Genomic DNA, 122,759 nt, shown 5'->3' with positions numbered 1-122,759 from the left:
GGGCTGGTCGCTAGCTCATCGGACGGCTGGATTCATGATCAGGTCTAAGCAGAGGCAATGACATCGCAATTATTGTACTTTTACTCTGTTTCCGATTAAGTATTTGAACTTATTTTGTTGGTCAAATTAAATAACTGAAGTTTGGAAATGTTACTAAATGTGATACTTCCGTTAAATAACTTGCCATGTCATCAACTTTTCGCTGACCTGGCTTGTCCACTCAGCAAAAATTCTGCATGCTGATGACAATGATTGCCAACACAATACCAGCACAATGGGGTAGTTGTAGATCTGCGATTTTCCCTTCTTTTTTTTCCTCAATTTTCTAGCTTTCTATATAGCTATGTCTCTTGTTAATTGCGAAATTTTTCTACTTGTTCGAATTCCCTCCAGCCCCACCCCCCCTAGGGGTGTCAATGGATCGGGTCGGGTCAGGCTTTCTTGATACCCGACCCGACCCGAAACTTACAGGGTCGTGCTTGACCCGCCCAGACGCACCCGAGACCCTGTTCACTAGGGGTGTCAACAAAACCCCGGCTGACCCGGCCCGGACCGCCTCGGCCCGACTTGGCCCTAAAATTTGGGGTATTTTGGGGTCGGGTCTCAATTTGACCCTAAAACTTGTGGTACCATTAGGGTTGGGGTATAATCAGGCCCACCCGTTGACACTCTGGGCCGACCCATTGACTCTCCCTCTCTCAGTCTCTCTCCCATTCTCTCTCCCCTCTTTGCGCGCATAGCACTGCAGGATGAAAAAACCCTAGGTCTGACGTCGTCGTTGTCGACCTCTTCGTCGCCCTCGATCTCCGAATCGTCCTCGTCCTGGAACACCCAGCGGGACTCCGTCGAGTCCATGGACCCCATGCCGACCACCGCCTCTCCCCTGTCCGATTCCCCGTCCTCCGCCATACACTGATCAGGTGGGTGAAGAAGTTCGAAGTTAAGTACCCTGTCGTCGGTCGCGTCGTCTCTATCTCCTCGGCTTGTGCGGATGTCGATGGCTTCGATTGGATTGCTAGGGCTTGTAGCGCGAGCTTTGCTTGTTTGTTGGGTCTTCGATAATTTGTTTTCGAATCTAGTGATTTGAGTCGGTGCATTGATGGGGGGTTTTGATGGGATATTGGTTTTTTTTTGGTTTGGGGTGACAGGAGGAGCTGCAGAGGACGAATCTGGAGCTGGAGTCGTATAAGGAGAAGATATAGGAGAACCAAGAGAAGATTAAGCTCAACAAGCAACTCTCCTACCTGGTCGGCAACATTGTGAAGGTAACTTTTCGGAATTGGTTTGACTGTAAAACGGGTTTGATTGAAGGGCTCTTGTTGTGCTCGTGATTTGGGGACTGTCCCTGACAAATCTCTGTTGAAAATTCGGGGTGTGGCAAGTTACGTCTCGCATGATGTCTTTGTATTTTGGGCGATCGAGGTCTTTTCTCCGAGAGTTTATAGGCGTAGTGTGTTTTCTTGGGCGATGAGTGATGATAATGTGTTCCTCGTATAATATGCTCGTTGTCTCCTTCTTGCTTTGAGTTATCCTCCGATTGGAATTTATTGTGCTTAAAGATTCTTGAGATGAACTCGAGGATGAGGCGAGGAAGATGGTGCCAATATTGATCCGGACTCGCAAAGGAAGGGCAAGTGTGTCGTCCCGAAGACATTGACACGGCGGGTATGGCTTTTGGGAAGAACACAAAGCCTTGTTGGGTTCACTTGCGGCACCGAGTAGTTTTAATGGGGTCGATGATGAACCCCGAATTACCCACCCAAGGTGACGCATGAACGAAACTCCATGGACATTGCTTTGTCACTTGGTTTATGATGTCTATTGATATTGTATCATGGCCAAGCCTTGTCCATTGTGGTTTGGAACTTCCTTCATTTCATGTATATTGTACTTTTGAACTTGTCCTTCAAAGATAAGAGAAAAAAAAAAGAAAGCTGAACTTTTGTACCGAAGGAGTGCTAACAATTAAATTCAATTTTTCGGTAAGTTGATTGTCTATCTTAGGAAGAAGAGCGATGAAAGGAAGATTTTCAAGGAGACTTGGACAAAGGCTTTCTTTAGCGGAATCGATTTCTTTTCTTTTCCTTTCCTTTGGGGGTTGGGGGATGAGGAAATGAGGAATCTTTGTTATATTGTATGCTTGATGCGGTTGGTATCCCTTCCTAAAACTAGGATTACGAATAATCATTGAAAAATTGACACAAATTTTTTTTTCATCCGCCTTTCATGATTTTGCACTCTTATCATATGATCTTGTTATTTAAGCTTTTCAAGGAGATTCTTTGAAGCTCTACTATCATTGGAGCAGTTATAAGTTAACTTGTCGTATCCCATTTTACCAATCCGTTCTTGAAGTTAATTTTTTTGCTGTTATAGAATTCTGTCAGACGGTCTCTTGATGGATATCCTATCTCAGCCATTTTGTGCTTTGAACAGATTGTCAGTGTCCCTAGGCTAATAGATAGAAAATATTTACAGTTTTGTAGAAGATAGATAACCTATTCGTTAAGTGCCTGATTAACTGGATGTTAGAGCTTCACATACTTGCACTTGCTAGATGACGAAATATCTGAATTTTTTATTTCCTGAAAGAATGGTTCCCTGGAAGGTTGATGTATATGTTTGTTACTCAAGACTATTATATTTACTTATTGATGCCAATAGTAGATGTTATTATCAGGCTCACTTGAATTGATGTTTTCTTGTAGCCTTTGTCTTTGTCCATAGAATGGAACAATGTGTTTTGCATCTCTTTATGCCTCGAGGTAGAGGCCTATTGCTTCTTCTTTGAAATGAGCTCACTGGTAACCTAGCCACGGGGGATTACACTGCAGCGCGAGTAAAAATTGCTAACAAACTTAGTACAAGAATGTCTCGCTTTCACTTATTTCTGTTTATGCTTTTTTAATTCGGAAGCCAGATGGATGAACGCCTTAGAGTTGGTTCCTTGCTTGCAGACAAACTTCAAGCATATCAAACTTAGAGAAGGAAGTTATGCGAAGCCCGAAAAAAAAAAAAAAAAAAAAAAAAAAAAAAAAAAAAAAAAAAAAAAAAAAAAACCCCCAAACCCGACCCGGCCCGGCCCAACCCGGGCCTTATGGTGTACGCTGAACAGGGTCTGGGGCCGGGTCTGGGCGGGTCAAGCCGGACCCTATTGGTTTCGGGTCGGGTCGGGTATCATGAAAGCCTGACCCGACCCGACCCATTGACACCCCTACTGTTCACCGTACACACCCAAGAGAGGGTCGGGTCGGGTCCGGCCGGGCCGGGTTTAATTTATTCTTAGACGGTTTTGAGGTCAGCAGCAAGTAAACCCCCTTCGGAGATGGCAAAGTGCCATCGATGAGGATGATGTCAAAGTGATCCCGGTGGACACGTTCTTTCTCCGCACGCCTCTGTCTCCAACATCTTCTCCGCCTCCACCAGCGGCGAAATCTCCAGCTCAGCCGCCCCACCCCCCCTAGGGGTGTCAATGGGTCGGGCCGGGTCAGCGTGGGCCAGGCCGGGCCGGCGCGGGCTTTTTTGACACCTCTACCCCCAAAAAAAAAAAAACAAAAAAAAGAAGAAGAATTAGTTAACCAAATTTTTCGTCCACGCTACAGTGGTAGGAGCTGGCAACTACAGCGGCAGAGTGGTCCTCATGACAATTCAATGTATATTCTCGAAAAAATAAGAATGTGAGTTAATTGAGTGGATTATGTTTGGTCAGGTACGAGCCATTCAAATTGGTTACGTGAAAATGGGTTGATTCAGTCCATTAAGGTGGTCGAGAGGTGGCTATAGTGGTGAATCCACAGCTATAGTAGGGAGCAGCAATCGCGACAATTCAATCAATATTCTTAACAATTGAAAACTGTGAATTATTTCAGGGTGTATTATGTTGGGTCAAGTATGAGTCATTGAAATTGATTATGTGAAAACGGGTCAATTTGGTCAACATCTATATCTAACCAGCCTACCTAAACTCGAACTTGCCACATTCATTTGATACCTCTAAGCATAGGCAATAATGGATTCATTCTTTGTTCGGGTACCATCCTACTCATTTGCACTATAAAAAAACACCGGATTAGCGACGAAATTTGCGACGGAAAATGTGGAAAAATTCGATTTGCGACGGATTTTGCGACGGAAAAAATTCCGTCGCTACTAGGTCGTCGCAAAATTTTGTGACGGAAAATTCACAAGTTCGTCGCAAATTTGCGACGAAAAAAAATTCGTCGCAAAATTTGTCGCAAATTTGCGACGGCACATAGTCCGTCGCAAAATTCGTCGCAAATATTCCGTAGCAAATTTGCGACGCACTTTGTCCGTCGCAAAATACGTCGCAAATATCCGTCGCAATTTCGTCGCAAATTTGCGACGAACTCGATCCGTCGCAAAATTCGTCACAAAAATCCGTCGCAATTTCATCGCAAATTTCGTCGCAAATTTGCGACGAACTCAATCCGTCGCAAAATTCGTCGCAAAAATCCGTCGCAAATTCGTCGCAAATTTCGTCGCAAAAATCCGTCGCAAATTTGCGACGAACGTTTGTCCGTCGCAAAATTCGTCGCAAAAATCCGTCGCAATTTCATCACAAATTTGCCACGAACGTTTGTCCGTCGCAAAATTCGTCGCAAAAATCCATCGCAAATTTCGTCGCAAAATTCGTCGCAAAAATCCGTCGCAATTTCGTCGCAAATTTCGTCGCAAATTTGCGACGACTCTGTCCGTCGCAAAATTCGTCGCAAAAATCCGTCGCAAAATCGTCGTAAAATTTGTCGCGAATTTCGTTAGAAAATTCGTCGCGAATTTCGTAGCAAATTAGTGACAAACTTTAATGATAGCAAAATTCGGCTTAAAATATTCGTCGCTATTTTTATATCATTTCGGCCATAAATTCTTGTCCATATCAATCAAAGGAGACAATGATATATAATTGAAACAGAAAAACGAACAAACCATAAATTCTGACAAACCAGCCACAATGACATATAATTAAAACAAATAACAGAAGGAAAGTTGTAGAGTCTGACATGATACTATTTGATATCCAATCTTACAATACAGTCAAAACATGAACTAAGAGACGGGACAACCATAGAAGACGCAAAAAAACCATACAGAAGAAGACGCGGCTTTGGTACGATGGCAGGACACCAAAAATAGTCACTTTTGTCGAGACCTGAGGAAATGTCGATACATAAATCAGTCCAGAATATAAAAAAAAGCGTTTATGCATGGATGTGGAACTAGGTGTAAAATAACAAAAGAGTTAACAAAAATACGTTTCGAGACGAACATAAATGTTCTTACATATGAATATGAGTGAAATTATGAAAAACCAAGATTATGAAGCAAGCTTACCCCCGATTTTGAGAATTTTAACTAGAAAGATCGGAGAAAATCTTCATCATCATCATCATTAGCAGCATTTTCGGCATCAATGTGTTGGTCATCATTGTACCCATCACCTACTGGATTGGCTGGAGGTACAGGAGGATTGGCATAGCGATTGATGTTAAGGTGTTACATAACGATTCTCATTTGTTCTTCCAAGTTATGTATTCGTTCATCCTTCTTAACAAGTAAATTATTCAGACGATTCACTTCTTGGGTCAATTGCTCGTCTCCTCGTGACCTCCTTCGACCAGTCCCAGTGGATGATGAACTTCCAGGACTATTCGGCATGTACATCCTTGATAATGATCCCATCCCAAATATTTTCCCTTTTTTCGCCCCACCCGTTGCCTCCATCCATAATGCCATATTATCAACTGGTAGCCGGGACTCAGGACAATCATCACTACCACTAGCACTGCTCATTAAAAGTTCATCATATTTTTCCTACATTAACAATGTAGATGAAAATAAAATCACTATATATATATCTACCAAAAATATTGAAAGCATTCACGATTTTCATTATAGTTTACATATAAGCCATAGTATAACCTTACATACCTTAACAGCTTTTGCTCGATCGCCAGTCCATGTCTTATCTTTCTTTTGAAATGTGCGTTCAAATGTAGCTGCAAATGTCGGTTCCGTCCCCAATTGGGATGCCTACAAAATGTAAACATGAGTAATTGAATTAAATTAACTTATAACTCATTTAACAGACTTACCAGTCGTTTGCGATGCTCCGCAATGTTGATAGAGCCCCCAGCATATGTGGCTGACCCATCACTAGAACTAGAAAATCGATTCTTCTTATTCTGCTCACAGAGTTGCCGACTCTGTTCAGATGCCCAAAATGTGTTAATTGCCTCCCAATTGTCAGCCGTAAAGAAAGACGCCTTCGCTTGCTTGCTCTTCGCTCTATTCATGACATTTCGCATAAAATCACTTATTTTCTTATCGAAAATTCTTCTCACTTCATTGTCTTCCGCTTCCTCCCACTTGAATTTCCGTTGCAATGAATAAAAACACAAATTGAAAATTATTATGATGATTACATATCCATAACCATGCACCAGACAAATATAGACAGATTTTGTAAAGTTCATGTTGGGGAAAATATCTGGTCCTTTAGGTATCGAAAACTAGAGAGTTGTTCTGGTCCCTTTACATCATTCTTGACCATCAATAAACTATACCACACTTAATTGGTGAGAAAATAAAATATGTAAAACTTACCTTGAACTTATTCCACCACATTTCTTTCACTTCTTGTGTAACATTTCTGTAAGTAATATACTCTCTCATCCAAAAGTTTCTTACTATTTTGTTCAATTCCCTCACAACAGACGGAGCATCCGTGAATCTGCATTCATATGAATATTGTGCAACATGGACAATTCAATTGACATCAATATCTAAAGCCCTAAATATTACATATACTAAAATAAAAATGAAGTACTTACGAATCTCCAAATGGGCATATGAAGAATCGGTTATCTTCTTGACCTCTGTTTCCGTCAATATTCGATTGTTCCGCCGAATAATGGGGTGGAACGGAAGGAGAGGGAGCTAAAGGAGATTGAACTGGAGAACGTTCAGTTCGCATGTGGCCAAGTCCCGTAACATGTTGTTGAGTGTTGGAGGAAGGGCCAACGTGTCCATATTGTGACGGACCATACTGTGGTTGAGGGTTAAATGCCGGGACAGGGGAAGAGGAAAGGGATGGGGATGAGGACGAGGAAGAGCCTTGTCTTCTAGGCATGTGACCTCCACGTTTATACTGACAAGTAGGAAGGTTATGCGAATATGTAAAGAACTATTGACACGTATTACGAACACATAATGATGTACATGACGAAGCTTACCATTTTGATGGAAAGACTGAGAAAATGTTTCCTTGAAATGAGCCAATGTCGAGTGTTTATGACGTGCAATTTCCTACAAACAAATATACTATGAATCCCATTCATTTTGATATGAAACATCAATGTATGAGCACGATTTGGGTGGCTACAAGTATTAAACATCACTATATGAATCGCATTCATTTTGATTAATTTTTTTTTGACAACGTACGAAAATTTAAATTTCACTGAAAGTGGGTGGCCACAGGTATTCTAAGTCATTCTGTACAGTTTTGTAAGAAAAAAAATTATTATTGCAAAAAAAAATTTTGGGCCCTAAAAAAAAATTTCACTAAAAGTTAGTGGCCACCGATATTCTAAGACATTTTGTAAAGTTTTGAAATTTTAAAATTTTAACCATTTTTAAATTATTATTTTTTAATATAAATTTTTTTCGTGAAATAAAAAAATTTGTCCATACTAAAATTGGGTGGCCACAGGTAGTCTAAGCTATAAAGTAAAGTTTCCAAATTTTTTTTTTTGATGACCTAGGGAACCCCCGCACGGCCGACAGCCGGGAGGTAAACCCTGGGGGCGACACATGCTAGCCACCACACACCTGCACCGGTTAAGTCACCCTGCGGCACCCGGGATTCGAACACTCAACCTTTTGCTAGAGGAAGAATGCGCGCTCCAGCAGCGCCACCCAGGCGGGTGGTAAGTTTCCAAAATTTTTGTCCTTATTTATTTTAATAATTTTTAGGGCACGTTAAAAAAATTAAATATAACTAAAAGTTGGTGGCCACAGGTATTATAAGTCATTCCGTGAAGTTTTGAAAATTTTTAAATTCTAATTTTTTTTTTGCCATCTAAAGAAATTTACATTTCACTGCAAGTTGATGGCCACATGTTTTCTAGGCAATTCTGTGCAGTATTGAAATTTTATATTTTTTTAATTTTTTTTTCACCCAAAAAAAATAAAAATTTCCCTCACAATGGATAACCACATTTATGTTAAGCCATTTTATAAGGTTATGGAAAATTTTAATTTTTTAATATTTTTTTCCCCGGAACGTTAAAAAATCTAAATTTCATTGAAAATGGGTGATCACTATTAATTTTTGCCATTTTGTGATATTTTGAAATTTTTGTTTTTTAAAAAGTTTAAAAAACTTTTACGGTCAAATTTCATATTTGTTGCCAACATATACCGTTGTTTTAATTTTCCGTAATTTTCCTTGATTTTTTATAGAATTGTTCAATTTTCAAGCATTTTCTGTGAAAACGCTTTATCAATCACCTTATCGTCATTTAACGCTTAATCATCCACATAATAGATAAATTAACCAGTCGACCATCGATCAAAGTCACATGCAATCCTGAAATCGACCCGTAACTTAGCCAACGAAAAGTGATCCTAAATAATCCTTAAACAAGTCCGACTAATTACCTAATTATACTAACTAGGGTTTAGAGAGTTGCTTACTTGGTTCAAGGACAATAAAAATCGGCCGATAGAACAGTGGCGGTCCCGGCGCAAGCGTGAGCTCAAATGGTGACTAGTCGGCCAGGTGCTCGGCCACGACCGGGCGAACGACAACGGCGACGGCGTCAGGGGCGGCGACGGTGTCGGGCGGCGGCAAAGGCGTGGGGCGGCGGCGGTGTCGGGCGGCGGCGGCAACAATGCGGCCGAGGCGGCAGCCTCGGCCGCGGCCCGGGAGGCGGGTGGCGAGCTGGTCGGCGGCGGCCCGGCGGCGCGGCGACAGTGGCGACAGCGTCGGCGGCGGCCGGCCGCGCAGCCGGCTCTAGCGGGCGAGCGACGGCGGCGAGGTTGGGCGGCGACGGCGGGCGGCGGCTCTTTGGGACGAGGCTAGCCGGGGCGGGCGACGAGGCGGAGCTAAGGGGTGACCGGCGGTGGGGCGGGCGACGGGCGGCGGGGTGGCGGCGAGGCGGGGCGGGCGACGAGGCGGGGGTGAGGGCGCGGCGAGGCGGGGCGGTCGACGAGGCGGGGCGAGGGCGCGACCGGGGGGCGGCGGCGACGGCCGGGGCAAAGGTCTGCTGAGGGCGGCCGGCGACGGGCGGGGGCTGCAAGCGGCGGCCGGCGACGGCGAGGGGCTGCGGGCCGGCCGGCGGCGAGCGGCGGCAGGGCAAGCGGCGACGCGACAGGCTGCGACAACGACGGGCGGGGGAATGCGCGAGATCGGACGGGGCGGCGTCGGGGAAGGGGGAGGGGTAATAACGATGTAAATTTGCGACGGAACGCTGACGTCCGTCTCAAATTTGCGACGGACCTGCTTGTCCGTCGCAAATTTTCCACCGACAAAAATTCCCAACGAAAACAAAAATCCGTCGCAAATTTCAACGGTAAAATTTCCCTCCTAAAATTGGCGACGGACTGTGGTTGTCCGTCGCACATTTGCGACGGACTCCAGCTATCCGTCGCAAACTTGCGACGGATAGCTTAGTCCGTCGCAAATTTTGCGACGGACTCAACTGTCCGTCGCAAATTTTGCGACAGATTAATTTTTCCGTCGCAAATTTGCGACGGATTAATTTTTCCGTCGCAAATTTGAACGGCAAAATTTGAACGGCAAATTTGCGACGGACAGATTAGTCCGTGGCAAATTTTGCGACGGAAATCTTAGTCCGTCGCAAAATTTGCGACGAACGGCTGAGTCCGTCGCAGATTTTGCGACGGAAATCTTAGTCGGTCGCAAATTTACAATGGATTTTTTTTACGCCGAAAATTTCGAGCGGTAAAAATCTCATCGCAAAATCAACTTTCCGTCGCAAATTTGCAACGGACTTTCTATATCGGTTGAAAATTTTACGATCGACAACAAATTTCGAGCAGAAATAAAAATCCGTCGCAAATTTGTGACGTAAAAAAAATTCCGTCGCAAATTTGCGACGTAAAAAAAATTCCGTTGCAAATTTGCGACGGATTAAATTATCCGTATACAATTTTGAACGGTACAAATTCTCTCGCAAAATTTGCGACGGACAGCTTGAGTCCGGCGCAAATATGCACATACTACATGAACGTTGTAAATTTGTGACATTTTTTTTTCGATCAAAAATTTAGCATCTCATTTATTTGGGTCCTAAATTTGCTACATCTTTTTTTCAATCCAAAATTTAGGCATCTCAAATGTTGCAATAGAAATTAGAATATTGGAAATGTTAGGGCACGTTAATAATATTAGACTCTTCGGCATTTAGGGACAAAATTTCGGACGATCAATTAAAATAAAAAGAATAATCGACAATAACAATAATAAAAAAGCACAATAACAATAATAACAAGAACAATAATGATAACAACCAAAATAGCACTTGTAGCATTAATAATGGCAAAAGGACACTATAAGTGCCATAACTTGTGTACGGAGATCACTTTGGTGTCATAACTTTTTTTCGGTTCACTTTGGTGCCAAGTCGGAGGAAAAACGATCACTTAAGTGTCATAAGTTTTTTTTGGATCACTTCAGTGCTAAAATTTTTGAAAAACGATCACTTAAGTGCTAAAATATTTTAAAAACGATCATTTAAGTGCTAAAATTTTTGAAAAACGATCACTTAAGTGCCAATCTCCGACGAGCCTCCGGCGAGCCACGTCAGCTTCAGAAATTAATAAAAAAAATGCCACGTCGAATTTCCGGCAAAAAATTGTGTACGGCACCGGAGTTGGCACTTAAGTGATCGTTTTTCAAAAATTTTAGCACTTAAGTGATCGTTTTTCAAAAATTTTAGCACTAAAGTGATCCAAAAAAAACTTATGGCATGAAAGTGAGCGCCGTACACAAGTTATGGCACTTATAGTGTTCTTTTGCCCATTAATAATTACACATCTGTAGTGTTTTGTGACAAAAATTTTAATCTTCGTCTTCGTCTTCGTCTTCGTCTTCGTCCTCGTCCTCGTCATCTGTCTGAAAATCAGATTCTGAACATTCTTGTACATTTAACTCGCAAATTTCAGTTGGATCCACATCTTTCATTGCTCCACACGGATCTCGTAAAGTTGGTATGTTATATTCCTCAATTTCAATCGTGTTAGACACTTCCTCCTGTTAGTAGGCTCTATCCTTCCAGTGTTCCTCGATTTTCCTCTGTGCTTTGATTTTACATACAGCCCATCAATCAGCTTTGTCACGTTTCAAACTAGGATATGATGCATAACATACTTGAATTGCTTGTTGTGCCAAGACAAATGGTTCATACTTCATATACCTTTTCTTGTGATTTATTTCAACCAAATTGAACTTCGTATGCACCTTCATTCCTTTGACAGGGTCGAACCACGTGCACTTAAATAACACAACCCGCATCATTAATGGTCCAAGGTACTCTATCTCTATGATTTCATCCAACAAGCCATAAAAATCATCTTTCGAACTGTCACCATTGGATGACCGAACAGACACACCACTATTCATTGTGGATTTTCCCATTCCATATTCTTGAGTATGAAAATTATATCCATTTATGAAATATGCTGGCCAACTTCGAACTCTTAACTGTAGACCCCATGACAGATAATATAGCAATCCTTGCCCTCCAAAGTGTTCATAATTACTGTGAACCTAAGGTTACACATGCAAAGTTAATAATATATATTTAACTAAATGATGTATATAATTTTAATAACTTGGTTTTGATCCATAGGCAACTTACATATGTCTTGAACCATGCTGCAACTTGTTCATCGCACAAACGGTCAAACTCATTTGGTTGTAGTCCAAACATTGAAGTTTGGAAAATCCTAATATTAAAAACCATATCATTATTAGCAAATATTTGACACGCAAAACATATATTTACAAATTTACACTTACTTGAAGTATGGCTCGACTTCTGGACAGTTCAGTAAAATATAAGTATGGGCTGCATGAAGTTCTTCGCCTGATAAGTAACGAAACTGACATGCGCCGCTTGGTCGACCCGAGATAATTGAAAATAGAGAATGCTGTGCAATTGGGATCAATGGGGCCCTCATCATTTCTGCCTGCTCTCCGCCTCTTGCATTGAACATGCGGCTCAAAATAGTATGATGCAAATGTCGTCACTTCTTCCACAATATATGCATTACAAATTGAAGCTTCAACATGTGCCTTATTCTTCACCTTTTTCTTCAAATGATATAAGAATCTAGTTGAAATAGAAATAAGCTTATCGGGACATATTATATGATAAACTCATTTGAACTGTATTTTAAAGAAAACATTACCTTTCAAATTGATACATCCATCGAAATTGGACAGGACCTGCAACTTTGGCCTCATAAGGCAAGTGAACTAAGAGATGCTCCATCGAATCAAAAAAACGCTGGAGGAAATATCCTTTCTAAGTTGCAAAGAATAATTGGAATATCTCTCTCTAGTTTTTCCATGTGCGATGCTTTTAACACCGTCGAGCAAATATCATGGAGGAAATTGCTTAATTCTGTAATGGCGCCCCATACAAAGTTCGGTAAAACTTCCTTCAAAGCTATTGGAATTAGTTTTTCCATCAGGATGTGACAATCATGACTCTTTAAACCTGTCAACTTGCATTCCTTCAAATCAACACATCTCCCGAGGTTCGAAGCATATCCATCAGGAAACCGCACAGATTTCAACCATTGACAAACAACTCGCCTCTGCTCCTTATCCAATGTATAAACTGCTTTCGGTTTTGGTCCCCTGCTGCTTGCATCCATAGCTAGTATTGGCCGATCGCAAATATCTCTCATATCTTTTCTTGCGTTCAAGTTGTCTTTTGTTTTTCCGGCGACATCCATCACAGTATTTATGACATTGTCGAAAAGATTCTTTTCTATGTGCATGACGTCAAGATTATGATGAATAAGATGGGCCTTCCAATATGGTAGATCCCAAAATATACTGCGTTTTATCCACTTATGTGTACTTCCGTACGCAAAAGTCGTGCCGTGCGGGTTTTCAACAACAATTGGAAAGTCCTGCACACGCTCCCAAATTTGATTGCCAGTCAACCTCAATGGTGGACGCGTTCTTTCAGTCCTATTCTTGCTGAACTCTTTCTTATTCCTTCTGAAAGGATGACTTGGCGGTAAAAATTGTCTGTGACAGTCAAAATAGCTAGGCTTCTTTCCATGTTTTAATCTAAATGACTTTGTCCTCTCCAAATATATCGGACATCCTAAGATCCCAGCTGTACTTCATCCAGATAACATTCCGTAAGCTAGAAAGTCATTTATCGTCCAAAGAAGGGCAGCCTTCATAACAAATGTTTGATCGGTAGAAACGTCATACGTAGGGACACCTTCAACCCATAGCCGTTGTAACTCCTCAATCAATGGTTGCATATAAACATCTATCAACTTTTTCGGATTTTGCGGCCCTGTCACGATCAATGTCAAAAACATATAAGGTGTCTTCATGCACATACCAGGTGGAAAATTGTACGGCGTTAAGATAACTGGCCAGCATGAATAACTTTTTCCTGTTTTCCCAAATGGAGCAAATCCATCAGTACAGAGACCTAACCTGATGTTCCGAGGCTCCATTGCAAACTCAGGGTATGTTCTATCAAAATGTTGACATGCCTCTGCATATGAAGGATGACACATTAGACCTTCTTCTGTTTCATGATTTGCATGCCAAGTCATGTGTTCAGCAGTGGCTTTAGACGCATAAAGCCTTTGCAATCTGGGGATTAAGGGCAGATAAAACATTTGCTTGCATGGTTTACGCTTCTGATTACGACCCGCCTCCTGTTAATCTTGTACCTAGGTTGGCTACAGAATTTGCAAGATTCTGCATTTTCATCATCTCTCCAATATATCATACAACCCCTACTACATACATCAATCCTTACAACCGGAAGACCTAAGTTATCCACTAGCTTTTTCATATCATAAAAATCACTTGGCATGTTGTTATCACGAGGCAATGATTCCCCCATTACTTCAACAAAAGAGTTAAAGCAATCCGTAGACACATTATGCTCTGTCTTGATATTTAATAGTCGGGCTGTCACCGATAACTGAGTGTGGTCCTCACAACCTGCCCATAGAGGTTCATCTGCTGCTTTCAAGACATCCCAGAACTGATTAGATTGAAAAGTTTCATTATACACATTCTCCTCAAAACCCGTTACTCCTATATCTTCCAATTGTGAAGCATGACTAGTACCCACTTGTTCACGTGTAGGAGTAAAACTAGTACTTGCATGACTTGATTCTGTGACAAAATTATAACTAGCTGTATCAATCACCATCCTCTCGTATAGGTTCAATTGCTCATAATAGCCACATTCTTCCCTAACTGAAAATTGGTCTCTTCTTCCATAACCTTTATCAGATATAAATGGTTCACCATGGAAAGTCCAATTATAATAGTTCGGAGTAAACCCAAATCTAATAAGGTGTTCTCTAACTTGACCACACACAAGAAATTTACCATTACCGCACTTTTTACACGGACACCTTAACTTATTTCCATCCATAAACTCATATTTACTACTAGCAAAGTCTAAAAATAGTTCCAACCCAAGACGAAACTCATCTTGTCAATCCTTGACGTCCGGTAAGTTCTTATTATACATCCAAGCCCTTTCTCTTTGCATTGTGTCCGTATTAAAATAAAAAATTCTGGTAAAATATTTAAAATATCATATCTATTGTTCTTAATTAAAACCATAAAATTTTGGAAATTATAATTTTTGTTATTCACGCAACAATTAATATGAAATTGCAAAAATAGAAAAAATTACAATGTAAAGAAGACTTACCCAAATATTTGACAGAAATATTTGTAGGAGAAAGTGATCAATTTGATAAGAATTGCAACGTCCACTTGGATTGCGAGACCTTCAATTAGGCACATACCCAAAAAAGAATAATCACTTAAGAATCATTTTTTAATAATTTTTAATGTGCGATGGAAACGGAATGTATCCGTCGCAAATTTGCGACGGAAAATAGTATCCGTCGCAAAATTTGCGATGGAATTTTCATTTATTCGTCGCAAATTTGCGACGGAATCAGGTATCCGTCGCAAATTTGCGACGGAATAGAGTATCCGTCACAAAATTGCGACGGATACTATGTTCCGTCGCAAAATAGTTTTCCGTCGCAAATTATGTGCCGTCGCAAATTTGCGACAGATACTATGTTCCGTCGCAAATTTGCGACGGATACTGAACTCCGTCGCAAATTTTGCGACGGAATTTTCATTTATTCGTCACAAATTTGCGACGGAATCAGGTATCCGTCGCAAATTTGCGACGGCACATAGTATCCGTCGCAAATTTGCAACAGAATTTTCATTTATTCGTCGCAAATTTGCGACGGAAACTATTTCCGTCACAAAACGGCGTGGCCGTTCGGCCTCATCCAAAGGCCGGCGAGGTGTCGCCGGTCGTTAAACCGGTGATGCAGATACAAAAAAAAAACAAACATAAACATATATTAAAAAAAAAGAAATTACAATGCAACGACGAATAGTCACGAAACTAGCTATGATACTTACCGGTACAAAAGCTTCACCGAGATTAATATGTGCGTGCGCGGATTTTGCTGATTTCAGACATATGAAAGAGGGAGAAAAACGAGAAAGAGCGAGAGAGAGCGAGAGAGAGAGATAGGGTTGGAATATCACGGGCTGATAAACTACGAATTTGCGACGGACGTTGTTTTCGTCGCAAATTTGCGACGGACTTACAATGCCGTCGCAAATTTGCGATGGAATTTGCGACGGATTACATTTTCTGTCGCAAATTTCCGATGGAAAATTAATCCGTTGCAAATTCCGTCGCAAATTTGCGACGGAAATAAACCGTCGCAAATTTCGTGGTTTTTTGTAGTGTTGGGACTTTAATAAAAGGTCAAACTATTGGGAGAACATGGTAATGAATTAATTCAATCATTTAAGGCTTTATTTATTTCGCGAAAAATGAATGATTTGAAAAATATTTTCCTTAGAATAATCGCTTGTATCGCTGAAAGTAATTAGTCAGTGAAAAATATTTTCATCACCTACAACAATTTATGTTTAAATATTTTTATGGACGACAAAAAAAAAACTTCGTTTATTTATTTTCGTAAGCAAATGGATTATGCGCGTGACATCCACACTATCAAGTATAAAGAATTTCATTTTTAGAACACTCATTTAAGTTTTGGCTCGTGTTTTACTCTGTTTATGTGATTAATGGAGTGTTTCGTTAATTCAGAATTCATTTACTTATGCATCTAAGTTGAATCGCTTGTATGTATTCATGTGATTAATTCAATGGAAGGACCTGATACTTGTACCAAATAAAAGGGGAAAGTAAATAAAACACACCTGAATCTTAACTTATTTATAGGCTGTGTTTGGTTTGGGTTTTGAAGAAAGTCTTAGGGAAAATGTAAAGGCCTTTAGGTTAAAGAATTTTTCGAAATACAAGTAGCATTTGGTAAATTGTAATTTAAAAGTGAATAGGGAAACAATCTTAGTTTAAATGGTGTTTGGAAAAATTACACTTTATAAAGCAATTTAGCTTTTTTTTTTCTAAAAAAACACTAAAAACCGACGAACGACAAAATGGCCGATGAGGCCAAATGTGGCTGTCGGTGAGCCAGATCTGGCGGCGGCAACCTTGCCTGTGGTTGCAGGACTTCAAGTAACGTTGTCTAGGGTCAAGTGACCCAAGCAAGGCTATCGGTGCTAGATTAGGCTCGTCAGTAGCCAGATTTGGCCTTGCCGGTAGCTAAACCCTCGCCCATGATGTCGCCTGAGATAGGGTCATTTCCAGAATTGTGAAAGTTTAGCGAGAACAAAGTTGGAAGAGAAAAAAATATTTTTGTATTCTGAAAATACTCAAAGCTCAAAGACTTGCCTTAAGCTAAAGGCCGTCTTAAAAGTGCAATCGTATTTTCCTAAAGCTTTAAAAAGAAAAAATTCGTCCAATGGTATTTGCTTTTGCCAGAAGTCCTTGGGAAAAGCAACTTCCAAACGGATTACCTCTTTTGAAAATGAAAATTCTTTTCACTTTCAGTAAAATTGTGCGTCTATTTATATGGTATTGCCGTTTCTTTTCACAAGAATTTTCTATTCATTTTCTCAAATTCACCAACATCCAATTCCTAACTCACAAACCCTAACCCCCAACTCAGCCACCACGGCCCTCGTCGGCGCCACGGTGGGAGGCAGCTTCCAGCCACTCATGCCACCATCGTCACCACCCCAAATGAAGGGACTCGTAGTCTCTGCCGCCGCCGTGAAGGCACCTAAGACACAGAGCTCATCTTTCTGAAATCCCCATTTTCCTCTCTCTCTCTCTCTCTCTCTCTCTCTCTCTCTCTCTCTCTCTCTCTCTCTCTCTCTCTCTCTCTCTCTCTCTCTCTCTCTCTCTCTCTCTCTCTCTCTCTCTCTCTCTCTCTCTCTCACGCACGCGCACACCGCGGCGCATGCCGTCACCTTGATCCAAGGTCATGACGGTCATGGCGGCCCTCGCCGAGGCTGCACGTGGCCAAAAAAAAAACAGAGAGAGAAAAGTTGAGGGGGACAGAGGGACAGTGATGGCTCGACCAGGTAAGAAAGGTTTCCTCGAATGTTAATGAATCGTGAGTACAAAAGAATCTAAGAAGTGCATCCCCTTTATATTACAATGTTCGCATCTATCTATGCAAAAGGATATTTTACCAACAAGCAACTTATATCGTAGTCGTCTACAATTTGCGATTGGAGAAAATTATTCCCATTTAAAGTGACATTAGGAAAGCGATTTTATGGAGTATCATTTGATTTTTTTAAGAAGGACGGGTCACGAGTATGATAAATGTGTTTCTATATTGCTAAATATCGTTTAAGGCATTCATGTATAGTACATAACAACATAACATTTTTTATGGAGAATATCAACCTTCATGCTAGGGCATTATCCAATTAGTCCTAAATCTATTAGCACGTTGACCACGTTAGTGATTTCCGACGAAAACTGGCCGGAATTACTATATTGAAATTTCGCGCAAAAGTTTAGCATTAAATTGACAAAATTGAAAAGTTTAGGATTGAATTGGTATCCGTATAATAGATTTACGATGGATCAGGTGATTTTCCCGCCTTCATGCCATACTCCCATTTTGACATTTTTATATCATTGCAAAATAAAATTTTGATAATCAAATTTCCTGTAATTTGTACACTAGAACCATCATAGAAATTTGCGTAATACACCGTCTTTTTTAAGAACCAAATTCTTCATTTCATAATTTCTTTCGCCGTCTCAAAAGCTTGCATCGCCAATATTATCCAATTCATTACAATGATCGATTGTTTCTCTCATACATTCATTATTTGGAGTATCTCACGAAGCCCGCCAAAAGCATCGGTTCATGTCTAGTATATCATGTTTGCTACCGTGATAGAAGCATATAAACCGATTTTTCATTTCGACAAAAATAGATCTAATCAAATGTGTTGAGAATACAATATGATTTCATTTCATGAACTTACAATAATCATATTTATTGTGATATTCCTTGTTCTTAGTGGGAACTCTTCTCCTATAGTTTTCCATGAATTATGCTCAGCCACGGGCAAGCATTTGGTTTTTGTTCATGAAGCATCCATTCTTCACTGCAACAACAACATCACTTTCAATTGTTTAGGGTTTCTACCGTTGGTTGTTTTGTCTTGCTCTTGTCATTGTCTTTGGCTGCTCGAAAACATCATTTTTGTCTTGGATGCTTTCCAAGGAGATTTACTAGCAATTCGATATCAAAATAATATATCTAATCTGTAAATTTTTTTTTAAAAAATCTACTTATTCGACATTGCATATAGAAATTACTGAAAATGTGTATAATTGCGAAGCATTACAGTTTAAGAGATCGGGGCTGATATGAACGAGGGTCTTTTTAGCGAGTGTCTCGAGATGCTCGTCAAGTATACTCGATAAGAAAACACGTCGATTTTCGACGTGCTTACTACACACAACACGAGGGAGGCGGCGCATTGAAAACCACAGTCTTTCCTTAAACAGAGCAATACCATTATCGATAACGTCAATGCCAGATGACCTACGAAATGAGAAATTCATTTTCCCATCTGTCGCTTTTAGCCCCACATGAACTTAATTAGCGTGTCGATAACCACCAAACGCCCCGGAACAGAGCTACCAATCATGCTAATCATTGTTAAACCGCTTTCTTAAAAGTCTCGATTAATTGCACATTCCTCGGATATTCCCTAAATCAAACTATCTTGTTGCATTCCCCCCGACCAAATAATTCAATGAGATCGCACCAAGGTGCGATTCCTAACGTAATAATTTACGTAGCATAGCATTTATTTTTTCCCCCAGCCAAATAAATGAAGCACAGGCAAAATTATTATTAGCTTAAATTAGCCCACCCCGGCGGTGATAATGACATTCTAGTAATCGTGTAGCCTTTTGCCAACCGCCGACAAGCTAGCAACTACTCCCCATAATGACGGAATCTTGACCTTCCAATTCCGTTGACTATCCGTTGAATTTCGAAACGCGAACCAACGGCGTAAAAGCGCTCTTTCCCCCGCTCGAGCCGCTCGACCGTTGCGAAAGGAACGCCGATTGAAAAAACCGTTACGAGCAAAAAGAAAATCGAAGCTGTTGGGAAAAAGAAGGCCTGCTTTAGGGACGCGTCCCCACAGGAAGGATCCCAAGCGTCGGGAAGGCTTGATCTGTCTGTCAATCGAGTGATGGGAGCCGTCTGATTTGATGGTTTCATGTGAATTATCCACGGATCTCACGGTTCAATAAAAATCAACAAAAACAATAAAAATATAGCCGAAAAAGTCTTAAACCTATTATTTGGTGACTATTACTAATGTGTCAATTTAGTAACGAACCTTAAACGATAACATTTTGATAATTTGCCAATTTAGTCTTTCAGGCTACATGGCACCGATCGTCCTATATGGTCTACCGGAGCTAACGCAACAATTTTTGCAAATTTTTCTTTTACTTTTATGAATTTTCGTTCTTTTATTTTCCCTTTTTTTTTCCCTCCGTCAGCCATCGCCAGGGGCCTCAATGACCTCGTCGGGTTTGGCGAGGACCGCCTTTGCCAGCCTTGGGTGAGGATGGCCCTTGCTTGGGCTAGCGAATGTTTTTATGGAATGAAGATTTATGTTTTATCCAAAGGAAAAAAAAAAGGAAAGGCAAAGGTGCTATGCTTGTATTTTTCAATCATGATTGAAGAAGAACCCTTCAAATTAATTGGGAATTCGTGGCCACAAACCAAACTTTGTTCACACATTTGAATTTAATCACACTTAGAAAATGCTAATCTATCGTCCCACTGTCTCTCTACCATATGCCAGCTTGATCATCATTGTCACCAACTCCTTTTACAAGCGCCACAATCGCCGGCGACACCTCTTGACCTCGCTAACCAATCTCGATCCCTCTCTCTTTCAGATCACACGGTACACGAATGATGGAAATGTATGGCATCGCGAATGATGACGCTTTAACGGTGGTTGAGAAGAGAGAGAGAGAGAGATGGGAATCTATGTGGAAATTAGTGGTAAAACAGTTTATCTCAGCTAAGCTAAATTGATGCGTTGAATGCGATTAAGGACACGCTTAAAATGGTTTAAAAACAAAAAGGCGCGCACAAATCCATGTAGGGAAAAGTTAAACATGTGACCCTCGAAAAATCAATTCGAAAGCGCCACCCATCACATGCAAACACGAGTAAGAGGGCGAGGGCCATTTCCGTCAATTCGACCTGGCGGAGGTGGTGGGGAAAAAAAGCAAGAAGACAGCATCGGCAAAGCAGCGTATGCCAGCACCGTCGCAGAAGCCCTTTTAACGTTTTCCAGCTGTGACCAAAACCCCACCCAAGTGGACCCCACCCTTAACCATGGTTGAATCCCCTGACCAATCCTGGTTAGCCTCCCGCTGCCTCTCTATTAATCACCCCTCGCTCACTCCACTCACGGCCTTCACTCTCGCTCTTTCTCGCTCTGTTCTCGCAGCAACTACTAAAGTGCTAACCTTCACCATGTGCGCACTACGCCCCCTCGCCGCCTTCCTCCTCCTCCTGTGCTCCGCCGCCGCCGTCGTCTCTGCCCACAACATCACCGCGATCCTCGAGGGCTTCCCCGAGTACTCGCTCTTCAACTCCTACCTCAGCCAGACCAAGCTGGCCGACGAGATCAACAGCCGCCAGACCATCACCGTCCTCGCCCTCGACAACGGCGCCATGGCCGACCTCGCCGGCAAGAAGCCCCTCTCCGTCATCAAGAACGAGCTCGCCATCCACGTCGTCCTCGACTACTTCGACCCCCAGAAGCTCCACCAGATCCCCAAGGGCTCCACCCTCTCCACCACCCTGTACCAGACCACCGGGAACGCCCCCGGCAACACCGGCTTCGTCAACATCACCGACCTCCAGGGCGGTAAGGTGGGGTTCGGCGCCGCCGCCCCCGGGTCGAAGCTCGACTCGTCGTACACCAAGTCGGTGAAGCAGATCCCCTACAACATCTCCGTGCTCCAGATCAGCGCCCCCATCATGGTCCCGGCGATCCTCGCCGCCCCGGCGCCGTCGTCGTCGGACGCGAACGTGACGGCGCTGCTCGAGAAGGCCGGGTGCAAGACGTTCGCGAGCCTCCTCGTGTCGAGCGGCGTCATCAAGACGTACCAGACGGCGATGGCGAAGGGCCTGACGGTGTTCGCGCCCAACGACGAGTCGTTCAAGGCCAAGGGCGTGCCCGACCTGAGCAAGTTCACCAATGCCGAGCTCGTGTCGCTCCTGCTGTACCACGCGGTGGCGGACTACACCCCCATCGGCTCCCTGAAGACGAGCAACGCCCCGATCAGCACCCTCGCCACGAACGGCGCCGGCAAGTACGACTTCTCCGTGAAGACCGCCGGCGACTCCGTCACGCTCGACACCGGGGTCGACTCCTCGCGGGTGGCCAGCACGGTGCTCGACTCCACGCCCGTCGCGATCTTCACCGTCGACAGCGTCCTCCTCCCCGCCGAGCTGTTCGGCAAGTCCCCCTCCCCCGCGCCGGCGCCGGAGCCCGTGACCGCGCCTTCCCTGGCCCCGGTCAGCCCAGCTCCGGACCCGGCGGCGAAGGCCCCGTCGCCCCTGGCGGCCTCGCCTCCGGCACCTCCCACGGCGACGCCGGGGGATGCTCCGGCGGCCGGCCCGGCGGCGGTGGAGTCCGCGGACAGCAAGTCGGACAACGCGGCCGGCGACTCGAGGGCTCCGGCATTGCTTGCGGCGGTCGTCGCCGTCTCCGCCACCGTGGTTTCTTCTCTCCTCATGTCCTGAGTTGTAATTTCCACGTCGATTTTTTTTTTGTCCCCCTCTTTTTTCTTTTCTTCATTTTCATTTTTTTGGCCACTTCTTCTCACCCTTCCGCTGTTGCCTTTGCTCCTCTTTCTTCGCTGAGACATTCGATTAATTTAATTTTATGCCGAATTTCTTTTATTAGTATTATTAATTTTAATTCTCCAAAAAAAAAAAAAAAGCTGACCTGAGCTGAGCTGAGTGCAAGCGAGCACCGACATTCTGCGATGGTGATTGCGATCGGGTGTTACGCGGCGCATCATTACGACCCTGTGGTGGAACTTTTTGTCGGTAGTACTGTTGGCGATGCGGAAAAAAGGACCGGACCGAAGCGCGAGCCGCGCTGGAATTGACAGCGAGGCCACGTGGAGGGGCATGGACGGTGGGGTCCAGTTCCATTTGGACGGTGCGGGATGGAGTGGGGCCCGGGCTTACCACCGTTTCCCAACCATTTTCCGTATTTTTGCTTCTTGGCCCTTTCTTTAGAGAAATTCGAGATTGTCCCCCCGACCTCATGGGAAAGATTTGCAATTTCACCCGATCGGGTCGGGAATTCGACGAGCGTAGCCACGTTGAATGTTCATTTCGCTGAAGGAAAAACGCGGCATCGGTTCGATCCGGGGTAATTCGACTTGAACAGAATGAAGTTTCTCGCCGGGTGGACGGCGAAATGGGGGGGTTAAAATGAAATTTGGCACTTTTTGGGAGGACCGAAGAGAAATTGGCACTCGTTGTTATTAGACACCCCGTGCACTTACCAGGAGTAGTAATAGTAGTAGACGGGTGAATGGGAGGCGTCCACGTGTCCTTTCGTTTTCGATTTGGTATCACCCGCGCGGATGCGAGTGGTGGGGTCTCGGTGAGCTGTGAGAGTGGTCCCGCGTTCAATTCGCGCTTCTGCATGTTGGGTGGGACGAGTGCCGCCCCGACCCCAAGCATGTAGCAAAGATCGACAGGAGATGGTGGACCCATCGGATGGGGGATTGCAACCCGTGCCCACCGGTTTCGCGGCGAAAGAAGGGCCGCTCGACCGGTAAAGATTCTCTTGTGATCGAACGTGTCTGTTTCTTGCTCATTATGGACTATGTATGATTGATTATTGTAGGACGGGGTCGAAATGTAGTCGCTGTTAAAGGGCGGGCTAAGCCCGAGAGGGCTCGAGAATAGACATCGCGAGGGTCGTTATGTGACCTCCTTATCAAGTAGAGGGATGAACGCGTCATTATGGTTTCATGTTTAGAGGTCCTCGTAATTTTTTTTTTCTCAAATGCCACAAAAATGATCGTACATATTCCATTGGAAGTGAAAAGCAATGCTGGATAACTTATTCGCCGCTGAGACAACACGGTTCAGGCATGCACGTAGCGGGCTAGTTATGCTAAAAAAGAAGCGTTGATTAAGGTGGTCGTGCACGAAAGCAAGTGGGTTGTCACTCGATGAGTGAGCACTATTTATTTGAAAAAGTTAAAAAGCGAGATAAATGAAAATTTTCTTTTAATAAGTTGCTTGATTTTATATTTGTGGGAAGGCAAAAACTCCAACCTTTTTTTACATAAAAAAATCATCATCATGGTATCATGTGCATCATTTTATGTTGCCTGAGAAGCTTTTTTCAGACTATCTAATTAATCGTTCTTCATATGGTTCCGTCATCGCGACCAGTTATTTTAGGGTAAACAACTAAAAAGAAAAGGATTTCAATTATTAACACTATTTCCTTCGTACACACTATGCTCGTGCCTGATTAATGGGGGCAAAGTCCCACCTCGGCCAATTAAGGAGATATTCCAAGGCTTATAATGAGTTGTGTTCCTTATCCCGACAAGCTAGGTTTTTGAGATGAGCTTTTCCACCCTTTATAACGTGTCACCGATCCAAGATTCGAGATGGATTTTGAATGATTTTAAGCGGAGAATACGGATATGAATTTCAATAGGCCTTTTTTCTCCTGTGGAAATGTGAATATGCATCGGGTCCTTTTTTTGGGCTTTACGTTCTCCATGGACTTGTGCTACTTATCTCCATGTTTAATAGGAAATATGAGTATCATGTGGATCCATTCCACTTAACTTTTCTCTAATTGTGAAAATCTGCACGAATTACTCCCCATGTGGATTCCACAAAGTATGTGGATCATCTATCGTTTAAAGTGCTTCCTTAGGCATCTCGATCCGTTTTTATCGTTGAGTACGCGTCATTTACGTATTCTGACTGTTGAAAATTGAACGAGACGCGAATGGGAGGACCGTGTGAGGTAGAAGATCCGCATCGATCGCTCCGGAATATCATTGAATGCGACATAGTTTGCTCAAATTATTCAACCAGACTATCGTGATGATAAGATCTTTTCGTACTTTGTGGCGTCCAGACTTCACAGGGTGAGCAATAAGCGGTCAAGTGCACCAGAATTATTGTGAGCTGAAATGAACATGCACAAACATCAAATACCAAAAAAACGAAGGTAAGATGGCATACGTGCTGAAGGCGGAGGTCGAAGCTATGCCGGAGCGGGGCAAAACGGCTGCAGAGAGCACCGGTGATCGCTGGACGCTCCACATGTTATTTTGCGCTGCGGTTGCCGGAGTTAAGTCTTGAAATCATACTTATTATGATCTGAGTACTCGTGACCAAGTTTCGATAAGCCCTGTAAATCATATGAATAGCTGGAAGATATCTAGTTGTAGGGTAGTAGGCGAATCCGAAGACCTTCGACGGGAACCGGCGACGGATTATAGATAAATTTCTCGTCTGGTATGACCTTCTCGAGCTTGAACTTGGTCACCAGATTGTGCATGAAAACGAGTATTTCGAGCCGCGCGTACTCTTTTCCAGGGCACATGCGAGGTCCGCCTCCGAAGGGAACGAAGGTGAAAGGTGCAGGCCCGTTTCCTTCGAATCTCGAGGGATCGAACTTCTCCGGATCAGGGAAATACCTGGGGTTCTTGTGCGTGGAGTGCACCGTCCAAAATGTCTATTACACAGTCAGAATCACAATGCATCAGTCACAAGGCTGATTATTTATACACTCAATGCACAGCTTAGCATTTGGCGAGCACTCGACACATATTCGAAAATTACCTTCCATCCCTTTGGAATTGTATAACCGGCGAAAGTGAAATCTGTCGTTGCCTCTCTATACGCCCCTTGTGCAGGCGGCAACAATCTCATCGACTCGCAGAGCACGTTCCACGAATACTTCATCTTCTGGACGTCCTCCCAGTTGAGAAGTTCATCTGGACCCTTGGATTTGGCTATCTCCATTTGTTCTATGAACATAAGAAAAGTTTATTGTTAAGCAAATACTGAATGGACAGGCCTCAAGATTCAGCCTTCACAGGCAGATCGAGACATTGTGGGACTTAATAAAGTGCTCTCATCTGTTCTTTCTATTGTTACTTGATCCTCTCAAGACTAACTCAATGGGGTGGCATTTGATAAGTATATCAGAAGCGACCAAGTCGAATTTGAAGTTTATTACCTTGATGAACCCGCTCATAGATGTGGGGAAACTGAGCCAAATAATTCACTATGGCTGTGATTGAAGTGCTCGTGGTGTCGTGACTCGCAATGAGCAATCCCATGATCTTGTTGGAAGCGTCCATCTCGTAGAAAATGGTCCCGTCGTCGTCTCCTTCAAGAAGCGATCGAGACAAGAGGTCCCTCGCATTCGCGTCTTTGCCCTCCGAAATCTCCATCTTCCTTCGCCTAATTATGTTCAAGAGCTCTTGCCTCATGACTTTTCCTCCTTCCATTGCTCTGTTGAATGGCGTGCCCGGGATATTTATTGGCACCGCCATGAACCCGGGAGCGACTCGAGCAAACGAGTTGGCGAACTTCGACACAATCTTGGGATCTCTGATGTTCATGAACAAGCGACACGCCAAAGCGAAGGTATAGCTCTTTGAGAGAGGAAAGACCTGCACTTCCTTATGTGGAGACCAATCCGTCGCCAAGTGGTCCCTAGTCATGGAGTCCATGACGGGTATGTAATGTTGGAGGGCTTCGGGCTTCAGGAACTCCGACAAGAAGCTGCGCTTTTTCTTTGCATCCAACTTCTTTAGGGTTTCCTGAAACAAGCCGATCTTTATCATGGATTCGGGCCACCAGGAGGTGATGTACTTGTTATCGCCGGAGAACAGGAACTTGTTGCCGGAGGCGCTGCAGAACAAGGCCATGTCCTCCCCATACAAGTTGGTCCGGAAGACATCCGACGAGTACTTGGTGGTGCGATCGTTCACGAATTTCTCGGGACAGCCGCTCCTTCCGGCGGCCATGAATTCTAGCGTCTCGCCGAGGACAGGCCATCCTTTCGTTCCGGGTGGGAGGCGAGGAGTGACGCGCTTCTTCCAAAACACGAAGAAGAGAAGAGAAAGAGAGAGGTAGAGGAGGCAGGTGACATAGAAATCCATTTCGGTTCTTCTCTGATAATTCGGCAAGAAAAAGATAGACTAAGGATGAGAGTGGAGAGGAAAATCATCAGGCTTTATGTAGGGAAAAATTGGCGTGCTTTGGCCACTTATTTCAGTGAGCTCCATACAAGCAGACAGACGGTGTCACGTGACACCGTCTGTTTGCTTGTATGGAGCTCACTGAAATAAGGGCTAGTCTAAGAAAGAAATTTTGTTGTGGGACTCTTCAATTTCAGTGTGAAGACCCAACCACCAATCAGATCAAAGGGGCAAATTTAGTTTTGACCCGAAATCTGATTCAAGATATCGCCTGATACAAACGAGGGAAAGACTTGGACTATTTGAGTCTAAATAACGGGCACATTCTATTGGCCTATCCGCTTGATTTCCTCATGGGTCACTGTTTCCATAGGTTCTTATAACAGAGTATCCAATTAACATGAACAACTGAGGTGCTGACAAAGTGATAATGAAATATGGAAGGTACTATGTATGTATGTCTTGCCGGAGATGTTCTGCAATTTCAACATATCGCTTAAGCCTCCCTGTTATTATTATTTTTTTTGTTGAGAATGCATTCGTTTAGCTAAAAATGATTGCTTCTATCGTTTAGAAAAATTAGTCAACAGAAAATGTTTTCATCATCGATAACAATTTATGCCTAACTATTTTCGTAGGCAATGAAAAAAATTTTAATTTATTTATTTTTGTAAGCGATATAAGCGATTATTTTTTAAAAATTATTTTTTCAAATCACTCATTTTTCGTGAAATGAAATCCTAAGAGATGTCAAGCAAATAGGCATTTTTTTTCAAAAGGGCAAAAATGGTCATACATCGACAAGATACAAATTAGAAGTCCCATGGGAGGACTTTTTTTGCCTGCATAAGGACCAAACTTGAGAGACCCACGGGAATACTTTTGCGCATCTTGTAGATTGACTAATAAGAAGTCCCTAGCAGTATACGTAGTCTTGGAATCACCAAAATTAAGAGATGGTAATCATCGATTGAAAATATTTTTAGATTTTATATATCATGTTCAAGTTGCAAGTGAGCATAAATCTCTTAGGAACTATAGAAGCTCCGACAAACCGTGAACTTGTTGCGGCAGAAACATGGCACTAAGAGATGGCCTTAGATTAGAATTAGCCAAATAATATGACCCGTTTACACGGATTCATTGGCCCTACTTGCAAAGGAAGAACATCTGCAGTTTGTTATTTATTTCTCTGTTCCAGATGTTATTAAAGACCTTTTGTATGTAGACTCCGCTGGGAGTACATATACTTCAGACCGATGAAACTTGACTTGTTTTGTTTAATGCAGTTCTGTTATTTACAGAAGAAAAGGAGGGAAAAAAGCTTTATCTTTGGTAAATAGGTATTCATCATTCTTTGATTCCTTTCCAAACATTCATTGTGCGTTATCGCATCAAAAGTTAATCTCGATGTGAGAAAATTCCATTCCCATTCTTCACTCCCATTGTATAATGACACTAGCATTTTAGCACGCGCGATGGCGGGTTACTTGAAGATCATGAATTTTTGAATTCAAGTTTATATAGTGCAGTCCAATTGTAAATGTTAATTATATAATATGATGTTTAGCGTGATACGGTGTGCAGAATACATTGATCGTACAAAACTTGTTAGCTCAATTCATTTGTAATCTCGGTTGAGTTTCGATCTGGTCAATTGGTTTCATCCAAGTAATTAATCGATCAATTTTGTATTGAAAATAGCTAAGTAAGGATGAAAGCTTAATTACTACGTGAAATACATGCATACGGCGAGTAAGGAATGAATGAACATCTTGGAAATTATAATTGTTTTTATTATTTTCCATGGAAGTTATATACTATCCAACTATAATTTTAAATAATATAATATGATACTTAAGGAGTACTATTTTACGAATATCCACTATACATAAATATATATCTATATATATATATCTATTTTATCATTAATTACTTACTTGTTATAAAATTTTTATGGATCATAAGTGGTTAGGCCTTTCCTGTATTGGTTTTTTGCCTTCGTATACTCCAAGAGTCCATCCTAGTGCAATATCTTTAAGATGGTATTCTGTTTATAAGTTTGTGAAACAACAATGACATTTACGCTTAGATATATGATGCTGGAGTGCTGCATGTATATGAGATTGTCAAACTTTAGCTTTCCCGGAGAAATCATTTGGTTGATATACTTGTGTATCAAATTATGGGTAAATAAATTATTTATATTTGCTACCAAAAACCAACTCGTGTTTGGACATTTTTTTCTTATGTTTACCTCACTTGATCGGGGTAATTTATATTGTCAATAACATAAGCGTAAAAGATGGACTGAAGGAGATGATCTTTATGTTTTATTCGATGTTTTCGACCAAAGCAATTTTTTTTTTATATTTGAATATAATTCATTATCAACTGATACTAATTTTTATATTTTTTCGAATATGTCCTTGTTAAAATTAATAGAATAATCTCCTATTAGTCAAATTTGCCGCCCCGCCAGCCACCCCCCCACGCAACAAAAAAAGACGATTCTTGTGGAAGGAGATTCCTTCATCAATATCTTGTCTCTTTGATTTTTATCTATGTTTCTCTTGATTCTTGGGAAATATTTTTTATAAACTTTCATAAATCATTATCCAATTCTTTTTAGGGCAAAAGCCACCAAAAACCCTAAACTATGCCCACTGTGATATATTTACCCTAGACTTTTTTCCGTGACACAAAAAAATTCCGCTTTTGTACCTGTGTGACACATTTAGGGTGCACATGAATACCATTCTGTGCCCGGGAGCTATTTCTGAACAGAAATGATTTTTTTTTATTATGTACCCGGAAACAATTTCTGAGTATTTGAAGGCGTTTGATAAACTGTCCAAAATTTCTATTCCTAGAGTAGAAAAGAACAGAAATGCGTTTGGTAACTACACAAAATTTCTGTTCCCAAATAATATTTTAATAATATTTTTGAATTGTTTAATTTTTTTTTTCTTTTTACCCATTTTCTTCTTTGGCCATGGCCGGTCGCAGGCGACCGGCGACCGGCCATAGCCCGGGGCCAGCGAGGGCGTCACGGCCCTCGCCGGCCGCCGGCGGAGGCGAGGTCAGCCGCTCGCGGCGAGGGCGAGGCCGGACTCGCCGCCCGGGCGAGGCGGCCTTGCCCAGAGACGGCGAGGTCGGCTTCAGTGGTCATGACGACGAGGCTCGGCCTGCCAGATCTGGGCGAGGCCGAGCCTGCCAGATCCGGGCGAGGCCGAGCCTCGCCGCCCTAGGCGAGGCCGACCTCGCCGTCGCGACCGACGGCGAGGCTCGACCTCGCCTCGATCTAGGCGAGGGTCCGCCTCGCCCCCGCGGCGAGGGGCGACCCTCGCTCCGCTGGCGACCGCGAGGGCCGTGACGCCCTCGCCGGCCTTGGGCTGCGGCCGGTTGCCGGCCGCCGGCCCAGCCCAGGGAAGAACAACACAAAAATAAGAAAAGAAAAAAAAGAAAAAGAAGAAAAAAAACCGATTCTCAAAATTGTGCCGAGAAATAAGAAGCAACTTTTTTTTACTTCTTGTTTCTCTTTCAAAACTGTTTATCGGCATAAATTTTTGCAAAAATGTGCCAAGGAACAAAAAGTTTACCAAACGCATTTCTGTTCCCAAACTATTTCTGGGAACAAAAAAACAGAAATTTTCACTATTTGGCACGTTACCAAACGGGCCCTTAGTTTCCGTTAAAATTCTGTCTATGAAAATCGTTAAAAATTTGCTTACTTGGATGCTAGAGAAGCAATCAATGTTGACATAGTGCCCACATGGCTTAAATGAAATAAAAATGACGTTGTTTTGACAGAAAAATCGTCTAACAAAACTTTCATGGAAGGTAAATGTGTCGTTATCCCGAGATGTTTTGTAATTTCAATACATTGCCTAAGTCTCCATGTTTTTTTTTTAAAGTAATGTTAAGAGTTAGAAACAAATATGCATTTTTTTTCAAATGGCCACACATCCACGAGCGAGAAATTAGATCGCATTCTCATGCATGCTGTAATTAATTGTTCATGTGCAGTCATAATTACATAGTTGATCCCTTAAATGGCATCTCATATTTTTTCCACGAGAAGACCAAACTTGAGAGGCCAGCGAAAAGACCTTTGCCCTTTGACAAAAAAAAAAAAAGTAGACTTTTGCCATTTTTCACATTGATGAACAGGAGTAATTCTCCATTTCCTAAGAATATTTCTAATAGTAGAATCACGGACAACAAAGATGATAACCATAGATCGAAAATATTTTCAAATTTTATGTATCATCACCTTGTTTAATGATACAATATATGTGATTACGATAAATTGCAAATAAGCATAAATCTCTTGGAAACTAACTATAGAACCTCCAATAGAAAGTGAACACAATAGAGTTGATTAAAAGGACTAGTGGTACTAGAGAGAATACTGCTACTGAGGTCTACGCTGACAACATGATTCTTGAATTCGTCACACTCCATAACCTCCCATGAGCACTTATCTCCATTTCCACTTAGTGACAACGATTTGAGTTTTGGATAAATGCAATAAGAATATGGTCAGTTGATTTTGAGACTCGTCTTAAATCATATCAAGGCCGAGCTCTCATCAGCGCAACACATTGGATTAGCGAAGCAATTATGGAACACCGAGATAAAAAATTGATCCTAGTATAAAGCATGTACTCTAAGGACGGTGACATGATATTGTCTTTTTTGTGTGTGTGTTTGTATTAGAGTACTTATGTCATAGAAGAGCCAAAGGAGACTGTGATGCCATAGCTTTTATGCATTGCAATTTTTGTGGATAAGAATTCTGAGGTTTCTTCTTAGCCACCCCATATCTTCATGTGATTGGACACGTGGGGTTGATTAAAGACAAGATGTTAAAGTCTTTTGGGCTCACGATTTTTCTTTGGATGACTTATCATCTTCACATAAGTAGGGTCATTGACAATCATGGCTACCAAAATCTAGGGTCTTTTTTTTTTGTTTGCACAGCTTCTAAGGGCTAGTCTACGAAAGTAATTTTTTATCAACTCTTCAATTTCAGTGTCAATAACCTACCTCCGATCAGATTAAAGGGCAAATTTAATTTGTACTCGAAATCTAATTCAAGATATTGCCTGATACAAACAAGTAAAAAAGTTCGATATTTTGGGCGTAAATAACAAGCGCATGCTATCGGTCTAGCCGCTTGACTCCCTGACGGGTCATTGTTGCTAGAGTTTTTTATAATCAATAACCAATTAACATGAAAAATGGAAATACTTATGATATGACGAAGATGTTGTGCAATTTTAAAATTGAGATACTTATAAGCAAATAGTCAATTTTTTTTTTCCAAAAGGGAAAGAAATGGTCGCACATCCACAAGGTAGAAATTGGGTCAGATTCTCATGCATGCCATGATTGATCGTTCATGTGCAGTCATAATGGCATAGTTAGTCCCCTAAAATGGCATCTCACATTTTTTCCACAAAAATGTGATAGGTTCTACGTCTTGGCCAAGTTTTCATTGTTTTCTAAATTTGGATCGGGTCAATTACCCTTGTGCACAATGTCAGCATCAATTACCCTTGTAATTCGCAAGCCTTTTTGGAAAAGAAATGATCATTTGTGTTATGCCCAGATGATGTAAAAGAAAATGATCTTGCAATGTGAGGTTATGGTTATTGCATTGACTTCCTTGAATAACGGATGGGATTGAGGGATTGGAAACTCGATCTTTGCTCATTTAAAAAAAAATGATCATTTGTGTTATTAACGAAAAAAACTTGGGTTTCACCGACCAAATGTGCATTTATATTCCGAATTTAGATGATGCCTGCAGCATCAGACCGTTTCTCCAATGTAGGGATTCATCAGCCGTCGGTTTTTCATTCGTTGAGATCAAACAATACAGGATGTGTATCGATAGGGTGAAAACTATGGACTTAAGATCATCAGTGAATTGATTCTTTGAATTCGGATTCCTCTCAAATTAGACAAATCGTGCGACAACACGGGCTACTATACCTAGCTTAGTTGATGGTACCTCTGAGTCGATTTAATCTCCTAATATTAGGATCCATACCCTAATTACTGTTATTATTCACATCCTAAATTTTTTAGTCATAGTAGAGAGTATTCTTTTTGTGATAATTTCATGCGCGAACAACATAGGAAAAAAAAAAAAAAACCCTTAAAATATGGACCCACACAAGGGGGACCAAGTCCAACGATAGCGACGTTGCTGTCTCGCTTTCATGTCAAAGTTGATGTGCGGAATTTCGAGCGTTGAAATCCTTCGTTAACATTCGGTCATGAAGAAGACTCACGTGGGCGGCCTACCTTGGACCCTCTGTTTCTTCCCAGACGTTTTTCCTCCTTTTACGGCTCTGAAAGTTTGAGGGAGACATTTTACGATAAAGCTTTTTAAGGATCTGCTCCGGTCCAAATCTGCGTTGAAATCCTTCGTTAACATTCGGTCATGAAGAGGACTTATGTGGTTCGTCGTTGACAAGTGGCGTTTGATCTATTGACGTTCAACGTTGTCTTTTGGCAGAAAATCGCAGGCATGACTAAAATGACTTGACAGAAGAAAGAATACATAACGTATCCCCGACGTTATTATGTTTATTTTATTTTATTTTTTTACGTGTGTAGGAGAAGATTCGTTATAATCGTTTTTGACATGAAAATATGATATATACGATAATTTTGTTTTTTTTTTGTTTTATCATTTCGAAGGATTCTTCTTTGGTCATCGAGTCACTATGTCCCAAAATGTACTTATTTTTTTTTTTGTGCTTGTATAAACTTAGGTAAAAAATTTAGTGAGAGTATTCTCGGATCATTTAAATTATCTCATAGAAAAAGACTATTTAGATTTATTTTATATTTCTGCATTTTTTGTTTTTTTTTTCTTTTGAATCTTGTATTGCACGTATTTTGACTTTTTTCCTTTAATATAAAATATTTAAAACAATAAAAAATGTGGTCATATTCGCATTTAAATTCAAGTTTTTTAATGGTTTTTTTAAGATTTAAATGAAATTTTGAATTTTGAAGAGCGGGTTAAAAAGTTATTTTTGACTTTCTCGTATAAGCCATAACAAACGGCCTCGAGCTCTTCTCTATCAAGCTTCAAATTTGGTTTGGGTAAGTTCCGTACATTTTGAATCCTAGTTTTCCCGTTAAATTGAAGGGAAATTTGTTTTTACCTGGTTTTAAATACAGATATAGCAAAAAACAGATATTTGCTATGATATGTGTTCGGAAGCAGGCCAACTAAGAACGATTGCGATAAAAAAATTGCTAGTAGTAAAAGAGGGTTTAAAGAGAGTAATTACACCAAGATTTATGTGGAAAATCCTTTCTACATAAAAGGGATTAACCCACGAGGCAGCAGAATTCGCTAATCAACTTCAATCAAGAGTGTAAGAGGTTCATCCACAAGGAGAGCAGTCAAAAACACGAAGTCCACCTTTTACAAGCTACGACGTCACCTACTCCAAATTATTGAGCATGTGCTAGCCACTCTCTCTAAAGAGTACGCACAACTTATTTGAAGCTTGGATGTACAATTCATGTAGAAGAACAATGAGTACAAGAGTCTCTTGTGTCTTATATTTGAATGCAAAGGAACCTTGGATGTGTTTAAAACCCTAATCCCTCTTTCTCGTCTTTCTCTCTTGTGTATGCTGTCTCTCTTTATGTGTCTTTCAATTTTTCAAGACCACTCCGAGGAGCTCACTTCTAGTCATAGGGAAAAACTAGGGCCATGGGCCATAATACTCATGTTTATCCCATCAATCTCATGGAAGCATATAGCCCAAGAATAGGTTGGGTCCCCTCAACATTGCCCCGGTCGCTTCAGTTTGCCATCTTTTCTAAAGCTATCAAATAAAGCTAAAATACGCTGAAGTGAAATATGTAATCTCTGTATTTTCCATAATAAGGAGTACATAAGATACTCATAAATTTTACGGGATGACTATCTAAGGCAACGAGATATTACAATATCACTCACAATAAATTAATCGAGGTTATGTACGCAATCAAAGGAGATGCGCATAATCATGATGAAATTGAGGGCTCATGAGGTATGCTGTTACAAGACGCAGATTTAGCTGATGATGTCATGTATGACGCTTACCTAACCTCTTCTCGTCTTTTAACATGCGAATGGCACATTATCCTGTAAATGCCTGATTTATACACAGGGAATGCGAGTTTATATCAAATCTTAATCTTCACCTTCTCTCTAAAGATAAGAAACTGTACACACACAATATTCAACTGCCTCACCAAGATGAATAAATTTTTCCATTAGCCAAATTAAAATGTTTAGGATTAAATTGGCCAAATTGAAATGTTTATAATTGATTTGATATCCGTACAATAGATTTATGACTTTTTTGGTAATTTTTCCCACTTCATTCTGATCAATGTCATACAATTCCCGATCAATCAATTCCTAGTGAATTGAGGATTGCAGTCGGGCAATTTACTCTATTACATATGTTGAGAAGATTGTCTATGTACAATTTGGCGTACTCACAAAAAAATGAAGTCACAATTGACAATGAAAAGGTAAAACACACACAATATATAATTCTGGCCAAGTGAAAACACACACAAATATATTATGTATATAAAGCGCCATATTTGACAAAGGAGCCACTCCGGCGAAATAAACAAAGGCAGAACCTGGCTCTAATTTCATGTTATAATGTTCAATCCAAAAACTTAAAATTAATAGGTGGAGGAGATTATATGTATATAAAGATCATATAAATCCCGTAAACAAGCGATGTTGGATTCTTTAATATTGTATATTTTTGCTTTGACAAAAATAAAAATACTGTATATTTCTCATAACTCGTCTGTAGCTTCAGTATGGAAGTACCACGTGTACATTAAAAGTCACTCATCACTCAAAAGACGTGCAGATTGGATGGAGCGGTTTGTAAGGAAAAATAATATAATCATGAGAGAAAAGAACAAAAAGGATTTGAAGGGATTTTGTTATAATGTTATTTAGATGCTCGCGAGAGAAAATGAAGGAAAAGAATGTATTATGGCACAAATACTTTTTTTGTTTACTTATAAATATATGTAAAATAAGGGCAGGGTGAGAGAAAAGAATAAGTGTATTTATTAACACATCAATCCTTCCAATCCTTTCGAATCCCTCCATATTTGAAGAAATTCGAAGGGATTTAAAATGTATACCAAACCAATTCTTCCTAATCTCTTCTAATTCTTTTAGTTCCCTCCATCTGTTTCCCTCCATCCAAATGCAATTATGATTTTAAAACTGTTTTTCGTCTCTCCTAACCCCTCCTTACAAGTACAATGTAACTGTTTCTTTGTTTGAATATAAAATGCTTTTTTCACTCGCTCACCGAAATTTGAAATTTAGTGGTGTTTTAGAAGAATATGAAGAAAATTATAAATGAATCTACATGTCATCATAAAAGTGCTGTGAAAATTAAAAGAATTTAAAATTTCAAAAAGGCTAAAATACATCAACTAGGGAAATTTAAATTACACGGAAAAAATAAATAATATCAATTCAACGTAATTCCTAGAACGATTAATTTAATATATAGTGGGTATCCGAGACTTTAAAGGCCTTATCGACCGTCAAAAAGATTAAGTACTTATTTTGGGAAAATAATTTACTCTATTAATATCTCGATAATGCCCAATTTTCGCGAAATCAGCGGAGAGAGTTTATCTAGGCGAGAGCATATTCATTTTCCATGAAAAATGTTTAGTTGGGAAAATGCGAAAAATCGCTCGACAATAATATCCCTCCACGGAGATGCTCACGCTAATCGACAGTCCCTCTCTCAAAGCGACCGAACGATTGATTGTTGACTGCAGAGGTCCCTTCAAGGGTGGCTTCTAGAAGAGCTGGTGTGATGGGACTCGAATCCATAAGTCACAATTCTGGTTTGGTCACCAGGAAAGATTAAGATGATAGGAGTAATTACATCGGATGCTTGAAAGATTAAGATGATAGGAGTAATTATATCGGATGCTTTAAAGCATGAATGATAATTATTATGTTTCGGAAATCGATTTATGGTTTTGTTCTCAGGATGAGTTTCCTTTTTTGTTCTTTTTCAAAAAATAATATCGCACGTTTGATAACGACACAAAATTTCTATCATCGAAACAAAAATTCTTTTATTTAACGACACAAAATTTCTTCCTCCTGAATGCTCGAGCTAAAAAGTCCCAAGAGGCGAATTAGTAGAGGATGGCGGACGGACGGCAATGAGAGGCGGCAGGCAGCTGACCGGCCGGCCGGCTAGTAAAGAGGGCAAACGATTTTTTTATTTCTCATTTCTGTTCCAAAAATAGAAAAGTGGAAACTTTTTACTTTTCATTACTGTTCTAAATTTATTTCTGAAATCAAAATTTGTTCAAGAAATAGAAAAATGAAATTGCGTTACCAAACGGATTTTGTTCTAAACATATTCTCGAGAACAAAAAAATAAAATAATAGAGAAACAAAATGGTTATCATGCATGCCCTTAGAGGATTCCTCAAAATATTAAGAATCTTATGGATAAAGCACATGTTTGATATTATATTGTACTTGTATAATCATTATATTATCTTTTTTTTATAACTTTGCTAAACAAATAGCAAATTTATGTAGACTAATAAATGGACACGTGTGTTGCACGTGATAAGACAATATATTTCCTTCAATATGCAACCTTAAACGTGTTTTGAGAGCTTCATTTGATTGCTAGGGTTATTTAATATATGGCACTTCTTTGATTTAGTAAAGGACAATGAAAAGACGAAAAACTGACGTCTTCATATTGTCAATCACACGAAACACAATTGTTGATTATCTATCAAGTCATTTTGTGAAAGCATTAACTTTTTTTAGCAAGAAATGAGAAACACTCGTTACAAAAAGAGATATTAACAACAAATATATATAAGACAACAAGTCAACACAATGGAAACAAAAAATGTAAAAATCGAGCATATTCTTTTACTGACAACAGAGGGCATTTTATTGAAATGATAGATTTTCTCATAGTTATTCGTTCAAAAGTTGATTGAAAGACACTATTTGCATGAATAGTCATGTAGTATGAAAAGATGCAACTTTTATATGAATAGACATACTAAATAATTTTGAAACACAATAATTAATGATAAGAGATAATACAACAACACATTGAGCGAAAAAGTGTAGATTAAGTTGAAATGTCGTGCCTTGTACTATGATATCTGTATAGAGAAAATTGAAAACACCAAATATTGAAATTTATGGGTAGTTGATACTATGCCCGCTCAAATCAACTCTTTTAACTTCTTTCAAACATATAAAGGTAAAAGAGCGTGAAAAAAGACAAGAATTTATTTCTAAAATAGAAAAGAAGACGACTTTGAAATGCAAATGAACGATATTACAATAAGAGGAATACTTTATGCTCTATCTTTTCCTATTCCTAGTACAAACTAAACACATGAAATATTATATTATTGATAAGTGCCACATAAGTATCTGACTGCATGTCCGATTCCTTGTTGTTTAGTGCCTTCCCGATCTTTTCCATCCTTTTGCCATTCTCTTGGAGTAGTGTAAGAACCACCTACTCTTCTCGTCAATGATCAAATTCCCTAGCACAACGCCCATCACAAACCGAACCCCAGCACTAATCAGCACAAATTTCCAATCTAAGTGGAACGGAGACTCTTCGCCAAGTTCTTCCTGGGGAGATGGTGGCAATGGTAAGTTATCCCCAAATGTTTTGCATTGATTTGGCAAAGGACTTCCACATAACCCCTCATTCATGGCAAACGAATCGATCGCATATGTGTTGAACTGATTCCTTTGTGGAATTGGTCCCGACAATTGATTACGAGAGACATCGAAAGATGAAAGAAATGTAAGTTGGGCTAGCTGTTGAGGGATCTCTCACAAGAGTTTGTTTCGAGAAAGATCTAGAGATTCCAGCTTTATCAGATTTGCGAACGAAGGCGGGATGGAACTTGTGAGAACGTTGTTTGAAAAGTTAAGCAAAATAAGTGACTTCAAATCTCCAACTAGATCGGGTATATGTCCTTCGAATTTGTTATTGGAGAGGTCAATTTGCATAAGTGCATAAGGAACCTTCAAATATTCCCTTTCTGTGCCTTTATTCGTCAATTTCATTCCAAAATTGATAGGTATGACAACTGTATACGCGGACATAGGGAGCTCTTCATCAGTATTCATATATTCCAACTGATCTTGACCTTTAATTACTTTCATGGCATGGAAACTCTTCAACAACTTGGAAGGAAGCTCACCATTGAAACTATTGTTGGAAAGGTCCATGATATGCAAATTGCTAAAGTTAAACTGGCTTCCATACGTTTCTATTGGACCATGGAACTTATTGGATTTCAAGATAACAGCTTCTAGCTCGGTCAACTCTGATAGCCGTAGAGGGAACCCATCGAGGATTTTATTGTAGCCAAGGTTCAAATACTCTAGCTTTTTACAATTTGCCAAAGATCTTGGGACAGGCCCTTGTAATTGATTCTCTGTGAGGTCCATAATCTTCAACGCACAACCTTTGGGGTAAGCATGAGGAATCATGCTCTCAAGTTTATTTTTCTCAAGATTCAAAATTGACAAAGAATCGATATTTCCCACACATGAAGGAATTGTGCCATTTAGACTATTGCCGGACAAATCCAGAGTGACGAGGGATCTCCCACTACAAATAGATTGGATTTCTCCAAAGAGGAAGTTGTTGGAGATATTGTAGTAAACTGCCGATGGAGTTGGACTAGGGAGTTCTGTCTTGAGCCGGTTAGAACTATTGTCAAGGTAGGTCAACTTGGGTAGTGGCAGATTGATCCGATTATTTCCAAAGCCAGTTAGAAAATTGTGGGAAAGTTCTACCTGCTCCGAGGTGTCTTTGCTACCATTCCGCATCCACATAGGAATACTCCCTCCGATTTTATTGTATGAAAGTCTTATCATCCTTAATCCGTTTAGGTAGCCTGAAAACTTTGGGAACTCATGTAAGTTGCATGAATCTAAAATTAAAGTGGAAAGTTTTGGCAGAGTGGTATTGATCTCGGTCTTGCTGACAAAAGATATGTTGTTGAAGGACAAATATAATCTTCGCAATTTCTTGAGCTTGTGTAAATCCACGGTGCCACTCAAATTATTCCAACTAAGATCAAGACTTTCAAGATCCTTGAGTTCCCATAATGAGTTTGGAATTTCACCTTGCAAATTGTTGTAATCAAGGTCAAGTGAAAACAATCGCATCAAGTTCTCAAATGAAGATGTGATAGGACCACTTAACTGACAATCTGCCAAATGTAAAGAAACAAGCACGGTTAGTTTGGCTATCGTTTTTTTTTTCTGGTTAAAGAACATTGCTATTAGATGAACTATTACCTCCAAGGGACAAATAGGTGAGTTTCGCCAAGTTGACAAACCAATGCCCAATACCACCGCTAAAATTGTTGGAACGGAGATCGAGAAATGATAGCTGGGTAAGATTGGCAAAGAAAGCAGGGATTTGACCATGAAATTTATTATATAATAAATCCATACAAGTAAGCCGAGAAAGATTACCCATTGAAGTAGGAAGTGAACCAGAGAAATTACAATCTCCCATTGATAACTTATTCAAGAAAACAAGGTTTCCGATTGAAATAGGTATTTCCCCGGAAAAATTCGTTCCCCAAGAGACAATGATTTGAGGGGATTACCCTAATGTAAGTCGGGAATAAAACCGGAAAGGTAATAATTGCCTCTAATGTTGAGGGCTTCTAGATTTGGTAATTGAAAGATGCTTACCGGAAATTCTCCATGCAATTCACATAATCTAAGTTTAAGCAACTTCAAAGACGAGAAGTTTGCAAGTACACGAGGGAGTGGTGATGACATGTTTATAAAAGAGAGATCAAGTTCTTTGAGCATAGTTAAGTTTTGAAGAAAGTTGTCTATGTTGGGCATCTCAAGACTATTCATTCGATAAAAACCAGGAATCTCAAGATCCCACCCAGGATTCAAATCAAGAGAAACTAGTTTGGAGAGCTGTGAGATATCCGAGGGGACTTTTCCCGAAAAGTCTGAAACAGAGAGATTAAGGTATTGTAACTTGGAAAGATTGCCGAAGCCGTATGGGATTGAAGAAGAGTTGAAGTCATTACAAGCAAGAGTAAGTGATTCCAAGTGGAGTAGGTGAAAGAGGCTGGTGCTAGAAGATAAATTACCAAAGAGAGCTGTGGCTAAGGTCGAGGCCTGTCACATGACCGGTGGCCTCATCGCACTCGACGCCATCCCATGAGCAGCAATCACTATGTCCATCTAGTGACCATGATTCAATCTTCGGATAAACACACTGAAAACCTGTCTTGTTGGTTTTGAAACTTCGCTTGAATTCCATCAAGGCTGAGCTCTCATCTGGATGGCACAGTGGCTTAGCAAGTGAAGTATGAATCGTCACGAGAAGGACAATCCATGTACAAAACATACAGAACAACAAGGGTGCCATATTTTTGTTTTGTTATTATGCTTTTTGGTAGAGTTGGTTTTCAGTAGAGAAGCTTTTTATAGGCAGCGATAACCAATTCGATCGTGGAAATTTCGTTGGCCATTCAATCACCATCCATACCCATCTGAAAGGACACTTGAGTTTGATTGAATAAAGAGTCGCAATTGAAATTAAATATCCAATAGACCCGTGCTATACACGGCCAAAGTCTTAGGATGTGGATTGACTGGGCTTTTATGCTTTTGAAGATGTCGAACGTTTGTAACTTCTTGATAGTGTGTTAATTGACACATTTTCAGTCCCAAGGATTCGTTATTACTGAATGAAGAGTGAGTTTTCTTTTACACCAACACTTGTAAATTTTACTTATACAAAGAGAAAAATTTTGTTGACTTTTTTATTATTTTTCAGTGGCTACGGTGCCACCAAACGTACCATTTCGTTCTTCCATATCGAAATTGGAAACTTCCTCATGAAATAATTTGATGATTAAGGATAAAAATCTATTTCCTTGTTATTGATATGTCTAACAATTAAATTAGTAGATTATTTACTTTAACCAAAAAAAAAATTAGTAGATTATTTACTGTTGATTTTCCCTACCGATGCTAGGACTGACTAACAAAAATCTTTAGTGTTCTTCATTATTCATCGTTTATTTCTTTTGTGATTTCGTATTGATATAATGGTAAGATCCAGTTAGTTTCGGCATTAATTTTTACAACATTAATCTTCTCGGACTCTACTAGCTTCCGAAAACTAGAATTTGGAATGAGTACATCTCCTATATTAGATTCTCTATGACAGCCAAGACGTCAAAGTTAGTGCCACTCGGCACATAGTCACAGTCACAACAAGCATTATCACGTGTATCTTGCCGATACAAATGTTAATTTATACAATGATATGACATGATTTTCTAGGGGAGAGAAAGCAGTTTGAAAGATAGAATATGGAACAAGCGTCTCCATAATAGCCAATGGAAAACATGAGTTGACATGAAGTAAACATAGATAAAAATCTTAATTCAATTACAACCATTCTCAATTCAATCTAGACACGCAGCATTACATAATAATCAGTGTCACATAAATATATGACTACTACATGCACAATTCCCGATCAATCAGTGCCTTCCTGATCTTTTCCATGCTTTTGCTATTCTATAGGAGCAGCGCAAGAATTCCTATCCACAAAAATTGCTAACCATAAAGCTATGGCATTGCTATCTCCTCTGGCTCTTCAATGACATCCGTGCTCTAATAACAAACACAAAAATTTTGATAGTTCAATGTGTTATGCCAATGCGAGATTGGCCTTGATACGATTCAAGAGGAGTTCGGAATAAGTGGAGGAGATTCTCATTGCATTTATCCTTAGCTTGGATCACGGTCGTCACTAAATGGAAATGGAGATTACTGCTCATGGGATGGTGCGGAGTGTGACGAACTTAACGATCATGTTGTCAGCCTCGAGCTAGTAGCATAATTTCTACCAGTCTTTTTAATCTAATCTGGTGTGAAGAGAAATTAGTTAAGGGGTGAAGACGAGAAATGTTTGGTTAAAATTCCAAAATCTAGGTGTTCTTATTTTGTCATAACTTCTAAGGCCTAAGAAGGTATTTATTAATGAATTCTTCAGTTTTAGTGTCAATGACCTATCTCCAATCAGATCAAAGAAGCAAAATTTATTCTGTACGCGAAATCTGACTCGAGATATCACCCAATACAAACAATTGAAAAATCCATATATTTTGGGCATAAAATACTGGCACCTTCAATTGATCTAGCCCCTTGACTCTCTGATGGGTCAATGTTTCCAAAACTTCTTATAAATGGATCAACAATCAACATGAGAAACCTTTCTGGTAAAGTGATGGTTAAGATTCATCATACTATTTGTGAATGTCTTGCCATAGATGTTTTGCAATTTCAACATATTGCCTAAGTCTCCCTGCTTTTTCTTTCTTAAGTAATTTGAGAGTTAAAAGCAAATAGGCTTTTTTTTTCCAAAAGGGAAAAAAAATGGTCACATCCACAAGCGACAAATTAGGTCACATTCTCATGCATATCGTTATTAATAGTTCATGAGCAGTCATAATTGCATAATTGGCCCTCTTAAATGGCATCTCATAGCATGGTCATACTGCCATTGTTGTTGGTCTTTTCTACTCCTCATGGTGTCTCCTCTCTACTTGCTGGGGTAGTCTGCCCCCTTAAACCCTAAATCGCTCTCTTGGACTTGGCCACCTTCCGCTCGATTCCACTTTGGAGCTAGGGCTTCATTTGGGTGCTTTGGAACCCTCCTCTCCTTTTGACCTTCTTGTGCTCAGGTGGGTCTGCCTCTAAATCATCATCTTCGACTGGTTTTCTTGGATAGAGGAGAATAAAGCTGAGGCCTCAAGATGGCCGCCCTCTGTAGGCGCCTGGGAAACTTATGGCCTGTGAAGAAAGTACTGATGAGAAAAGACTAGGTTTCTGCAGAAAAAATCATAGAAAGCAAGCTTACGCTCTTTGGTAAACTCCTCGAAAACCCTAACTTTAACTTCCAAGCCTTCCAAATCACAATGAGGAAGGCCTAGCGCACTGAAAGGGTGAGTTTCGAGAACATGGATGCATGCATTCTTGCCATTACCTTCCATACAGAAGCTGATCTCGAAAGAGTTATGGACTCTGGCCCTTGGAGCTTTTCGAATCACCTCCTTATCCTTAAAAAATAGGTCTTCCTCATGATTTTAACCTCCATATGATTTTAACTTGTGTGAATTTTGGGTACAAATCTATGGATTACCCTTTGAATGCATATCTGAGGAAATATTAACAAGTATAGCCAGCACTATCAGAGACATTACCGAGATAAGAATGGAGCAAAAAACTACCTCAAACAGAAACAGTAGTAGAGTGAAGGTTGCCCTGGATGCCTCCAAACCCCTAATCCTAGGTACGCTCTCGAACTACTAAGAAAAAGATTTATGGGTGGCCTTCAAAATAGAGAGATTACCTCATTATTGTTATGCTTGCGGGAAAATTGGGTATTATGCAAAGTTATGCCAGGAGGTCCCTTTTGATGAGGATAAAATGGAGAATTATCGGTGTGGGTACTGGTTAAAGGCCGAAGCAAAGGAGTATAATCCTTATTAGAGAATCTTCAATGGAAAAATGGAAGAAAATAGCATGGAAGAGGGGGTTATCCCTGAAACTCCTGCTAATGCCACCTTGATTGAGATAAGCGAGGAAAACCTCAGTGTGGAAAAACCACAACCAGAGAGGGAGATTACCCATAAGAGAAAAGGGAAGGAAATCTGGTCTGGGGAGGGGAGCTTGATGCAGGAACAAGCTTTAATACCTGTGTCTTTCTCAAAATTATCTCCAGTTGTGGCCTCTATGAGGCCTTACACTCCCTCTTTGGCGCTTCAACCTGTAGCATACATTAAAAAATAGAAAAAAAAAGGGTGCTAAAACTCTAACCAGCAAGAAACAAAGGATGTATAGTCAACAAAACTGTTAGGGAATGCTGGAAGACACTGAGTTGTTGGAGGTACCAATTCTGTTGATGGAAGAAGCAAACAAATGGGCTTTGGTGGCTAGCTCTATTAAGCCACCGGGAGACATATGAAGATTTTGAGCCGGAACTGTCAAGGGTTGGGCACACCACTGACAGTTTAAGCTATTAGAGCCTTAGTGGCTCAAGAAAGGCCCGGTATCCTTTTTATTATGGAGACAAAGAATCAAGAACCAAGTTCTTTTAAGAATAAAAAAGAGGTTAAACTTTAAATACAGTTTCCTCGTTAATCCAGTGGGCATCGCAGGGGGCTTGGCTTTATTTTAGAATGAGGAATTTTCCATTGCTGTGGAGTCCCATTCCATGCATTTCATAGATGTGGTTTGCAAATCATAGGATAACAATCAATATATGAGAGCGACCTTTGCGCATGCTCCTTCTAAGTTTCAGGAACGTGTCCTGTTGTGGGAAGAGTTATGCAGAATCAGCCTTTATAATATCCTCCCATGGGCTTGTATGGGCGATTTCAATGAGGTCCTCTATCATTGGGGGAAAGTAGGGTGAAGATTGGCTGAACCTTTTCGGCTTAATAGACTCAGGGAATTTTTGAATTCATGTGAGTTGATGGATATGGAAAGTAAGGACTGTGCTTTTGCTTGGGCAAACAACAGAGAAGGGGCTGACTTTGTCAAAGAAAGACTAGATAGGATCCTTTGCTCTACGGATTGGAGAACTCTCTTCCCAAATGCGGAAGCCTTTATCCTACCAGCAGTTGGTTCTGACCATTGCCCAATTTTATTATCCTTCGATCCCAAACCAGCAAAAAGAAGAAAAAAAATTTAAGATGGAGGCTTTTTGGGTAGAGGATGAAGAATTCACACCGACATTTCAACAGGCATGGAATGCTAATGACAGGCAGAATTTAAGCTTATCGCAAAAACTGAGTGATGTTAAAAAGGCCTTAGAAAAATGGAGTAAAAAATTCTCCAATGCCCAGAAGGAAATTTTGTTGTTGAAGAAGAAGCTGCAGGAATTGATGAACTCCCAAACACTTTTGTACAATAGGGAGAGAGAAAAGAATCTTAAAAGGGAGATCGAGAAAAGATGGAGACAAGAAGAAATGTTTTGGGGGTTAAGATCTAGAATTAAATGGCTGAAATGGGGGGATAGAAATACAACATTTTTCCACGCGACTACTATCCAGGGAAGGCAAAGAAATCATATTTCCATGCTGAAGAATCGGAATGATGTGTGGGTACGTGATGAAGAGCAGCCGAAAATTCTTACTATCAGCCATTTTCAAGAGCTTTACACTTCAGTGGGGACTCGAAACTTTGGGCCAATCACTAACCAACGCCCAACCTTAGTGGGGGAAGAAATAAATAAAGCTTTGCTAGCTGAGGTAACAACACAAGAGATTCATGTTGCTATCCACCAATTAGGAGGCACAAAAGCTCCTGGTCCAGACAGGCTAAATGGGATGTTTTATGATTCTAATTGGGAGGTTCTTCAATTAGCTATTCTCAAGGAAGTAAGGAAATTTTTTGAAACATGGGTACCCAATCTAGAACTAAATAGAATGCAAATTACCATCATTCCTAAAGTACCAAATCCTTAAAATTGGGTGCAGTATCGCCCAATGAGCTTGTGCAACTTCTCATAGAAAATAATTTCAAAAGTCTTGGCAAATAGGCTAAAACCGTGGTTGACTGACCTAATCTTGCCGGAGCAAAGTGCTTTTGTCAGCGGGAGATTTATCCAGGACAACATTTTAGTTGTACAGGAGGTTCTTCACCAACTTAGAATCCGGAACAGAAAAAAGAAGTTTCAGGCAGTACTTAAATTGGATATGCAAAAGGCATATGACAAAATAGAGTGGGATTTCTTGGAAGCTTGCATGCTAAAGATGGGGTTTCATTCAAGGTGGGTGAAATGGGTGATGCAATGTGTGACCACTGTCTCTTTCAATATGATATTCAATGAAGAACCACTGCCTTACTTTCAACCTTCGTGGGGCCTTCGACAAGGTGACCCTCTTTCCCCATACCTATTCATTATAGTGACGAATGTGCTTTCGGTGTTATTGAAACAGCCTCTAGAACATGGCACCATTAAAGGTATTCAGCTGAACAGGGCCTGCCCTAATATGACTCATTTGCTGTTTGCAGCCGACTCGATTTTTTCTTGGATGGAACCGTAAGAGAGTGTCAAAATGTAGCTGAGATTTTGAATAGATATTGCTTCGCTTCAGGCCAGGCCATTAACTTAAACAAATCCGTGCTGTACTTCAGTAAAAATTGCCCCTATAAACTCCGACAGAATATGCTGGCAGAATTGCGTGTCCCAGAAATAGAAAAAACTGGGAAGTATTTAGGAATTCCTTCGGATTGGGGTGAATTGAAAAAACAGATGTTTGCCTAGATATTAGCTAGAGTGAACGCGAAGTTAGAAGGATGGAAGGAAAAACTGATCTCAAAGGGAGGAAAAGAGACCCTCATTAAAGCAGTAGTGCAGGCTCTTCCACAGTGTGCCATGTCAATCTTTAAAATTTCCATTTCTATTTGCCGGAGCATTGAAAAGAGAATTGCTAATTTCTAGTGGAATACTAGTGAACATAAATCTGGATTATACTGGAAACAGTGGGAGACACTCAAGACTAGAAAAGATAATGGAGGGGTAGGCTTTCGTGACCTTATTGCCTTTAACAAAGCAATGCTGGGAAAACAAGCATGGCATCTATTGCAAAATCCTTCCTTGCTATGAGGCCAGCTATTGAAAGGCCTTTACTTTCCACACTCGGAATTCTGGTTGGCGGGGAAGAGGTATCGTCCTTCGTGGGGTTGGCAAAGCATTTTAATGGAAAGAGATGCAATTCTTCCTACAGTGAGAAGGGCAGTAGGGAATGGAGAAAAGATTAACATTCGAGAGATGAAATGGTTGCCTAGGGGAGAAATTGGAGGACCAGCAAATAGGAAGGAACCGACAAAGGTTTCTGATCTTATTTGCAGGGATATCCTGGCTTGGAATGAACAAATTATTATGAACATGTTTGATGAGAGTACAGCCAATGAAATCCTCACAATTCCATTGGATCCGCAAGAGAAAGAGGATAAATTGGTCTGGACAAACACTAGATCGGGGGAGTATATAGTAAAAAGCGAACACAACAAGATCAGAGAGACTGGAGAACAAAGCAGCTCGGGCATAGCCTCAACTTTTCATCAATTCCCTCGTGCTCTCTGGACTGAGATCTGAGAGGCTGATACAAGCCCAAGGATCCATTCTTTCCTTTGGGGACTATGCCAGAATGCATTGCCGATAAAGGTAAACCTAGTCAAACGGGGTATAGTGGAGGACAGTACCCGTGATTTATGCAAGCAACACCCAGAGACCGCGGAGCACCTCTTCTTGCTCTGTCCTTGGACTTGTCAACTTTGGCAGGACCCTGCAATACAGATACACATCTCACCTTATGGCCTTGGCCATATCGACGAATGGCTATTACGATTCAAACATACCTCAACGAGTTTCAGCCTTCTAGCTACAGTCCTTTGGCAGATCTGGAAGGAGAGAAATAACTCTGTTTTTCGCAATCAAAAGCCAAACCCAAAGAACCTAGTTAGCTCAGCCATGGCGGAAAATCAGTGCTTCATTAATTGGGCTAGCTTGAAGAAGAAGGCGAAAGAATCTGAAAACCCCTTACCTCATATCTGGAAAGGCCCGGTCGGAGAATCCCTCAAAATTAATATCGACGGATCTTTTCTACCGGGAACGATGGAAGGAGCTATCAGCTATCAGGGTCGCGGATTGGATAGCAAATTCTCTTAGGATTGGGTCTCTTCCTCTTAATTGGTTATCAAGCCCACTGGAAGCCCTATGGGCCTTACTTTGTTATGATTCGTGCCTTTTGTTCTCAAACTCTTTCAGGCGATGCAATCGTTTTTCTTTTCCGACCAAAAAAAAAAATGGCATCTCATATTTTTTCCACGAAATGACCAAAACTTGAGAGGCCAGCGAAAAGTCCATTGCCCATCTTTCACTTGACGAACATAAGTCATTCTCCATTGCTAGTCCTCGAATCATAAAAAAAAACAAAAGATCGTAATCATCCATTGGAAATATTTTCAGATTTTTTATATCATTATATTGTTATATTTAAATATAATGATACAATATATGTGATTACGATAAATTACAAACAAGCACGAATCCCTTGGGAACTATAGAAGTTTCAAGAGAAGAATTTATAAGGTGAACACGACAGAAGAGATTAAAAAGACTAGTGGTACTAGAGAGACAACTGCTAATTAGGTTTGGGCCAACAACGTGACTGCTGAATTCGTTGCACTCCATATCCTCCTAAGAGCACTAATCTCCATTTCCACCTAGTGACGAGTGACGACCATGGTTCGAGTTTAGGATAAACACAATGATAGTATACTCGGTTGATTATGAGATTCCTCTTAAATCGTATCCTGGCCGAGCTTTCGTCAACACGGCACATTGGATTAGCAAAGCATCTATGAAACACCGAGATAAAAGAAAAAAAATTATCCATGTATAAAGCATGTACACTAAGGACGGTGGCATGATGTTGCCTTTCTTTTTTTATTTTTTATTCTCATTTTTGTGTTTGTTACTAGAGCACGTATGTCATAGAAGAGCCCGAGGAGATTGTGATGCCATAGCTTTCATTGATAGCAATTTTTGTGGATACGAGGAATTCTGGGGTTTCTTCTTAGCCACTCCATAATTTTATGTGAAAGGACCGGCAGGGGTGACTAGAGGCAAAATGTCAAAGTCTTTTTGGGCGCGCGATTTCTCTTTGGATGAATTGTCATCTCCACATAAGTAGGGTCATCGTCATTCATGGCTGCCAAATTCTAGGTGTATTGCCCTTTCTTGCACGGCTTCTAAGGGCTAGTCTAAGAAAGAAATTTCGTTGTGAACTCTTCAATTTCAGTGTCAATAACCAACCACCAATCAGATCAAAGGGGCAAATTTAGTTTTGACCCGAAATCTGATTCAAGATATCGCCTGACACAAACAAGGGAAAGACTTGGACATTTTGCGTGTCAATAACAGGCACATTCTATTGACCTACCCGCTTGATTTCCTCATGACTATGTATGTATGTCTTGCCGGAGATGTTCTGCAATTTCAACATATCGCTTAAGCCTCCCTGTTTTTTTTTTTAATGCATTCGTTTTACAAAAAATGATTGCTTATATTGTTTAGAAAAATTAGTCAACGGAAAATATTTTCATCATCGATAACAATCTAGCCTAACTATTTTCGTAGGCAATGAAAAAAATTTTGTTCATTTATTTTTGTAAGTGATATAAGCGATTATTTTTCAAAAAATATTTTTCAAATCACTCATTTTTTATGAAATGAAACCCTAAGTGATGTTAAGAGTTACGAGCAACTAGGCATTTTTTTTCAAAAGGGAAAAAAATGGTCATACATCGACAAGGTACATGCATGCCGTGATTGACCGTTCATGTGGTCATAATTGCACAATTGGTCCTTGTAAATGACATCTCATATTTTTTGCCTGCATAAGGACCAAACTTGAGAGACCCACGGGAAGGCTTTTGCGCATCTTGTAGATTGACTAATAAGAAGTTTCCAGCTGTATACGTAGTCTTGGAAACACCAAAATTAAGAGATGGTAATCATCGATTGAAAATATTTTTAGATTTTATATATCATGTTCAAGTTTATATGACAAAACATATGTGAATATGATAAATTACAAGCGAGCATAAATCTCTTAGGAACTATAGAAGCTCCGACAAACAGTGAACTCGTCGCGGCAAAAACATGGCGCTAAGAGATGGCCTTAGACTAGAATTAGCCAAATAAAATGACCCATTTACACGGATTCTTTGGCCCCACTTGCAAAGGAAGAACATCTGCATTTTGTTATTTATTTCTCTGTTCCAGATGTTATTAAAGACCTTTTGTATGTAGACTCCGCTGGGAGTACACATACTTCAGACCGATGAAACTTGACTTGTTTTTTTAATGTAGTTCTGTTATTTACGGAAGAAAAGAAGGGAAAAAAGCTTTATCTTTGGTAAATAGGTATTCATCATTCTTTGATTCCTTTCCAAACATTCGTTGTGCATTATCGCGTCAAAAGTTAATATCGATGTGTAAAAATTCCATTCCCGTTCTTCACTCCCAATGTATAATGACACTAGCATTTTAGCACGCGCGATGGCAGGTTACTTGAAGATCATGAATTTTGAATTCAAGTTGTTATAGTGCGGTCCAATTGTAAATGTTAATTATATAATATGATGTTTAGCGTGATACGGTGTGAAGAATACATTGATCGTACAAAACTTGTTAGCTCAAGTCATTTGTAATCTTGGTTGAGTTTCGATTTGGTCAATTGGTTTCATCCAAGTAATTAATCGATCAATTTTGTATTGAAAATAGCTAAGTAAGGATGAAAGCTTACTACGTGAAATACATGCATACGGTGAGTAAGGAATGAATGAACATCTTGGAAATTATAATTGTTTTTATTATTTTCCATGGAAGTTATATACTGTCCAACTATCATTTTAAATAATATAATATAATACTTAAGGAGTACTATTTTACGAATATCCACTATACATAAATATATATCTATATATATATATCTATTTTATCATTAATTACTTACTTGTTATAAAATTTCTATGGATCATAAGTGGTTAGGCCTTTCCTGTATTGGTTTTTTGCCTTCGTATACTCCAAGAGTCCATCCTAGTGCAATATCTTTAAGATGGTATTCTGTTTATAAGTTTGCGAAACAACAATGACATTTACGCTTAGATATATGATGCTGGAGTGCTGCATGTATATGAGATTGTCAAACTTTAGCTTTCCCGGAGAAATCATTTGGTTGATATACTTGTGTATCAAATTATGGGTAAATAAATTATTTATATTTGCTACCAAAAACCAACTCGTGTTTGGACATTTTTTTCTTATGTTTACCTCACTTGATCAGGGTAATTCATATTGTCAATAACATAAGCGTAAAAGATGGACTGAAGGAGATGATCTTTATGTTTATTCAATGTTTTTGACCAAACCAAATTTTAATTAAATTTATATTTAAATATAATTCATTATCAACTGATACTAATTTTTATATTTTTTCGAATATGTCCTTGTTAAAATTAATAGATTTTTTTCAACATCTAAGGCCTAATCTCAGAAAGCAATTCTTTATTGAACTCTTCAGTTTCAGTATCAGTGGCCTACCTCCAATCGGATCAAATGGGAAAATTTGATTTGTACGTAATTTGACTCAAGATATCACTTGATACAAATAAATGTAAAATTTAGACATTTTGGGTGTAAATAACAAGCACATTCTATTGGTCTAGCCGCTAGACTTCCTGATGAGTCACTTTTTTCATCGGTTCTTATAATTGAATCTACGATTAACATGAAAAGATGAGGAACTGACAAAGTCACATTCTATGTATGTATGTCTTGCCGTAGATGTTGTCCAATTTCAATAAATTTCCTAAGGCCCCCTGCATTTTTTTAATTAATGTTAGGAGTTATAAGCAAATAGTCATTTTATTTTCCAGAAGAGAAAAAAATGGTCACGCATCACAAGGTACAAATTGGATCGCATTCCCACTCATGGCGCAATTGATGGCTCATATTAGTTATTTTATTCCACCATCTAAAATATTTTCCCAAAGTCATTTCAACTTAGCTTCGCCAGCATTATATATATGTATCTCCTCCTATGTAAGAAACAGCGATAAGCAAAACAAAAATCTGAAGCTCTCGATCATGGACGCAAGAGCATCTTTTTACCTCCTCCTGCCTTTCCTAGTCCTCCTCGCAAGTAGGCACATTGTCATCATAATCTCTCTATTTTCAACTATTACAATTTTCTACATTAACATTACCTTCTTCCGAAACTAGATAATAAGATCCTAAGTTTTATTTGTTCTTTTTTTGGAGATTTATGGCTTGCATGCATGCTTGCAGGAGGAACCGGCGCAGTCACGCTCTCCTTCACCAACAACTGCCCCTACACAGTCTGGCCTGGGACGCTGACCGGCGGGGGCGGCGGGCAGCTATCCTCAACCGGTTTTGAGCTCGCCACAGGTGCATCATCCTCGATCAATGACGTCCCGGACACATGGTCCGGGCGGGTGTGGGGCCGAACGGGCTGCGCCACTGATGCCTCCGGTAAGTTTGTCTGCTCCACCGCCGACTGCGGCTCTGGCCAGGTGAGCTGCAATGGTGCAGGGGCAATCCCGCCGGCCTCCTTGGCAGAGTTCACTCTTGCGCCAGCAGGCTCCGGCCAGCAGGACTTCTACGACATCAGCCTTGTGGACGGTTTCAACCTGCCCCTCTCTGCAACCCCACAGGGCAGCGGCAGCGGGTGCAGCACCACCAGCTGCGCAGGCAACGTCAACTCCGTGTGCCCATCGGAGCTGGCGGTGCCGGGGTCAGATGGGAGCGTCGTGGCGTGCAAGAGCGCGTGCCTGGCGCTCAACCAGCCGCAGTACTGCTGCACCGGGGCGTACGGGACGCCTGAGACATGCCCCCCGACGGACTACTCGAAGATTTTCAAGAGCCAGTGCCCTCAAGCTTACAGCTACGCTTACGACGACAAGAGCAGCACTTTTACTTGCGCGGGTGGGGCTGATTATCTCATCACATTCTGTCCGTAACATATTCTCCTCTTTTCAGTACTTGAATGGACCATTTTCCTCTCCAAGGTGGAAAATATGAGGTCCATGGGTTGTCTCGGTTAGCCTGAAACTATTTGTATCCTCGTCTCTGGATTGAGAGATCATGCGAGTAGTTTCATTTTCCACTAGGAAAATTAAATGTAATCTGCGCAGAGAATAATGGATTATACAAAATAAGCAATGTACCAATAAATATTTGTTGCTTATCCGAGTGTTCCTGTGCCGATGATTAAATGAAAAAAATCAGCCGATTAGAGAATTGAATTGTGGAAGCCTCGACAATGCTATAGTAAGTGATTGATACGAGGAGGAAGCATATATCCAATTGTGTCTTTGGAATTACCATCCTTATATATATATTTTGACTTTGATACATTCACGAGTCATTTGAACTTAGCTTCCCCGACGTCCTTCATATATCTCCTCAATTATATGAGACAACGACGAACAAAACAAATCTCAAGCTCTCGATCATGGACGTGAGACAATCTTATATTATCTAGAGGCAAAATTCTATTTTGACTTTGATATGTTCTTTTAGTAACAATACAAGTAGTCACTACAACTCAGAATTTGAAGTCATTTATTTCCTAATTAGCAAAGCATGTATAGAACATCGAGATAAAAGATGATCCAAGTATGAAACAAGTACACTGATGACGGTGACATGATATTGTCTTCTTTATTTTTGTTTTTGTGTTTGTAGCAGAGCACGTATGTCATTGAAGAGCCAGAGGAGATTGTATTGCCATTGTTTTTTGGGTTAATACCACAAAAAATTCCAAATTGATATATTTGTTACAAATTTACTCTAAATCAATTTTTTGACCACAAAAAACGCCAAACTGATAAACCTGTGACATATTTACCCTCTGTTAGTTTTAGTTAAAATTTATTGTCAAATTTCTTTGTTAAATGACACGTTATAGTTGATGGATGTACCGATTTTGGATTTTACTCTTTGTTTTTCACATGTATACTAGTTTATGATTTTTCATGGTATTAATTTGATTTAACGGAGGGTGAATTTGTTACAAATGTACCAGTTTAAGGTTTTTGGTGATTAAAAAATTAGTTTGGGGTAAATTTATCACAGGTATACCGATTTAGGGTTTTTATTGGTCAAAAAATTAATTTTGGGTAAATTTATTACAGGTGTACCGGTTTAGATTTTTCATAGTATTAATCCAAGTTTTTATGAATAGTAATTTTTTGTGGATAGGAATTCTAGGGCTTCTTATTAGCCACTCTATAATTTTATGTGAAAGGACACGTGGGATTGACTAAAGGTAAAATGTCAAAGTCCTTTGGGCTCACTATTTTTCATTGGATGACCTGTCATCTTCACATAAGTAGCTGCGTCATCGTCATACGCAGCGGCCAAAATTTAGGTGTTTTTGTTTTTTATTTCACAACTTCTAAGACCTAGTCTAAGAAAGCAATTCTTTCTGTACTCGTCAGTTTCAATATTAATGACCTACCGTCAATCAGATCAAAGGAAAAATTTAATTTGTTTGTAATTTGACTCGCGATATGACCTCATACAAATAAGCAAAGAATTTGGACATTTTGAGCATAAATAATACGCACATTCTATTGGTCTAGCCACTAGACTTCCCGATGGGTCGCTGTTTCCATCGGTCCTTATAAGTGAATTAACGATTAACATGAAATATACTAACAAAGTTACAATTAAGATGAAACTTTCTACGTATGTATATATGTCTTGCCGTAGATGTTGTGCAATTTTAATATATTGCCTAATCCCCTGCATTTTTTGATTAATGTTAGGAGTTATAAGCGAATAGTCTTTTGGAAAAAAAATTGTCGCACATCAACAAGTTACAAATTAGTTGCAATTTGACCGAAAAAAAAACAAACAAATTAGGTCGCATTCACTCGCATACCGTGATTGATGGTTCATGTGCAGTCATAATTGCACAATTGGTCCTTGTAAATGATATCTCATATTTCTTTTCACATAAGGACCAAACTTGAGAGACCCGCAAGAAGACTTTTCCCCGTCTGTCAGATTGACGAATAAGAAGTTTCCAGCAGTATACATAGTCCCGGAATCACAAAATTAAAAGATCGTAATCATTGATTGAAAATATTTTTAGATTTATGTATCATCTCCAAATTTATAATGACAAATATACGTTGTCTTTGGTCGAAAATGACAAATATAAGTGATTACGACAAATTATGAGTGAGCATAAATTTCTCAAGAACTATAGAAGTCCCAATAAATGGTGAACACATCACAATAGAAACATGACGCTATGGCATTGCTATCTCCTTAGGCTCTTCTATGACCTACGTGCTCTAATAACGAACACAAAAACAAAAAAAAAGAAAACAAATGAAGGACAATATCACGTCAGTGTCATTAGTGTATATGCTTTATACTTGGGTCATTTTGATCTCGGTGTTTCCTACATACTTTGCTAATCCAACGGGTCGTGCTAATAGGAGCAGATTCTCATTGCATTTATCCTAAGCTTGAATCATGGACGTCACTAGGTGGAAATGGAGATTCTTTGCTGTGGGAGGGTGTGGAGTGCGACGAATTTAGCGGTTACATTGTTGGCCTCGACCTTAGTAGCATAACTTCTGCCGGTTTTTAATCTAATCTCGTGTGAAGAGAAATCAATTAAGGTGGGGAAGACGAGAAATGTGAGGATAAAATTCCAAAATCTTGGTATTTTTTTCTTCTCACAACTTCTAATGCCTAACAAAGTACTTATATATGAATTCTTCAGTTTCAATGTCGATGACCTGCCTCCAATCAGATTAAAGAGGCAAATTTATTATGTAATTTATTATGTATGCGAAATCTGACTCGAGATATCACATAATACAAACAACATAAAAACATAGATATCTTGGGTATTAATAATAGGGTTAATACTATAAAAAACCTCAAACCGGTACACCTACAACAAATTTACCCTCCGTCAGTTTCCGTTAAATTTTACCGTCAAATTGCTGAGTTGGATGACACGTCACAGTTAACGGGTGTACCAATTTAATGTTTTACCCATTTGTTTGTCACAAATTTACCAGTTTATGATTTTTGTGGTATTAATCCAATTTAACGAAGGGTAAATTTATTACAAATGTACCAGTTTGGGGTTTTTAGTAGTCAAAAAATTAGTTTGGGGTAAATTTATCATAGGTGTACCAGTTTGGGATTTTTTGTGATCAAAAAATAGTTTTGGGTAATTTGTCACAAATGTACAAATATGAGGTTTTCGTGGCATTAATCCTAAATAATAGGCACCTTCAATTGGTCTAGCTGCTTGACTCCTTTATGGATCAACGTCCCCACAGCTTCTTATGAATGAATCAAAGATCAACATGGGAAACCTTACTGATCAAGTTAAGATCAATCATACTATTTGTTAGAGGTGGCAAAATGGGTCTAAAACCCATATATTAACCCACATTTAATAATACGGATCATAAATGGGTTGCCTTTAGTTTTAAACATAAGCTTAATTGGATCGATTACTTAATAATTTAATATGTCTTAAATGAATTTTAAATGAATCATAAATATGTAAATAGACATTAGTTTTCAAAAGTTCCACAAGGAAAAAATTAGGTCGCATTCTCATGCATCTCGTGATTAATGGTTCATGTGCACTCATAATTGAATAGTTGGTCCTCTTTAATGGCATGTCATATTTTTTCCACCAAAAGACCAATATTGAAACGCCACCGAAAAGTCTTTTGACCATCTGTTTTTCGTTGATGAACGGGAGTCATTCTCCATTCCTTAGGAATATTCCTAGTTCTAGAATCACGAAAACGAAAGATGGCCACCATCCATTTAAAAATATTTTCAGATTTTGTACATCATTACCTCGTTTTATGTAAAAATAATGATACAATATACGTGATTACGATAAATTTCTGTTGACACCTAAAATTAATTAGATTATCGATAACTGAAATCAATAAATAAATAAATAAAAAATGTCGAAAGATGACGTAACCTGTACTAGGTGACTCATGCAAGCAAAACAGTTGGCAAGTACTGGCAGTTATAGGCGGGAAATTTGAAATTTGGAGAGAATTGGTAAGTGAGCACAAAAAATCGAGGACGTCGACGAAGAGAAGGATAGGTGTCAAGCCAGAGAGAGCTCGACGAAGGTATCTGCTTCGGAAGGACAGGTGTCAAACCAGAGAGAGCTCGACGAAGGTCCTTGCTTTGGAAAGGCAGGTGTCAAGCCAAAGAGAGCTCGACGAAGGTTCTTGCTTTTGAAGGACAGGTGTCAAGCCAGAAAGAGCTCGATGAGGGCCCTGGCTCCAGAAGGACAGGTATCAAGCCAAAAGGGACTTGACAAAGGTCTTTGCACTAAAAGGACAGGTGTCGGGCTGAGATGAGCTCGATGACGATTTTCATCCCAGAGGACAAGTGAGCTCGATGACGGTTATCATCCCGGAGGACAAGTGAGCTCAATGACAGTTATCATCCTGGAGGACAGGTGTTAGAATTAGATGAGCTCGATGCCAGTTATCATCCCAGAAGACAAGTAAGCTCGATGATGGTTATCATCCAGAAGGACAGGTGTCAGAATTAGATGAGCTCGATAATGGTTTTCATCCCAGAAGACAGGGGTAAAGGTTCGATGACGGTTTTCATCCTAGAAGACAGGCATAAAAGGTTTGATGACGGTTACCATTCCAGAAAACAGGAGTCAGAATTAGGAGAGTTCAATGACGGTTATCATCCCGAAAAGGACAGGTGGCAACATAGGAAGAGCTCAAGGACGGTTATCACTTTGGACAAAAGATAATATCGATAGCAGTTGGCCGACAGATATCATTAAATGAACGGTGAAGATGAAATCAACAATGGGTATCGAACACAATACTAAAACAGTTACTAAGCCTAACATTATAAATAGCATTCGGCTGCCAACATAAGCCCTCCGCGCATACAAACCAAAATGCTATCTTTTTATCCTTACTTTCCAGTTTCGTACTTTCAGTTTCTGTAGCTGTAACTGTTTATGTTCTTAGTTAGTAGCTTTGTAATATCATGTCGATAAACTTTGGACGCCGCCAGTAATTGGACGGATTCGTCTGAGTACTCTATAAAATTCGAGTCAAATATTATCATCGTGTGAAATTTGTGTTATCAATCAAGACAATCAGATCCTTTGTTCACGCTTGGATCACTCATGTCCGGAATTAGACCTAGAACCCAGTCTTCTCTCATTAAAAATCGAAGAATGACTTTTGGTGAATTATATTTCGTCGCGGAAGCCATTTCCGGCGAAACAGCTTCAAACAAGTGTAAATTCCTTGGGAACTATAGAAGTTCCGATAGAAGAATTTCCGACATAAGGTGAACACGACAAACTAGATTAGAAAGACTAGTGGTACTAGAGACACGACTGCTATTGAGGTTTAGGCCAACAACGTGACTGTTGAATTCGTTGCACTTTGTACCCTCCCACAAGCACTAATCTCCATTTCCATCTAATGACGAGTGACGACCACGATTCGCCTTTAGGATAATAGCAGCGAGAATATGCTCGGTTGATTACGAAATTCCTCTTAAATTGTATTATGGCCAAGCTCTCATCAATGCGACACATTGGATTAACAAAGCATCTATGAAACACCGATATAAAAAAAATGATCCAAGTATAAAACATTTACACTAAGGACGGTGCCATGATACTGTCTTCTTCTTCTTTTTTCAAATTTTTGTGTTTGTTATTAGAGCACGCATGTCATAGAAGAGCCAGAGGAGATCGTGACGCCATAGCTTTCATAGATAGCAATTTTTGTGGATAGGAGGAATTCTGGGGTTTCTTCTTAGCCACTTTATAACTTTATGTGAAAGGACACGTAGGGGTGAGTCAAGGCAAAATGTCAGTCTTTTGGGGCTCACGATTTTTCTTTGTATGACTTATCATCGTCATTCACGGCAGCCAATATCGCCGGAGATGTTGTGCAATTTCAACATACTGCTTAAGCCTCCCTGTTTTTTTTTTTTAGTGATGTTAAGAGTTACAAGCATAGAGGCAAAATTTTTTTTTTTTCAAAAGGGAAAGAATGGTCATACATCGACAAGGTACAAATTAGGTGGTGCTCTCATGCGTCCCATGATTGATTGTTCATGTGCAATCACAATTGTATAGTCGGTCCTCATAAATGACATCTCATATTTTTTTCCACGTAAGGACCAAACTTGAGAGACCCGTGAGAAGACTTGCCCATCTTGTAATTTGACGGATAAGAAGTTTCCAACGGTATTACATAGTTTTGGAATCACACTATTAAAAGATCGTAATCATCAATTGAAAATATTTTTAGATTTTATGTATCATCTCCAAAGTTTATAATGACAGAATATCCGTGATTATGACAAATTACGATCAAGCATAAATCTCTTAGGAACTATAAAAGCTCCGACGGACGGTGAGCACATCACGGCAAAAACATGGTGCCAAGAGATGGCCTTATATTAAAATTAGCCAGTAATGTTACCCATTTACACATTGAAATGGATGCATGTCTGTTATTCAAGCAATTACAGGCACTCATAGGAGTAACGTACTGATGGAACCCCTTTTTGCTGAATGCAGAAACTTGCTTGTAGAGCTGCACGAATACAAAACTGAGCACATGGCCAGTGAAGCAGATGGTTGCATCGGATGCTTTGGCCCTACTTGCAAAGGAACAATAACTGCAGCTTGTTATTTATTCCTTTGTTCCAGATGTTGTTAAAGAGCTCTTGTATTTAGCCTCCGCTGGGAGCATGTATGCTTTAGACGATGAAACTTGGCTTGTTTTGTTTATTAAACAAATCTGGTATCTAATTTTACCGATCATGCAAGATGCTTTTTTAATTTTATTAAATACGATCCATGGATATAAAGTGCCAATATAGCAATTAAATAATAATGCATTCTAAATGGCCTAATGTGCAGGAAAAAAATGATTCATGAAAATTCTAATTTTTTTAATATTGCAATTATCATGATGGAAGTAGAGTATGAAATCATATCTAGATATGCCAAATGTGTATGGATGATGCAAATCAATGACTATGCTTAAACATTAAGAATGGATATCTCTTGATTTTTAATGAGAAAAATAATATGCGATTTCCTAAAGCGAAATATGACATGAGATTTCTAATTAATTGTAATTGTAAAGAACATGCAATATACCATTCTATGCCGTGAACATGTTTGAAGATGTTTTCATCGGATGCAATTAAAGGAGACAAGTATTTTTTTATAAAAAAAAAAACCATTGAATAATAAATAAACTCAATCCAATTTTGCCCAATTGCCAATGCATTGTAGAGAAACTCGGATCGAATGGACAGCCGGACTAAAGCGACACAAGTATAGATGAATGACGACCGGATGGTAAATCAGTCGGCACTACAAACGGCGACAGATGGGGCATAACGTCCATGTACACGAAAGGCAACAATGCGGGATGGACCGGTTATAGAGACCGGTTCTGCAGATCAAGCAAAAGAATAACAAAGAGCTTAAACTGAACTCTTGAATGGCAAGAGTAAACATGAACGCAGTAAGTGAAGTCGCGTAAAATCAAACAGATGAAGGAGATGATTGACATAGCTAATTGATCGACGTCTGAATCCATGAACGAGATGGACTGCGAAGTGACTATGCGTACAATGAGTCAGGACCAAAACAACGCACAAAACTTCTGTGACAACCGGGTCGTTGACGGACGATGTGACAATAGGACCGGCGCCGTTCGGCGCCACCAGCGTAGGTGCAAACCAGGCCATGAGCAGTTAGGGTTGCTACGAGAATTGCGATAGGATATGACCTTAGTGACTGTGGCTTAACCGATTGATGACGGGTGATAGATGGAAGTGTGGTTGTGGTCTGTTCTGGATGTGTATGACCGTGACTTTTCCAATTGAAGATGGTGATCCCAAAAGCTTTTTGAGCAATTCCGATACGACAAAACTGACATGATGTCGGGCAAAAAATATACACAGCCTTTTTATTAAGCCCCGGGACATGAGCCACCATGAGCTAAACACGCCACTATCGCAAAGAGACCTATTTACTAAAAGGATTCTCCTTTTATTTCGACCCAAAAACTTAGTAAACTTAAATGACATGAAATATCATATGCCTATGTATCTACATGAACTAGCAACTTAACCCCAAAATCACCGCAACCTCTTGCAAGATCAAAGCCTAAACCGAAACCACCAGCAACGTTCAAACACATGTAACCCACAATTCACCTATTCAAATGAAAATTCAATCCAACCGAAAGCCTTAGAAATGAATCACATACCAATGTATTTGCATGAATCTTGAAATTCAACCTCGAATTATCTCCATCAATGCCCTTCAATTTCATGCCTAAACCAAGACCCTCAATAAATTCCAGCATGCATTGCTTGCAATTATCATGACAAATGACCTTTAAACACGGTCTAAAGGCTATGAAATTAATAATACGTTAACTCCTTATCACAGGTAAATGAAAGTATAAACAAACCGAGCCAAATGCACTCAAAGTCACTCAAATTGCAGCCTGCAGCAACATCCCGCAATGTCCAACATTCACAATCAACAGATTACCTATGCCAATGAACCGTGAACGCGCGGTAACTCGATAGATAATCAATCTCACATTGGCACTACGTTATGGACAATCGATAGAACAACTGAACTAACCCGCAACCGCTCCAATTCACGCCTAATTAATAACATCCAGCAACATTCAGAATTGATTCAGGGCAATTCAAGACCGAAATTCGTGATTATTTGGCGATAAATTGACATGAAAATTGATGCCGTATCTTCTTGCAAGTGTATATGAGTTCACATTGATCGAATCAACAACAAATTGACCGGCACCCAAATTTCGCCAATGTTTTCAAAATACATTTTTCGAAGAAGATTAATACACAAATTAGGGACATTATAAGATCGATACCTCGGGCCCAACAATTAAAATTTTGACAACTGGAGGATTGAGAACCGGTCAACTTCAGCAGTCCAGTTTGACTTTCGTAGTAAGGCCCAATTGAATTTTTTTGGCCCGTACCGAGCCCAGAGACCTCAACCTCTCACCACCTGAAAACTCTTCCTCGACACACAACCATTAGTCTGACATTTGAAGCACCACCGGCGATTCAGAGGCGTCACCTCAAGCCCACCGGCAGCTCCAGGTCCTCCCCTCGCCAGCCACCACTTCCCTCACCTTCAAGTTCCGACCGCTACATCACCGTCCAACCTCCCTCCACTCTCCGGCTACCGTAATCTCCACCGTCTCTGGTTTCCATCTTCATCTTTTTCCTCCTCCATTCTCTCTGCCGATTGTTGTCGTAACCGGTCCCAGCACATCACGCCTCACCTCCACAATTGTACTCCGTCCGTCTCTGTTCTCGGTCACTTCTGTCACCGCCTTCGATTCTCATTCACTCTCTCTTCACGGCTCAGAGGCCTCCTCCTTCCGATTCCCTCACCTTCAAGGTCAAACTCTCGTACTCTGTTTCCGTGGGGTGGAGACCGAGAGCATTCGCCTCCGCCGGAGTGAAAACCGGTTGCGTCCGAGGAATGACCTCGAGTGTGCTTCATTGCCTTTACTTTGACCTAGCCGTGGCTCCTTCCCTATTAGTTTTGCATCTAACCTCTCATTCGAATGCCTCATGTGTGTCTGATTGGTTTCCTCAACTGTGTTAGTATGCATGTTTGTCGCGGTGAATGAACTTTGTGTAGAAGTACACTACTCTGCTAATTAATATTGAAACACAATATTATATGATAATAAATGACACATTGAGCGAAAATACGTAAATTAAGTTGAAATGTTGTGCCTCGTAATATGACGTCTGTATAGAAGTGAAAAAGGTTTGCGACTCAATTGGCAAGAAGTGAAAATGTTTATGATTCAATTGACAAAATTAAAAAGTTTATGACTGAATTGGTAAAAGTGCAATAGGTTTATGACTTTTTGGACAATTTTCCCATTAAATTACTTATTGACTTTCATATCTATCTCCTCGGTCTCTACTAGCTTCCCCGAACTAGATTTTGGGATGAGTATATGTCCTAAATTAGATTCTCTATGACAGCCAAGACTACTCGGCACATAATCACAACAAGCACTAGTGCGTGTATCTTGCCCGTATATATGTTACCTTATACGACTATATGACATGATTTTCTAAGGGAGAAAAATCAGTTAGGAAGATAGAATATCGGACAAGAAGATAGCGTCTACTCAATAGCCAATGGAAGCGTGAGTTGACATGAAGTAAACATAGCTAAGAATCTTAATTCATTTCTAACCATTCTCAATTCGAATTAGACACACAGCATTAATGACTAATAAGTGTCACATAAATATATGACTACATGCACCATTCCTGATCAATCACCTAATACAAACAACTGGAAAATTTAGATCTTTTGGACATAAAAACAAGAACCTTCAATTGGTCTAGTCGCTCGACTCCTCCATGGGTCAATATTTCCATAGCTTCTTATAAATGAAGCCACAATCAACATGAGAAACCTTACTAATAAAGTGATGATTAAGATCGATCGTACTAATTGTGTATGTTTTGCCACAGATACTTTGCAATTTCAATATATTGCCCAAATCTGCCTGCTTTTTTTTTTTTTTCTAAAGTAATGTTAAAAGTTATAAGCAAATAGGCATTTTTTTTTTCAAAAGGGAAAAAAATGGTCACGGATCCACAAGGGGCAAATTAGGTCGCGTTCTCATGCAAGCCGTGATTCATCGTTCATGTTCTGTCATAATTGCATGGTAGGTCCTCTTAAATGGCATCCCATATTTTTTCCACGAAAAGACCAAACTTGAGAGACCAGCGAAAAGTCCTTTGCCCCACTTCCACGTTGGCGAACAGGAGTCATTCTCCATTCCTAACCCTCGAATCACGAAAAAATAATCGCAATCATCGCTAAAACTATTTTCGAATTTTATATAAAGATACAATAAATTATGAATGAGCATAAAACTCTCGGGAATTATTGAAGCTCCAATAAAAAGTGAACACAACGGAATAGATTAGAAAGGACTAATGGTACTAGAGAGACAACTGCTACTGAGGTCTAGGCCAACAGCATGACCCCAAAATCCATAGTACTCCACACCCTCCCATGAACACTAATCTCCATTTCCACCAGATGACGACCATGATTCAAGTTTAAGACAAATGCAAGGAGAATACGCTCTGTTGATCCCAAGACTCCTCTTAAATGAATCAAGGTCGAGCTCTCATCAGCACGACACATTGGATTAGCAAAGTATGTACAAAATACCGAGATAAAAATTGATCCAAGTATAAAGCATGAACACTAAGGACATGATACTGTCTTCTTCTTCTTCTTTTTCAAAAAAAAAATTGTGTTTGTATTACAGCACGTATGTCATAGAAGAGCCGGAGGAGATTGTAATGCCATAGTTTTTAGGGTTAGTACCACGAAAAATCCTAAACTGGTATACATGTGATAAATTTACTCCGAACTAATTTTTTAATCACAATAAAAAACCTTAAATTAGTACACCTCCAATCGGATAAAATGGGAAAATTTAATTTGTACGCAATTTGACTCAAGATATCACTTGATACAAATAAATGACAAATTTAGACATTTTGGGCGTAAATAACAAGCACATTCTATTGATCTAGCCACTAGACTTCCTGATGAGTCACTGTTTTCATCGGTTCTTTTAATTGAATCTACGATTAACATGAAAAAATGAGGTACTGACAAAGTCACATTCTATGTATGTATGTCTTGCCGTAGATGTTGTGCAATTTGAATATATTGCCTAAGGCCCCCTGCATTTTTTTTTAAATTAATGTTAGGAGTTATAAGCAAATAGTCATTTTATTTTCCAAAAGGGAAAAAAATGGTCACGCATCGACAAGGTACAAATTAGATTGCGTTCCCACTCATGTCGCAATTGATGGTTCATGTACAAATTAGTCATTTTATTCCATCGTCTAAAACACTTTCCCAAAGTCATTTCAACTTAGCTTCGCGGGCATTATATATATATATCTCCTCCTGTATAAGAGACAACGATAAACAAAACAAAAATCTGAAACCCTCGATCATGGACGCAAGAGCATCTGTGTACCTCCTCCTGCCTTTCCTAGTCCTCCTCGCGAGTAAGCACATTGTCATCATAATCTCTCTATTTTCAACTATTACAAATTTCTACATTAACATTACCTTCTTCCGAAACTAGAAAATAAGATCCTAAGTTTTATTTGTTCTTTTTTTGGGATTCGGAAATTAAAGTCCTGCGTTCAAATTTCCATCTTTGTTATGAAGATTTATGGCTTGCATGCATGCTTGCAGGAGGAGCCTGCGCGGCCACGCTCACCTTCACCAACAACTGTCCCTACACAGTCTGGCCCGGGACGCTGACCGGCGGGGGCGGCGGGCAGCTATCCTCAACCGGTTTCGAGCTTGCCACGGGCGCATCCTCCTCGATCAATGACGCCCCGGACACGTGGTCCGGCCGGGTGTGGGGCCGAACGGGCTGCGCCACTGATGCCTCCGGTAAGTTCGTCTGCGCCACCGCCGACTGCGGCTCTGGCCAGGTGAGCTGCAATGGTGCAGGGGCGATCCCGCCGGCCTCCTTGGCGGAGTTCACTCTCGTGCCAGCGGGCTCCGGCCAGCAGGACTTCTACGACATCAGCCTCGTGGACGGCTTCAACCTGCCCCTCTCTGCAACCCCACAGGGCAGCGGCAGCGGGTGCAGCACCACCAGCTGCGCAGGCAACGTCAACTCCGTGTGCCCGTCGGAGCTGGCGGTGCGTGGGTCGGACGGGAGCATCGTGGCGTGCAAGAGCGCGTGCCTGGCGCTCAACAAGCCGCAATACTGCTGCACCGGGGCGTATGGGACGCCTGACACATGCCCGCCGACGGACTACTCGAAGATTTTCAAGAACCAGTGCCCTCAAGCTTACAGCTACGCTTACGACGACAAGAGCAGCACTTTTACTTGCGCGGGTGGGGCTGATTATCTCATCACATTCTGTCCGTAACATGTTCTCTCTTTTTCCGAACTTGAATGGACCATTTTCCTCTCCGAGGTGAAAATATGAGGTCCATGGGTTGTCTCGGTTGGCCTGAAACTATTTGTATCCTCGTCTCTGGATGGAGAGATCGTGCGAGTAGTTTCATTTTCCACTAGGAAAATTAAATGTAATCTGCCGAGAGAATAATGGATTATACAAAATAAGCAATGTGCCGATGATTAAATGATAAAAATCAGTCGATTTGAGAATTGAATTGTGGAAGCCTCTACAATGCTATAGCAAGTGATTGATACGAGGAGGAAGCATATATTGAAAGTGAATCCAATTGCGTCTTTGGAATTACCATCCTTCTATATGTATATATATATTCCATCGTCTAAGATACATTCACGAGTCATTTCAATAGCTTCCCCGGCATCCTTCATATATCTCCTCGAATATAAGAGACAACGACGAACGAAACAAATCTCGAGCTTTCGATCATGGACGTGAGACAATCTTATATTATCTAGAGGCAAAATTCTATTTTGACTTTGATACGTTCTTTGAGCAACAATACAAGTAGTCACTACAACTTAGAATTTGAAGTCATTTATTTCCCAATTAGCAAAGCACGCATAGAACACCGAGATAAAAGATGATCCAAGTACGAAGCATGTACACTAATAACGGTGACATGATATTGTCTTTTTTATTTTTTATTTTTTGTGTTTGCAGTAGAGCAATTATGTCTAGAAGAGCCAGAGGAGATTGTATTGCCATTGTTTTTATGGATAGCAATTTTTGTGGATGGGAATTCTGGGGCTTCGTATTAGCCACTCCATAATTTTATGTGAAAGGACGCGTGGGTTGACTGAAGGCAAAATGTCAAAGTCTTTTGGGCTCACTATTCTGCTTTGGAGGGCTCATCATCTTCACATAAGCAGAGGGTCATCGCGGCTGCCAAAATTTAGGTGTTTTTTTTTTTTTCGCAACTTCTAAGACCTAGTCTCAGAAAGCAATGTTTTATGAACTCGTCAGTTTCAATATTTTTTGACTCAAGATATCACCTGCTACAAATAAGTTAAAAATTTGGACATTTTGAGAGTAAATAATAGGCGCATTCTATTGGTCTAGCCACTGGACTTCCTGATGGGTCACTGTTTCCATCAGTTCTTAGAAGTGAATTTACTATTAACATGAAATATACTGACAAAGTCACAATTAAGATGAAACGACATTCCATGTATGTATATATGTCTGGCCGTAGATGTTGTGCAATTTAAATATATTGCCTAATCCCTTCATTTTTTAATTAATGTTAGGAGTTATAAGCGAATAGTCTTTTGGGAAAAAAAATTAGGTCGCAATTCACACGCATACCGCAATTGATGGTTCATGTGCAGTCATAATTGTACTATTGGTCCTCGTAAATGACATCTCGTATTTTTTTTTTCACATAAGGACCAAACTAGAGAGACCCACGAGAAGACTTTTCCCCGTCTTTCAGATTTGACAAACTAGATTAAAAAGACCGGTGGTTCCAGAGAGACGACTGCTATTGAGGTTTACGCCAACAACGTAACTATTGAATTCGTCGCACTTTGTACCGTCCCACAAGCACTAATCTCCATTTCCACCTAATGACGAGTGATGACCGCAATTCGCCTATAGGATAACAGAAATTTTTGTGGGTAGAAACTCTGGGTTTCTTCTTAGCCACTTCATAACTTTATGTGAAAGGACACGTGGGGGTGACTCATGGCAAAATGTGAGGGTCTTTTGGGGTCGCGATTTTTCTATGTATCACTTATCATCTTAACGTAAGTAGAATCATCGTCATTCCCGGCTATCAATATCTAGGCGGTTTTTCTTTTGCACAGATACTAAGGCCTTGTCTAATAAAGTAATTCTTTATGACTATGTATGTATGTCTTGCCGGAGATGTGCAATTTCAACATATTGCTTAAGCCTCCCTGTTTTTTTTTTTTTAAGTGATGTTAAGAGTTACAAGCAAGTAGGTATTTTTTTTCAAAAGCGAAAAAATGGTCATACATGGGCAAAGTACAAGTTAGGTCGCGTTCCCATGGGTGCCGTGATTGATCGTTCATGTGCAATCATAATTGCATGGTCAGTCCTCATAAATGACATCTTATATTTTTTTCCACATAACGACCAAACTTGAGAGACCCGCAAGAAGACTTTTGCCCATCTTGTAAATTGATGAATAAGAAGTTTCCGACGGTATTACGTAGTTCTTGAATCACAGTATTAAAGGATCGTAATCATCAATTGAAAATATTTGTAGATTTTATATATCATCTCCAAAGTTTATAATGACAAAATATCTGTGATTATGACAAAATACGAGCAAGCATAAATCTTTTAGGAACTATAAAAGCTCCGACGGACGGTGACACATCGCGGCAAAAACATGGTGCCAAGAGATGGCCTTATATTAGAATTAGCAAATAATGTTACCCATTTGCACATCGAAATGGATGCATGTCTGTTGTTCAAGCAATTGCAGGCACCCATAGGAGTAATTTACTGATGGAACCCCTTTTAGCTGAATGCAGGAACTTGCTTGTAGAGCTGTACGAATACAAAATTGAGCACGCATTCAGAGAAGCAGATGGTTGCATCGGAAGCTTTGGCCCTACTTGCAAAGGAACAATAACTGCAGCTTGTTATTTATCCCTTTTCTCCAGATGTTATTAAAGAGCTCTTGTATGTAGACTCCGCTGGGAGCACGTATGCTTTAGACGATGAAACTTGACTTGTTTTGTTTTATGTTGTTCTGTTATTTACCCATAAAAAAGGGAGAAAAAAAGCTGTCTCTCGTGTATTCATCGTTCTTTTACTCCTTTCTAAACATTCGTTGTCCATAATCACGTCAAAAGTTAATTTCGATATGAGAATATTCCATTATTGTTCTTCACTCCTGTTGTACAATGACACCAGCATTTTAGCACCCGTTATGGCGGGTTACTTGAAATAGCATCTGTTGTGACCTGGAACGAACGATTACTCTTGAAATGGTGTCGACACCTGCGAAGTGACTATGCGTACAGTGAGTCAGGACCAAAACAACGCACAAAGCTTCTGTGACCACTGGACAATGTGACGATAGGACGAGCATCGTCCGGAACCACCGGCGTAGGTGCAAACCAGGTCATGAGCAGTTGGGGTTGCTGCGAGAATTGCGATCGGATATGACCTTGGTGACTGTTGTATATATTGGTGACACAGCGGAAGCGGATCATAAGCTTTGCAATTTAATCGAGAGCTATAGAAGTCGACAGAGAAATAAAATGAGGAACAATAAAATGACACGAGCAATTTACGTGGTTCAGTATCCACTAATAATCGAAATGTCGAACCAATACGTTGCATTCGGGGAGAAGCTGACAAATAATCCACTAATAAATCGGAGAATTTTAATATTACAATCACTCACACACACTCGAGTGTTTCCTAGCCCTAGTATATGCCTAATACCCACAGTATTTAATAACTCAACTCGATGGACTCTCTCTACGCACAAGTTTCTCCAAGCTCACGCCTCTGTTCTCTTGAGCTCTCAACTTCTCTGGACTTCTCTTCTTGCTTCTGATGAGAGCTCCTCTCCTAAAATAGAAGAGCTTGCGGTCAATGAATTTCCTTTCCTTCCTTTTGACTATTTTGACCGATTTACTTGCCCCCACGCTATATTACGCAACAGTGACTGCGGCTTAACCGATTGACGAAGGGCGATAGATGAGGAAGAGTGTTGTTGTGGTCTGTTCTGGATGTGCATGGCTGTGACTTTTCCAATTGAAGACGGTGATCCCAAAAGCCTTTTGAGCAATTCCGATATGATGTCGGGCAAAAAATACACACGGCCTTGTTATTGAGGCCCGGGAGACCTATTTACTTAAATATATACGGCCTTGATAAATCCGATATGCTAAAAACGCCACTATCTTAAAGAGACCTATTTACTTAAAGGATTCTTCTTTTATTACGATCCTAAAACTTGGTAAGCTAAAGACGCCCCTATCATAAGCAAACCTAACTATTTATGCTAAGGAAATTACACTAAACTATATTAAAATGACATGAAATGGATCGTATGCCTATGTATCTACATGAACTAGCAACTCAACCCCTAAATCACCGCAACCTCTTCCAAGATCAAAGCCTAAGCCGAAACCACCAGCAACGTTCAAACACATGTAACCCACAATTCACCTATTCAAATGAAATTCAATCCAACCGAAAGCCTTAGAAATGAATCACATACCAATATATTTACATGAACCGTGAAATTCAACCTCGAATTATCTCCATCAATGCCCTTCAATTCCATGCATAAACCGAGACCCTCAATAAATTCCAGCATGCATTGCTTGCAATTATAATGACAAATGACCTTTAAACACCCTCGAAAGGCTATGACATTAATAATACGTTATCCGCAATGTCCAACATTTAAGTGTTGGGAATCGAGCACTGATTCCAGAAAAATAACCCAAACAAACGATTCTCACTAGCAGAATATAATAATAAAAGAAAAGAATCGAAAGAACACACCAGAGAATTTGTTATCGAAGTTCACCCAAACCACTTCAAGTCCTCCCCTCGCCAGCCACCACTTCCCTCGCCTTCAAGTTCCGGCCGCTACATCACCGTCCATCCTCTCTCCACTCTTCGGCTACCGTAACCTCCACCACCTCCGGTTTCCATCTTCATATTTTTCCTCCTCCATACTCTCTGCCGATTGTTGTAGTAACCGGTCCCAGCACATCACGCCTCACCTCCACAATTGTACTCCGTCCGTCTCTGTTCTCGGTTGCTCCTATCACCGCCCGCCTTCGATTCTCGTTCACTCTCTCTTCACGGCTCAGAGGCCTCCTCCTTCCGGTTCCCTCACCTTCAAGGTCAAACTCTCGTGCTCTGTTTCCGTGGAGTGGAGACCGAGAGCATTCGCCTCCGCTAGAGTGAAAACCAGTTGCGTCCGAGCAATGACCTCGAGTGTGCTTCGTTGACTTTACTTTAACCTGGCCGTGGCTCCTTCCCTATTAGTTTTGCATCTAACCTCTCATTCGAATGCCTTCTGTGTGACTGATTGGCTTCCTCAACTGTTTTAGTATGCATGTTTGTTGCGGTGAATGAACTTTGTGTAGAAGTATTTTCGAATTTTGAAGTCTTGTATTCCCCTCCGTGTTGGAACCGAGAGCCTTCAAGAGTGTTCGTTTGATTACCTCGGACGATATAGGTAGGTCTGGTATCCTCTGTTTTGATCTCTGCACGCTTCCTTTCTTATCGCTGGTTCACACTTCGACTGTTGACTTTCTTTGCTAAATTCAAGTTTGGTCTCGAGGAATTCATGTTGTAGTCTCTTCGGTCATACCGGTTGCATGCATTCGTGCCGATTTTAGGAAATTGAATCTATGATTTGAGGTTCTCGCAAGAAGTGTGTCGTGCCTCGGTTTAGAGTTTTTGTTGTATATAAAATTCGAATTATTCGTGGATTGTTCGAGTCACATTTGTTATACTAAAGCACTAAAATGACCTCGGTTTTTTAACTTAATTTTTATTTAAATTGGATTAAAAAATAAAAAGCGCTAAAAGTTTTTAACCATAGGCCGATAAAAATTAGAATTTCATTGGTTTCTAATTTTTTTGAGACATTTGATTTAGGAATTCGGGTATGGTAAAACAAAGTTTCAACTTATAGAACCAGTGAATCGGAGCATGACACGCGGCACATCCTGACCCTTGCGAGCGTGGCACCTGTCACCGTGGCAACCTAGATTGTTCTACTTTTGGGCAAGGAAAGAGGTCGCCGTCCGACGACCTCCTGCCGACGTCCTCCCTCTCCCGATTCCCAACATTTCCGGTGAGTTCTTTAGTCGCTTGGTTCAGAGTTCTCGACTCGGCTCGTCTTCAAGCCGCGCATGCTGGGTTTAAATGAGTTGATATGGCTGACTTCCTGAGTGTTTCTTATTGATTTCTTTAGGTCTAGACTTGAGTTCGAATTTTAAAACGATTAACACCTCCTCCTTCATCGGTGCTCACCACGTGTTTGATATAATGCCTCAGTTAATGTTGTTCTAAAATGAGACCGAAGCTTTGTTTGTTTCTGTGAAAGCGTATCTTAGATCTGTTTGAAGTGTTTTCATCAACTTGAGATGTCCTCTGATTGATGTAGGATGAACCTGACACCAAAATGTCGGTTCATCGGAGATTCGGAATGCCATCACTTTTAGTCGAGCGCATGAGAAGAAGTGTTTAAGAAATGACTTCTACTTCTGTTCGAATCCGTAGGCACTTGTTGACGCGATTTGTTCGGTCATTAGTTGTTTAGCTTGATTTTCATGAACAATGAAGTCGCTGCATCTGTGCATTTTGTTCAAGATATAATGTGTCTTTTCCATTGAAGTGACGAACGGCCGGCGTGATGGTAGTCATCGGGTGTGAATTTGGTTTTCCAGTAGTGAGTCAAGGTGATGATCAGTGATATGGCCCGGTGGTGTTAGATTGATATGTGGTAAGCGATGAACGGTGGTGGTCGGAGATGAATATATAACGCAGCCGGAGTTGGAGTCCGATCGGGAGGGGGACCGTTTAGTTTCTGGGTTGCCGTGGGTGCTGAGTGTTAGACAACAGGGAGCTTTCGCTTGATGTCTTGAGACTTTTTGTCCATAAGTGAGGCTTTCTTTTGTTGATTTTAAAGTCTTAATGTCGAAATAAAAAAATAATAATAATAATATTTGATGTTCCGGGAATGATGCTGTGAAGGGGGAAGAGATGGGATATTATGGGCTTTGTTTGTTACTTCTAGTGAGACGGATTTATCTTTGCTTATTTGTTTAGTTTTGGGCTCTACTTGGTATTTTAGGTCTGGGCTAGCCGAAATGGGAAAATGGACTGGGCCTTGGGTAAGATAGGAGGAATTAAAAGTTGGGTTTAAGTTTTGCATTAGGGCCTTAGGGGATTGGGCCTTAGGCGGACGGGGCTCAACACAGGAGCCCGATCCGCTCCATGGCCCAGGTAAGCAGGACTCGGCGTTCGGTCCTTGCTCAGGCCGGGTTTTAAGAGCCCGGCCAGGGACCCGGTTTTCCGAATTGGAAATAACAATGAAATATTGATTTAATGTTTATAATAAAATATTAAAATATTAAATCTTGGTGATTCTCATCAAAAGTTATATTCAATGTTTATCTTTACCAGCCTAACTGACTTGTTTTTTATCAGATTTAATTGTATGTAGATGTTGTGCCATTTAAGGTTTACATGTAGATGTTGATTTTGGTAATGAAGCGAGAATGACGAATATACCTTTTCTTCTTGTTTGTAGTAAACAGATCGTGTCCCAACTTTTCAGAGTGTTTGATCTGATAACTTGAAGTTAAACAAGAAGAATGAGGATAGTCGGTCTAACCGGTGGAATTGCATCAGGGAATAGTACAGTCTCCAACCTTTTCAAGGCCCATGGTGTCCCTGTTGTTGATGCCGACATCGTTGCTCATGTATTTTCTCGTTGATATTGCTTAAGTTATGATTATTGGTCCTATTGATTTCTCTGCCTAGTTATGATTCACGTTATATTCCTCAAGAATGTTCCCTTATTTTGGTTTGTTACAGTGATCTTTGAAAAGGATGTTTTGAGAGTTTTCCTGAAGTAGATGACTGTAAATCAATCACGATATGTACATCAAATTCTGTCTAAAAATATGAAAGCAAGGGGATGGTAGATGGTTTATTTATATTCGTCGAGTATGTTTACTATTGATTTCTTTCCTTCTTTAAGAGAAATATGAAAAACAAGGGGATGTTCTAGAAGTTGGAATCTCCAACAAGGAGAAACAATGTGCAAACTTGAGAGTGCCGTTCCTTGAAAGATCTCACTTTCTTGTTCGACTGGGTAAATTGATGCTTTTGTTATTGGCTAAATAGTTTCCATGTTAAGGAGCTTTGCATTTTGTTTTTCAGTGTCCCTCCTACTTTAAGCTTTTGTGAATGTCTATATACTCATGATTTTTCCCTTTACGAGATGATAGAGTATTGCAACCTTATACTGTGTCATGTAACAATGGGCAGATAGTTTCGCTTAAGAGTACACGTAAAATACTGCAGGGAGTTATTCTTGTTCTAGCAAGTTTCAACAGTTGTGTTGATCCATGTAGTGAGTACTAGTGGGTTAGTGGGTTTTGGGGCAGTAAGCTTTTATTTTTCCCTCACTCATCTCATCTCATCACTTCCCCAACTGCACTAAGCTTTTGGTGCCAGAGTTACTAATGAGTTCAAAATGGGTCTACGAAAGACCCATTAAAACCCATTTTTTAGTTGCGCTCTATTTTGATAAACCCAATCCAACTCATTATTAAAATTTTAAAAAATCCATATTTTAACCCATTTTGCCACCTCTAGTAGTGAGGATGGCATCTTGCCACTTGACAGGGCTTGAAGACTTTATTTTCCTTCTTGGAATTCTTAAATTCCTTCTTGTGCTTGCAGGATGTATTAAAGAAAGGGACTGGTGGATGGAAAAAAGTTGTCGCTGCGTTTGGGGAGGAGATTCTACAAGCTGATGGAGAAGTTGATAGGCCAAAGTTGGGCCAAATTGTCTTTTCTGATCCTGCAAAGCGTCAAGTTTTGAATAGGTAATGGTAAATCTGAACTAAACTTGCAGTCTTAGTTCTAGCTTCAAAATGGGGATCGAAGCATGCTGGACACAACAGCAAATTTACCTTGCATAAGTACAGATGCATAAGACTCTGCTCGACTAGGGTAATTTCTTGCTTTGATGAAACAGGGGATAAATTATAATTTTTGAGTTCTTTTTAATCCGTCAGGGATGTAGTCGCTGTCTGTAAATTTGTGATATCAGTCTGAAATTTTTGCACCTCCATTGCCTTGGGCATAGCTGAATTATTCATTCTGAAGCCAATGACGCACCTTGGATTTTTTCATGTTTGTTTGAATGATGCATTAACAGTTGCACTGAACTTCAAGATAAGAAACCTTCTAATCTTCTAATTTCCTGAAGCTTTCTGTGCTTACTTATGTGTAGGCTGCTGGCTCCTTACATATCATCCGGCATCTTCCGAGAAATTTTGGAACTTTGGTTGGAAGGACCTAAGGTTATTGTTCTTGACATCCCATTATTGTTTGAGGCAAAGATGGATAAGTGGACACAGCCCATTGTTGTTGTCTGGGTCGATCCAGAAACTCAGCTTCGACGGCTTCTGGCAAGAGACAGAACAAGAAAGGAAGATGCTAGGAACAGGATAAATAATCAGATGCCGTTGGATTTGAAAAGGTCTAAGGCAGACATAGTAATTGACAACACTGGATCATTAGAGGACTTAAATGAGCAGTTCCAGAAGGCACTGTTCCAAGTCATGAGGCCCTTGGCATGGACAGAATTTGCACTTTCTAGACAAGGAGCTTTGTTGGCTTTTTTCTCAATCACCATCGGTGTTCTGGCATTCAGAAAAGCATCCTTGTAAAGGTGATTGTTATTCAAGCTACAATAGAATGTCCAATTTGTCGATCGCTGTTTAATATCAGAAATTTGTCGCAGATGTTTTTGGTACTAAAGCAAATAACTCAATAATAAAATGAGCAGTTCCCATCTTCATTATGAACAGGATGCACATGTTATCTGTGAGTACATCAGCATACACATTAATACGCAGATATATTGGACTCATATGTGATAATTCTTGCGACTTGCTTATTATTGTCCAGTGAGTTTCTCTGTCAAGAAATGTCAAGAAATAATCACAGATATAGCTCATAAATCACAGATATATGTTCTTCGAAAATATTGGTTTAACTTCAGCAATTTGCATATCATGGACCTTTCCGAAAACAGTTTCAATGGTGCACTTCCTTCGCAGTTGTTGCAGAGTTTCCATGCCATGGAAGTAGCTGTTGGTCAAGAACGGTTGGAATACGTGAGTATACTCCCTTCGTACGTGTTTACATATTTTGGACAAACTATCGATTATGGAATGAAATTGATGAATAAAGGCATAGAAAGGGAATATTCGAAAGTTCCATATGCACTTATGCAAATTGACCTCTCCCATGACAAATTCGAAGGATACATAGCACTTAACACCTAAACTTTGGCGATCCAGTTAGACATTTATTGCATAAAAAATTAGGGATCGATCCCGATTCATAAACAAAAATATTAGTTAAATTACATATAGATATTAGGTACATTTACATTAGTAGTTAATTAGTTGGATCGGCTGCGGTTGGACTTGGGGAAACATGGAGAGAAAACACAATCGAAACACGAGAGAGAAAGGAGGCCTCTAAAAGTCGCATAAGAAAGGAGAGCTCGGGAAGATGAAAAGAAAAGGCTGCACGTTGAAATCCATTGATCGGTCCGAAGCAAAAAGGAGTGCTGGTGGTTTATTTTGATTTCCTTTTCACCGCTTTTGCTGAAGGAGAGCACGCCCACTTTGGAGACTTCACCAACACACCATCATACAGTGAAGAAAGTCGTGGGAGGTGTGAAGCACAATAGAGAGAGAGAGAGGCAATTTCTCTGGAGGTCAACGAAGGACACGCACGAAGACTTTCTCTCTCGGTTTCCACTCCCTCACCGAGAAAACTTGCAGAATTCAACGACAGATTTTGGGGGCCACCGTGTAAGTTCAGCAAGCGCCCAAGCTGCTACGCCTCCGCTGATCTTTACTTGTCAAACTTATTATTTGAGGTGAGAGGACAAATTATGGTTCATTTTATTAGATCAAATTAATTAAATGACGATATTAATTGATTGCACATTGTCTATATGTCAAAGAATTGTGAAAGACCATTAACAACGAACAACTTTGGGTTCATTGACCAAACGAACATTCATATACCAAATTTTAATGATGTATGCGGTATTAGACCGTTTCTCCAATTTTATTGACCAATCAACTTTTCATTCGTTGAGATCAAACAATCGCAGGAAGAATAGATGGATGGTAATTGAAATACTTGTGGTGAGTGACGTTTTTTATGATGTCAAAAAATGGTATAATGTGAATTTACTCAAAGTACCTCGAAAGGAAAAGATGACACATGTTGCAAGAACGCTATGCGGAGCATCGTATTCAAAACATAGCATATGTTATATCTTCTCATTTCTACACAAGCAATTATATAGGACGTGGTTGCTTAAAAATTCCCAATACATAGGATGTGTACTGACATGCTAAAATTATGGACTTAATATCATCTGCGAACTGATCTTTGAATTAGGATTCCTCCTAGTTTAGACAGATCAAGTGCGACAACACAAGCTACTACCCTAAGCTAAGTCAAATAGGACATATGGGTCGATTTAATCTCCTAATACTAGGATCCGCATCCTAATTACTTTTATTATCCACATCCTAAAGTTTTAATCATGGTAGAGAGCATTCTTTTTGGCCGTATTTTTATGCACGAACAACATAGGAAAAGCCTAAAAATATGAACGCACACAAGAAACCCACGTTAGTCACGCTGCTGTCTTACTCAGGTCAAAGTTGTTGTTCGGAATTTCGAGCGTTGAAATCCTCTGTCAACATTCGGTCATGAAGAAGACTTACGTGGGTGGTAGTGGACGGAAGGCACAGGCATGACCAAGATGACTTGACCAAAGAAAGAATATATAACGTATCGTCGACGTTATTATTATATTTTCTTTTTTTGTGCGTGTAGAAGATGATTTGTTACAATCGTTTTGATAGGAAAATATGATATCTACAACAATATTGATTTTTCTTTTTTAAATTTTGGAGCATTCGTTTTTGGTCATCAAGTCACTATGTCCCAAAATGTACTTATCTTTTCGTGCTCATATTATTTTATGTAAAAAATTTAGTTAGAGCAGTCTCAGATCATTTAAATTATCTCATATAAAAAGACTATTTGGACTTAATTTTATATTTCTGCATAGTTTTTTTCATATTTTGTATTGCTCGTATTTGACTCTTTTTTTATTTTTTATTTAATACATAAGTGTCGATTTTAGGAAGGCCATTAAGCGTGTAATATCGAAGGTAAATTGAATCTGTGATTTGAGGTGTTCGCTGCTTATCACATTAACATGAAGGTCAGGATCAATTCTGCTTTGAATGAGGACTGTTTGGCCTCGCTCTTGTGTCTTCACGTCTACTAGTTTAGCTTGTGTGATCGTTCTTCTAGTTAAATTCAAATGAACGATATAACAATAAGAGGAATATTATATGCTCTATCTTTTCTTATTTCTAGCACAAACTAAACACACAAAAGATTACATTAATGATAAGTGTTACAAAAGTATGTTACTGCATGTACAACTCTTTATTGTTCAGTGCCTTCCCGATCTTTTCCATCGTTTGGCCATTCTCTTGGAGTAGTGTAAGAATCACCTACTCTTCTCGTCAATGATCAAGTTCCCTAGCACAACGCCGATCAAAAACCCAACTCCAATGCCAATTAGCACAAATGTCCAATCCAAGTTGAACGGAAACTCTTCGCCTATTTCTTCCCCGAAAGATGTTGGTAATGGTAAGTTAACCCCACCCGTTGCACATTTTTTTGGCAAGGGACTACCACATAATTCATTCATGGAAAATGAATCTTTCGCAAATGTGTTAAAACTGACTTCCTCGTGGTATTGGTCCCGATAGTTGATTATGGGAGACATTGAAGGATGAAAGAAATGTAAGTTGAGCTAGCTGTTGAGGGATCTCTTCGGAGAGCTTGTTTTGAGAAAGATCTAGAGATTCGAGCTTTGTCAAATTTGCTAAGGAAGGTGGGATGGAACCGGAGAGAATATTGTTTGAAAGGTTAAGCAAAACAAGTGACTTCAAATCTCCAATGAGATCAGGTATGTGTCCTTTGAATTTGTTATCGGAGAGGTCAATTTGCATAAGCGCAAATGGAACTTTCAAGTATTCCCTTTCCGTTCCTTTATTTGTCAACTTCATCTCATAATATAAAGATCTAGCAACTGTAGACAAGGACGAAGGGATCACTTCAAAAGTATTCATATATTCCAATTGATCTTGACTAACAACCACTTCCATGGCATGGAAACTCTTCAACAACTTGGAAGGAAGTTCACTATTGAAACTATTATTGGAAAGGTCCATGATATGCAAATTGCTGAAGTTAAATTGGCTTCGATATGTTTTTATTGGACCATGTAACTTATTGGATTTCAAGATAATAGCTTTCAGCTTGGTCAATTCAGATAGCCATGGAGGGAACCCATCGAGAATTTGATTGTAACCAAGGTTCAAATACTCTAGCATTGTATAATTCACCAAAGATCTTGGGATAGGCTCTTGCAATCGATTCTTTGTGAGGTCAATCAATATCAACGCACAACCTTTTGGGTAAGCATGAGGAATCGTGCCCTCAAGTTTATTTTTCCCAAGATCCAAAATTGACAAAGAATCGATATTTCCTAGACAAGAAGGAATTGTGCCATTCAAACTATTGTTGGACAAATCAAGAACAAAGAGGGATCTTGCTCTACAAATAGATTGAATTTCTCCGAAGAGGATGTTGTAATAAGTCACTGATGGAGGTGGAGTAGGGAGTTCCATTGTGAGCAAGTTAGAACTAATGTCAAGATAGGTCAACTTGGGTAGTGGCAGATTGATCTGGTTGTTCCCAAAGCTAGTTAGAAAATTGTGAGAAAGATCCATATATCATAAGGATTCTCTGCTACCATTCCCCATCCATGTAGGAGTACTCCCCCCGATTTTACTGTGTGAAAGATCTACCCACTCTAATCCGCTTAGGTAGCCTAAAAACTTTGGGAACCTATGTAAGTTGCATGAATTTAAAATTAAAGTGGAAAGTTTTGGAAAAGTGGCATTCATCTCAATCTTGATGACAAAAGATATGTTGCTGGAGTTCAAATTTAACATTCTCAAGCTCTTGAGTTTGTGTAAATCCACGACGGCACTCAAATTATTCCCACTAAAATCCAAATATTCAAGATCCATGAGTTCCCATAATGAGCTTGGAATTTCACCTTGCAAATAGTTGGATGAAAGGTCAAGCTCAACCAACTGCGTAAGGTTCTCAAATGAAGATGGAATTGGACCAATTAGCTGAACATCTGCCAAATGTAAAGAAACATGGACGGTTAGTTTGGCTATCAAGTGAATCTCAACAATTTGTTTTCTTTTTTGGTTGAGGAACCTTGCTACTGGATAAACTAATACCTGAAAGTTCCAAATAGGTGAGTTTTGCCAAGTTGACAAGCCAATGCCAAATACCACCGCTGAAATTATTGGAACGGAGATATAGAGTTGACAGCTGGGTGAGATTAGCGAAGGAAGCGGGGATTTGACCCTGGAATTTATTAACTGATATATCCAAATAAGCAAGCTGATAAAGATTACTTAGTGAAATGGGAAGTGAACCTAAGAAATGACAATCCCAAATTGATAATTTGTTCAAGAAAACGAGGTTTCCGATCGAAATGGGTACTTCCCCTAAAAAATTTGTGCCATGTAGAGACTGATTTCAAGCGATTACCCCAATGTTGTTCCGGAATAAAACCAGAAAGGTTTTCATTGTCACTGATGTCAAGGAATTCTAGGTTTGGTAACTGAAAGATGCTTACTAGAAATTCTCCATGCAATTGACAAGATATAAGTTTAAGCGACTTCAAAGAGGAGAAGTTTGCAAGTACATTTGGGAAAGGTGATGGCATGCTTGTATAAGAGAGATCGAGTTCTCTCAGCATAGTTAAGTTCTAAACAAAGTTGTTTATGTTGGGCATCTCAAGAGACACCCATGCAAAAGACAAATCAAGGGAAATTAATCTTGAGAGCTGTGAGATATCTGATGGGATTTTCCCCAAAAAGTATGAACCAGAGAGATTAAGATGGCGTAACCTAGAAAGATTGCCGAAGCCGTGTGGGATTGTGGAAGTGTTGAAGTCATTCCAAGCAAGATTGAGTGATTCCAAGTGGTGGAGGTGAAAGAGGCTAGTGTTGGAAGTTATGGTACCAAAGAGACAACTGTTACTGAGGTCAAGGCCTGCCACGTGACCAGTGGCCTTGTCGCACTCGACGCCATCCCATGAGCAGCAATCTCCATGTCCATCTAGTGACCATGATTCAGCCTTCGGATAACCCAAGTTGTATTGAAAATGAATCTGCTCAGCTGGTTTGAAAACTTCTCTTGAATTCCATCAAGGAAGAGCTCTCATCTGCATGATAGAGGGCATTAGCAAATGAAGTAGAAAACATAGCAAGGAAGATGATCCAAGTACAAAACATGTAGAATAATGAGGGTGCCATATTTTTGTGTTGTTTTTCTTCTTTTTGATGGAGTTAGTTTTCATAGGAGAACCTTTTATAGGAAGCGAAAAGCAATTCCATCATTGAAATTTCATGCTGCTTTGGCCATTCATGCACTATACAAATTTGAAAAGACACTTGGATTGATTGAAAACAAAGTCACTCTAAAAAATGGAAAAAGCTTATAGACTCGCGCTACACATGGCCAAAGTCTTAGGATGTGATTTGATGGAAATAATCATTCTACAAGTATATTCGATTTGTTGATCATTATGAGTGGGAATTTTGCTCAAATAACTTATTCAGAATTATACTATAAACGTGAAATTTCTATCGCTTGTATGCTATTTGAAGATGTCGAACGGTTGTGCCTTCTTGATGGTGCGTTAATCAACACATTTTCAATCGTAATTCCAAGTGTTGCTTATTAGTATTTGAAGAGTGAAATTTTGCACACCAACATTTGTAAATCTTACTTACCCAAAGAGTAAACTTTTGTAAATTTTTTGTTGCTTTTTAGTGGCTACGGTGCCACCAAACTTACCATTTCGTTCTTCTATATCCATATTAGAAACCTCTTCATGAGATAAATTGATGATTAAGGATAACAAGCAATTCCCTAATTACTGTCATTCTTAATGACTTTTGTTTTTTTTTTTTCCAGTGGCTCCGGTGCCACCAAACGTACCATTTCCTTCTTCTAAATCCAAAATAGAAACCTCTTCTAAATCCAAAGTAGACTCATGCTACACACAGCCAAAGTCTTAGGATGTGATTTGATGGAAATAATCATTCTACAAGTCTTAGCAAAGAAAAAAAAAGATTTGCTAGTTTAGTCAAATACATTAGGCAAAAGTGGGAATAATTATCCACAAAATCCTAAACCTCTAATATGGTGACAAATTCAGTTCTAAACTTTTTAATTTTGCTAATTATTATGAAATACATGAATGAATATTCATTATATTCAATGTACCTATTATGGCACATTCGTAACCTACATACATGAATGAATATTCAATGTACCTATTATGGTACATTTGTAACCTACATTCTACATACATCTCCAATGAATGCCCATCTCCCTATTCAATATATATATTCAATACATTGACATTAATGATATGTGCATCCTTGTTTTCTTATAAATACGAGCTTAGTTTTGGTCATTGTGTAAGAAAATTCAGAACAGAAGAAGAGAATGAAAGAGGAAAATATACAGTGAAAATAAAATTTCTCCTCTGACTTTCTCTACCATCTTTGGTGTTTATCTACTTTCTCTACTTAATCTCTCTCTATTCTCTCTATTATATTCTTGCAACGCAATATTTTACAACACATTATCAGCACGAAGATCTACCAATTGAGTAAATAATTTTTGCAAGGTAAGTGTTCTCTTTGTTTTCACTAATCAACTTATACTTCATCTTCTCCTATCAATTCTTCATTTTTCTTTTCTTGGCCCGAAGCCAATTTCCAATCTAAAAGTATTCTTCTGCTCCTGAAGTGGCGGTGGATATTTGGAAATCCTTCTAATTAATTTAAGGATTCATTTGTTTTGCAAGAATTATGGCAAATATTGAAAAGCCCAAATTCCACATCCTGGAAGTGAGTGGAAATAATTATCTATCCTGGTGCCTTGACATGGAAATGCACCTCCAAGGGCAAGATCTCGCTAATGCAATTACAGAAGACGGAACCTCAAATGCAAAAGATAAAGCAAATGCACTGATTTTTATTCGTCGTCATTTGCATGAGAGCCTGCAGACTCAATATTTATCCGTTCGAGACCCTCAGACCCTGTGGAAGAGGTTGAAGGATAGGTATGATCATACCAAGACTGTTATCCTTCCTCAAGCACAATATGACTGGCAAAATCTCAGACTACAAGATTTTAAATCAGTGTCTGACTATAACTCCGCTTTATTTGATATTGTTTCTCGGCTTGAGTTATGCGGTATCAAGCTCACTGATGCGGAACTGTTAGAGAAAACTTTCTCCACCTTCCATGCTTCGAATATTGTATTGCAACAGCAATACCGGCCGCGTCAATTTGCCACATACTCTGAATTAATTTCTGTGCTCCTCACTGCTGAGCAAACTAATGAATTGCTGCTCAAAAATCATGATCTTAGACCTGTTGGCTCAAAAGCATTGCCTGAAGCTCATGATAACTCTGAGAAAATTACTGGCCATTTTAAGGGCTACAAGCACAGGCAAGAATATAATCCTCAAAGGGGTGGCAAGAAATTTAACCGCCCTAGGAAATCTAACTTTGGCCTGAATCATGACAAAGAAAAGAAGCCAAAGAAGGTGACTAATGAAAGTATTTGTCATCGTTGTGGCATGACTGGGCACTGGTCACGTACTTGTCGAACGCCAAAGCACTTTATTGATCTATACCAGGCATCTTTAAAAAATACGGGTAAGCGTGGTGAATCTCATGCCATTGAAATTAATCCTGTTGCCATAATCACTGTTAAGGCCAACAATATCTCTGTTGGTGGGACTCCTCTTGCTCCTGAAGTAGCAAATGCATCCCTGGATGTCTCTGATTTCTTTGAGGACCTCTGATTACTTTGATGAGGCATCACACTGGTGGATGATAATTTAGACTTCGAATTTTATGATTCTAATAAGTTCTTTTCTAGTTGCTTTTCTTTAAATGTATTACCTTTTATTGTTCTTTAATATGGTTATGCAATGAAATGCTTATGAACCTGATATAATATTTATGATTTTGAAATTTTATTTGATCCTATAATTAATATGAAAATTTTATGATACTTGACACCTGAAGTTGTCAACATAAAAGCAAATGGAAAATACCGAGAAAAAGAAAGATGTTTGTTTGCTTGATAGTGCATCAACACATACCATATTTCGTAGTAGACACTTTTTCTCGAGTATGACATTGCGTAAGGCACATGTCCATACAATATCAGGTCCTATTCCGATTATTGATGGTTTCGGGAATGCCACAATTGTTTTGCCAAAAGGTACCATCCTGCATATTGAGAATGCATTTCTAAGCAGTAGATCAAAAAGGAATCTGCTTAGCTTCAAAGATGTACGCCGTAATGGGTACCATATTGAGACTATTTATGAGCAAAATAAAGAATATATTGGCATTACCTCTTATAAGATGGGCCTGAAGACCATCCATGAGAAGCTAGAAGCTTCTTCTATGGGTTTGTATTGTGTCATGATTAAGGCCGTTGAAACCTGCGCCACCATATCCTGGAGATTGGTAAACCCTGATCAGTTTGGATTATGGCATGATCGCCTTGGTCACCCTGGCGCTTCAATGATGCGTAGAATAATCCAGAATACAAAAGGGCACCCTTTAAAGGATACAAAGATATTGTTGTCCAAAGATTATAATTGTGAAGCTTGTTCACAAGGAAAACTCATTATCAAACCTTCTATAACAAAAGTTGATCTTGAATCCCCTTTATTCCTGCAAAGAATTCAGGGTGATATTTGTGGACCAATACAACCACCAAGTGGACCATTTCGATATTTTATGGTACTAGTGGACGCATCCTGTAGATGGTCCCATGTTTGTCTATTATCTACGCGCAATGTCACATTTGCACGTTTACTTGCGCAGATTATAAAGCTCCGGGCACAATTCCCTGATTATCCAATTAAAAGCATAAAGATGGATAATGCTGGTGAATTTACATCAAAGAGTTTTGATACGTATTGTGCTTCACTCGGAATCGAGATTAAGCACCCGGTCGCATATGTTCATACTCAAAATGGATTAGCAGAATCCTTGATTAAACATATCCAAATCATTGCCCGCACTCTATTATTGAGAATGAATATCAACGATACAGCATGGGGTCATGCAGTTTTGCATGCGGTAGCTCTAATAAGATTGCACCCCACTACTAGTCTCTTACAATCTCCCATTCAAATGGTTTTTGGTTATGAACCTGATATTTCATATTTACGCACCTTTGGTTGTGCAGTACAGGTGCCTATAGCACCGCCAAAAAGAACGAAAATGGGTCCCTAACGCCGTTTGGGCATTTATGTTGGGTTTAATTCACCATCCATCATTAGGTTCTTGGAACCAACTACTGGTGATCTTTTTACTGCCAAATTTGCAGATTGTCATTTCAATGAGACGATGTTTCCATCAATTGGGACACCTAAAACTGACATGGCTGCAAAGCAAAAACCAGTTAAGGTTTTCTCTTGGAATGAGAAAAAATTATCTCAATTAGACCCAAGAACTCTTGAGTATGAAAACGAGGTTCAGCCCATAATCCATTTATAGGCTATAGCCAATAGACTTCCTGACGCATTTAATGATGCTACTAAGGTAACGAAGTCTCATATTCCAGCTGCAAATGCTCCAGCTAGGATAGCTGTTCCCGAAGGACAAGCTAAAATGGATCAAAATCCCCCACACTTGAAACGCGGTAGACTGATAGGATCAAAAGACACTGTTCCTCGAAAACGAAGGGAAAAGAATCAGGAATCCGCTCCAGAAGAGCCTGGTGTTGTGCTTACTCCTAAAGAGCTTAATGCCCCTGAAGAGGCACAAACCCATGAAAAGATCACCAACCCTAGGAATACTGAGAATTCCATTACATATTGTAATGAGATTTGGGATCGGAATGAAATCATTATTGATGATGTTTTTGCATTCTTAGTTGCTCATAAAATTATGAATGATGATTGTGAGCCGCAATCTATTATCGAATGTCGTCAAAGGTATGATTGGTCTAAATGGGAGGAAGCAATTAAGGCTGAATTAGCTTCCCTAGCCAAACGAGAGGTTTTTGGACCCATAACTCGCATCCTAGATAATGTAAAGCCCGTTGGATATAAATGGGTATTTGTCAGGAAACGAAATGAGAAAAACGAGGTTGTCAAGTATAAAGCCCGACTCGTTGCCCAAGGATTCTCCCAGAGACCTGGGATTGATTATGATGAGACATATTCACCTGTGATGGATATGATTACATTTCGTTTTCTCATTAGCCTGGTACTCTCTGAAAGATTGGAAATGCGTCTTATGGACGTTGTGACGGTATATCTATATGGCTCATTAGACTCGGATATTTATATGAAAATTCCCGAGGGATTCAAAATGCCTGATGCATGCACTCCCCGCAACTTATTCTCAATAAAATTGCAAAGATCTTTGTACGGGTTAAAGCAATCCTGTCGCATGTGGTATCAACGCCTAAGTGAGTACCTAATTAAGGAAAGGTACAAGAATGATCCTATCTGCCCATGCGTGTTTATTAAGAAATCAGAAACCGGATTTGCTATTGTAGCAGTTTATGTCGACGATATAAATTTAATTGGAACTCCAGAAGAGTTAGCTAAAACTGCTGAGTATTTGAAAAAGGAATTTGAAGTTAAAGATTTGGATAAAACCAAACTTTGTCTTGGTCTAGAGCTTGAGCATAAAGCAAATGGAATAATCGTCCATCAATCAGCATACATTGAAAGATTACTTAAACGCTTCAACATGGACAATGCTCACCCATTGAGCACTCCTATGGTTGTAAGGTCTCTAGATCCTCAAAAGGATCCGTTTCGTCCTAGAGAATCTGATGAAGAGATACTTGGTCCTGATGTACCATATCTCAATGCAATTGGGGCTTTGATGTACTTGGCACAATGTACGAGACCAGATATCGCTTTTGCGGTAAATTTATTGGCACGTTTTAGTTCTGAGCCAACTCGGAGACACTGGAATGGAGTTAAACATATTTTTCGTTATCCCCGAGGAACCATAGATTTGGGATTATATTATTCCAAGCATTCCACTACCTCTGGTTTAGTTGGATATGCTGATGCTGGATATAGATCTGATCCACATAAAGCTCGCTCTCAAACCGGTTATTTATTTTGTTTTAACGGCACCGCCATTTCTTGGCGTTCTACGAAGCAATCGCTAGTAGTTACATCTTCTAACCACTCTGAGATTATTGCTTTATATGAAGCTGGAAGAGAGTGTGTTTGGTTAAGATCCGTTATAACACATATTCACAATTCTTGTTGTTTAACACTGGTTACAAATTCTCCCACTATAATTTATGAAGATAATGTTGCTTGTGTTGCACAAGTTAGGGGAGGTATATCAAAGGTGATAGGACCAAGCATATCTCGCCAAAATTTTTCTATACTCATGAACTCCAAGAAAGTCGACAAATTGATGTTAAGCAGATTCAATCCATAAATAATCTTGCAGATCTTTTTAACAAATCATTGCCAACGTCAACTTTTGAGAAATTAGTATATGGCATTGGTATGCGGCGAGTTCATAAGATGCAAGATTGACTAGCCCCAGTAGTGGCTATATAGCTCAAATTGAGGGGGAGATATTGTGAACTATGCATTGCACTCTTTTTCCCTTTTGTCCGGTTTTTGTCCCATTGGGTTTTTTCCAGCTTAAGGTTTTTAATGAGGCAATTAATGCATCCATAAAAGGGAGAGATCATAAAATTTATGCTATGTACTCTTTTTCCCTTTTGTCCGGTTTTTGTCCCACTGGGCTTTTCCGGCTTAAGATTTTTAATGAGGCAGTATCATTCAATGCACATTCATGAATACAATGAATATTCAAGGGGGAGTGTTATGAAATACATGAATGAATATTAATTATATTCAATGTACCTATTATGGCACATTCGTAACCTACATACATGAATGAATATTCAATGTACCTATTATGGTACATTTGTAACCTACATTCTACATACATCTCCAATGAATGCCCATCTCCCTATTCAATGTATATATTCAATACATTGACATTAATGATATGTGCATCCTTGTTTTCTTATAAATAGGAGCTTAGTTTTGGTCATTGTGTAAGAGAATTCAGAACAAAAGAAGAGAATGAAAGAGGAAAATATACAGTGAAAATAAAATTTCTCCTCTGACTTTCTCTACCATCTTTGGTGTTTATCTACTTTCTCTACTTAATCTCTCTCTATTCTCTCTATTATATTCTTGCAACGCAATATTTTACAACACTAATTTAGTTTTAAACCAATTAACGATTTACCAATTTAGTCATCCCGGCTAATTTTGACCTGGAAATTTTTACGTGGATACCCAATAAGCACCGAACGTTTTCTTACGTGGCATGGTCGGTGTTGATGTAAACGATTTTTGCAATCTTTTTAAGATTTTCTGAATTTTTCTGTTTTTCTTCATCGGTCATTGGCGGGAAATCTAATACTTTGGGAGTGGACCACCAATCAATCACCAGTTCTGATACCATTTGGTGTGAGGCTCTGAAGGTATTTATTGTGAGCACGAAGCAAAAGCTTGACACCTCCACCTGGGGAGATTGACAAGAGCGGGCTTAAGTCTGAGCTCGTCAATATGGATTTTTCTAACATAATTTCCAGGTTCATCTCAACAAAATGGGCTCTTGTCATCCGGTGGAAATGTGAATATGCTTTGGGTCCTTTAATGGGATTTCCGTTCACGATGGCCTTGTGTTACGTTTCTCTATGTTTAATGAGCCTATTATGAATTATCTTTACGGTTGACCAATGGTCGTTAAGATTGGGCCAGAGGCAAGGTGGTCATGACTGCAAGTTGTGAAGGGTTTCTCAAGTGCTAAAAAACGCAGCGGAATTTATAAACCGAAACCCTAGACAGGATCCGTGCGTATATTGAAATCTAAATAGAAGTTCGACATGTACCTTTTGTAGATCGAAGGTAAATTGACAATCGATTGTGTCTGGATTAGCGCCCCAAGTATTGCGCCTCTACCGGTATCCACACACACGAACGGAAGTCTCCAACGATCCAAGTACTAACTAAAGATTTTGGACTTCTTTTCCTGATCGCCTTTGATCTTTGAGACTCTTTCAAAGATCTCTGAACAGAGAACGATCCCACATGCTATATATATAGCCTCATTATCTACGCGAATTAAAAGAAGTGGGGCCGGGCAATTTGGGCTCGCCAAAATGTCCACCTTCAATCGTACGTTTAATCGTTATCTCATAACGTGCACGACCGCGTAGATAAGTTGAATAGGAGAATAAATTAAAATCTACTTCTTATTTTAAGTAGATCCCGGCGTACAGAAAATATTAACTCAGTTCGCTATTGTGTGCGGCCCTGTAGATTCACGAAACATTAGCAATGTGCTCAAAACCCTTTTTGGCCCACAAGTCATAAGCGGTCACTAGCAAGACATTATGACTACCTAAGTATAGTGAAGGTCGGTTTTCCAACACAACCTAATCCACAACTAATATTAGAGCACTAACCTTGATTGATTCCTAGGGCAGACTACTAACAAGTTGCCACGTACCTTTTGTACTGGAAGTCCTAAAACTTATTAGAAAAGTGCAATTGAATCTTAAAACTTTCAAAAAATGCAATAAAGTTCTAAGACTTATCATGAAAGTGCAATCGAGCCCTAAAACTTTCAAAAAATACAATCAAATCCTAAAACTTGTCAAATTGGTCCAATCAAGTCTTTCCGTTGATTGCACTTTTTGAAAGTTTTGGGACTCGATTGTACTTTCGTGACTAGTTTTATAACTTGGTTGCATATTTTAAAAGTTTTAGGATTCGATTGCACTTTTGTGACAAGTTTTAGGACTATAAGTGTACTTACCCTGCCTTTTTCTACTGTCTTTGTTTTTTTCTTGCTGTAATATTACTATCCAATCTACGTATATCCCACCCTTAAAGATTTATGATTGGATCTGGATTTTACCTCGCCTTAGGTTTAAAGTGCAGCACTAAATCAAAGTTATCTAATATAATCTACCTAAAGCTATAGTGTGTTTCATGTACTTGAAAGATGAGCTCAATAGGCCTAATAAATTTGTGGTATTGGAACTACAGGTAAATATGAGTATCATGAAGGATCGACCCTACTTACTTTCTCAAATTTACTATATGTATAAATTGCTCCTCATGTGGACTCCGGAACGGATGTGGATTCTCTATCATGGAGAGTGCTTCCTTGGGCACCTCAACCTAATTTAATTGTTGATGTATGCCTCATTTACATGGACGAACGATTGCGGATTGATCGAGACACAAATGTGAGGACTGTCCGAGTTAGAAGATCCGCATCACTCTAGAATATAAGTACATACGACATATTTGCCTCTCATTATCCAACCAGACTTTCGATTGGTGTCGCTGTACTCGACCATCATATGAATGTGACTTACTAATCAATTGGCGGGAGGAACTTTCTTTCAAACTTGATATGAAGAAAAATGTATCTCTTTTTATATGATAATGGAAATTAGTTAAAACTACATCGAGGTGATAATTCTGTATGTATAGTACCACGATTAAAATATCTGGTTGGAAGAAAAGGTTAGATGAAAATATTGCCTATATATGCACACACTTGTACAGTACCACGATAAAAACCTTTTCAAAAGCTCCTCATGGACGACCAATGTGCACGATTTTTTTTTTTTTTGGTATGACACGAATTATTTTTTTGTTCAGGAAAAAAGACTCCCCTTGGACTCTAGTGCATGTTCACCATCAAATTATTAATTAACATATCTGAATTTCATGAAGTGCTCTACCCATCTTGTTTAGACTTTTTAATGAGTTTTTGGACTCTGTTGATGAACTCAACTAAACTTATGTAGAGCCCATTCACGAAAAACCTAATTAATGATAGGTTCGTGCGTTTTCATCAAGATTTGCAGAGAGCATGCATTTGCCTCTGAAATCTGTTCGAATTCTGTGGTGTCCACAGGTGTGCATCAAGCGGTCAAGTGCACGAGAATCATTATGAGCTGAAAATAACAAGTTTAAATCATAAACATACAAAGACAATGATCAAATATTATTTTTTGCGGCTGCTGCTGGGGTGAAGCCGTGAAATCATACTTATTATGATGCGAGTACTCGCAACCAAGTTTCGAGAAGCCTTGTGAAATCATATAAATAGCTCGAAGCTATCTAGTTGTGGGGCTGGAGGCGAATAAGAAGTCCTTCGACAGGAACTGGCGACGGAGCATAGATAAACTTCTCGTCCAGTATGACCTTCTCGAGCTTGAATTTGGTCACCAAATTGTGCATGAAAACAAGTATTTCAAGCCTCGCATACTCTTTTCCAGGGCACATCCGAGGTCCACCTCCAAAGGGAACGTAGGTGAAAGGCGCGGGCCGCTTCCTTCGAATCTTGAGGGGTCAAATTTCTCAGGATCAAGGAAATACTTGGGGTTCTTGTGCGTTGAGTACACCGTCCAAAATGTCTAGTAAACAGTGAGAATCAACATGCATGCGTCATTACACCGATTATTGATACACTCATGGCACAACTAAGCATTTGAAGAGCACTCAATACAGATTCCAGAATTACCTTCCATCCCTTTGGAATTGTATAACCAGCGAAAGTGAAATCCGTCATTGCCTCTCTATATGACCCTTGTGCAGGTGGTAACAACCTCAACGACTCACATGCCACGTTCCACGAATACTTCATCTTTTGAATGTCGTCCCAGTTGAGAAATTCATCCGGACCCTTAGATTTGGCAATCTCCATTTGTTCTATTGATATTAGAGAAGTGTATTGTTAAGCATATACTGAATTTACAGGCCTCAAGATTCAGCCAGGAGGGTTAATTAATTAAGCTACATGATCGGACCGTTTTCAAAACAATTTCTTTATTTACTGAGTTTCCTATTTTGATTTGGCATAATTAGGGTTTCTGCCCCAAAATAGTTTTATCTGCCTATGACCACGGGCTCGAAAATCTAACCTAAAAGCCTAATTAGGTTAAAAAAGGGCACATGTATACGAGGCCCGTGTAAACCCTAAATGCACTGGTCTGTTCTTTCTGTTGTTTCTCCATCCCTTCATAATAAGCCGAATAGGTTGGCATTTGATAAGTATATCAAAAGCGAAGTCTAATTTGAAATTTATTACCTTGATGTACCCGCTCATAGATGTGAGGAAACTGAGCCAAATAGTTCACCACGACGGTGATCGAAGTGCTGGTGGTCTCGTGACTCGCAATGAGCAATCCCATGATCTTGTTGGAAGCATCCATGTCATAGAAAATGGTCCCGTCATCATCTCCATCAAGAAGCCATCGAGACAAGAAGTCCCTCGCATTCGCGTCTTTGCCCTCTGAAATCTCCATCTTCCTTTGCCTAATTAAGTTCAAGAGCTCTTGCCTTATAACTTTTCCTCCTTCCATTGCTCTGTTGAATGGCGTGCCAGGGATATTTATTGGCACAGCGGTGAACCCAGGACCAACTCGAGCAAACGAGTTGGCGAACTTCAACACAATCTCAGGATCTTTGATGTTCATGAACAAGCGACACGCCAAAGCAAAGGTATAGCTCTTTGATAGAGGAAAGACCTTCACTTCCTTCTGTGGAGACCAATCGGTGGCCAAGTGGTCCCTAGTCATGGAGTCCATAACTGGTACGTAATGTTGGAGGGCTTCGGGCTTCAGGAACTCCAACAGGAAGCTGCGCTTCTTCTTGACATCCATGCTATTGATGTTCCCTAGGGTTTCCGGGAAGTGGGTGATCTTCCTCATGGATTCGAGCCACCAGGGCGTGACATACTTGTTCTCGCCAGAGAACAGGATCTTGTTGCCGGAGGCGCCGCAGAACACGGCCATGTCCTTCCCATACAAGTTGGTCTGGAAGACATCCGGCGAGTACCTGGCGGCCCGATCATTCACGAATTTCTCCGGACAGCCGCTCCTTCCAGCGGCCATGAATTCCAGGGTCTCGCCGAGGATGGGCCATCCTTTAGTGCCAGGTGGTAGGCGAGGAGTGACGCGCTTCTTCCAAAATACGAAGAAGAGTAGAGAAAGAGAGACGTAGAGAACGCATGTGGCATAGAAATCCATTTTTATTCTCTCTCTCAGAAGACAATTACTGATAATTTGGCAAGAAACGGATTGACTAAGGATGAGAATGAAGAGGAAAATCATCATCAAGATTTATATAGGGAAAAAATTGGCCTGCTTTGGCCACTTATCCAAGATACTCATTTTTGTGTTTGTAAGAAGATTCTCCTCTAATTTGTTCCTTCTTTTGGGTTATATCACTGAGGACATAGACGTTCCTTTCCCGTGTAAATGCTTCCTTTTGTTTTGTATGATCAAATTAACTATGTGCAATTTAAAATTGAAATTAACGTCTCACTGATCTTACAGCTAATGCAAGTTTAAAGCCAAATCAAAGTGATAATATCATGGCAAATGAACACCAATTATATTGGTCCAAGCGTTTTGCTTTTCTTTCTTTTCTGTTTCCTTCTAGGCAAACATTGTGGAACACTTCAAAGTCATGCATGTTCTCTTCTTTAGTGAAAATCATTAAAAAAATTTGTGTTAATCTCACTGTAAAATATCCTTTTTTTAATCGAATTAATGTCACCTATTTGTACCAGCGCAAAAGCCAAAACCAAGAATTATTATTCTGATAACTCGAAAATGTATAGTGGTATTCGTCGCTGGGAAAACATGGACTATTGTCGTCTGGCGGTGAGGTTGGAATCTTCAAGTCGACGTGGATCGGCTTAGGGTAATTTCAATTTTTCCTAAATCGAAGGAAAAATAGAACGATTGATCTATATTTCAGAGACAAATACAAAAATATGTATGTATTTTTTCTAAGATTTTTTAAATTATTAATGTGTATATTGCCCTCTCCATTGCATATCGTACATTTGTTAATCAATTTTTTAGTTACCTATCTTTTCTAGGCCATTAATTATCAACTACGAGGGTGTAAAGTCAGAGTCAAGCTCCGTACATCTTCATTTTATGTGACATATTTGTGTTATTTTATAAGACGAGATATTCTAAACTCACAATTCAATTAATTCACACAGCACCAAAAAAAAGAAAAAAATTCACATCCATGTGAAGTAAGATTTTACCCACAAGGTAACAAGAAGAAGGAGAGAGAGAGATGTTGTGGTGGGTCGATCGCAGAGGTGCGAGTGGCAATGGAGGCTGCTGTCCTCGATGTTTGTCATTGTTGTGGAGGTGCCTCCTTTGGTGAGGGGAGGGAGAGTCCGCCGAAGAGCTGGTGAAAGGAGACGCGGTTGCGGCACCGGGGGCGATGGCAATGGCCGCAGCGTTCGCTGTGGTCGCTAATTCTTATGTGAGACACACTTGTCATGTGTCAATATATTAAAAGGTCTATTGAAGTTTGGTAGATGCAGATCTATCCAACTCGTTTTTCACATTTGAAAGAAAAAGGCAAGTTATATATGATTATCTCATCATCCATATGATCGGTTTAACTCCAAATATACATGTCACTCATCCAATGGTGAATGTATATGCATATATATACACTATAGTGGACTTATTATTAATTCTTAAAATAGACTACCAAACGGGGCTAAAATATAAGTGACAATAAATGACAGAGGTAGAAGAATTTATGGTGGACTTTGATTACCTAAGTTGTTCTAGATACTCAGGCCCGGTCTTTGTTTAAGGGAAAATTATCAAAATAGCCATAAACTTATTGGACGAATGTTAATTCAGTCATAAACCTTTGAATTTAGCCAATTTAATCATAAAGCTTCTAACAATTTGTCAATTGAATCATTCAGCCCAATTTTGATCGAAAATCGCTAACGTGGATATTGGTCGTGCAATTTGGAACGATTGGAGCTGTCAAAGACAATTTTTACAATTAAAAAAAATTGAATTTTTTAATAATTTTTTCATTGTGGCCAACGAGGGTTGCTAGCAACCCTCACCAAATCTAAAGCCACAAAGGCCTCGCCTAGATCTGGGAGAAATGACCCTTTGCCAAGTGACCGATTGGGGCTTGTAGGCGCTCATCAGGTTCGCTGGCCACCATGACAAAAAAATAAAATAAAATAAAAAAATTCAAAAAAATAATAATATAAATTTTTCACCTTAGTGCTGGCCGTTCCACATGAGATAGTTGGCATCCACCTTAATGATTTTCAGTCAAAATTAGTCGAAATGACTAAAATTGGTTAAATTGAAAGACGTAGAACATGTAATATGTTTATTTATTACTTTTTTTGCCAACCGAATAGAATCAACCGCATCCCCACTACATTACGCATGAAGGTCACTATGCTTTGAAATCGGCCCATTAAGGCTACTAAATCTTAATTATTACATCATTAGCAAACAAAACCATCATTGAATACTTCACCTCTCATATTCTTTATAATCGAAAAGAAAACGACGAACATTTGATCGGCAATAACAATTTCACAAATATCTTGTAAATTGTCTTTGAGCATCAATATTGAAACGGAAGTACTTTGTGGACGTCCAAACTGTCACTGCCCGGAAACTTGATGTTTCTTTGACCCAAGAAAACTAACTTTATTTCTACCGTCTCTTTCATTAGTTTCACAATACGATGCTCCATCACTCCCACTAGGATGTCATCTTATCCAGCATCCTCTTTATCACTTTGTCGGGAGAATTACCAAAATACTTTTAAACCTATTGCAATTGTGCAAATTCAGTCTTAAACATTTTGCATTTGTGTCAATTCAATTCATCCGGCCAATTTTGCTTGGCCAGTACTAACATGGATGCTGACCATCCTACGTGGCTCGGCCGGCGTTGATGTGGACAATTTTCAATATTCAAAGGATAGCTCAAAAGTACAAAATGATATTCTTCTCCTTTAAGAAAGAGAGTTAGAAATGAGTTCAAATAGAATGTGGAATGTTTTTCTTAATTTAGGGGGAGTAAATTAACTTAATTCACCCTTTTGAGACAATAATATAGGACTCCGATGGAGATCTTGCTCTAGTATTAGCTATTATAAGAACAGAATTTGGTGGGTGGTGTAAACAACAGCAATGCTTAAGGATATTTAAGCTATGTGCTTGCAAATAATAGTATATAAAACCCTTTTTTTAAATCTGATCCAATCGAGTACGTCCTTACAAGAATATCAAAATTCTGTGTAATCTTAGTGGGAAGTGACAGGTGAAGTATTGAATGATGGTTTGTTTGTTAACTATTTAATAATTAAGATTTAGTAGCCATAATGGGCCGATTCAAAGGATAGTGACCTTTGGGCGTAATGTCGTTGGGAGTGGAATTTTTAATTCATTTGGAATGAACTTAGTCTAATGTAACGATGAGGGGTATGATTAATTCTATATTTAGTCTCCAACGTTGATTGACTTAGTCTAATTTAACGATGAGGGGTATGATTAATTCTATATTTAGTCTCCAACGTTGATTGACTTAGTCTAATTTAACGATGAGGGGTATGATTAATTCTATATTTAGTCTCCAACGTTGATTGAAGTTAATCGTACGAAGACCGTGCCTGAGCATCTAGAATCACTTACTACATCATAGTGCACCATAAATTCTTCCACCTCTATCAAATATTTTCACTTATATTTCAACCCCATTTTGATATTTTTTTAAGGATTATTTTCACTTCCGTTTGTGTAGATATATATACATTCGTCATTGGATTAGTGACATGTATGTTTGGAGTTTGGAGTTAAACTGTTACTGATTGCGAATGTGGAAAAGAGTTGGCTGGACCTGAACCTACCTAACTTTACTAACCCTCTATTAAAATATTCAAACATGAAAATGTGTTTGACATCATAGAATATTTCTACCCACCCATCTCTCTCTCTGGCTGTTGTGACTGAATCTGGCTCATGCCTCGATGCAACCGCAGTTAGGTTGCAACTCCTTCATGTCGGAGGAGCCCACGCAATCCGCTTGTTACCCTGTGAGTAAAATCTTACTTAATTCTCATAGATTAATTCACGTAGATAGTGTTAGAATAATTAAATATTAAATCAAGTCTTTATTTATTAGCTTAAGCTTTTCGAACAGTTGGCAGTGATCCCACCAAATATCATATGGTATTAAAGCAAGAGGTTCTAAATTCAAATCTTTCTAAGCCCCATTTGCTTCCCTAATTAAATATGTCCATACTTAGTATCGGGCAAAAAAACCAGACTAAGCGTGAGGGAAAGTGTTACAACGTCTTTATCTAATAATTTAAACTTTTAGAACAGTTGGCAATAGTCCCACCAAATCTCACAGATGGAATATCTTCATTAATTGTGCATATCTCTGATTGATCATCTACAATTTTATTACCTTAAATAGTTATCTCATATAGTCTATAAAATAGCCCATGTACTATCCGTTATGAAACACACATAAATATATATGAATTACACAATTCTTTCTTCTGCATAACTGTACTTTTATGCAGAAAATGCTTCCTCAAGGGTTCCTACTCTAAAAATATCAGATGACATTCATCTTTCGCTAAATGTTGAAAGAGATATCATCTCATAAAATATGACACACCAACTAAATTAGTGATTTTTATATAAGAGGCATCCTTCTTATAAAGTTCAAACCATTCAAGCTGACCAATTCGTGAACAAAACAAGGAAATTGAGTGTGACTACGATGGAGATGAATGATCGAGAAATAAGTAATTACGGATTGTTTTGTTATAAGCCTCGCGTGATTTTTGGACAATTCGCAACCTAGGCCAACAAGAAATGAAACCCTAAAGATCATAATAACAATAATAATAATAATAATAATAATAATTTATGCTCATCAACTTTGACTTGTGCACTAGAGAACCGTGGTGTTCCTTTCTAGAATGGTTCTCTAAGTTATTTGGGTTTAATTATTACTAGCAAAAAATCAATTCGTGAACAAAACAAGGAAATCGCATATGACTATGACGGAGATGAATTATCGAGAAATAAGTAATTACGGATTGTTTTATTAGAAGCCTCGCGTGATTTTTGGACAATTCGCAATGTTGGCCAACAAGAAATGAAACCCTAAAGATCAATTTAATCAATTAACCACGTTTTCTTTCTGTCATGTGGAAATGCTGTACCCAATCTTCATTTTGATTTTGTGGAAGATTTATGAGTACTAATCCAGTCGGCATTGTCATATTTTCAGATTTTCAAAGTATATAGCTTGCAAATATTGACGAAACATACTGGATGAACACACAAAAGCACACGGTTCCAGTCCTATTTCAATTTTAATATCTATTACAGAAATTATAATTTCATAATAAAATGCTATTTTGTAGTATCAAGTCACGATGGAATACCTTCCTTTCCCACAATTGCCTCGGGCATATGCCAAAATTAATTTGCGCTAGTACATGCATGTCACGAGGAATAATTAGAAGTATCGCACTTTATATTATTGCATATAATCAAAATTTTCCAATATTAGTACGACTTCATTAAATTGGAATTTTTTCTTTAATTGACACTCGGACACATAAAAGAAAATACATTCAAACCAAAGGAAAATTGCAGAATCAGTCATAAACTAGTTGTATTGAGTTCCACCGAGTCTTAAACCTTTTAACTAAACCAATGTAGTCCATAACTAATACAACTTAATTTCAGCGAAAATTTTCTTTAATATTAATTCTCGGACATAAGGGAGAAAATACAACCGAAAACCAATATTAGTTCTGAAGTTACCATTTTATCCGAAAACAAGATTTTAGTATCAAATTGGTGCATTTTTTGGATTAAAAGAAGGAAATTAGTGCATTTTTAAATGGTTCTTTAAATAAAGATCCCTGAATTAGAGGACTGTCAAACTTTATTATAGATTTAGCAATCAACCTACAAAAGCTTAGAGTATTTGAAAAGTCATTGTAAATCGTAAATATTATGAAAGTATAAAAATATATATAATGCAAGTTATGATATTACAACTACCCCGAGTCTCCTTCCGTGGCACTAATTCTGACTTATGGTGCGGTTCAAATTCAAGGTTCTGGTTTAAGACATGATCAATATAGATGAATATGTTCTTCAGCATTGCAAAATCACTCGCTATCGATTACTATCAAAAATATATATGCAAAAGGGCATCTGCACTCATGCCCAATAAAGAAAAAACAAATTATGCAAAACAAATAAGGGAAGATATAGATATTCTGGGGGAACTGAGTGAAAATTTTATTTTTGATTGAAGAACATTATTACACTGGGGAAAATGAAATAAAAAGACTCCAGTAGAAAATATTAAAAAGATCTTTGGTGTACAACGTGAGCAAGCGTATATGAGCTTCACAAGCTTTAAGATCATAAGAGTAAGCTAGGCTATTATTTAAGTGGTCGGAGGCGAATAAGAAGACCGTTGGCAGGGATAGGTGAGGGATTGTAGATGATCTTCTCATCCAAAATGACCTTCTCAAGCTTGAATTTCGTCACGAGATTATGTATGATAACAAGTATTTCGAGCCGAGCATATTCCTTTCCAGGACACATGCGAGGTCCGCCTCCAAAGGGAACGTAGGTGAAAGGTGTGGGTCCATTTCCTTCGAATCTTGAGAGGTCGAATTTCTCAGGATCAGGAAAGTACTTGGGGTTCTTGTGAGTTGTATACACCGTCTAAAATGTCTGCAAAGAAAAAAAGTTGAAGAAAATCAATGCATATTATCACTAGTAGACCCTATGAATTGATTCATTGGATAACCATGCAAAAAAAAAGGGTCATAAGTAAACAATTATCTTCCATCCCATTGGAATTGTGTAACCAGCAAAAGTGAAATCAGTGATGGCCTCTCTGAATGCTCCTTGTGCAGGTGGAGTTAGCCTCATTGACTCACGGGCCACGTTCCATGAGTATTTCATTTTCTGAATATCCTCCCAATTCAGCAGTTCACCAGCGGCTTTAGACTTTGCAATCTCCATTTGCTCTGTTGACGTGAAGCCAGTGAGTCGAATATATGCAAACTACATTGATTTGCTTCAAAAGACCATAATAACTAGAATAGTTACCTTTGTAAACTTTCTCATAGATGTGGAGCAATGAAGCTAGATAGTTCACTATTACGGTGATAGATGTACTGGTGGTATCATGACTTGCAACGAGCAATCCGATCATTTTGTTGGATACATCATTTTGTTAAATTATGTCTCGAGTTTGAGTTCGCGTACGACACCCTATGCACACGTGAAAAATTTATTGTTCAAAGTCGTACAAAACGCAATGATGAGCAGACAAAGAGGAAGAAGCATTCTGGATATTCTCTGCGCATAAAAGAAATTTTAGCCATATTTGTCTTCTATTAATTAAATGAGCCCATGACTCGACTTTGCTGTCATGCATATCAATGGAGCTGCGTCCCATTTTCTTCTTCCTCATAAATGCATGCACATGATGTGAATGCACCCACTTAGAAGAACGTGGGCACCGAACTTCTCTTCCTCCCTTCTGGTCAATTTCTGTGGGCTTCATTTGTCCTTTTGTTATTCAATGAAGGAAGAAAGAAGGCAGAAGCTATGCTCATTTTCTCATTGGCGGTGCATGATGGTCATGCGTACACACCATCATTAATTGCATGGACTTCTGAAGATGGGGCCATTTGTTCTCCTATAAGAGGAAAACCGCGGACGAATAGATGGAAGCTCGAGGGAGAAATAGCCGAGAGACGAGAGAAAGCTCCAAAGAGTGAGAGGCTTGAGCTGTGCGAGATTTGTACGTAAAAGTCGAGTCCATCAAGTGGAGTTGTTAAACACTGTAGATGTTGGATGTTTGTTTGTAAAACAAACAAAATAATACTTTTTCCTTTATCCCACGTAAAAAAGTTTTGAGTAAATAGACCATTTTATAACTGTGAGTGTCTTCTTACTCCTTAGAGTGAAGACAATGGGGTGTGTGCTAGTCTACACAATACCCGCGTGCGGGTGCGCGAATAATTGCGCGATTTTGGCGCGATTATTAGGCGCACTTAGCACTTCCCTTTATTTTTTATTTTATTTTGTAAGGTTATCTCCTTAATCTTTATTAGTTGAAAGGTTGTTTTTTGTTTATTAAATAATTTTCGAAATTATGAAAATTCGGAATTTTATTTATATATATTTTTTATTTTATTTTATTTTATTCCGAATTTTACATGTGTCTTTTCAAGACAACTTTTGGATATTATACTTGTTCAGTTTTCAACCTTTTCCGAAGGGTTGCATTTGTTTAGTTTGCAACTTCTTCCGAAGGAATATCTTTGTTAGCTTTGCAACCTTTCGTGAAGAGTTGCCTATGAAGACCGATTTCTTTATATGTCAGTTTTTCGCAAGAAGGAAAATCAATCAATTTTTTCAAGTCTTCTTTCGAAAAACTACAGCCATCATTTTCAATTGTTTCCTAGAGAGACCCTGGAGAAATACTAGAATTGCTATCTAGTATTCTCATTTTGAGACTTTGTTGTATCCTGGAGGATTTTTGCCGGTGACCATTAGCAACATTGTGGGGCAAATAAATCCTTAAGGAAAGTGATATCACGCCTCAAAGTCCGACTTGATTGCTCTTTGATTCGAAGCCATTCAAATTTTACAACAGTAGATGTTGGGTATATATATAAGGCTGAAAAATACTTGAATGTGAGTGATTGTAATCCTGTAATTCTTCGATTTATTAATGGATTATTTACCGGTTCTCCTCGTGGACGTAGGTTCCGACATTCGGACCGAACCACGTAATTTCTCGTGTCCTTTTGTATTGTTCCTCGTTTTATTTCTCTATCGTTTCTACGGCTCCCGACTTAATTGCAAAGTTACGATCCGCTTCCGCCGCATCACCGATCCTACAACAATTGGTATTAGAGCTAAGACTTTGCAATTATGTCTGGAGCAAGAGTAGAAGTTGAGAAATTTAACGAGAGGAACAACTTTGGGTTATGGAGCGTCAAGATGAATGCGCTATTAACAACTCAAGATTTAGCCAAGGCATTGGAGGGTAAGGATAACTTACCCGAAATAATGAGAGATGGCGAAAAAGACGAGCTGATGGAGAAGGCAATGAGCATAATCCTATTGAACCTATCAGATGAAGTGCTAATAGAGGTGGCCGAGGAGAAGGATGCTGCGGCGTTGTGGGCAAAACTTCAGGCCCTCTATGTAACGAATGGTTTGAACAATCACTTATACATGCTAAAGAGGATGTTTCAGTTCCGATACCATGAATGTACATCCATCAGATCCCACTTAGATGAGTTTAATAAATTCATGATGGACTTGAAGAATGTCGGTAAAATTTTAGACGATGAAGAACAAGGAATGATGCTGTTGGCATCTCTACTAGAGTCATGGGAGCACTTTACTGACTCCTTGTTACAGGGGCGTACTACGATTACCTCAGAAGAGGTAAAATCCACCCTGTTCTCAAAGGAGTGGCAAAGAAAGTTGCGAGATGACACTCTAGTGCAAGACGTAGAGCGAGGACTGATGGTTCGAGGTAGAGACCAACATCGGGGCCCAGCAGCAGCAGAGGTAAAAGTAGATCGAAGTCGCTATATAGAAAATCCAAAGGTCGTGTGAAGTGCTTTGAATGTCACGAGGAAGGGCACATACGGAGAAATTGTCCAAAGCTGAGAAATAAAGGCGGTGAGCAAAATGCCACAAACAATATGGCGAATGTTGCTGAAGAGAGTACCAGTGATGCTGTGACATTTCGAATTTCGGTCCATTTTTGGGATTTATAAAACGTGAAATTCGTCAGTGTGCTTATAGTAAAAATCTCGCCCGGGAACTGATCACTCTCAGTTATTATTTTTAAAATTGAGATTTCGCTAGAATCGCACTCGATCGAATTTGGCCGTTATTTAGAGCCCAAACTTTGGTGTCGAATTTCTCGGAGTTTCGGGACGAATTTAATTGGACGGTGTCGATATTATTGTGGTCGGCCTCGAGATTGCTCGAAATATGTGAAAAGTGGATTTTTGACCGGGTGCGAATTTGGACTAGTAGACTTCCTTCGTGGTAGTTTGATTTAATTAATTTGGCCTTTGTCCCTTATTATATTCTAGGATTAATTTGGACCGCTGGGTCGTTTTTTATTTTAAATATGGGCCCTTGGATCGCAATAATTATTTGAATGAACGTTTATTTTTCTCTCTTACTCTTTCTCTCTCCCTCCCTCTTTCTTTCTCTCTCTCCTCCCCCTCTGCTGCGCACGATGGCCCCCCCTGCACGTGTCTCTTCACGCTCATTTTCCTCAGACCTTCTCTCTCTCTCTCTTCTTCTCTCTCCTTTCTTTCTCTCTTCTTTCTTCTTCTTCTTCCTTCTTTCTCCCGCATCTGGTTCTGCTCCTGCTTCTGCTCCTTCTCCCTGCTGCCCGACGCCGACCGCCTGAGCTCGCCTGGCCGCCGCGCGTCGCCGCCGCCGTCGCCAGCTAGCTCGACCGCCGCGCCGCCGTCCGCCAGCCGCCGCCCCCGACCGGCTGGGTCTCCTCCCCTGCTCCAGATCTGGTTTTTCCTCCCTTCCGCGTGTGTGTCTTCCACCGCGCCACCGTCCGCCGCCGCGCGCCTCACCGCCCGTCCGGCCGGCGTTTCCGTCGACCCGGAGTCGCCGTCCGTGCCGCCGATCGTCTCGAGCCCGACCGTTCCCATCTCTCCCTTCCCTTCTCTCTTTCCCTCCGGCTCGGGCCAGATCTGGCCGCGCCGGCGTTGCTCGCCGCCGCGAGCCGCCCCGGCCAACCGTCGCTGCCTCAGCCACCGACCGCCACCCCACCGCTTGGCCGGCCACCCAGAACCACCCCCTCCCCTGTTCCGGCCAACCCAGCGCCTCCCCTCCCCTGTTCGGTCGTTCGGCCTTCTGTTCGCCCGTCGCCGCCGGAGCTGCTGCTTGTTCCGGCGACGCCTCTGCTCGCCCCTGCTGCCGCCGAGCTGCTGCCGCCTCAGCCGGGACCCACCTTGCTGCCCTGCTGCCCGGCTGTGGTCGAGAGCCTCGTCGGGTCGCCGCTGCCGCTGCTGTCCCGGTGATTTCCCCGCTGCCCAGCCTCGTTTTCTTGTTCAAGTCGAGGTAAGCGACACCCTAAACCTTGTCTAGGACTTTGGGTATCAATAGACTTGTTTAGGGGTCGTCGGAGTGGAAATAGTGGCTGTTATGGACTGTTTGGTACGGATTGGGTGGCTGATTTGGTGCGGTTTAGTGAAGAAAATGGTGGTGAGTTCGGGATGGGTGATTGGGTTGGAACGTAGGCTGAATCGAGGTGGTTTATTGCTAATTTTAGGGTTAGTTTGGGGGCCGTTGATGCTGGAATTTATGCCGCGATTTTGGATTGTTCGTGTGTGATTCAATATTTGTGTGGCGATGATTCGCGTTAATTATTCGTGGTTGGTTTAATGTATATCATATGGGCTCGGGCTTGCAATGGTAGATGGGGTTTAATGGGCTAGAGTGATGGATGAATTAAGTGGCGTGTGTGTCTGCTTGACCAAGCTCGGATCGATCGGAGGGCTGCTAACCTGTAGGGTGTTGACCCGGGTTGTGAGAACGGACTTGGGACGTGTTGACGGCGGTCCGTGGAAAGGCATGAATGGCCGATGTGCCAAATGGATGCGGACTTGAGACGTGTTGACGGTGGCCCGTTAAAGGTGTGTTAGACCGGGACGTGTTTACGTCGGTCATTAGAATTGAGCTCGGATTGATCGGAGGGCTACGGACTTGGGACGTGTTGACGGCGGTCCGTGTGAAAGCATGAATGGCCGGTGTGCCAAATGGGCCTGAGGCGTGTTTACGCGGGCTGTGAGAATGGACCTGAGGCGTGTTTACGCGGATCGTGTGATTGGGCCTGAGGCGTGTTTACGCGGGCTGTGAGAATGGACCTGATGCGTGTTTACGCGGGTCGTGTGATTGGGCCTGAGGCGTGTTTACGCGGGCTATGAGAATAGACCTGAGGCGCGTTGACGCGGGTCGTGGATAGTTGGTTGGGCACGTGTGCGTAATGTGAGTGGTTGGATTGGCTGGATGAATATGTAGATATTTGGTTGAATTGGTTGAATGTACGTGTGGATGTTTGGTTGGATTGGTTGAGTGCAAGTGTGGATGGCGCTCGAGTGATTGTGTTATATTCTCGGGATATTATTGCATTATCATGATTTGACGAATGTGCAGTGTGGGCATGTGATTGGATGGCGAGGTAAGTCAATTTATGTGAATTATATATATGTAATCGGTTAGATTGCATGCTGAACTTGTCTGGGTACGCATTGGCCTATGTGGGGTTTAGGGGTCTGCTTATTGAGATTAATCTCATTCCCGTTGTTAAACATTTTCAGGTTTGAAGTGACGGATAGTTGTCACGTGCGGTTCAGAGACCGGGAGTGACCTTGGGCATCTGATGCTTCGTTTCATCTTTGGATGCCCCTCTTTTGTATAGCGAAGTAGGATACCCAACCACTGTTCCCTTTTGATGTTGTGTATTTGAAATTATTGTTTTGTGCTATCCCTTTGTTATTATTTATTGTCTGGGTTATTTAATTTCCGCTTCCGCTTATGTTTGTCTTTGCGTGTTTCGTTTGGGTCGGCGACGCGTCCTGGGACGTCGCATTCAATACGACCATCTAAGGGGTGTCGCGAGCCCGTTGGGGTTCGGGGCGTGACAGATGCCGAGGCTGTCCTATGCGTATCTACAAGTTCGTCAGGAGACGAATGGGTGCTAGATTCCGGATGTTCCTATCACATGACTCCTCATAGGAACTGGTTCACTACCTACCAGACTGCAGATGGTGGTAGAGTTCTCATGGGGAATAATGCAGCCTACAAGGTTGTGGGGATAAGGACAGTTCCGATCCGGATGCACGATGGCGTAGAGCGGACACTGACAGACGTGAGGCATGTACCGGATCTCAAGAAGAACCTTATTTCTCTGGGGACACTCGATGATGTCGGGTGTAGATACACCGCTGAAAGTGGAGTACTGAAGATCTCTCGAGGTGCCATGATAGTGATGAAAGGGAAGATGGTAAATTCTCTCCATCATCTACTGGGAGAGACCGTGACCGGAGCTGCTGCAGTTTCATCAGGTGAGTCAGACTCAAATTTGACTCAGTTGTGGCATATGCGATTCGGACACATGAGTGAGGCTGGAATGACAATGCTGAGTGAAAGGGGGTTGTTGAAAGGTCGGAAGACGGGGAAGCTGGACCTGTGTGAGCACTACATCTTCGGGAAGCAGCGCCGTGTTAAATTTAGTACAGCTATGCATTCGACCAAGCAACCGGTCGAATACATTCATTCAGACGTCTGGGGCCCGTCTCCAGTTCCTTCGAAAGGAGGTGCCCGATATATGCTGACATTTATCGACGATTATTCAAGGAAGGTATGGGTATACTTCGTAAAGCACAAATCCGAGGTGTTTGATCGGTTCAAGAATTTTGAGGCATTGATTGAGAAGCAATCAGGTAAACAAATCAAGTGCCTGAGAACCGATAACGGCATGGAGTTCTGTGGCAAAGATTTTACTGAGTTCTGCCAAAAGGAAGGGATTGTGAGACACCGCACAGTTCCCGGAACACCACAATAAAATGGCATTGCAGAACGGAAGAATAGAACTCTACTTGAGCGAGCTCAGTGCATGCTTTCGCATGCAGGACTAGGCAGGGAATTTTGGGCCAAAGCAGTGAATATGGCATGTTACCTGGTTAATCGATCTCCATCATCTGCTATCGAGTGAAAGACTCCTGAGGAAGTATGGTCGGGGAAACCTGTTGATTACTCTGGATTACGAATATTCGGATGTCCAGCGTATGCTCATGCGAGTGATGGTAAGCTTGAGCCGAGGGCTAAAAAGTGCATATTTCTGGGTTATGCACAAGGGGTGAAAGGCTACCGGCTGTGGTGCACTGATCCCAGATCACCCAATTTTCTGATCAGCAGAGATGTGATATTCAACGAGACTGCAATGCTTCAAAAGAGGAGCCTTGAGACTCAACCGGCAGAGCAAACGAATCGTGGTGTTAGTAGCGAGGTGCAGCTTCAGGTGGAGCCTCCGAAGACCTTAGAGGTAACAGAGGAAGAGACTGCGGATGAGGCCACAGTTCCTGAAAACGGTGATACTGAACAATCAGTAGAGCCACAGCACAATATAGCCACATGCAGACAAAGAAGGCAAATCAAACCACCGGTACGTTATGGTTATTCTAATATTGCCTATGCATTGACTGTAGGTGATGAGGTGGAGGCAGATGAGCCTTCGTCCTACTCTGAAGCGATGGCTAGTACTGAGTCGTCGCAGTGGCTAAAGGCTATGAGTGAAGAGATAGAATCACTCTATCAGAATCAGACATGGGAACTAGTCAAAGTACCCAAAAGCCAGAAGATTGTTGGGTGCAAATGGGTCTATAAGCGGAAGGAAGGCATTCCTAGTGTTGAGGTAGCAAGATACAAGGCGAGACTTGTTGCGAAGGGGTATACTCAGCGAGAGGGCATCGACTACAATGAGGTGTTCTCTCCTGTGGTAAGACATACTTCGATTCGTATATTACTTGCCTTAGTTGCTGCACAGGATCTCGAATTGGAGCAGCTAGATGTGAAAACGGCATTTCTTCATGGAGAGTTGGAGGAACGAATTTACATGAGGCAGCCAGAGGGATTTGCTATTCCGGGTAAGGAAGACCATGTTTGCTTATTAAAAAAATCTTTGTATGGGCTGAAACAGTCACCTAGACAGTGGTACAAACGTTTTGATTCTTTCATGGCTAGTCAAGACTATTCGAAAAGTCAATTTGATAGCTGTGTTTATTTTAGGAGACTAGAGGATGGGTCTTTGATTTATCTATTATTATATGTTGATGACATGTTGATAGCAGCTAAACATATGTCTGATATTAATATGCTGAAACGGCAGTTGAGTACAGAGTTTGAAATGAAAGATTTAGGTGCTGCTAAGAAAATATTGGGTATGGAGATTTTGCGTGACAGGGATGCAGGAACGTTGCGTCTATCTCAAAAGAAATATATTGAGAAGATCGTGGCACGTTTTAATATGCAATCAGCAAAATCTGTAAGTGCTCCTTTAGCCGCACACTTTAAACTTTTTAACAAGTTATCACCGCAGACTGAGGAAGAGGGGGAGCATATGTCCCGTGTTCCTTATTCTAGTATAGTGGGTAGTATCATGTACGCCATGGTATGCACTAGGCCTGACATTTCACAAGCTGTAAGTGTTGTCAGCCGATACATGAAGCACCCAGGTAAGACATATTGGGAAGCTGTGAAATGGATCCTCAGATATTTAAAGGGGACAGCAGACATCGGTATTGTGTACCAGAGGGACGACATTGGCAGTAAGACCACAGAATATGTGGATTCGGATCACGCCGGTAACTTGGATGACCGTAGATCATTAGCGGGGTACGTGTTTACGCTAGCAGGTGGTGCACTAAGTTGGAAGGCGTCCTTACAGGATAATGTGGCCTTGTCTTCGACTGAGGCAGAGTACATGGCACTAACCTTTGTGGCGAAAGAGGTGATATGGCTAAGAGGCTTGCTCTCAGACCTTGGACTGGAGCAAAAAAGTGTCACTATACATTGTGACAATCAAGGTGCGATACATCTGGCTTATAATCCGATATATCACGAGCGAACGAAACATATCGACATCAGGTACCATTTCATCCGAGATGTCATAGCAAAGGGCAAGATTGTTGTGAATAAAATAGCAACAGCTGAGAACCCGGCAGACATGATGACGAAGCATGTTCCTTTGGCAAAGCTCGAGCTCTGTTTGAGCTCGATTGGCGTCTGCAGAGAATGAGCGCCCATCGGGGCGTTTGGGAGAGCCGGCCTGGATAATGAGCACTATGATTTGGCTGCAAACGTCGAATCAAGGCGGAGAATTGTTAAATTATGTCTCGAGTTTGAGCCCACACGTGAAAAATTTATTGTTCAAAGTCGTACAAAACGCAATGATGAGCAGACAAAGAGGAAGAAGCAATTCTGGATATTCTCTGCGCATAAAAGAAATTTTGGCCATATTTGTCCTCTATTAATTAAATGAGCCCATGACTTGACTTTGCTCTCATGCATGTCAATGGAGCTGCGTCCATTTTCTTCTTCCTCATAAATGCATGCGCATGATGTGAATGCATGCACTTAGAAGAACGTGGGCACCGAACTTCTCTTCCTCCCTTCTGGTCAATTTCTGTGGGCTTCATTTGTCCTTTTGTTATTCAATGAAGGAAGAAAGAAGGCAGAAGCTATGCTCATTTTCTCATTGGCGGTGCATGATGGTCATGCGTACACACCATCATTAATTGCATGGACTTCTGAAGATTGGGCCATTTGTTCTCCTATAGGAGGAAAACCGCGGACGAACAGATGGAAGCTCGAGGGAGAAATAGCCGAGAGACGAGAGAAAGCTCCAAAGAGCGAGAGGCTTGAGCTGTGCGAGATTTGTACGTAAAAGTCGAGTCCATCAAGTGGAGTTGTTAAACACTGTGGATATTGGGTATATATATAAGGCTGGAAAATATTTAAGCGTGAGTGATTGTAATCCTGTAATTCTCTGGTTTATTAATGGATTATTTGCCGGTTCTCCCCGTGGACGTAGGTTCCGACATTCGGACCGAACCACGTAATTTCTCGTGTCCTTTTGTATTGTTCCTCGATTTATTTCTCTATCGTTTCTACGGCTCCCGACTTAATTGCAAAGTTACGATCCGCTTCCGCCGCATCACCGATCCTATAACACATTTCGTAGTAAACACTACCGCCGTCATCTGCTTCGGTAAGCAATCGAGACAGCAAGTCCCTCGCGTTTGCATCTTTTCCCTCTGAAATCTCCTGCTTCCTTTGTCTAATAATGTTCAGAAGCTCTTGCCTTATTACTTTTCCTCCTTCAACTGCTTTGTTGAATGGCGTGCCGGGAACATTGATGGGCACCGAAGTGAATCCCGGAGCAATACGAGCAAATGGGTCGGCGAATTTCGACACGACCTTAGGGTCCTTAATGTTCATGAACAAGCGGCATGCCAAAGCAAATGTGTAGTTCTTTGTCAAAGGAAACACCTTCACTTCCTTATGAGGAGACCAGTCACTCTCCAAGTGCTCCCTAGTCATGGAGTCCATGATAGGTATGTAATGTTGGAGGGCCTCGGGTTTTAGGAATTCCGGCAGGAAGCTGCGCATTTTCTTGGGGTCATCCTTGTTGAACTTCTCCATGGTTTCGGGGAAGATGGCGACCTTCTTCATGGAGGTGGGCCACCAGGTGGTGATGTACTTGTTCTGGCTAGAGAACAAGAACTTGTTGCTGGCGGCCACGCAGAACACGGCCATGTCCTCCCCGAGCAACGAGGTACGGAAGACATCCGGTGAGTACTTGGCGGTACGGTCATTTATAAATTTCTCGGGACAACCGCTCTTCGCCGCACCGACAAAATCAAGGGACTCGCCGATAATTGGCCATCCCCTTTTGCCGGGCGGCAGGTTAGGAGCGGAGGATTTCTTTAGGAAGACGAGGAAGAGAAGGTACAGAGAGATGTAGAGGACGGCGAGGTATAGAAACAGTTGGGAATAGAGCTCCATCTTCTCAGTCAAGAAGACACAAAGCTAATACTGAGAGGAGAGATGGCTGAGGATGGGATGGCGAAGGACCACCACGGATTGTCCCTATATATAGAGGAAGATGGCATTGCCATGCAGCACTTCATGAGGATTTTTTCTATAAAAAATGATTATTGAGCTTAGGTTACGTGCTTCGACCTCTTCTGCATCATGAAATTTTCATGACTTGATGTGACAGACAGCGATCGGTCTCCGAAGTTGAAACTGCCTGGAAACATGACCTTCGTTTTCTGGACCAGGTAAAAAATACATTAATAATCCAAAAAGGTTGAAGAATTGCTACGACTGTCGTCGATACTAACTCGGAAGTATACCTTGTGAAGGGAGATCATATGGAGGACTGCCATATTAGTATTATTTGGTTAATATTTGTAAGCCTTAAGCCCATAACAGCTAAAGAAAATATTTAAACCTTAACAGGAATACTTAATGATTTTCCACAGAGTGTACCAGCATTTCAATATTGACAGTAATATTTGGTCAATGTTCGTAGCCCTTAAGCTCGGAGGTGTACCCGGTGAAGGTAGATCTTATTGAGGACAACCCTAGGGTTTGTGCTGGTCATATTAGTAATATTTGGTCGATATTCAGTTTGTATGCCGGCATTTTAACATGATAGAAACATGGTCGTATATTATGTTTTGAATTAGGTTTCTTGACTAGTATATTAGCTGAATAACAAATCCCCAAAACGATGTAAGCACTCGATGTTTTCCATCTATAAATCTATCAATCACTTATGTTTGAAACTCATAAAGTATCAACACATTTTATCCTTTGAATGTTATGGTTCTTAAGTTAGTGAACAATTATGGAAGTTTAAATATATATGCATACATATATTTTTTTTTTTCTGAAAATGTGAGAGCATTAGTTCTCATTGTATAGTAGATGAGAAATGTTGTACCGACATTGTATGTGACAAAAAAAATATTTTCTTAAACTTATTTGTACCGACAGTGAGGGCGTCATTGCCCTCACCCTCACTGTGAGGGCTCGCGATCCCTTGCATATTTGGCGAGGGCCGACCTTGGCCGGTGCCAGTGAGGGAACCAAAAAAGAAAAGAAAGAAAAGAAAGAAAAGAAAAGAAAAATAAATAAATAATTAAAAATAATTAAAATTTGTCCATATCAATGCCGCCCATGCCACATAGGATGGCCGGTGCTGACTGGACTATCATGTCAGCGATTTCCGATCAAAATTAATCGAATGGACTCAATTGGCAAAACGTGAAAATGTTTAGGATTAAATTGACAAAAGTGCAATAGCTCTTGGGATTTTTGGACAATTTTTCCCTGAAAAACTCAATTTTTTTCTTAATAGGTTTCATAAATGTTAATGTCAACATAATATTTGTATCAAAATCATTATATTGTTTGGTTGAGTCTTATTATGAAAAAATATTTTCTTAATAATTCCAAAAAAAATTCAATAACAATTCTTGCAATGCTAGATCATATAATATGATATGTTATAAGTTTATTCTCTTTGTTCTATTAACATTTTGATCAACCTTGATCTTCGATAGATTCTTTCTATAATCATGCTGATAGGTGATTTTCTTGCTAATTGTATTAGTCATTTATATTTGGCTATAAACTCTGTAGATTTGTTTTAACATTTCTCTAATTTTGTTATTGTTCATTTCGAATTTAAAAAGTTTATTAATTCTCTATTTTTTTGAAATGTAAAGTTCTTGTATTTTCTCATATTATTTTTACCCTTATATGTTTGAAAGAACTTAAAAGAGTCGAAGTGAGGGTGCATAATATCAACCACCTATAGATAAATATAATGGGTTATCAACATTTTCTTATCTATTCTTACCATCTATGTAGATGTCCTAATTACGAGGCACAACATTTGAACTTAATTTACGCTTTTTCGCTGAAATGAGCCGATGTATTCCCCCTATGCTTTCTGACTTGTTCCTACAGAACCAAGGTCGAAAAGACGAGTTGCTAGAGATGTACGAAGTTACTATTGCAGATTAAATGCTCACGTCGTTTTTGTTCCCCCGACAGGTGATGCATTAAACTCATTTTCTTTGCACGTGATTCAATCAGTAAATGCTTAGCAGCCATAACGGGCCAATTCAATTCAACAGAGAGAGTGACCTTAGTGCATGTGATGGAGACGGGAGTGGAAACTTCGAATTCATCGTTCCATGAACTCAGTCTTTCTCAATCTGAGGGATGGTTGACTCTTAATAGTCTCTCCAACGTTGATCCGCAAGTGTTGACTAGAAACCATATTAAATTAACTGAGGACCGGGCCTCTTAATCTAGAATCACTCAGCTTCATCTCGCCCGCCATAGGTTTTCCTACCGCTTTCAAAAACAATTTCAAAGAGGTCCCACTTTTCAATTTTAGTTGGGACTTTTATTTCAGTGAGGCCCCCTGATTATTGCCCCGATCATAATTCCCTTTTTAAATTTTCAATTCGGAATGACTAATAATGAGAATACTATATTTGATTTTTATGTTTTCCAAACATCCAATTTTACATAGGTCCTCCGTTAAAATTTCGACGAATGATATTTCCCCCCCTCCCCTCTCTCTCTCTCCCAAAAGAATAAAAGTCAATAGTGACACTTCACGATGGCAAAAGCTACCGCCACCGGTTGCATCATGACGGCGTCTCCTTCTTTAACGTGGCAGATCTTAACACACACAAATCTGGGCCCAATTTCCTAATAAACCCCTAACATTACCCTTTATCCCAATTATATCCCAAACTTTTTTTTGTCTTATAAAAAACCTCAAACTTTTACTTTTGTCTCAAATCTACCCAATTCACTTTTCGTCCAATTTTTTAATATTATTTTTTATTTTTTCGAATTTTTTTTTATTTTTTGTTTTCTTTTCTTTTTCCCTTTCCTTTTTTTTTTTTTTGTTTCACCTTCGGCGGTCGCCGGTCCGGCGCCGGCAGCTCTAAAGCAGCAGCGAGTCGCCCCGCCGCCGGCGAGTGGCGACCTCGCCAATAGCCGGCGGGGGCCGACCTCGCCAATAGCCGGCGGGGCCGAGCCTCGCCGTGGCGGCAGCGAGGCTCAGGCCCACGCCGGCCGGTGAGGCTCGGCCTCGCCGTTCTTTGGGCGAGGCCGACCTCGCCGGTTGGCGGGGCCGACCTCGCCAATATCACGGCGAGGCTCGGCCTCGCCGGCCGGCCGGCGTGGCGAGTTCTCGCCAGATCCGGCGAGGCTCGGCCCCGCCGGCGCGAGGTCGGCCTCGCCCGAACGGCGAGGTTCGCCTCGGCCGACCTCGCCGTTCTTTGGGCGAGGCCGACCTCGCCGTTCTTTGGGCGAGGCCGACCTCGCCGGTTCTGGGGCCGAGCCTCGCCCAGATCCGGCAAGAACTCGGCCACGCCGGCCGCTGGCGAGGCCGACCTCGCCAATAGCCGGCGGGGCCGAGCCTCGCCGTGGCTGGCGAGGTCGGCCCCGCCGGCAACTGGCGAGGTCGGCCTCACACACAAATCTTAACACACACAAATCTGGGCGGACACTTTGGAGTCTAGACCCCGTTGGCCTCTCCCTCCCCTCACCAAAGGTGGTAACGTAATTTAAACGCATAGACACGAACTGCAATTCGCAACGAGTAAACACTCTCAGCAGAAACACATAAGGAAAACTCTCGATTTTATCAATATCCAAAGGGTATGCATATTTTCTTTTCTATGATGCTTGTATAACGAGTATACAATTTTTCCATCAATTTATAAGAATTATAATTACCTAAGTCGATTCCCCGTTAAAATGAAGCTTGCAAACTCACCTCTGGACGAAAATAGTCCATATTCCTAGGAATGAATACAACAAGACACTTTCGAGTAATCAGCATTATAAATTCTTGGTTTTAGGATGGTACAAATAGGTGACATTAATTCGACTAAAAAGGATATTTTACAGTGAGATTAACATAAAACCTTGTATTGATTGTCACGAAACAAGAGAACTTTGATACAGAAATAATCCCCAATGTTTGCCTCCTCAAATATATAAAAAAGAAGATAAGAAAGAAAGAAAGAAAAGCAAGACACTTTGACCGATATAAGATCATTGAGACGGTAATTATTTTTTGTTTTTGGTCTACCAGATGTGTTCCTGGACTTTGGAGCTCCTCTACAAGGAATTTGGCGAGCCCCTAGTGGGTCCACAAGGAAAAATCCCATAAACCCCCTATCTGAAGGAGTGAAATTTCGAACTCCCCACCTTCCTATTTTCATGTGGCAATGGTGGCCACCGGGAGCGGTTGTTAATTAGAAATTTAAATTGCACATTAACTTGATCATACAGAACAAAAGGAAGTTGTCACTTTCGGACATTTATTCATTTCAAGATCCACAGTTCGAGAGCTAAAACCATGGAATTAACTTCCGTTCCAAATGCTGATCAAATCCTTTGTGTTAAGTTTTGTAACATGAAGAAAATGGAGGTTAAATTAATTTGGTAGCTTTGAAAAATTCAAATTTTTTGTGAGCACGATTCGAAGAGAAAATTTAAATTCAACATCGTTACGACATTTTCAATCATCTTTTATTTATTTTTTTTGAAATGCACTTATTAAAGATATAGTTAGGAGATTCTTCATATCTTCCTTGAGTTCATATATCTCTATAAATTATGCATATCATTGATTGATTATCTAAAATTTTATTACTGTAGATAGTTATCTCATATGGTCTATAAAATAGCCCATGTACTATTCATTTTGAAACACGCAAAAAATATATAAACGTTGCACAATTTTCTCTTATGCATATCTATACTTTGATGCAGGAAATGCTTCCTCAAGCGTTCTAACTCTAAAAATATCATAAGACAATCATCTCTCAAAAAATGTGGAAAGAGATATCTTCTCACAATTACACACCAACTATAGGCCCTCTAAAAATTTCTTAAAAGGTTTTGCGTACGTCATCTTTATATACAAACTGATTAGTATAAGATGCGTTCTTCTTATATAGTTCAAACGATTCAAGCTGACCTAGAGTCGAAGAATTACAATTAGTGTAGGCAATAATAATAATAATAATTACCCATAAAAAATTATTAAGCACACTCCTAAAGTTCCAAATTCATTAACTCTGCTCAGCAAATCCAATTACGCTCGAAAAATAGTTTTTTTTTTTTGGGTCATTCTCGGTCAATGGCATTTGGTTAGCCGCTATCGTTATGACGCGTCTTCACTTCTTCACGTTGTTCCACGTTGACGGAGTAACTTTTAGAATATTAAATGCCATTTTTGTCGTTGAAGAGAATGTTAAGTACGAGTTCATATATCTTATGGAATTATTTATGCTCGTCAACTTTGACCTGTGGACTAGAGAGCCGTGGATGGTAACTGTTTTTCGTTCCTTGGCGTTCCTTTCTTGAATGCTTCTCCAAGTTATTTGAGTTTAATTAGTACTAGCAAAAAATCAATTCGTGAATGAACTGTGCTTTCTTAAATGACCTATGAAAAGTCATTATAAATCGTGAATATTATGAAAGTATAAAAATATTTGTGGCGCAAGTTGTGATATTATCACTTCCTCGAGTATGCTTTTGTGGCACTGGTTATGACTTATGATGTGGTCCAAATTCAAGGTTCTGGATCAAGACATGATCAATGAAGATGGATATGTTCTTCAGCATTGCGAAATCACTCGCTATAGACTATCATCTAAATCAAATTATGTAAAAGGGCATCAACACTCGCGCCCTTAATTAGATTACAAAAGGAACAAATTATGCAAAAGAAATGAGGGAAGATAGAGATATATTGAAGGAACGAGATGAAAATTTTATTTTTGATCAATAGAACATTATTACACCGAGGAAAATAAAATAAGAAGACTACGGTAGTAAATATAGAAAAAATCTTGGGTATACAATGTGAGTATGCGTATTTGAGCTCTAAAAGATTTTAAGATGGTATGAGTAAGCTAGGATATTAGTTAAGTGGTTGGAGGCGAATGCGAAGACCGTTGGCAGGGACCGGTGAGGGATTGTAAATGATCTTCTCATCTGGAATGACCTTCTTGAGCTTGAATTTCGTCACGAGATTATGTATGAAAACGAGTATTTCGAGCCGAGCATACTCTTTCCCAGGGCACATGCGAGGTCCGCCTCCGAAGGGAACGTAGGTGAAAGGTGCGGGTCCAGTTCCTTCAAATCTTGAGGGGTCGAATTTCTCAGGATCAGGGAAGTACTTGGGGTTCTTGTGAGTTGTATACACCGTCCAAAACGTCTGCAAGAAAAAAAAATTTGAAGAAGATCAATGCATATTATCACTAGTTGATCCTATGTATTGATTTATTGGATAACTATGCCAAGAAAAAGGGTCGTAAGTAAACAATTACCTTCCATCCCTTTGGAATTGTGTAACCAGCAAAAGTGAAATCGGTGATGGCCTCCCGGAACGCCCCTTGTGCAGGTGGAGTTAGCCTCATTGACTCACAAGCCACGTTCCATGAGTATTTCATTTTCTGGATATCCTCCCAGTTCAGTAATTCACCCGGGGCTTTCAACTTTGCAATCTCCATTTGCTCTGTTGACGTGAAGCCAGTGAGTTGAATATATGCAAACTACATTGATTTTGCTTCAAAAGAACATAGTGGCTAGAATTGTTACCTGTGTAAACTTTCTCATAGATGTGGGGCAACGAAGCTAGATAGTTCACTATTACGGTGATAGATGTACTGGTAGTGTCGTGACTTGCAATGAGCAATCCAATGATCTTGTTGGACACATCCATTTCGTAATAAACACTGCCGTCGTCATCTGCTTCGGTAAGCAATCGAGACAACAAGTCCCTCGACTTTGCATCTTTTCCCTCTGAAAGTTCCTGCTTCCTTTGTCTGATTATGTTGAGAAGCTCTTGCCTTATGACTTTTCCCCCTTCAACTGCTTTGTTGAATGGCGTGCCGGGAACATTGATAGGCACCGAAGTGAATCCCGGAGCAATACGAGCAAATGGGTCGGCGAATTTCGACACGACCTTAGGGTCCTTAATGTTCATGAACAAGCGGCATGCCAAAGCAAAGGTGTAGTTCTTTGTCAAAGGAAACACCTTCACTTCCTTATGAGGAGACCAGTCACTCTCCAAGTGCTCCCTAGTCATGGAGTCCATGATAGGTATGTAATGTTGGAGGGCCTCGGGTTTTAGGAATTCCGGCAAGAAGCTGCGCATTTTCTTGGGGTCATCCTTGTTGAACTTCTCCATGGTTTCGGGGAAGATGGTGACCTTCTTCATGGAGGTGGGCCACCAGGTGGTGATGTACTTGTTCTGGCTAGAGAACAAGAACTTGTTGCCGGCGGCCCCGCAGAACACGGCCATGTCCTCCCCGAGCAACGAGGTACGGAAGACATCCGGTGAGTACTTGGCGGTACGGTCATTTATAAATTTCTCGGGACAACCGCTCTTCGCCGCACCGACAAAATCAAGGGACTCGCCGATAATTGGCCATCCCCTTTTGCCGGGCGGCAGGTTAGGAGCGGAGGATTTCTTTCGGAAGACGAGGAAGAGAAGGTACAGAGAAACGTAGAGGATGGCGAGGTAAAGAAACAGTTGGGAATAGAACTCCATCTTCTTCTCAGTCAAGAAGGCACAAAGCTAATACTGAGAGGAGAGATGGCTGAGGATGCGATGGAGAGAGACAACCACGGATTGTCACTATATATAGAGGAAGATGGCATTGCCATGCAGCACTTCACTTCATGGGGGGGGCGGGGGGGCGGCGGGGTTGGGTTTTCTATAAAAAAATACTTATTGAGCTTAGGTCACGTGCTTTGACCTCTTCTGCATTGTGAATTTTCTTGTCTTGATGCAACAGACAGTTATCGGTCTCCGAAGTTGAAACTGCCTGGAAACATGACCTCCGTTTTTCTGGACCAGGTAAAAGAAACATTAATAATCGAAAAAGGTCCAGGCATTACTACGACTATCGTCGATACTAACCCGGAGGTGCACCTGGTGAAGGGAGATCTTATGACTGCCCTAGGGTTTGTGCTGGTCATATTAGTAATATTCGGTCAATATTCGTAAACCTTATTTGGTCATTTGTTGAAAGAGGTTCTCATACTATTTTTACCCTTATATGTTTGAAAGAACTTAAAAGAGTCAAAGTGAGGGTGCATAATATCAACTACCTATCAATATATTATGGGTTATCAACATTGTCTTATCTATTCTTACCGTCTATGTAGATGTCCTAATTACGAGACGCAACATTTGAACTTAATCTAGAGTCACTCAGCCTCATCTCGCCCGCCATAAGTTTTCCTACCGCTTTCAAACACAATTTCAAAGAGGTCCCTCTTTTCAATTTTAGTTGGGACTTTTATTTCAATGACGCCCCATTGATTATTAACACGATCATAATTCCATTTTTAAATTTTCAATCTGGAATGACTAATGTGACAAAGCTATTTAGAGAATCTGCGGTAAATAGACAAGAGAGAAGATGGAAGAGAGGAGAAATAGAGAGGAGAAGAAAAGTGGAAGAAACAGATCGTAAAAGCCAACAATGGGTTGGCGGCTTCAATTACCGAAGCCCTACTCCTATCGCTTATATTGAATATAAATTGTATATGATCAAAATACCCTTATGTAAGTAAAAAGAAATAAAACCTAGAAAATAAAACTAAAAACACTCAAGTAACGTAACACTCCCCCCCCCCCCCCCTCAAGCTGGAGCATATAGGTCACCCATGCCCAGCTTGGAACAACCAGCAACAAAGGCAGGACGAAACAACGCTTTAGTGAACGTATCAGCAAATTGATCTCTAGAGGCAACGTAAAGAGTAGCAACCAACTTCCGCTTCACAGCATCACGAACAAAGTGACTATCAACTTCTATATGCTTGGTTCGCTCATGAAAAACAGGATTCCCAGAGATATAAATAGCTGCTTGATTATCACACATCATATTAATAGGTTGATTAATAGAAAATCCAAGCTCCTAGAGAAGGGATTTCAACCACAACAATTCTGCCACAGTACGTGGCATAGCACGATATTCAGCTTCTGCACTAGACCTGGCAATGGTAGTCTGTTTCTTGCTTCTCCAAGTAACTAAATTATCACCAAGAAAAGTGCAATACCTAGTCGTAGACCACCGATCACACGCTGAATCAGAGTAGCCAACCAGATTGGAAGAATCATTCGGTTTATAAATCAATCCCTTACCAGGAGAGCTTTTAAGGAACCGAAGAATGCGACAAATAGCATCCCAATGAGCCTTCTTGGGTGACTCCATAAAGTGACTCACTACACCAATAGCAAAGGAAATATCGGGTCGTGTAACAGTAAGATAAATTAGTCTCCCAACTAGACTTCGATATCGATGCTTATCTTCAATATCATCTCCATCATCAACTCCAAACTTTTGATCTGGATCCATAGGAGTATCAACTGGCTTGGAAACTAGTGTACCAGTGTCAGATAAAAGATCAAGAACATAATTTCGCTAAGACAAATTAATACCTTTCCTACTTCATAAACTTCAATACCCAAAAAATACCCAAGAGCTCACAAGTCTTTAATCTGAAACTGCTGCTGAAGAAAAGACTTGACTTCAGAAATGCCTATCACATCACTGCCAGTGACAATTATATCATCCACATAAACAACAAGAACGATCACTCTTGATTCCTTCTTCCGAACAAAAACAGAATATTCAGAATAACACTGGTGGAAATCACTCTTGGAAATCACTGAACTGAATTTCTCAAACCATGCTCTTGGAGACTGTTTCAACCCATAAATGGCCTTATGCAGCCGGCATACTTTACTATGATTCTCCCCCTAAGCAACATACCCAAGAGATTGCTCCACATATACTTCTTCAGATAAATCACCATAAAGAAACGCATTCTTCACATCCACTTGATATAATGGCCAATCAAAATTCACAGCAAGAGAAATAATTACACGAACAGAATTAAAACTTGCCACAAGGGAAAATGTCTCAAAATAGTCCACCTCATAAGTTTGAGTAAAACCTTTAGCAACAAGTCGGGCCTTAAGACGCTCAACTGAGCCATCCGGGTTGTACTTCATGGTGTACACCCATTGATACTTCACCACATCTTTCCCGAGAGGAAGATCAACCAAAGATCACGTCTGGCGGGACACCAGAGCTTCCATTTCCACATCCATAACTCCTTCCACTCAAGATGAGACAAGGCCTCAGTGGTAGAGGTAGGAATTGTGTGAGTATGTAATGATAGAGCAAAGTTATGCAATGGGGAAGGAAGCTGTGAAATAGACATATAGCGCTCGATAGGGTAAGCAAAAGAGGATTTTTGTGTACAAGAATGAGAACCTTTGCAAAGGGCAATCGGAAGATTGTTCGAACCAGGAGACAAGGAGGGAGATTGGACGGAGGGCATGAAAGAGCTGGAGATTGGTGATGTCGTAGATTGCTTTCACCGCTGATACACCTACAAGGGAAGAGACACAGGAGAAGGACTAACAGAGTCTAAGGGGATAAGTAGTGGGATAGGAGGATCGGCCACAATGTCAATTGAAAACTCTTTACCCTCAGCAGAATAATATGGTGTGTCCTCGAAAAAAGTAACATCAGCACTGACATATTGGGTACAAGTCATAGGATCATAAAACCGATATCCTTTTTGAGTTCGTGAATACCCGAGAAAAACACATTTGGAGGCACGAGGGGATAGTTTATCAACACCGGAACGTAAGTTATGGACAAAACAAACACACCCAAAGACACGAGGGGTAAGATGGAATACTGGCTTGTCAGGAAACACAACACTAATCAGTAATTGATTATTGAGAATAGTGGAAGGCATACGATTTACGAGGTAACAAGCAGTAAGGATGGCATCACTCCAAAATGATTTGGGGACATGCATATAAAACAGGAGTGAACGAGCAACTTCTAGAAGATGATGATTCTTTCTCTCAGCCACACCATTCTGCTGAGGGGTATAAGTACAACTTGTTTGATTTATAATGCCAAGATTAGAACAAAATAAAGAAATTGATTTTTGTGAGTATTCTAGAGCATTATCAGTTCGCAAAATTTTAAGGATGTATTAAACTGATTAGTAACTTCACGATGAAATAATTTAAAAACAGATAAAAATTCAAAACGGTCATGAAGCATATAAAGCCATGTTAGACGAGAATAATCATCCACAAAAGTAACAAAGTACTTAAAACTATTTCTACTATCAATACACAAAGGCCCCCATATGTTCGAATGAACAAGTTCAAGTAAAGTAGATGCATGAGAATCACTACGACTAGGAAAAGAACTACGATGATGTTTCCCAAGTTCACACGCCTCACGCTTAAGAGTAGAAACTGATTTACACTCGGGAATTATTTGTTGTAACTTAAATAAAGATA

The 122,759-nt window shown here is 40.2% G+C and overlaps 11 protein-coding genes and 1 pseudogene across 12 annotated transcripts; 5 read left to right on the top strand and 7 right to left on the bottom strand.

The window, feature by feature from the left end:
- The first annotated feature begins 21,072 nt into the window (after window positions 1-21,072).
- Window positions 21,073-22,665, top strand: LOC115668326 (fasciclin-like arabinogalactan protein 8). The gene has a single exon (XM_030589792.2). The coding sequence runs from the start codon at window positions 21,088-21,090 to the stop codon at window positions 22,504-22,506; it is 1,419 nt and encodes a 472-aa protein (XP_030445652.2). The 5' UTR covers window positions 21,073-21,087; the 3' UTR covers window positions 22,507-22,665.
- Window positions 22,666-24,856: 2,191 nt separating this feature from the next.
- On the bottom strand, window positions 24,857-26,990 carry LOC115666901 (beta-amyrin 28-monooxygenase-like). The gene is made up of 3 exons (XM_056317673.1): window positions 26,003-26,990; window positions 25,603-25,790; window positions 24,857-25,495 (listed from the first exon to the last, which is right to left on the bottom strand). Exons 1-3 carry the CDS (start codon window positions 26,931-26,933, stop codon window positions 25,199-25,201), a joined length of 1,416 nt encoding a protein of 471 aa, XP_056173648.1. The 5' UTR covers window positions 26,934-26,990; the 3' UTR covers window positions 24,857-25,198.
- Window positions 26,991-38,898: 11,908 nt separating this feature from the next.
- On the bottom strand, window positions 38,899-40,875 carry LOC115691826 (receptor like protein 22-like). The gene is made up of 3 exons (XM_030618562.2): window positions 40,786-40,875; window positions 40,381-40,474; window positions 38,899-40,292 (listed from the first exon to the last, which is right to left on the bottom strand). The coding sequence occupies exons 1-3, from the start codon at window positions 40,873-40,875 to the stop codon at window positions 38,899-38,901; spliced, it is 1,578 nt and encodes a 525-aa protein (XP_030474422.2).
- An 11,787-nt stretch (window positions 40,876-52,662) lies between these two features.
- On the top strand, window positions 52,663-53,921 carry LOC115691819 (thaumatin-like protein 1). Its single transcript, XM_030618553.2, has 2 exons — window positions 52,663-52,856; window positions 53,003-53,921. The coding sequence occupies exons 1-2, from the start codon at window positions 52,802-52,804 to the stop codon at window positions 53,692-53,694; spliced, it is 747 nt and encodes a 248-aa protein (XP_030474413.1). The 5' UTR covers window positions 52,663-52,801; the 3' UTR covers window positions 53,695-53,921.
- An 11,824-nt stretch (window positions 53,922-65,745) lies between these two features.
- LOC115691817 (thaumatin-like protein 1) lies at window positions 65,746-67,025 on the top strand. Of its 2 annotated transcripts, none has more exons than XM_030618551.2 (2): window positions 65,746-65,893; window positions 66,087-67,025. In XM_030618551.2, the coding sequence occupies exons 1-2, from the start codon at window positions 65,839-65,841 to the stop codon at window positions 66,776-66,778; spliced, it is 747 nt and encodes a 248-aa protein (XP_030474411.1). In that variant the 5' UTR covers window positions 65,746-65,838; the 3' UTR covers window positions 66,779-67,025. The 2 variants fall into 2 exon arrangements, with proteins under 2 accessions (XP_030474411.1, XP_030474410.1); XM_030618550.2 differs by having other exon boundaries at window positions 65,824-65,893; window positions 66,027-67,025.
- Window positions 67,026-74,060: 7,035 nt separating this feature from the next.
- On the top strand, window positions 74,061-76,383 carry LOC115691815 (dephospho-CoA kinase-like). Its single transcript, XM_030618549.2, has 3 exons — window positions 74,061-74,268; window positions 75,257-75,402; window positions 75,813-76,383. The coding sequence occupies exons 1-3, from the start codon at window positions 74,161-74,163 to the stop codon at window positions 76,249-76,251; spliced, it is 693 nt and encodes a 230-aa protein (XP_030474409.2). The 5' UTR covers window positions 74,061-74,160; the 3' UTR covers window positions 76,252-76,383.
- A 2,988-nt stretch (window positions 76,384-79,371) lies between these two features.
- On the bottom strand, window positions 79,372-80,331 carry LOC115691824 (receptor-like protein 9DC3). Its single transcript, XM_030618560.2, has one exon. It carries the CDS (start codon window positions 80,329-80,331, stop codon window positions 79,372-79,374), a length of 960 nt encoding a protein of 319 aa, XP_030474420.2.
- A 3,282-nt stretch (window positions 80,332-83,613) lies between these two features.
- On the top strand, window positions 83,614-84,618 carry LOC115691823 (uncharacterized). The gene has a single exon (XM_030618559.2). It carries the CDS (start codon window positions 83,614-83,616, stop codon window positions 84,616-84,618), a length of 1,005 nt encoding a protein of 334 aa, XP_030474419.2.
- Window positions 84,619-91,986: 7,368 nt separating this feature from the next.
- Window positions 91,987-93,896, bottom strand: LOC115691833 (beta-amyrin 28-monooxygenase-like; annotated as a pseudogene).
- Window positions 93,897-110,443: 16,547 nt separating this feature from the next.
- Window positions 110,444-111,358, bottom strand: LOC130139949 (beta-amyrin 28-monooxygenase-like). The gene has a single exon (XM_056317964.1). The coding sequence runs from the start codon at window positions 111,356-111,358 to the stop codon at window positions 110,444-110,446; it is 915 nt and encodes a 304-aa protein (XP_056173939.1).
- A 5,800-nt stretch (window positions 111,359-117,158) lies between these two features.
- Window positions 117,159-119,041, bottom strand: LOC115665475 (beta-amyrin 28-monooxygenase-like). Its single transcript, XM_056317667.1, has 3 exons — window positions 118,010-119,041; window positions 117,739-117,926; window positions 117,159-117,626 (listed from the first exon to the last, which is right to left on the bottom strand). The coding sequence occupies exons 1-3, from the start codon at window positions 118,962-118,964 to the stop codon at window positions 117,330-117,332; spliced, it is 1,440 nt and encodes a 479-aa protein (XP_056173642.1). The 5' UTR covers window positions 118,965-119,041; the 3' UTR covers window positions 117,159-117,329.
- Window positions 119,042-120,063: 1,022 nt separating this feature from the next.
- LOC130139948 (secreted RxLR effector protein 161-like) lies at window positions 120,064-120,780 on the bottom strand. The gene is made up of 2 exons (XM_056317963.1): window positions 120,381-120,780; window positions 120,064-120,284 (listed from the first exon to the last, which is right to left on the bottom strand). Exons 1-2 carry the CDS (start codon window positions 120,778-120,780, stop codon window positions 120,064-120,066), a joined length of 621 nt encoding a protein of 206 aa, XP_056173938.1.
- Between the last annotated feature and the right edge of the window lie 1,979 nt (window positions 120,781-122,759).

Source organism: Syzygium oleosum, unplaced genomic scaffold (assembly GCF_021117445.2).
Source record: "Syzygium oleosum isolate NSW1041296 unplaced genomic scaffold, Sole_v2.1 Sole_v2.14, whole genome shotgun sequence".
NCBI lineage: Eukaryota > Viridiplantae > Streptophyta > Magnoliopsida > Myrtales > Myrtaceae > Syzygium > Syzygium oleosum.
This window is presented reverse-complemented; position numbering and strand designations above follow the sequence as displayed.

Bases quoted from the DNA above. Each gene is read 5' to 3' on its own strand.
- LOC115668326 (XM_030589792.2), top strand. From the start codon at position 21,088: ATGGTTGAATCCCCTGACCAATCCTGGTTAGCCTCCCGCTGCCTCTCT.
- LOC115666901 (XM_056317673.1), bottom strand. From the start codon at position 26,933: ATGGATTTCTATGTCACCTGCCTCCTCTACCTCTCTCTTTCTCTTCTC. The intron at 25,791-26,002 runs GTAATAAACTTC...TTATGTTCATAG, and splicing joins CTATGAGCGGGTTCATCAAG to AACAAATGGAGATAGCCAAA. The intron at 25,496-25,602 runs GTAATTTTCGAA...ACTGTGTAATAG, and splicing joins CAATTCCAAAGGGATGGAAG to ACATTTTGGACGGTGCACTC.
- LOC115691826 (XM_030618562.2), bottom strand. From the start codon at position 40,875: ATGTCATCACCACTCCCTCGTGTACTTGCAAACTTCTCGTCTTTGAAG. The intron at 40,475-40,785 runs GTAAGCATCTTT...AATCTTACCCAG, and splicing joins AATTGCATGGAGAATTTCCG to CTATCATTTCTCGATCTCCG. The intron at 40,293-40,380 runs GTAATAGTTCAT...TACATTTGGCAG, and splicing joins CACCTATTTGTCCCTTGGAG to ATTGTCAGTTAAGTGGTCCT.
- LOC115691819 (XM_030618553.2), top strand. From the start codon at position 52,802: ATGGACGCAAGAGCATCTTTTTACCTCCTCCTGCCTTTCCTAGTCCTC. The intron at 52,857-53,002 runs GTAGGCACATTG...GCATGCTTGCAG, and splicing joins TTTCCTAGTCCTCCTCGCAA to GAGGAACCGGCGCAGTCACG.
- LOC115691817 (XM_030618550.2), top strand. From the start codon at position 65,839: ATGGACGCAAGAGCATCTGTGTACCTCCTCCTGCCTTTCCTAGTCCTC. The intron at 65,894-66,026 runs GTAAGCACATTG...CGGAAATTAAAG, and splicing joins TTTCCTAGTCCTCCTCGCGA to TCCTGCGTTCAAATTTCCAT.
- LOC115691815 (XM_030618549.2), top strand. From the start codon at position 74,161: ATGAGGATAGTCGGTCTAACCGGTGGAATTGCATCAGGGAATAGTACA. The intron at 74,269-75,256 runs GTATTTTCTCGT...TTGTGCTTGCAG, and splicing joins ATGCCGACATCGTTGCTCAT to GATGTATTAAAGAAAGGGAC. The intron at 75,403-75,812 runs GTAATGGTAAAT...ACTTATGTGTAG, and splicing joins AAGCGTCAAGTTTTGAATAG to GCTGCTGGCTCCTTACATAT.
- LOC115691824 (XM_030618560.2), bottom strand. From the start codon at position 80,331: ATGGAACTCCCTACTCCACCTCCATCAGTGACTTATTACAACATCCTC.
- LOC115691823 (XM_030618559.2), top strand. From the start codon at position 83,614: ATGGCAAATATTGAAAAGCCCAAATTCCACATCCTGGAAGTGAGTGGA.
- LOC130139949 (XM_056317964.1), bottom strand. From the start codon at position 111,358: ATGGAGCTCTATTCCCAACTGTTTCTATACCTCGCCGTCCTCTACATC.
- LOC115665475 (XM_056317667.1), bottom strand. From the start codon at position 118,964: ATGGAGTTCTATTCCCAACTGTTTCTTTACCTCGCCATCCTCTACGTT. The intron at 117,927-118,009 runs GTAACAATTCTA...TCACGTCAACAG, and splicing joins CTATGAGAAAGTTTACACAG to AGCAAATGGAGATTGCAAAG. The intron at 117,627-117,738 runs GTAATTGTTTAC...TTTTTCTTGCAG, and splicing joins CAATTCCAAAGGGATGGAAG to ACGTTTTGGACGGTGTATAC.
- LOC130139948 (XM_056317963.1), bottom strand. From the start codon at position 120,780: ATGGATCCAGATCAAAAGTTTGGAGTTGATGATGGAGATGATATTGAA. The intron at 120,285-120,380 runs GTACTGTGGCAG...ATAATCAAGCAG, and splicing joins TGAATATCGTGCTATGCCAC to CTATTTATATCTCTGGGAAT.